Here is a 128,432-nt window from a genome sequence, read left to right as displayed (position 1 = left end):
TGCACGCTGCTGGGGGGGGTGCAGCGCACCGGTCAGCATCGTTGGTTTCCATGCTCCCTCTGCCCTGGAACAGGAAGTAACCTGTTCCGGGGCAGAGGGAGCATGGAAACCAACAACGCTGACCGGCGCATGGCACCCCCCCCAGCAGCGTGCACCGGGGGGGGTTCTTTCGCCGGGGTGGGAGAGTGTCCCTTCCCCGGGGGGGGGGGCACGCTGCACAGGGGAGGCGCTGCACTCGGGGGGGGGGGCGGGGCGCATCGCCGATCCGCCCCGGGTGTCAGCGCCCCTCAGAACACCACTGCTATGCTGCTATGCAGATGTCCATGTCCTTTCTTTGCCCTGTTTATAACTTGGCCATAGATGTCCATTGCACATATTTTCAAGCAGGCTGTACCCTTAATAATGAACCCATGATGTTATAGCGTCATCGTTAAGCATACGTAGACCATCTCAGACTTTAAGATCAATGAATCAGTGCTTGTTGGATATTCCCAGTCAGAAAGAAGTCTGACTATGTGAGACTTGGGAACAGATTTTTTTTTCTGTTATTGGTCCACTACTTTGGGAATGCGCTGCCTTTGAGCTTGCAATTAACCACCAATACAGCAGAATTTAGGAAGAAATTCAAGACATATTTGTATTTACTAGCTTATCCTAGCTCTTTGAGGGGCCTTTTTACTAAGCAGTGGTAGGGCTAATCAGGGGCGTAGCCAGACCTCGGCAGGAGGGGGGGCCAGAGCCCGAGGTGGGGGGGCACTGTTTAGCCACCTCCCCCGCCACTGACCTCCCCCCTTCCCACCACTTTGGACCCGATGCCACAACCACAACGTCCCCCTGGTCACCGCCGCACCGCAACCCCCCCACCTGCCCTCTGCCCCGCCGCCGCATCAAGTACCTTGTTTGCTGGTGGGGGTCCCCAATCCCTGCCAGCCGAAGAGTCTTCTTCAGCGCCGGTCAACTCCGGCGCCTTCGTTTTGTGATCATCTGTTTCTGACGCCTTACGTCCTGCACAGGGCTACATACAGGACGTGCAGGACATCAAGAGTTCGAAATAGATGATCACAAAATGAAGGTGCCGGAGTCGACCGACGCTGAAGAAGACTCTTCGGCTGGCGGGGATTGGGGACCCCCGCCAGCAAACAAGGTACCTGATGATGCGGCAGTAGCGGCGGCGGTGGGGGGGGGGGTCAAATGTAGAGGGGGCCAGGGTGTAATCTGTGGGGGCCCATGCCTCCGTGGCCCCACGTAGCTACACCCCTGGGGCTAATGCGCAGGTAGCGTGCGACAAATTGGCACTACTGCAGAGGTAGTGCAGGTGTCCTGTGGTAGTATTGAAGTTGGCATGTGCTGTTTCACACAGTAGAAAATAATTTTCTATTTTCTACTGGGGGGGGGGGGGGTCGTTCTCAGGCTAATTGGCAGCGCGGCCACATTGGCACACACTGTCTGATTACCAAACGAGTAGTTCGCGAGCCCTTACTGTTAGGTCAATGGGTGGTGGTAAGGGCTCAGGCAGTAAATAGCTGCACGCTACTTTTGATTTTACCATACAGCCATTTACTGGGCCCATTTTAAAAAGTTCTTTTTCCCAGCCGTGATGAAAAATGGCCCAGCACACACCAATTTCATGCATCCACACTACCGCAGGCCACTTTTTACTGCAGCTTAGTAAGCAAACCTCTGAGTGAAGTAACATGTTAAGGAATTAGTTAAAAGGATATATGTAGATACTGTATGTTGTACTACAATTGTACTGTTTGCCTTATAGTAAATTTTGTTACATATGTCTGATTGTATCTTGCTGTGATGGTTGGATATAATGAGCTATAAATTTTAATAAAACCAAAACTGCTATAATATTTGCTAAATATAACCAGAGTCGGCAGAGGGGTTTTTTGTCTTTCTATTTTAGAGCCTGGGAATATAAGTTGCATTATTTTTCTTGGGGTGAGTACCTGATCAGTATTCTAAGTAGGGCAGAGGGCTTCCCACCTCACTCCTTACTCCCTGACCAGAGCTCTGAGGCAGCTGTCCTTTTTGGGTACCTCGCTTCAGGCAGCATATTGCCTTGCGTCACTTCTGACTTTAGGTACATCAGAACAATTTCAGGCTACCTTCAACTTCTCTTTAATTTTACTCTATCATAACTTTAGCAAGTTGCAGCCAGGACCGGATTGGCTGCTGTCGTGGACAGGATGCTGGGCTCGATGGACCCTTGGTCTTTTCCCAGTGTGGCATTACTTATGTACTTATATCACTAGACCTGAATCCTGTCCTACTGGTTTCCCCATTGCAGATTCTTCTCATTAATGTTAACCTGATTTTCCTTTGATTGTATCACCCAGCTTCCCCAGTCGTATTTCTTGTAACGTAAATGTAGACCGCACCAAAGCATTTTATCAAATGAATAGAAGTAAGCTATGCAACTAAAGGGTTAAAGAGGGAGGGTATTGCAGTGATCTGGTACCTTCCTCTGACTGGAAGCAAGGTTTACAAAATTGTTAATATTAGTAAGGTACAAACTTTGAAAAAGGTAATAAGTAACAAAGAGTTTGCTTACTTTGTAGCATGAAATCTGAAAGCCTAGACTCCAGAGCTACAGGGTTTTTAAGGGAAGAGGCAATCTTCTTGGAGATGGGTTCCATTCCTAATGGAGCTCCTTGTGACTCTGGGCAAGACACTTAACATCGACTACACAAAGACTCCAGTATTTTTTCTTTATCACAAAAACATTTTATTATATTGCAATGCCCGCTAACCTCACTAGCACTGCTGCCTACTATTAAAACCTCACACATTCACTCTTCCGCTCACCTTGCACACCTGTATTTAATTTAAATACAAAACAGTTGATTTTACATTTTAAACTGCATACTTATACTGTTTCGTATTGTGCATATGTTTTGCCATGCTTATACATTATATCATACTCAAATAATCAAAACTCAGTCCTGCCAGCTAAATGGTCCTTTTCCTACAAACGCCACGCCTTCCGCATGGACGCAGTGAAAATATTTCCACATAAACGCTGGATGACTGTTCTTCATGGACAAACTCTGTATGTCCGTTAAACCTCCGTTGGCTGTTCAAATACGCCACCTCCAGTCATTAGTATGCATCACAATACAGGTGCTGTGTGCTCGGTGACTAACTCAACAGTCCATAAGTACATAAGTACATAAGTAGTGCCATACTGGGAAAGACCAAAGGTCCATCTAGCCCAGCATCCTGTCACCGACAGTGGCCAATCCAGGTCAAGGGCACCTGGCACGCTCCCCAAACGTAAAAACATTCCAGACAAGTTGTACCTAAAAATGAGGAATTTTTCCAGTCCATTTAATAGCGGTCTATGGACTTGTCCTTTAGGAATCTATCTAACCCCTTTTTAAACTCCGTCAAGCTAACCGCCCGTACCACGTTCTCCGGCAATGAATTCCAGAGTCTAATTACACGTTGGGTGAAGAAAAATTTTCTCCGATTCGTTTTAAATTTACCACACTGTAGCTTCAACTCATGCCCTCTAGTCCTAGTATTTTTGGATAGCGTGAACAGTCGCTTCACATCCACCCGATCCATTCCACTCATTATTTTATACACTTCTATCATATCTCCCCTCAGCCGTCTCTTCTCCAAGCTGAAAAGCCCTAGCCTTCTCAGCCTCTCTTCATAGGAAAGTCGTCCCATCCCCACTATCATTTTCGTCGCCCTTCGCTGTACCTTTTCCAATTCTACTATATCTTTTTTGAGATACGGAGACCAGTACTGAACACAATACTCCAGGTGCGGTCGCACCATGGAGCGATACAACGGCATTATAACATCCGCACACCTGGACTCCATACCCTTCTTAATAACACCCAACATTCTATTCGCTTTCCTAGCCGCAGCAGCACACTGAGCAGAAGGTTTCAGCGTATCATCGACGACGACACCCAGATCCCTTTCTTGATCCGTAACTCCTAACGCGGAACCTTGCAAGACGTAGCTATAATTCGGGTTCCTCTTACCCACATGCATCACTTTGCACTTGTCAACATTGAACTTCATCTGCCACTTGCACGCCCATTCTCCCAGTCTCGCAAGGTCCTCCTGTAATCGTTCACATTCCTCCTGCGACTTGACGACCCTGAATAATTTTGTGTCATCGGCGAATTTAATTACCTCACTAGTTATTCCCATCTCTAGGTCATTTATAAATACATTAAAAAGCAACGGACCCAGCACAGACCCCTGCGGGACCCCACTAACTACCCTCCTCCACTGAGAATACTGGCCACGCAATCCTACTCTCTGCTTCCTATCTTTCAACCAGTTCTTAATCCATAATAATACCCTACCTCCGATTCCATGACTCTGCAATTTCTTCAGGAGTCTTTCGTGCGGCACTTTGTCAAACGCCTTCTGAAAATCCAGATATACAATATCAACCGGCTCCCCATTGTCCACATGTTTGCTTACCCCCTCAAAAAAATGCATTAGATTGGTGAGGCAAGACTTCCCTTCACTAAATCCGTGCTGACTTTGTCTCATCAGTCCATGTTTTTGTATATGCTCTGCAATTTTATTCTTAATAATAGCCTCCACCATATCTGTTTCATGTTATGCCGGCTCCTCAATGCAGGACCGCATTTCACAAATCTTCCTCAGGAGGAACCACCATCAAATTTGTTCTACACCTCCAGTGGCTGCATGCCGGATTGAAACTCCCTTAGGGCTGAGCCACAGACGCCGCCCAGGAAGATTTGTGACCACCAACTGGATAGATGCTACTGGGTGGTAGTTAGTGATTTTGTTTGTTTTTTCTTGGTATCTTTTGGTATTGGGGTGAGTAGGATATTGCTATTTTCCTTAGGGAAGAGGCCTTGCTGAAGCAAGTAATTTAGGTGGGATGTGAGGTCTGCTATGAAGCAGTCAGGGGCGGATTTCATTAGGTAGCTGGGACAGGTATCTAGTTTACAGTGAGTGTTGGAAAACCTGCTAATCGCCTGGGTAACTATTTTTACAATGTGTTTTTATTTCTCAGTGGTGATGCTGCATCAATTTGTTGCAGAAAGATTTTATTGTTTTGTTATGATTTAGTTTTTTCCTGGGTGAAGCCTATTGGAGATCATTAGTTCCAACATGTTTAGTTATGACATCACAATAGATGTGTGAGAGATCAGAAGAGTCTTGGATTGTCCTTGGAACCTTTCCTATGATGAAGTTATTTGTAGCTGTGATTTCATCAATTACATCTGGGCCTCCAGAGAAACTTCAGATTAGCTCTGGAGAGGAGGCATAAGTAAAAGGACCTGTCACAACCCATTTGTAATGCTATAAACTCAGCCCTCTTCTTCTTCTGGTTTTTTTTTAAGTCTAAGCAATTAGAAATTAAACCAGTATTCTCTGTATGACAAAACCTTTAATAAAAATATAATTAAAAAAAAAAAGAAATTAAACCTGAATATGAAAGTATGAGTATTTTATAACATGACTAATTATTGCAGTGATAACATGTCTAATCCCTCCTAAAATGTTCATAAGACACCCATCAAGGCTTATAATATTATACAGGAAGAAATTATTATTGTGCAATGAATGTACTTGGGGCAGATGCTTGGAGTGATCAAGATACTAACTAGATCTAATTATGCAATGGTTATTGATAATTCTCTCTAGATCCAGTGCTGCATTATATGACATATGTGAGGTCAGCTCAACATCAGATTTCATGGTTTATCTATGATATGAAATGCTCCTGATAGATGCCTGCTTCTGCTGCATTTGGTTGTACACAGAGGAGGTAATAAATCTGGAATGCTTGAATATCTTCATCTGTCTAGATTTTGAAGGATCATTCTGACCCCTGAGGCAGGCGTTAGTACGCCGAAACAGGGCCCGTGTCGGGTCATTTTCACATTAAAGGACGACATTTGTCTCTATCCTGAAGGCCCAGTTTTGCTTCTTTTGTTTCTGTTGTATGCTTGTATGCTGTTTTACCCTCTCTTTTGTGCTTGATAAATGTATGTAATATGCTGCCCAGCAATGCTAAACACTCTCATCTGCAGGGATTTTAAACCAAGGGACAGGTGTTGCTTCATCTAGGACAGTCCTGAACCAAAGGGTGAGAGAGCAGAAAGAAGAGTCAAATAAATCAGACAGAAGAAAAGAGTCAAATGTTTCTAAGAGCTTTAAGCTGGCTATAAAGACATTACAAGAAATAGCTATAAGGGATGCCCATGCAATACAGAAAGTCCTAGACAGTTTGTATCCCCCACTTTCTTCCTCCTATCCCTGGGGCTAGTAAAACTGCTACAAAAATTATTCAGCAGAATCATTTAACCAGTTTTTTGTGTGGAAGTGATTCATCAATTTGCAATAAATGAAGGATTTGATGTGCCTTGAGTAAATAGCTCAATTTCTCATCCTTAAAGAATAACCCAGTCATAATTTATTGCTCATATACCTCTGACATGAGAAAGTGGGCTGAAGTTTGCCTGACAGTTTTGGGAAGGAGGAGCGGAGGAGTTCTAAAACACTTCTAAGATTAGTGAAAAAAAAAGAGAGAGAGACCCCCTTTTACTGCAGCAGATAAAAGTCTGTCTTTTTTTCTGGAAAAGAAAAGGCCATGTGGCCATTTTGGGGCCTGGGGGGAACACATACCACCACCCATTGAGTTGGCGATAAGTGTTCCTGCGTTAACCCGGCAGTAACTGGGCAGTGCCGATTACTGTTGAGTAAGCACAAAAATAGAAACTATTTTGTAGTGCCAGAAATGATGCACACTGGGGGTGGGAACTACTGCTGAGCTCCCTCAAAAGCCCGGTGGTAGTTCCGGATTGGCGCACAGCAACCCTTTAATAAAAGGGCCCCTTACTGTGCTATCAGCCAATGCATTTATCATGCGGTAATTGTCTACACTGTGTGGTAACTGCAGGGCAAATGTTGGCCACATCCCCAACAATTACTACACAGGCTTTACAGATACCATGTGTTAACTTTTTGACAATTAATGCACAATAACTGCAAAACTGTACAAGTAATAAGCAGGCTCTAATGATTTGTCCAGATAACTCCTGAAGCTTCCCCAGCAATAAAACTTTCCAAGTTCCACCCTCCCTAGCTCTTTCTCATCCCAACTTTACTTGAATTCCTAGCCCTTCCAATGGGATGAGCCCCCAGCTTTCTCTGTCTCTTCTCCAGGATAGATACCTTCCAGCTTTCTCTCTGTCCCCTCTGGTTCCTTCTGCCTTGCCCAACCCTCTCTGTGTTGCCCCGTTCTCTCCCACCCTACCCTCTAGAATATTCTCTGTCCTCCACAGTTCCCTCACCTTCTCTGTGCATGTCCCTCTTTCACTCCCTCATTCACTTTCCTTAACTCCCAGCAAGACCCCCAGTTCTGTCTGGTGCGAGCACACAAGGCATAAGGGAGTCAGGGGCTCCAAAATTGTGTCCTGTCCATTGTCTTCCCTGCTTGGCTGCGGCCCAGTGGATGGGATAGGAACTCTAGAAGGGTGTCGCATGGGGCACATTTCTATCTCGGGATGGTCATCTTCCCCCAAGGTACATACCCCCATTTTTTCCACCTTTCTTCACCCCCAGGCATTCAACTCCACCTCTCCTTCTTCCCCCCCCCCCAACCAGGCACACATCCCACCTCTGCTTCATTCTCCCCCACCTTCCCTTCCTCCTGTGGCACACATTCAACTTGCTGTGCTCCCACCTTCCAGGCTTGCTCTCCCCTGCTCCTATGGCACCCCCCCCCCCGTTGGCTACAGTCCTCCCCCCCCCCCCCCCATAGCATGGCATACCTTTTTCCAACTTATCCAACCTCCCCCCCTGCCCCGGATAACACAGCAAGTGGAAAAGGTGAGCTGTAGCCAACTTTTTCCTCCTCTGCCATACAGCCACTCAGGTTCAAACAGTGAGTTGGGTCCGGGATGGCAGAGGAGGAGGAAGTGGGCTGATATGCAGTCATTTTTCTTCCTCTTCTTGTGCTCTGTAGGGAGGGAGGGAGAGCCAACACCACTTTTGCTTCCTGCTGCTGCCTGCACAGAATTATGTACAGTGGGGAATTCTACACGGCATACATGCAAAATTCCCACTGGAATTGTGTAGTGGGGTGTCTTGCTTTGAAAGCCTATTATTCAACCAGTGTTTCCTGTTTTGTATTACTTGCTTGATGGTATTTTGTAAGACAATGTAACTTTTTTTTTTTAATGCAGATGCAGTGTTTGTGAAAGGCAGAGGTCCAGTCTTTTTCCCCTGATGGCGAATCCTTGGTCTGATTGCTGCATCCAGTCCAAGTTCTGTTTCCAGAGTGACTGGATTTAGTTGAATGAACTGGTATCAATCCCATGCCTGTTTCTTTCGCCATCTTTTAAAAGTAATTAGGTTTGTGATATCCTATTGAGAAAGGCAGTTTAAGTAAGGAGTGGCTGAACTTAAGCCTCACAAAACTGCTGATTGTCTGTTCAAAGCTTCATGTGATTCATTGAAGTACAGGACAAGGATGTGAATGGCAGCAATTGGAGGTCCCTGGCGAGTTGGGAGTGTCCTGGTTATGAAGACATCCTTCAAAGCACAGTACCCTTTAACACTGTGCTGGGAGATGATGCCTGTTCTGGTTACAAAGGACAGTGCCTCCAGCAATGCTCAATTAGATTTCATATGGTCTCTGAAGGCTTCTTCGTGTAAAGCAAAGATGCCAAATTACCCAGTTGCATGCTGCAGAATCTGGAACAGTCCTGGTTTTTAACTTACATTATATCCCAAAACAGTGTGAGATTTTTAGTACCTGATCCTGCCCATTGAAATCAGTGCTGCAAGTCCCATAATGCACTGGTTGTCTGAAATACAGGATTGCCCCCAAATCCCAGCCTGGATCTGGCTAACGGCATCTCTAGTAAAGCCAGTGTGTGGGGAGGGGTCAGGATGGCAATATGGTTCCCTTCAACTTCTTTGATGGTCTAACCTCTGTTTCAGAGATTGAGCGGATGGCAGAGTTGAGAGGGGACTGAGGTCATGTAAGGTGTATCCACAAGGACAGATAAAAAGCAGACCTAGCTCATTCAGGTAGTTCTTAGCCATGCTTTATTTCCAGAGGCAGAATGATTAAGAAACAGATTGAACACATTCAGCAAAAACAGAACCAATTAAGCATTTCATGTTATTTACAATACTCACAGATATTTTAAGAGGGTGAGGGTGAGATCTTGGGCTGGGGAGCCTAGTTCTAGCAGGAGCATGGGAGAAGCGGCGAGCGGGTTGGGACATTAGCAGGAAGTATAGGTTTTCCAGAAGAAGTTTCTACAAAGTGCTTTACTTTTTCTCTGTGGTAGCAGAGTTAAGGGCTTACTGTTGGACCTTTCCTCCACTTTGTTCTGTACAGCCTCCTTAGACTCAGTAGCCAGAGCTTCAACTTTAGCCTCTGCCGCCATGAAGCTACTGTCCATGTTCTGCAGCCACCTTCGGAGGACCTTCAGGATCATGTCCTTCCTGGTAGCATTCAGTTCCTGCCCAGAGAAAACATGAGACAGTAACTCAGACACAGTTCTGCCCTCTCCAGAAGAAAGTTGGAATTTACATTATGACAGAAGCACATACAAATGATCAAAGCTCCCTTTCCTCCTCCGCAAGAAAGGTTCCAGACATCTAGGGTCATAGTATATATTCTCATTTTAAGGGAAGCTTGATATCGTGTGTCACTTAAAACAGTATGCACAGTAAGGGGGAGGGGATAGTATTTTTTATTTATTATTTATTTATTGCATTTGTATCCCACATTTTCTCACCTTTTTGCGGGAGATGGATGGGATAGATGCTAAAGGCCCAAGGGTGCACATAGAGGGTCAGGTTAAAAATAAAGATTGGATTAGGGAAGTTGGGAAACCACTGTCTGTGTACTTCCTGGGACCCAAATCATTCTTAATTCAGACTGGATAAAGCATACAGGGCATGGCTCATGGAATTCTTTCCTTCCATGTCTGCATGTGCCTGTGTAAGTGTGTGCTGAGGCAGTTATGGGAGTAATTTTGTGGGTGGGAGCAGTTGCAGAGGATAGTTGTTCAGACTGGTGGAAATGTCTGGAACTGAGGGGCATTTGAAGGGGTAGACTTTGGGGGGGGGGGTAGTTTGTGGGGTTGTGGAGCAATTGTGATGGGGTGACTTGTGGATGGGTCAGTTTGTAGGATGGTAGAGTAGTTTTTGAAAGAGAAGGCAGCTGCTAGGGAGAGGTATTGGGTAGGAGCAGTTTTGTTGGGTAGTGGGGCAGTTGCAGGGGTTAGTCTTTAGGGATGGCAGCAGTTTGTGAAGTGGTGGGCAATTGTGTGTGTTTGGGGGGGGAGGTTGGGGCACTTTGAGGGGTTGTGGAGCAGTTGCAGGGGTAGTTTTTTGAGTAGGGGCAGATTGCAGATCAGTGAGGCAGTTGTATGGAGGTAGTTTTGGGGATTGGGGCAGTTTGTGGGTGGTGGGGCAGTTGTGAGGTAGTTTTTTAGGCAGCATTTTGTGGGGTGATGGAGCAGTTGCAGGGTGGCTAGTTTTTGGGTTATAGAGGCAGAGTGCAGGGTGGTGGTCCAGTTGCTTCGGGTAGAGGCATTTTGGTGGGGGTGGAGCAGTTGCAGAGGGTATTTTGGGGGCTTGAGAGAATAGAGAACAGGGAGAGGTAGTTTGAAAGAAGTTCCCTAACTGCTGTGTTTCATTGTATGTAAGCTTCTGTGCTGCAGAAGCTGGACGTCCCTCTCCCATATAAATTAATTTGGCTATTTTCCATGTGTGAGTGGAGGGGAGGGGCCTTATTTTCTAGAAGCCCCAGTCAGATCTGGCCCATTTCCAAATTTGATGTGACTTTGTGCGTTTTTCGCAATACCAAATTTCATGCCATTCCGTTAAATCTTCAGAGGCCACCAGACAAACAACAACAGACAGACATTTCTCGACCCCAATTGTATAATTCTTTCCAACTTCCATAGGGTTGGAAAGAATAGAACTTGAAAACCTGGCTATTGGTATCATGATGTCAATATTGCCAATGAGCAATATTTTAAACTCTGATCACCTACGACTAAAATAGATCCAGATATTCGATGCTGGATCCTATCCAGACACTGGCACTGAATATCTGGGTCTTTGATGGTGCCTGTGTTGTTCAGGTTCAGCCTATATTTAGTGCCGTACATGCAGAGCTAACGAGCAAAGTTAGGACTGCTATTTAAGTGGTTCTACTTGCCCAGTTAGCTAATGGGGGTCTCAGCACTGGATATCACTTGTACCCACATAACTCCTGGCTTCACCCAGACTGTGTCTCTGGATAACCCCCAACATTAACCAGCCAGTGCCCGGTTAAGCGTCACTGAATATCCCACACTGACCTGCTCCGCATGGTTTAGGGACCCTTTTACTAAACCACATTAGTCATTCCTGGTGTGGCAAATTCTACGCAGCCCATTTATGGGCTTCGTTGCATTTGCCTTGTGGGAATCACTAACACGCTTTAATAAAAGAGGCCCTTAATGTGGCTAGAGCCTCTCCTGCTCAGTTAAGTAATTTTGAATATTGGACTCAGGATTGTAATAACCCAGGAGAAGTCCTGGATGTTCACGTGATATGGGTTGATCTTTTCTAGTAAGTATTTGGAAGTTAAATGTCATTGGTAGCAGAGATGGTGCGAGTTATACATTTTATAAATAAATACATAAAAAGAGGGAAAGATAGGACAACTATTAGATATTGGGATGAGTCAGGAGCTGCAGCTTTAGTAAGGCATATAAAAATACTAGTGGATTTTATTTTCTTATTAATCTGTTTTTATTTAGTTCGTATTTATTTAAAATTTGATATACCGCCCATGGGAATGACCGTCTGAGTGGTTTACAATACAACGTTATAAATACATAAAATAAAACAGAACTCCAAGTAAAATAGGAAAGAATAAAATCAAGGACAAAGCAAAAAGAAAAAACTAGACATAATATAATATCTACCACAACATAGCATCTTAACATATTTATTAGGATTTATTTACTGCCTTTTTGAAGGAATTCACTCAAGGCAGTGTACAGCAAGAATAAGTCAAACATAAGCAATAGTCAATTACAGCAGTAAAAATATTCAGACAACAATACAAAGTATGGAATAGTATACTACTTACAATGTCAACACAATATGTAACAGAACATTTTAATAGACAGCATAGAGTGTAAGAGAAGATGGAACACATAGATAAGATAGAGTAAGTAACAGGGGTACTATCATATCCAGTGAAGACCGGCCTGGTCCCAATCAAAGGATCAGTGAACATCACAGAAGAACCCCCCCCCCCCCCCCCCGATAATCCATCATAATTAAGTCACCAAAGCTTCTTGAACAAATCTATTAATTTGTCATTATAACCCACTTTGATGATAAAAGTGGGATATAAATGCTATTTTAAATTTAACTTACAGTTAATTCACCTCCAATTAATTTTATTACTTTCATGCACTGTACTACCTAAGTTAAGGAACATCTTATAAAAAGAACAGAGAAACAGAAAAGTATAGACATATGACATGAAAGGATGAGCAGGTATAATCTAATCCAAAGCATCAGGAGGTTAGGGGCAAGGTAGTTACTGAGCAGTTCTAATTTCCACCAAAGACCAACCAGGTCTTCAGACTCACTTTAAATTTAACAGAAGAGACCTAATTTATGCGTTCTCTAGGGAGCAAGGTTCAAGAAGGCAAAAGTGAAACATCTGGTTGCCTCAAGTCACATTTTTCCTGTGAAGATCCATTTCTTACACATTCCTTGGCATTATGTTTCTCATAAACTAGAGGGCGCTAAGGAGGTCCCGGCTCTGCTGATGTCATGCATGGTGTGTCACATGCTCACTAGTTCTCCCAGGTATAATAGAATGTATGAAGAAAACACAACTGAGCAAGCTGCACATAGGAACAGAAGCACACATGCATATGTGCATACTCAGATGTTTTTTTGTTTAGAAGCCTCATTTGTGATTTACACATGTAAATACCAGCATTTAACACACATATCTCAGATACACTTAGAACACCTGGATTTACATATGCAAATCTTCAATATGTGCATATGGCAAGGGGTGCGTTTTGGGCAGGTCTAAAAAAATAAGCACATATTCCCCAGTTCAAAAGGGGAATGCACGTCTACGACTTCCAAGATCAACCGCATGACTTACAGCTGCTCTCAGAGACATTTAGGTTTTCCAGAAGTGCTTGTTTTGGGCAGCACTGTACAGAAGGGATTAGGGAAGCTTGATCCCTTCCCCCAGTGCTTTCTCTCTCTTGAAATGGATCATGCCGAATGCTTGCAGGCTCTGTACCTTAACTGGGAAAACTTAGACTTGTAGGTTTCCAAAATGGCAGACATACACACCGAAGTGCTGGCAGTTGCCTGCATTGATGTTTTAGACATTGACAGCTGCCACAGAACACATTCATTCCTGCATGTGTCTTTAAAAAGGCTCTACATCAGCAAATCCTTTTCTAAAATATTGCCAGAAGTTCACATGTCCTGATCTGAATGTTTCAGTTCCAATTTCCATGTTCTATCTAAAATGCATCTTACAGGGTGAACAAGGACAGATGCACAATAAAACACACAGGGTGAGGATTGTACATTATCATACAGAACTGCACAGTAATATACACACATAGGGTAAGCAAAAAGAACTATAAACGAAGGATCTATACAAGTCAGATATATTTTATCAGACCAACATACACCTTACTCACAGATGATGACTATTACCTGAGCTTTTGAGACAACAGGGACTTTTGTGCTCTTGAAAACTGTTTGACTTATCGTCTTTGAATAATTCTCATCTTTATCTAATTCATGCTCATATGTCTATCTTGTTCCTTTCCTCAGTGATGCTGCTAAAAACCATCAGCATCCCTTGTCTAGTAGCCCTTGGATTCTGTATAGGGCCACTCAAAGTTGGGCGCACGATTTTGGGCATGGATCGCAGATCTGCACATAAACTAAGTAGATGATCACAGATCTAAACTAATTAGGTGATAATTATTGGCATTAACACATACTTAATTGGCAGTAATTAGGAGTTACGGCTGATCTGCCCGACGCCCTATTTTATAAAATGTGCACCTAAATTTCCTAGGGTGCAACGCCAAAGGGAGTGTAACTATGGGAGGGGCATGGACAGGTCAGGGACAGTCCCAGAATTTAGACACAGTGTTATAGAATGTCATTTACATGCCTAACTGCCATCAGTTGGGCACGAGCATTTACACCAGGCTTTGGCAGGCATAAATGCTGGCACCCACATTTAGGCACAAAATGCACGCTAAGCCAATAATCTGTTAAGGTTGTTCTAAAAAGAACACCCTTTACAGAATATTAGGGTAGCATGGATCATCCTCCTAGGGGAATGATGCACCTGTACTTTGAAATATTGAAGTACTGGTGCACCCTTGCTCCCATGTCAAAACTTTGCCATTTCTATTCTTTTCTGAAAATTCTATGCCACCTTATTGCCCCACAAGGGGAACCAAAATGATTTACCTCAAATAAAAAAAATATCCCCAAAAGAGTATCTTGGACATTTCTTTGCTATTCCTGGGCTTCCTTTGTCAACACTTTTCTCCTGCTTTTCTTGTTTCTATTTATTTTCCTTTTGAATATTTGTTTTTCCTATTTGCTCTTTCTAGTCTCCCATCACACTTGTCTCTTGTTCACTCACCCTGGTGCTGGCCGAACTGAGTATCAGCTCCTCCTGGGGGCTAGCTGCTCTCATACTGCACACCAACAGCAGGATTGACACCACACTAGCCACAAGCTGCATGTCGAGAAGCTGCTGCTTGCCGGGTTACACTGATGGGAGAATATCAGCCTCAGCAGTGCCTGTGACATAAGATCATTTGCTTTTATAACCCTCTCCCAGTCCTACAGCTGACGCAAACAATTAAGTCCACATCAAAGACAGACTGTACGTCTCAAAAGACATTAAGGCTTGAATGTTCCAGGAGAGTGTCTTCCCTCTGTGCCACCAGGTGTCCCACAGCTATCAGGTGAAACTGCCTGTCCTCACCGTATCAGTAGAGGAAACGTCATGTCTCAGCCATTTATTTATTTATATTTTGCTCACACACCTTTTTCAGTAGTAGCTCAAGGTGAGTTACAGTCAGGTACACTGAGGGCTCACAATCTAATTGTGGATGCCTAGGAGCTAAGCTGGAGTGTTTCATCATTGCAGGTGCCTCATCCTCATCATTCTCTGTCATAGGAGTGCAGGTCATTCCTATGATGTTATGTGCAAAAATAACCTATTTGAATATATTATTCTGTCAGACGGAGGGCAACTGAAACCACTTTTTTCAGTTGCAGATAAAACTGAAACTGTGGCCAAAATCAAAGCTGAAACTGGCCTCTGCTGCCTCAAATCAGCCCTATGGCCTGGTCTGTACCCAAACAGAAGTAGCACTCCTTCCCGACCTCCCCCCCCCTCACAAGACTGCAGCAGGAGGTCATGACGGCCATTTTGACAGTGGAGATGGCATTGACAGGAGCGACAAAAGGTCTGCCCGACTATGCTACTAGACCAGCCCCGTGGGGGGGGGGGGGGGGGGGGCTACAAATGGGTCTTGGGGGCAGGTTGTGGAGTGCTGCTTTTGTTCGGGGAATGAGGAGGGAGTGGTGCCTGATCCTGGTTGGGGAGGGGGAGTGGAATGAGGACAGCATACAGTTTCAAGCTAGTAATAAATAGAAATAAAACAAAATATAGAAAAGAAGATGATACCTTTTTATTGGACTAACTTGATACATTTGTTGATTAGCTTTCAAAGGTAACCTCAGATCAGAAATAAGTAAATGTTGGTAAACATCAGTATATATAAGTGAAACACAAAGCCATTTCAATGACAGTCCCACAGGAAAAGGGTGGGGTGGGTTAGGTGAGAAACAGGGGGAGCTGGGTGGATGAGAGACAGGGAGAGATGGATGGTAGATAAGAGGGTGACAAACCAGTTGAATTTTATGGTTTATACTGGGTTTTCTAGCCCATATCTTTGTTAAGTCCTGTCTGGTGGGTGTCAAAATATGTAATCATTTTGACTTCAAAGATCTTACATTCCTGGATTGTCTTAAAGTTTCCTTTTAGTATTCTCACCATAAAATCATTAATGCAGTGTTCTGGTTTTGTAAAGTGCTGTCCCACAGAGGTGACATCCTTGGTTGGCATTGGCATTCTGGTCAAAATGGATGTAGAATCATTATACAGCAACATTCCCCATGCAGATGACATAGCTGCATATGATAAACTCCTAAAATACATCCACCCTGCACCACCAATACTCACCAGAAACTATTACAAAATTAATCAAATTTATTCTAACAATTATTTCCGCTTTAACAATGACATCTATCTGCAAATCATGGGCACGGCGATGGGCACCAGAATGGCACCCCACTATGCTAACCTCTTCATGGCTGAACTGGAAGAGACATTTTTGAATACATAGCAGACTAAACCCCCTAAAATACTACTGGTATATTGATGAGTGAGGGGGAAGAAACTCTAAAACAATATCACAGCTCTTTCAACACATACGATCCTAAAATCAAATTCAAAATTTAATTTTTTGGACACCACAGTTTCCATCAGCACTGGCTATATATAAACATCTATATACAGAAAACCTACAGACAGATGCAGTTACCTCCACAACTCCAACTTCCACCCTTCACATACAAATAAATAAATAAATAAATAAATAAAAATTCATTATACACAGCCAAGCCACAAGATACCATCATATCTGCATCGACCCAAGAGACAGAAATACACACCTCAAAATCCTGACTGAGTCCTTCAAACAAAAAGGCTACAACCCCCAAAGTAATCTCCAAGAATGTTGCCTCGGCCCTTAAAATATCCAGGGAAAACATATCCTTTGTAATATATCTGGCTGCAAACTATGCCAACACATTTCACAGGATCCCCCAGTCATTCACAAAGGAAAAACATTCAACATAAAGGAATCCTTCACATGCTCATCTTCAAATGTGGTATATAATCATTCAATGTAAAAAGTGTGAAGAAGGGTGCTATATTGGAGAAACAGACCAGATGCTAAAGATGAGATTTAATCTACATTGAGGCATATTTTCAAAGCACTTAGCCTTCCAAAGTTCCATAGAAACCTATGGAACTTTGGAAGGCGTGCTTTGAAAATATGCCTGATAGACATTATATGAAAAATGCCAGTGCCAACCAAGGATGTCACCTCTGTGGAGCAGCACTTTATAAAACCAGAACAAGACTTCCGGTGGAGCCGGGCAGCAAGATGGCCGCTGCTCCATGAGCTCCATCGAGCCCGAACTACAGTCCTGCCCGAAATGGCACAGAACCGGCAGTAACAACTAAAACAGTAGCGCTCCAGCTCTGGAGTCCACAGGCACGATAACTGATGAACAGCAACAGCCCCCGACGATCGAGGAACAGGAGAGCTTCAGAGAAATACCGGAGCCCAAGATGGCGTAACAACAATGAGCGCGGGCTCAACCCTGAAGGCCGAATAGCATGGTGGGCGGCGGGAGGGGTAGCCTGAAAAGAGATAGCAGAACGGAAGAAAATCACGAAACGGACAAACCGCTTCCCCCCCCCGCCCCCACCTGTACCGATTCCCCGAGCGCCGGGGCCTAGAAACAAAGGTCCACTTCGGATCGCGCCGGGGTGTCAATGAGCAGCGGATAGAGAGCTGTTTGTGCGGCAGAAAACAGCGCTTCGGAGCAGACAGCTCCAGAAAGGGCCCAGGGGAGCCTCAGACGGCACAGTATAAGCGGGAAAACGCAGCGAAACGGACATAAGACAAAGCAATTTGGGGTGAAGTTCAATCTCTCAGTACACAAAGTACCTCTGTGGGACAGTCAACTGGCACACAGGAAAGAAAGCAGACAGCCCAAAACTGTGTGAAGCGGAGAAGCTGTTCCGTTGCCTAAATTTCCTTTAACAATAGACTCTGACTGTGATATACTCAGCTTTATCAATTTGACCTGACGAGTGGCCCAAGAGAGAGACGTGGGCAACGCATGGAGCCGTTTCTACGGCCAATGCCAGCAGGAACAACCCGCAGAGGAACAAAATTTGATAAAGGGAAAATTCCCCCCCCCCCCCCCAAGCCAGTTTTAAAGATGGCGGAAGGGAAGCAGGAAGAAGCAGGGGAATTCAGCAAAAAGCAACTGGCGCAAATTACAATGGCCGTCAGCGCAGCCTTAAATCCGAGATTTGATCTCCTAGCCAACCAATTAAAGAACTTAGAAACCTCTACGGCTGACAATGAAAAGAGGCTGGGAGAGGTGGAACAACGGATTTCGACGGCCGAAGACGAGAGGTCACAATGTGATCAGGAGCTTTCTCGCTTGAGGGAACAACTAAAGGCGCAGCAAGAGAAAATTGAAGATATGGAAAATAGAGCAAGAAGATGTAACTTGAGACTCATGGGCATCCCGGAAAACATCCCAGAACAATCTCTTGGAACTATATTATAACAATGGCTGAAAAAAGAGCTGGCCCTATCAGACAGCCACGGAACACTTTGCATGGAGAGAGCTCACAGGTTGGGCCGGCGACAGCAGGGCCAAACAAGACCGAGGATAATCATCATCAAAGTCCTCAACTACCTTCATAAGGAGGAAATTCTACGGGGTTATCGATTGAAACGAGATACTCTTGCTTATGATGGTTCCCTGGTAAGAATTTTCCAAGATTATTCTGCAGGAGTTCAAGACCAGAGGCGTCGATTTCATCCACTGTGTACATCCCTGGTGCAAAAGAAAACCCGCTTTATGCTGTTGTATCCGGCTGTTCTGAAGATCCAAAAAGGACAATGGCGGACCTTTAAAACACTGCAGGAGGCGCAAAGGTTTACAGATAACGAACTAGAAGTACCGGAAGGATGAAACTTGTATGTGGAGATGCTCCTGCAGCCAACACAGAGGACTCTAGTGGCAGTTGATCGTCGCTTCCCCAATGGGTAGAAGCGACGGGTAAGAATGATGGGGTCCCAGTTAACTGTTTTGGTAAAATGTATTGTTGTATGTTGGGGATGGTATAAACAAGTTCTGAGTTATATGTTAACACATGTGACGGGATATAAGAGGTGGGCTCTGAGACCCGACCAGTGGACAGGTCCGGTAAAGGGGGCAGGGGTTACAGTCAAGATGTGGGTTCACTGTAGCCAGGGACTGTAATAGGGGTAGAAGTCATATGATAGACTGGGATGGGATGGACGGGGTGGGTAGGGATGGGAGGGGAAAACAGGGGCATGGACAAGGAGAGGGACGGAGAAAAGGGGGGATTGAGGTTGTAGAGAGCAAAGAACCGAAGGAGTCTTACCATCCAGAGATCAATGATGGCATAGGGATTATTGTACAGAATAGCAAAGAAGCCCCAAAGGTAACTTTGCAGCTTCCAGCGGTCTATAATGGTAACAATAGGGGGAACCTGGGGAAGGGCTGGGACCCAGGGCCTCCAACACAATCAAGGCATATGAGTAGTAGCAATTTCCCATTGCGCCACACACTGTAGAATAACCACATGGAACGTGGGAGGTATAACCTCCCCGATCAAGAGGAAGAAGATAGTAATCCATTTAAAACGCATGCAAGTAGACATCGCATGTCTTCAAGAAACTAGGCTAACAGACCAAGAACACGAGAAACTCGCCCGGGGATGGGTAGAGCAGGTTCTATATGCATCACTGGATGGCCGCAGGGGCGGGGTGGCCATTTGCATCCACAAAAATTTGGCTTGTTCAGCCGAAAAGGTCTTACAAGACACAAAGGGGCGATATCTTCTGGTGAAGTTATGGCTGCAAGGCAGGGAAGTCCATATATTGAATGTTTATGCCCCCACCCCGTCAGAATCTACTTTCTTTTCTGAGTTAACGGCACGAGTCCTCCCCCTACAGGGGAAGCCCTTGATCATTGTAGGAGATATGAACAGTCTGATAGACCCACAGATAGATTGCACAGGGACGCGTAGGGAGCAGGTGGGGGACCACCGGGAATGGAGATTGCTTAAGGAATTTCGACGCTCCCATTCTGTGGTAGATGTCTGGAGGGTCCTACATCCCGAGGCAAGAGATTATACACATAGATTTAGGGCACATGGCACTTGGAGTAGATTAGATTATATTTTCATGACATCAGATCTCTTCACACACGTCAAAGAGACAGAAATAGCAGAAATAATGATTTCAGACCATGCCCCGGTGTGGGCAGATTTGGGGGCTCCCAAAGACTATACACGGGCTAGAAGATGGAGATTCCCAAGTCACTTGGTAAAGGACAAGTCTTTTCAAAAGTTTCTTAAGACAAAATGGGAAGAATTCGTGTCGTTTAACAAAGGCCATATGTCTAACCCACAGCTATTTTGGTGCACGGGAAAGGCAGTATTAAGGGGGGATCTGATAGCATACGTGTCAGCTAGACGGAAAAGAAACGCCCTGAGCCTTGTAATGTTAGAGAATCAGATGCGGAAGGCCAAGCGCCGTTATGTGGCACAGGCAACAGAAGCCAACCGAGAGGCATATGTATCGATCCAGGCAGCAATTAATTCACTCCTTCATGAACAAATGCAAAGAAACCAGATCTATCAAAAATATCGATTTTACAGATTTATTTATTTTTTATATATACCATCCGCAAGGCTGAAAGCAAAACAGTGTATATTCAGGTACATATTTCTCTGTCCCTGGAGGGTTCACAAGCTAAGTTGACACACAATTACTAAACAGGTCAAGGCCTACATATACTTTGTTATGGAAGGCCTGTAGTCTGCAACTTATTGCCCCTAGTCAAGGACTGTTTCTGTGATGTCTGGGCTAGATCCAAGCGAGGAGACAGTTCCAAATTATGAAAGAAGACTCACAACACCATAGTTATAATTATCAAATGTGTAAGTCTACCTTCTGTAATTGGCTGGATATACAACTTCTATGTAATAAAGTAGATTGCCTCATAACCAAGCAGTACATTGTGTGGTATATGTCTGGGGTATGGGAGTCTCCATAGTTCTGCTGCTAGAGCCCATGAAAGGTTATATGAACCACAGGTTTGTTGCTAGGGCAGGTGTTTCAGAGTTAAGTTACTCGATGGAATTTGCGACAGTATTTTGGATGTCTCTGCGCTGGGAGATAGTCTATATCACCTGAACCCCATCAGAATAGCCCAAAGGCTGATTGCTCTAGCCATACCACTGGCTGGAAGGTCTGTGGTCCTGTCTAAATGGATACATGGCAGTGATGTAATGCAAGACAAGATTCATGTTAGGGTGTGTGGAGCTAATAGTTAACTTAATGAACACCAGACCACGCTTTCCAATCAACATATATTTGTATTGCCAACATATAGCAAATTTAAAACAAATCGGAGAATATGTTTCTTCACCCAATGCGTAATTAAACTCTGGAATTCGTTGCCAGAGAACATGGTGAAGGCAGTTAGCTTGGCAGAGTTTAAAAGGGGATTAGACGGTTTCCTAAAGGGCAAGTCCATAAACCGCTACTAAATGGACTTAGGAAAAATCCACAATTCCAGGAATAACATGTATAGAATGTTTGTACGTTTGGGAAGCTTGCCAGGTGCCCTTGGCATGGATTGGCCGCTGACATTGATAGAATGCTGGGCTCGATGGACCCTTGGTCTTTTCCCAGTGTGGCATTACTTATGTACTTATGTTAACTACAGAATTGTGGCAGGAAAGTGGATTTTTACAAAATAAAGTAGAAACAGCTTATCTAACTCATCTCATTGCTGTGCCTCAGGATGGTCAGAGCAACAGGTCCCAGGTTGCTTGACAGTAGTAGTGAGGGCACGTAGCCCTGCCCTCATTCTCTACATTTGGGTCACCATGAGGCCCATGGCATGCTGAATATCTCTCAAGCCCTGCTGCATTTCATATTATCATGGACTGAAGACAGACTTCAGGGTAACTGCAGGATTTCCAAGCCTCATGTTTATGCTTAAGTTGGACAGACTGTCCTTTGGCCAGCAGCTGCAGGGGGTCTGTGGGATGTCCCTATCATTTAAGGCAGTCTCCCTCATCCTTTTCTGGTATATGATCCAGTGGTGGGACCTGGTATTGCTTCTGCTCGTTCTCCCCCACCTGCAGCTGTGGGATCCATTAATTCTCTACCTCCCCCATCAGGGGCATGGGGGAGGCACTATTATAGGGCTTCCCAAACGGGAATACCTTATAAGGTATTCTGCTGCCTCTGTGGGTGCCCATGTTGTACTAGAGCAAATTAATGCCAATCTATAGGGTCCAGACCCAGGCCACATATCTAAGTAGCCGAGTGGCTACTGGCACCATATAAAGGCTCAGAACTATCCAAAAATACTAGGATTAGTGGGCATGTGATGAAGCTACAATACAGTAAATTTAAAATGAATTGGAGAAAAATTTTCTTCACTCAACGTGTAATTAAACTCTGGAATTCGTTGCCAGAGAATATGGTAAAGGCAGTTAGCTTAGTGGAGTTTAAAAAAGATTTGGATGGCTTCCTAAAGGAAAAGTCCATAGACCGTTATTAAATGGACTTGGGGAAAATCCACTATTTCTGGGATAAGCAGTATAAAATGTTTTGTACTTTTTTGGCATCTTGCCAGGTATATGTGATCTGGATTGGCCACTGTTGGAAACAGGATGCTGGGTTTGATGGACCTTTGGCCTTTCCCTAGCCACAAGGGAGGAGAGCAGTAGTAGCTGGGGAGGAGAGTGAGGAAGTTGCTAATTCCAGAGTCAACCGACAGCACTGACCCAGTCCTAAGTTTCCTCATTCCACACGTGAACTTGCAGTCTTGCTTCTCTTAGGAAAAGTGAGTTGGGAAATCTGAATTACAAATCTCTGTATGTACTAACATCAGGATCAACTCCACTAGGCAAATCTAGAGCCACTGTTAGTGAGAATATTTTATATCCATTATTAATCCTTCTTGATATGGCTGCAGCTTTTGCTACTGTAGACCATCACCTACTTGTGAACTGGGTAAAGAAGAACTAAGCGATGTGGCTAGATGTCAGTTTGGTTTAATTCTCCTTTAGAGAAAGGTCGTTTAGAGTGCAGAGTTGAATTGAGCTATCAAAGAATATAGCCTAAGTTGTGGTACACCCCAGGGCTTCACTTTTGCCCCAGTACTACTTAATTTATATGTGACTGCATTCATTAATATGAATGAGACTTCTGGCCTCACTTGCCATCTTTTGTATGTTTGGGAAGCTTGCCAGGTGCCCTTGGCCTGGATTGGCCGCTGTCGTGGATAGGATGCTGGGCTCAATGGACCCTTGGTCTTTTCCCAGTATGGCATTACTTATGTACTTATGAAGGTACTACGCAGTAAGTAATTGAATTGTATTCATTACAGTCAAATTGATGTCACATGAAGGGAAGGAGGCTATCCAGTTTTAATAAACATACATGTTACAGGGATAGCATGACTGTATCATTCTAGCTGGTGCTCCCATTGCTAGTAGGTAATTAGAAGGCAGACAGGCTTGCTCTTAGGGGATGATACAGAAGCATGGTGATTAGGGTTTAGTCAAAATGCTGGCCAACACAGGTTGAGTAAAGCCAGTATGTGGCGAGTTGTGCTGCTGCATATTCAGTTTCAACACCAGCCACAAATGCTATCCAACAAGGGGCTACATTCGGAGGGCTAAGTCAACAGGCTGTCTTAACTTGATCCAGATGGTTAGCCAGTAGCAGGCTGAAGCTAGCAGCCAATAAGATAACTTCCAGCTCGGCCCTGCCATAGTCCGAATGGTTAGTGGCACTACTAAATATGCCTCTCACCAGAACTGACCCAGTTCGCAGCACCTACTCACCAGATAAGTGCCTTTAACGACTGATTCCTTTATATCTTTGCACAGGTCCTTGTTAAGATCACTTCAGATACACAGAACTAGCCAGGGATCAATATCCACTTCACATGATATTGATAGCTGGCACTAAAACAGCAGATGTAGCTCCCCCTGCTATTCTAGTACTAAGGCCCCCTCACCTCCACCCTTAGGCTATTCCAGGATTAAGATCCACATACACAGGACTGTTTCTTGGACAGTTCCCTACCCCCCAACTGCAGCACAGATCAACATCCATCCTTATTTGAGGACAAAAGAAAGTCATTGCTGTGACAATAACTAACTACTAACAAAATTCCCAGAGGAGAGAACTCTAATATACCATACAAAAAGTTAATCCCAAAAAGATATCTAAGAAAGCAGTATAAAAGATGCCTAAAGAGAAATCAAATAAAAATCTTTATTTGGTAAAGGGTTCAATGGAGAGTTCAGTGCAGGCTGTTCCTGCAGCCGAGCATAACTTCAGTGAGTCAGGCTGCAGCAGCGGCTCACTTGAAAGCTCTATACGTCATGAAATAGTCTCCATCTAGAACTCCAAGTTTTTAATTCAGTGCTTTAACCCAATGTGAACTTCAAATCAAAACAAAACATGATAAGAAATGAGTTCTCGATTAGCATCGTCTACCACTAGGATCCAAATAATGAAGGGATAAAATATATTCCCCAAGACATAAATGAAGTCTTTAAGCTTTCAACTGGAGTTTGAGAAACAAACAGGAGCAACTCTGTCGCTCATTCACTGTGAGTTCTAAACATCCTACAACTTTTTCGTCCCAGTTTGGGTTGAAACACAGGAATTGTGGGGGTCACAAACCTTGCAGACATTGCAAGGCTTGTCCTGTCTTTAACATGTAATACTTGGCCATTGAAGATGGGAGAGAAGGAAGTAGGTGGGGGGGTGGGGTGGGTTTGTTGGAGCAAAACCACATAGTGAGGCTATTGGCTAGAATATTGGTAATATTGGATACTAAATGTGTTTGAACCAGTGAAAGCCCATAAAACACCAAAGAGGGGTGGGGGGGGGGGGGGGTAAAAGGTTAAAACGTTGATGATGGACTGTAACAGTCTGAATTTCTAGAATATGTTTTTATATCCGAGTTTCTGTACCCTCAAGATTGTGGCATATGTTTATCTTGCTTTGTCATCAATAAAAATTGTTGAAACATAAAAAAAAACATGTAATACTTGGCAACATCCTGGCATTTTGAAAAGTTACACATTAAGGACAGATACAGACGGCCGCGTCAGTGAATGTTCTCTATATCATCATATGCCCCTGTTCTAAAATTTATGTGGGGAACACCAGCAGAATGATAAGACAACGTTTAAGCGAACATCGCAGCAGGTTAAAAAATAAAGTCTTAACAGTCCCTATGGTTAGTCATTGCATAGAGTATGGTCACGCTTTTGTGGAAATGCAATGGCTAATAATTGAACAGATTTCTTTGCAATTCCAGGGAGATTGTGGTGCTTATTTATCCATGCAAGAACAATATTGGATTTTTGAGTTACATTCGGTTACTCTTTATGGATTAAACGATAGTATTGAATGGAATGCTACTATTTGATAGGACTGCAGTGTTCCTGTGCGTGTGATGTAAAGACATATCTGATGTATGCTTGCCTTCTTTAAAGGACTGCTGCTTCAGCTGGGTGAATTAGGTGTCCCCGAGGAAGATTTTTGAAACGGAAATTTCTGTAGGACATTTGGAACTCACAGTGAATTAGCGACAGAGTTGCAAGTTCAGATATGTCTGCTCCTGTTTGTTTCTCAACCTCCAGTGCTTCTTGTTGATTATTTTGTTAAAGAAGTTGAAAGCTTAAAGGCTTCATTTAGACCTTAGGGAATATATTTTATCCCTTCATTATTTGGATCCTAGTGGTACACGATGCTAATCGAGAACTCATTTCTTATCACGTTTTGTTTTGATCTGAACTTCACATTGGGTTAAAGCACTAAGTTAAAAATTGGGAGTTCTATATGGAGACTATTTCATGATGTATAGAGCTTTCAAGTGAGCCGCTTCTGCAGCCTGACTCACTGAAGTTATGCTCGGCTGCAGGAACAGCCTGCACTGAACTCTCCATTGAACCCTTTAACAAATAAAGATTTGTATTTGATTTCTCTTTAGGCATCTTTTATACTGCTTCCTTAGATATTTATTATCACCATAGAAAAAGTCAATCCCAAAAATATAAGACAATTTGATTGGGCAGTACTGTGAGCCCAGAGGATGTGCTGAAGTTGCTAAATCCGATCTTTTAACATCTTACCCTTTGAATCTTTTCCCTATGCAGGAACCACTACACCAATTCTGTAAAGCAAGTCTTTACAGTCTGTTGCACTGTCACTGTAGCCCCCCACCCCCGTTTACTAAGCCACACTAGCAGTTGCTGTGGGCTAATGCCAACACAGTCCATTCAAGTTAGCATTGCCGTGGGGCTTAGTAAACAGGGGGGGGGGGGGGGGGGGAGGGTAGAGCTTCTCAGTTTTTCTATTTCTCATTTTATAAATAGCTGCAACATTAAGGCCAACCACATCATGCCCAGTATACCTGAACTTCTTCCAGCCTATTCATAAACATTGGTGTTAGATCTTTATTGTATTTATTTATTTACATTGGCCTGATACACCACCATTTGTACAGAGTCAATGTTAAGCCCTGATTTGCCCCAGCTCCCAGACCAACCACATCAACAGAGGACTGTGTAAAGGAAGCCATTCTTTACTATCATTTTTACAAGAGGCTCTTACATGCTAATAACATCAGGAAAACCAGACAATAAGGTCCATATGATTGAACTGAGCATCTTCCTTCTCACGACTCAAGCCCAGATCATGGCCTCCTACGCATACAAATCAAGTTAGCTTCTGGATAATATTCAGCTAATGGCAGTCAGCGTTATTTTTTCAAAGTGCAGACTGCTGCATTAGATTGGATATTCAAGGCCAGACCCAATCCAGGTACTGGTACTGAATAGCCAGGACTTGTGTAGGTGACAGAAGCTACCCCAGTCCAGCTGATAATCAGTACTGGTAAACACCTAACTAACCGCATTTAGGTCTGCTTTTCATGCGACTCTACTATCCATTAGTTATCTGAACACCGACTTCGAAGATACCAATACCCAGATAAGATCAGGACCTACCCAGACCGCCCAGAATGAACTGGAGTGTGCTAGAGTGGTCAGAGCTAATAACCAAAGAGAAAGAGCTACTCAATATCTGCTCCTGACACAGTCAGTGCTAGTTAAGCAGGCAGGAGGTTCTTCTGTCCACTTAACTATCGCTGAATATTGACTTCGGATTTCAAACCTGCAAAGTATATCCACAAGTCAACACCAGGTCTCACCCTTGTCTATTAACCGTTAATGTTAATAAAACATTTTTGTAAAATTTTGACAATACTTTTCAAGGCTGTAGAGAACGTAATAAAACTCTGCAGTGATTTCTCTATTACCCAAATAAATGACAGACAGATTTTTCTGCAAATATGGCTGTGATGGTAGCACGTAAATTAATACTGAAACCTTTTAGCCAACAGCAGCAGCCCTGTGATTAAATGCCACCAAGCCCAACAGAACCCAAATCCACATTAGCTCTGATGATTAATACAAGGAAAGAAAAAAAAAATCCCTTTCAGAGCTGAGTTCCCTTTGCTAAGCTAAACAATCTGTGAATACTGTGTGTGGTGGGGGGAAAGACTAGATGGCCCCTACTGGAGCTTATAAGGATTTTTCTTTTTAAAGAGCAGAGTAGTAGAGTGGAAGCTTTTTCTGTAAGAAATCAGCAAAAGGAAAAAGTTAAAAATAAACTGGATTTAAACTACCGCTCCCCTCTCCCCCTGCCCTGTGCATACTAGCAAAGCTGCAGAGAGAGTAGCGAAACAGAACACATTTAACTGCAATCCTAGAACAGCAATTGCAATTCGCTCTGGTGCTTGGTTTTCCTGTTTTGCCGACAGTAAGCCTATATCCACTGCATCTTTTCAGTTAAGATGCCCCCAGTGGATATACATGTAATAAAGAACTTGCAGCAAATGGTCTGATTTAGCTAGGGTTTCTCCATAGGGTTGAGGACTTGCACTAGCTGTCCTAACATCTGCTTCTACAAACTGAAGAAAGGCTGACCAACCCCCCTCATCTCATGTCTTCAGAGTATGGAGACCTCCAAGGGGGAACAGGTTTTTCACCTTTCTTGGAATGCAATAGCCATAAATGAAAATCTGAAGACTGGAAAGTAGAGTAGTGTTTACAATAAACTAATAAGTAACAAATCATCAGAACCCGATAACATTCATCCATTTATAACCTATCACTGGGAACTGCACTGGTGCCACAGAATTATAGAACTACTAATGCAACAGCCATCTTTAGCAAGGGCTCCAGCTTAATCATCAATTCATATGTATCCAGACTCAGGAGACATCCCATGTATTGCATTTCAGAAAAGTGTACTGGATGGTAATTAACACACTGATTCATTTTCTAAAGATGAACAAAGTAACGTCTTCGGCAGTGATCCATGAAATTACACACCAGTGAGTAATTTCTTTCCAAAGAAAATACTGATTAATTCAAACTGCAAAATTCCCCACAAACCAAACCACTAGTAATCAGGGATTAACACTATATTGGGCCTTAGGCAAACACAGATTTGTGAGGCCTCTATCATGGAAACCCCTTCACCCCTAATTTCTTTACTCACACCTGATTCTTATTCATATCCCCCACCCCACCCAAAAAAAGTGTTTCAACTCTCCAAAAGGTGCTGCTAGCAGAATGGGAGTGCATAATGGAGGTCAAGCCTTCTCTCTTATAAGCAGATTTGTGTGTGGGTCTGTTAGCTTAGTTTGGTCCTAGGCTTGAGGAAGGGGCCAAACAGAAGGGTTTTTAAGGAGAGTCATCACCATAATAGCCGTGTTTTCTTTTGTTTTAAATTGGCTAAATTATTAACCTTGACTACACTCAATGGCAGCAAATTCCATAGTTTATGTAAGCATTTGATTAACAAGTTCTTAGAAATTAAGTCTACTACTCTACTTATTTTCAGGAAGCTTCCACTATCCAAGTACTAAGGGGAAGAATAACAGAGAAATACCAGTAGATAGACCCTATAGCCAATCCGCGCTGCCCTTCACACCATATGGCGGGAACATCAGAGGAGGTTACGACATTTTGCAGTACAAGGCCATCACTTCCAGTTCAGGGCTTTGCACTTCGGTCTCGCCATGGCTCCAAGAACGTTTGCCAGGGTTAGAGTGCTGGCACCAGGGAATCAGAGTTCACCCGTATCTCAACGAGTGGCTCGTTCGTGCATCGTCCTATTCGGACAATACAATGCCAATGGACAAATTTGGCTGTCTGCGGCAGTTGTTGGGCTGGGTGATTAATTTCAAAAAGAGCAAAACTAACTCCATTGTGAACCCTGGAGTATCTGGACATTCTATTCAGAACATGGGAAAGGCTGTTCCTCATGGAGCGCAGGAGGTCAAACCTGGTTCAACAGATTTGTCTTTCCCTCAGTCAAGGCAGGCACAAGGTCTGGGACAATGTCCAGGTTCTGGGGTCAATGAAAGCAGCAATGGAAGTAGTGCCATGGGCAAGGGCTCTTATGCAGCCATTACAAGAGTCTCTTCTCAGACACTAGTCTACAGTGTCACTCACCTTCATCTTCCTTGGACGCTGTTTGCCACAGTATGCAGTAGTGGCTGTTGCACAGGAATTTGACTGTCAGAGGTATTGGAGGTATTGACAACGGGAGGTATTGACAACGGACGCAATGCAAGTCGAGTTGGGGAGCTCGTTACAAGTTCGATCTGGCACAGGTAATCTAAATGGAACAAGAGTCTCAATGTCAATAAATTGCTTGGAGCTCAGGGCAGTGCAAAATGCCTTATGCAACTTCACTCCCTTTCTGGTGGGGGCCCTGGTCCGACTTTTCTCTAACAATGCGATGGCAGTGGCTTATATCAACAAGCAAGGCGAGACCTGCGGTCGTCCAGTGGTGGTGGAGGCAGCCTTCCTCATGAGTTGGGCACAGAAAAGTCTCTGCTTATCAGCATGCTCACATGGCTGGGTCCTTGAATGAGGAGGTGGACTTTCTCAGCATGCACTTCCTGGACACAGGAGAGCTATCCAGCCAGGGATTTCAGCTGATAGTGGACCGATAGGGCTCTCCACTTCTGGAATTGATTGCGATTAAAAGGAATGCCAAAGTGCCCAAGCTCTTGCAGCCCTGGTCAAAAACATATCTACTGTATGTCTTTGCGCCTTAACCCATGGTAGGCCACATATGTTGAAAAGGATTGCACTGCTCTGGGGTTGAATAACTCTCATGGCCACAGAGGCCGTGGAAGGTGGACCCCATTCCAAGGCTGGATGGGGATCCTCTCAGTCTTCAGCAGGTATGCAGCCTACTGAATTAAGGTCTACTGCTCATAGAGATCTGTGCCCCTTTGGTCTTATAGCTTGGCCACTGAAAGGGCTGTTGAGATGAAAAAGATATTCTGATTCAGTTACTGCTACCTTGCTTCAGGCTTGTAAATCCATGGTGTATGCGAGGGTGTGGAGGATGTTCCAAGGGCTGGTGTTCTTAGCACGGAATTTCTCCCTTTTCTGGTCAGATTGCACACATCCTAGCATTTCTCCAGGCAGGTCTTCAGAAAAGGGTTGTGGTTCAGCCTGGGGACCTGGAACAATGGCCCCGAGTGCCAGCAGGGAATCCACGGTGGCCTCAACCTCGACAGCCTTGGTTCCCTTTTGACACAGAGATTGAACAGGAGAGGTGCAACTGGATGGGATAATTCTAACTTGTAACCTTCCGTAAGAATATCCAGAACTCATTGGTCTGACATGATTTTATACTGTTCCTCCCTAAACAGGGATGCTGGTCTCCTCCTATGTGGCTGCTTCGTGCCTGGAGAGTGTTGCTTGCTGATGGGGCCCTGATTCCGCTTGGTCTCAAGTTCCGATTTCTTGTGATTTGGTGAGTCAAGATCTGATTCAACTCTGGACTTCTTCCTCCTTCCCTTCTTTTTGCTTCCTTTCCCCTAACTGCAGTCTATCTGCTTAAGTATTTTATTTCTCTTCCCTTCCCTTATGCCCTCTTCTGTCATTGTAATTGTTTTTCTTTAGTTCATTGTAAGCCGCTTTGGGGCTGCTTTATGTGGCAAAAGGCAGGGTATAAATGTTCTAAAATAAATAAACTCCTGAAGATGGTGGACCAATCTCGCATCACTGCGAAGCAATGGAGGTATATTGGGCACTCTAGCCGACTAGAGGACTACTTCTTGTCCACACAAAAGGAGGATTGCTGTGCCTGCAAATGGGACTTTTGACCATACTGCTGATGACCAGGCCAGCCCCCACAAAACAGACAACCAGAGGCTTTTTGGCTTATCCTGCAGTAACTGCTGTAGCTTAGTTTGCCCCAGTTTTTTCACCAAATTACTGAGATCTTCTCCAAATAGCCAATAGCCCTGAAAGGGCAGTTTAACAAGACGTTACCCTGCATCCACTGCCCAGCACCGCAACCAGAGTTGCGGATATGCTGCGACAACCAAAGACATACTGCGGACCGTAATATAATCATAAATAACATCCGCAAGTAGGCAGACCCCGCTTCCAGCGGGGGGTTATGGCACCCATCTTCAGTCACCGACTGCTGCTGCCACTTCAGCATGCTCTTGCCATGAACAAGCTTAATACTGTTGCTTGAAGGCCCAAAGAGACCACTTCAAAAACTTGTTCCAGCGAACTTTGCTTCCTAGCCTATAGGTCTTTTAGGGCAATGCCCCCTTCTACCAGCAAGGTGGTCTTCTTAGTAACCGCTGTAATCAGAAGTCCACCCTGGGAAACTGCAATTTATCTCATCTGGAACCAACAGGTACAGGCGGGCCATGACTCTTCCCACTCTCAGCCCCGTGTACAATGAGACCCATTCTGCTGTAATCAGGTCCTGAATGTCTGGATGCATTGGGAATACCTTAGAAGGACTTCTAAGCCCTCTTATGATTGATAAAGGTGGAACTTCTGATGCTGAAGCAGAAGGCTCCTCAATAGAAAGCACTGCCAATGTCTCAGAAATAAGAGTACTGAGCTCCTCTTTATGAAACAACCTCAAAGGCAGATTATCGAAGGCAAACGCGGGTGCCAGAGGCCATTAGTGTGGGACTACTGCCTGCGTTTGCCTGCACCTTATGATCACAGCTGGCAAGTGCATGTAACGAGCTTGTTGAGTGCAAGTAGCATGCAAATGCATGCTAAACAGGGCATTAAGTATTCCTCCCCAATGCTCAGCAGACAGCGAGCCAAATATTGGTCTTGTTCCCGTGGCAAACCCTACACCAGTTCAGAGCTGGCGTTAGGGTTTGCACAGCATTGGAGAGGAATGGAGTCCTGTCCAGCATGCACCCCTTCCATCCCTCCCACCCACCCTGGTGGCCTAGTGCCCCCCCCCCCCCCACACACCTTGAAGCAGGAGGGAGTTGCACTCCCTCCTCCTGCGAGCACCGCCTTCAAAATGTGGGCACCCCTGCCCAGTGCATCCTGGGATGCACTAGGCAGGACTTCAGTACCATGTTGCAGGAGGAGGGCATTTGGTCACTTTCGACAACTGGTCCTTCAAACAGTGCAGTTGCCACAGGCATATCAAATCCACATTCTGCTCCCTGCACACTCTGTCCCGGCACTGAGCCTCCAGTAGTTGATTCAATTCAATATGCCAAACTCTGCCCTGTCTCACTTGGAGTTCATGATGGCCTTGTCACTCAGATAGAAGTCAATCAGTATTCAAGAACCAATTGTTTTGAATGCTAAATTTTAGTTCTGTATCTCTGCCTGGTACCTGGGAAACCATAACATATGGCCCACAATATTGTCTCCCTTCTTTCTCATTAAGGCACAGCTCCTGTTGGACAGTGATGAGGCCACCACATGAAGAACCATCTAACCCTTGGCATCTTCATCCTTTTAAAGCTTTTGCAGTATGTTACAGCAAGATGTATCAATGACTATGTGTTCACTGCCCCTCCTCAGCCCTCTGCTTGGCAGTCACTAGTATGTGGCTGACTTGTCCTGTTTGTCCATGGAGAAAGTAAGGTTAGTTAATGGTGGTTTCTCTGGACAGCAGGATAAGTCACTATCTACTTTCCCTTCTTGGCTGAATTGGCCTATAGCTGCAGAATGCACTTAAGGAGTAATGAGTGAGCAGTGGGACTTTTTTTTTTTTTTTTTGGTGGGGGGGGGGGGGGGGGGGGAGAGGAGCTGGCACATGCTCAGAATGACCTTCCAAGCCTTTTCTGAGCGCTAGGGTGAGCTAATCCCTCCAAGGCACAGTCAGATGTCACCAGCATGTGGCTGACTTATCTTGCAGTCGATGGAGAACCCCTGTTACAGGTAAGTAACCTTACTTATCCATCCTACCAGCCGTTCTGTGAAGACCTATTGCTTGCTACTCCTGAGTCTACCCCCTTTCAGTCTTACTAAGATCCCTCAGTTCTAGAATTTTTTTTTTCCACTGAAAGAAACTCTGTTGTAGGCAAGATTTGTTTGACTTGCTCAGACATGTGATCTGGTAGAGTGGAAGGGGGCAGTAAAGATAAGTGAGAAAAAAACAAAAGAAAATAACCTGCCACTGTTAGCATTTGTTTCAAATCATGTGACAGCGAGTTTGGTGAAGTGCTCACTTGTGACAGTCACAGAATCTGGATGTATCATCAACTGAATAAAGAACTCAGGAGTCCCAAACACCTTCAAATGTGAACTAAAATGGTGACTCACACAGAAAACTCCTCCAAAAGCACTTCTGATGAATTACAAAAATGGAAGGGCAGGAGGCAGCAACACAGAACTTAAGAGCTTCCAAGAGCCCACCTTGATGGGAGATTCCTTTTTAACCTAACAGGCAGGAAGTCATGATGAGGGATTGAGAACCTACATTTTGCTTTATTTCTTACATGCCTTTTCTGACAGATATAGGATACTAGGCAAGACAGATATTCAGTCTAGCAGGTCAAGTTATCTTCCTTCTCATCTATGCAGAGCCCATGCTATATGTAACTGCTCAAGAGAAGGGCTACTAGAACCTGAGAGAGAGCAAGCTGTGGAAAATTGTACACTCATGACATTTTCCTGATACGTGAGCAAGAGAAGTCTGACATTCTACCCAAGGCAGGCTTTACTCTATTCATACAATAGCTCTCATCTCAAAATTATTTTTTTAAATAAAATAACTATTACAGAAGAAGGGCCTGACCAAGATTCCTCTCTCCAACCTCAGTCTTATCCCCATATTAAGATAGAGTTGGGTTCTAGTTAGTTTAAAATTAGGACTTCTGTAAGTGTATTTGTGAGCGCCTCAATCCAGACCCATCTAAAAACAGCGGAAGCAGAGAGAAACCAGACTCATCCCGTGCCTATGACCAGAGTTAACCATAACACAAGGCAGCCTCCTCCTCCACAATCAAGCAGGAAATTAAACCAAGTGCTCTCTCAGCAACTCCTGTCACTACAAAACCCACTCGATCATTCCCGACACCCAACTGGGTAGTATCATTGCTACTCAAAACGGACTCCTTGCATTACAAGAATGAAAAGCACCTTGCCTCTATAAACCCAGGGTAGGATGTGCGAGAAGAAAAGGCTTACGGTACAGGGAGTGAGAAAAAATACTCATACTGATATTTCCAAGTGGAGCAGCTACATGCAAAATCTCCAAAGAAAGATCATACATTTCAGAAAAAAAAATAACCAGGATAAAGTTAGTGGGGAAGGACCAGGTGTCCTACGCCTATTATAGGGCATAAAACCTGCAAGTAGTCACCTCACATCTCCCATGCTCGATGGTTCACAAATCCTCTGCATCAGATCTGGTGCTCCCTCTAGGCTACACAAAAAGGTAGAATATAAGTCCAATCTGCTTAAAAAAAGTTTCTTTTTGGGAGGTAGATGAAAAAAGATGCACTTTTGGTCCTAAGAAGGCTTTTATAATTTCTAACCAATACTTCCCCCCACCCATTTTCTTGCCATTTTCCATGTCTAGCCTTCTCTTTGCCTATGTTGGTGGACGAAGGATTAAGTTCCATGCCACTGGATCTCCGCTGAAAGTTCACATCACACTGTCAGAGGCACTGAAGGTCCACTGGAAAGAAATCAGTTTCTTTCAGTACATCATACATCACTGAGAACCTGCAGAGAGCAAGAACAAAATGAAAAGGCAAGCACAAACGCACAGTGACCCAAATCCCCGCCAGACACACAGTTTAAATGTTGGGACAAAGAACATGCGGCCCACTTTCTAAACAACCAGCATTTGACATTTTGTACAGTACGTAATGGGAAATATTTTAGAATCAATTGGTGATTTTCTCTTGATAAAGCTTTCACTAGAGTCAGGATGGAAAAGCAGATTTCACATGGCAGAGTAAAGGAAGAAAGAAAACAGCAACTTTGTGACTCTAGCAGAGGTTAAAGTATGTCCATGAGTCGGTGGGTAGACCAATGGCTCATGCTTTAAAAGAAATGTTTAACAGTAACTCCCAAACCTGTCCCAATGATCCCATGATTACCAGATTTTTAGGATAGCTGTAATGAACATTAGCTAAATCTCCATTTACTGGATCTCCTCTATAAGCACATCTCTAATCCATATTCATTGCAGCTATCCTGAAAACCTGTGTGTGTGTGTGGACTCCCTTTCATACTCTGAAAAGAAAATGTATGTAAACTACCGCCTATACACACTGTGTTAACATAAAGGGATGTGCAGACTCACTTTGCGTGCAAACTCTGGCAGTACAAATGCTGCCCGGTGAATGCTGGAATTGTAATATTTAAGCTTCATTTTATCCACTTGCTCTTGCGACAGCTCTTGCACTGGCTCATGAAAATTTGTATTCTGGAAACCAAACCAAAAATATCAGTTATCTGGAAGCTCCTAAATAGTAAACCACATCCATGCCTGTCCCTGAGGGCTCATGGCAAGTGGTAGAACCTGTCCCTCGGGCTCCCAGGGAGGATAAAATTGAAGCCGTTTGTTCTAAGGTGAAATTGAATTGTCATCACTTAAGCATAAAACACAAAGTTAGGAATGGAAATGTTATTCAGATCAGGGTACCTTATATCCTTGTTTAAAAATAATCAGAATCTGTCTCCAATGATTCAATAGGCACTGGATTTCTCAGCTCTATTCTTCAATTTTATCCTATTAGCCTCTAGCGGGGGGGGGGGGGGGGGGGGGGGGGCACAACCTGGAGAAGAACACAATCTATTTTATCCCCTTTACCCAAGTCCCACCTATCACTGTTTCTTTATCCTATTTAAAAAATATATGGTACCTTTTAGCCAGTAAGGCACAAATATTGTGCTAAGGTGCTGCTATATATAATCCGATATTATATTATAATCCGTATTGATACTACAAACTATTCAGTTTTCTCCAATGTCAATATAGCTATTATAGCTCTGTGATTAGTTGATACTCACTGGGGTCTTGCTGCACAACATGAAGCCAATCTGGCCGCTGGGGTAAGTGGGGATAGTGCAGTAAGCATATTCCACCACTGGGAACAGAGACTTGCAAAACCGCCTCATCTCTTTAATTAGCTGCAGGTGCAGCCACTGGCATTCACCTGTCAAGGAGAGGAGTGAGAAAACAGAGTACAAAAAGATGCACGAGTGCCATACTATATGCTGATGTCTGCAGGAAATAGGGAAAGAAATGCAGGCTCTCTCAGGGTCTCCCTCACTAAGTTTTTCTCCAGAGGTAGAGAACAGGAGAAATGTCTTAGCAATGCAGGCCTCTTAGAGATTCTAAGCTTCTATGGGGATAATGAAACCAAGTCTCTGCATTTACAGTGCCTTGTAAAAATTTGTACCCTTAAAATGTTCTTCACACCTTGCTGTCAAACAAAAAAAAAATGCATTCCATGTTGAAAACGTAAAGTATGTTATCTAGTTAATGAAACAAACTCCTACTTAATGCAATTTGAACAGTAGAATGTGAAGAATTACAAAAAAAACCCCCAAAAACCTTTGTATTCTACCATCACTCAGTGGGGGTGACACTACCCAAGCTCCAACTGTGTAGAGTTTGGGGATTGTCAGCGGTGACTGACTGGAAGCTCTGAGTTCCGTAACTTTCAGAAACACTTCTGTTCAACTTCCAATACATCAGATTCAAATTTTTTAAACACAATCTGATTGGCCCTTAGCAACCTCCTGACTACTCCACAGTGGTTTACCCCAAAAAGCACAATTAGTCCAAAATACAGCTGCTCTCAAATTGTCCTACGCTGACTTTAGAGATCACACAGATTTATAATGGCTTCCAATTGCAGATTTCTTGTAGTTTCTAACGTATTATGTAATTTGACCCTTTGTATTGAAAAGACCTTTTTTATCTAAACGTACCCTGCTCGACTTAAGATCTGTCCAGGTGTTTCTTTATATGCTGTCATTAAAGGGTCCTTTCACTAAAGGGCAGTAGGGCTACTGCGCAGCAAAACAGCACCACCGTGGGGCACACTGAGGCATCCCGTGGTATTGCTAAGATCAGCTTGCAGCGATCCCTGAGCTAGAAAATAGAAAAGGTTTCTGGCACAGGAAGTAGGCGTACCCTGTGGCAATCAGGACACGCATGGCCATTGCCATGCGCTGCCTGATTACCACAGGATTAGTGCGTGAGCCATTACTGCTACCTATTTAGTTGGCAGTAAGGGCTCGGGCAGGAATGGCCATACTCCAACTGTGAAACTAGTGCACAGCCGTTACTGAGTAATTGGACTCTTGTGCTGTTCCACGTCTCTCCACCTAGAACGAGCTGTCTTGCTTTTGATCACTTGAATTTCTGAAACTTCGATTAATAGATTTAAAAGCCTTTCCACAGAGCTAATGCTATGAGAATGTTTTAATCGCTATAAGAACGTTGCACAACGGTCTAAATTTAGTTCATGCTTGTTCTAATTTTATGATTTTTTTTTTAGATCTGTGATAGTTTATCTGTGTTTGATGTTTGCCCTTTTTAAAAAAATGCAAACTGTTTTTCTTTTCTTGTTTGTTGTTCGTGTTTATTTTATTCTTGCTCTTGATGTAATGTTTCTCTCACTTGTGCTTTTAGATGTTATAGTTTATTTTAATTCGATTGCCTTGACTTGTTTTCCCATTTCACTTGATTGCTATTATAGCCTTAAGCTTATTTGTAAATGTGGCTCTAAAAGCTGGATAAATATAAGAGTTTAGCCCTCTATAGGTCTCCAATCCTCCTTCCTTCCAGTACAGTGAGTGTGGTAGGATATATCCAGTGGGAAGGAAGGGGGAAGCTGCAAATGATGTTGGAAATTGAGCGCTGCATGGGGCCTTGGACATAGCCAGTGGTACAGGGCACCATTTTTGAAAAGGTGTAGGAAGGTCTGCTACTGAACACCAAGGGCCTGATTCACAAAACTCCAGCGTTATACAGAACCAGAAAAAAACACTGGCTCAACATTAGTGACCAATGCTCAATACAACAGCATGCAAATTATATGCACACAGTTAATTTGGAGCATTCCTGGTGCATGCCCACAAGAGCTATATGGTAAGCTCTTGTCTGTATGTCCAGGGATGATTGGACCCTTCCCGACCAACCCCCCCCCCCCCGGCTAGAATTCCCCGCCGGTCCAGTGGACCCCCTCCCGATCCCTCCCTACTACTACTACTACTACTATTTAGCATTTCTATAGCGCTACAAGGCGTACGCAGCATAGCACAAACCTCCCCCAAACCTTTACAGCATTTCTGGTGGTCCACTCACTGTACGCCCCCAGACCCCCCTGAAACTTAAGGCAGCCCTGGTAGTCTGGTGGACTCCCCAACCCCCCCCCCCCCCCAAATACCCTAGTGATCAAGGTAGATCCCCGACCCCCTAGTTGCCACCAAACCCTGCTGGGCTAGTGGAATTCTCCTTTCCCAATCACACACCTTGAGGTAGGCGACAGGAGAACGTCTTCTCCCCCTGCCTCAGTGCCCACCCGCTTCAAAATGGTGGTGCCCAGCTCCTGCCTGAAAGTAGCATGGTATATGATGGGAAAGGGAGGGGAGAAAAGGGGGAGAATCCCACCAGAGCTAGGGGGGAGGGAATCAGGGGCCCACCAGATATGTTTCCAGGTGTCGGACTGTGGAGCTCAGGTGGGTTTGGGGATAAGGGGCCATGGCAACTTTCCTGTCAGTGACTGAGCCAATAAGCACGCTGGCACAGACAGGAAGGTTAGCATGGGACCCCAATGACAGTTCTGGAGCTGCTGTTAGTTAGGGCAGGGGTTTTCCATGTGCCGATTTTCTGTGCACTGCACAAATTACTAACGAGCTCGTTTTAATACAAGCAAGCTCATTAACATGGGATTTTCGGTCACTGCTTCCTGCAAGGTAAAGCAGTGGCCGAAAGCCTCTGTGCATTGGCCACATAACAACAAAACCCAATGATGTCAGCACTGCAGCTCCCACAATGCATCAAGATAAGGTTGTCAGAAATCCAGGACTGCCCTGAATGCTCCCTCCTGGAACTGTGCAGCTTGGCAGCTCTCCAGCTCTAATCACTAAGCCACTTCATTTGAAGTATGTGCTTGCCTAATCTCTAAACTTATTCAAACCCACAGCTAGGCTCTGAATATGTTCATGTTACTTCTGAAAAAGTTAAATCTGGAAGGGTGCGGGGTGTGCACAGAAAGTGAATGAGAATAGGGGGGTGGGGGGAGGGAATAAGTAAACTGGGGCAATAGTAGAGGACCCTCAAATGTCTATTTTCCTAAGGTCCAATATAGTTAGTCCAGCCCTGTGAAATCATCTCTCAAAACACAAGCATCTGTAAGTCCTTTCTCACATCAGGAATCTCAAGAAACAAAAAGCTCCCTTTCTAAAAGGCTTATATACCATGAAATACTGTTTTCTTCACACTTATGGGTGAAGTCTGGGTATAGGGCTGAATAATAACCCTTGCAAATTAAATTTTGTAAACATACCCTGCATTCACAGAAATGCCAATGGTGGTACAGAGGAGAACTAAGATATTTCCCTTAATACTGACCATGCAAAAATATCAAATTCTGGCGTCACCTTAACACCACAAGCTCTCTCCACTATCAGACCCCCTGTAAAGAGGTACAAACCTGCAAAAAGAAACACTCAGAACCTATATAGTTAGCATGCCACACCAGAACAGCATTAACTGCCAGAACTCTAGAAGAAAACCCAATCTATGAAGAATATTGCAATAGGTACTAGACTCGGCTGATCCAGAATACCACAGTTAAATTAAGGCAAAAAGAAATGTGGATCACTGGCTCTCTGTTTCATAGGAAACTGTTCAAGATAGCAGCTTTAGTTCATACGATCTGCTATGCCGGTTTATAAACTGCACAATTTATTCATATGCAGAATCAAGCGCAAAAAGCAAACACTGGAAAACAGAATTAGTAGGACTGCTACTGATCACTATACAGAAGCTACACAAAGCAGAATACCTTATCCTGATTACAAACACTGGACAGAGAGAACCAACCCACCCCTAGCACGCCTCTTCATTTATAGTCAATTATTCTAATTAGGATAACAAGAGGAGTTTTTATTATATTTAATTAGTTTCTAAGAAGCAAAACACTAAATAGACTATACATTATACTATAATATTAAGGTTCTTTATATTAATGTTATATCCCTAGTACCTTAAGAAGTTTTAATTAAACAACTCAATAATACTAAGATGCAGACTGCAGTCCAGCAGTGAGAGGCGTGCTATCCAGTCTTTTGCACTGAGTGCCACATGTATGATTATCTCCCACTTAATGAGAGGTTGTGTGTGTGTGCTCGATGCAAAGAGCTCCTAGCTTTAAGAGAACAAGTCCTTTCTCTTGAGGCTAGAGTAGCAGACTTGGAGGAGTTGAGGGAGACGAGACACAGAGGTACATAGAGGAGGTCTACAAGGACGTTGTAGAGAAGTCCCACCTTCAGTCTGGCAGCCCCTGTGTTACCTTGGAGGAAGAAGGTCTCCTAAAAGGAGAGAATCACCCTGGTGAAGTCAGAAGTAATCCTGTAGCCAGAACCTGCCCACTAGAGGATGCAATATCCTCATGCACAGAGGATGTTTCTCCACGAGCTTCTGCCCAGGAAGAGTTAGGATGGCTATTGTAGTCGGCGATTCAATTATTAGGCATATAGATAGCTGGGTGGCTGGTGGACATGAGAATTGCCTGGTGCAAAGGTGGCCAACATCACATGTCGCCTAGATAGGATTTTAGATAGTGCTGGGAAGAAGCCAGCTGTCTTGGTATATGTGGGTACCAATGAGATAGGAAAATGTGGGATGAAAAGTTCTGGAAGCCAAATTTAGGCTCCTAAGTAGAATGCTGAAATCCATATTCTCCAGGGTAGCATTTTCAGAAATGCTCCCCGTTCCACCTGCAAGACCCAAGAGACAGGCAGTGCTCCGCAGTCTCAATGCGTGGTCCAGATGATGGTGCAGGGATGAGAGATTTAGATTTGTCAGGAACTGGGCAACATTTTGGGGATGGGGGAGCCTGTTCTGAAAGGATGGGCTCCACCTTAACCGAGGTAGAACCAGGCTGCTGGCACTAACAGTTAAAAAGTAGATGGAGCAACTTTTAAAATAAAATGGGGAGGGGGGTGGGGGGAGCCAACAGTAGCCCAGGAATGCATAGCTCGGTGCGCAGTGTCCTTGAAGGATACTATTGAAATTGGATCTTTAGGGAATCCCAATAGAGAGGTTTCAATAATGGTAAAAAAGCCAGAAGTGTTCAATGAGAGGACAGAGTAAAGGATGCAAATCATCCCCATTAACGTCAAAGCAGCCTGTAGGTGCAAGGAAAAAAAGACAAAATTTGAAGTGTCTATATACAAATGCTAGAAGCCTTAAAAATAAGATAGGAGAACTGGAGTATATAGCACTAAATGAGATGGTAGACATAATAGGCATTTCAAAGACATGGTGGAAGGAGGACAAATCAATGGGACACTGTGTTAGCAGGGTACAAATTATATTGCAATGATAGAGTGGATCAAATTGGGTGGGGGGTGGGTTTGTGCTATATGTTACAGAGGGAATTGAGTCAAACAAAATAAACACTTTATATGAAACAGACAGCAGCATGGAAATCATTATGAGAGAAATTCCATGTGTGAAGGGAAGGAGTATTCTTGTACGGCTGTACTACCGTTCGCCTGGACAGAATAAACAGACAGATGAAAATGTGTACAAGAAATCAGGAAGCTGGCAAATTGGGCAACATTATAATAATGAGTTATTTAAGTTATCCCAATATTCACTGGATAAATGTTACATCAGGGAGTGCTAGGGAGGTAAAATTTCTAGATACGACGACTGCTTTTTGGAGAACTGGTCCAGGAACCAACGAGAGGGGGAGCTATTTTGAATCTACTTTAGTGGAATGGATCAGATAAGAATAATAGGGACTATGTTCAAATGGTTCAGCAAATTCCTTTCAAATCAAAATTATTCTGTCAAGTATTTCCAACTTCTGGTCTCTTAACTGCAGAATCCTGCAGCGATCTCCACTTTCACCTATCCTGTTCAATCTCTTTATGTCATCTCTTCCCTCAATACACCTGGGACTTAATGAACTACTATTATCCTATGTGGATGACATCCTGCTTCTCTTACCAGTGACAGCATCAAACATAGATCCAACTCAGTCTGTAGCGAATGGTATGACTGCTGTCAGCACCTGGGCCCTGACCATTAAACAAACTGAATGCGCAAAAATAAATAAGGAACTGTGGTTCAAACATCAATATCCTTCACCAATGGTCAAATCTTTACAGTCAAATCTGAAACCAGAGTACTAGGAGTCTTGCTTGACTCTTCACTCACCTTCACTTCCCATATTAACCAGCTATGGAAGGAAACACTATTCAAATTGAGACAGTTATGTCTAGTCAGATCATTCTTTGACCAAAAAGCCTTCGCACTACTAGTCCAATTTTAGTTTTATCTCATTTGGATTATTGTAACATTCTGTTTCTTGGTATTAAGTGTCAATATCAGAAAAAAATGCAGATCATACAGAACACAGCTGCTAGACTAACATACAGATTAAATAGTGTTTCAACTCATCTAAACAAACCAGAAAGGCTCAGGTTCAAAGCTGCTTGTTTAGTTTTTCAAATTCTACAGGATTTCACCTCTGAACTGCTAAGACTGCTTTGCTATATCTGGTCCAGTCTAACAGACTGAAACAACAACTGTTCCAAAAGACAAGTAGAAATCAGAAGAGCTATCTATTCCCCATTCTTGGAGACAAAATATGGAACTTTACACCTATTCCCATCAGAATAGAAAACAGCTACCTCAACTTCAGGAAGAGGCTAAAAACCTCTCTTCCCAAATACTGCTTCAGAAAAATCCATCATGACTTCTACCTCCATTATCCTTTCTTTTGTGTTTTTAGTCTCGTGCATTAACCCAATGGTCTCTAATGTTTCTCAAAACCTCACACTATTTGCTTTTGTCTTACCTAGAATGTAAACCGCACTGAACCTGGAAAGGGGATATTAGCGGAATACAAGAATTGATTTGAATTTGTGCACAGTACGAGGAGGTAACACGTTGGATCCGCTGGAAAACAGCGATCATAACATGATCAAATTTGAGCTGATATCTGAAGTGAAGTTGCTAAGGAAATCTACTGTAGCAGTTTTTAATTTTCAAAAGGGCAACTATGACAAAATGAGAAAAATGGTTAAAAAGAAGCCGAAAGGATCAGGCCTTTAAAATCAGGCATGGATGTTTAAAAATACTCTTGTGGAAGCACAGAACAGATGTACTCCACGTATTAACAAAGGTGGAAAAAGAGTGCAAATGACAGCCAGCATGGTTAAAAGGTGAGGATAAAGTGGCTATTAGAGCCAACAAAACACATCCTTCAAAAAAATGGAGAAAGAACCCAATGAAGCAGTATAAAGCACAGTCAAGCCAGATGCAAAGTATTGAAGGCTAAAACAGAATATGAAGAAAAACTTGCCGCGGGGACGAAAACTCATATTAACATTTTTTTTTTCAGGTATATCAGAAGCAGGAAACCTGCGAGGGGATCTGTGGGACCATTAGATTAGGAAGGAGCAAAAGGAACACTCAGACAAGGCCATAGCAGAGAGACTGAATGAATTCTTTGCTTCACGCGTCATGGAAGAAGATGTAAGATATCTACCTATACCGAAAATTGTTTTCAGGGGTGACGCAGCAGAGTAACTGAAAAATCTCAGTGAACTTGGAAGATTAACTTGTCGGTTTGGCTCAGTATAAGAGTGATAAATCACCTGGACCAGATGGTATACACCTCAGAGTATTGAAAGAACTCAAACATGAAATTGCTGATCTGCTGCTAGTGATTTGTAACCTGTTGAAATCAAAGGGTTCCAGGAGTGATATGGGAAGTTACAGACTGGTAAGCCCGACTTCAGTGCCAGGCAAAACAGTAGAAACTATTATAAAGAATAAAATTACAGAACACATAGACAAACATGGTTTAATGGGACTGAGTCAGCATGAATTCAGCCAAGGGAGGTCTTGTTTCAATTTGTTTCACTTCTTTGAAGGCATGAATAAACATGTCGATAAAAGTGAGCCAGCTGATATAGTGTATCTAGATTCTCAGAAAGCTTTTGACAAAGTGTCGTCGTCGATAATACACTGAAACCTTCTGCTCAGTGTGCTGCTGCGGCTCGGAAAGCGAACAGAATGTTGGGTATTATTAGGAAAGGTATGGAAAACAGGTGTGAGGATGTTATAATGCCGTTATATCGCTCCATGGTATGACCGCACCTTGAGTATTGAGTTCAGTTCTGGTCACCGCATCTCAAGAAAGATATAGTGGAATTGGAAAAGGTGCAGCGAAGGGCAACAAAAATGATAGCGGGGATGGGACGACTTCCCTATGAAGAAAGACTAAGGAGGCTAGGGCTTTTCAGCTTGGAGAAGAGACAGCTGAGGGGAGACATGATAGAGGTATACAAAATAATGAGTGGAGTGGAACAGGTGGATGTGAAACGTCTGTTCATGCTTTCCAAAAATACTAGGACTAGGGGGCATGCGATGAAGCTAGTGTAGTAAATTTAAAACAAATCTGAGAAAATTCTTCTTCACCCAACGCGTAATTAAACTCTGGAATTCGTTGCCGGAGAATGTGGTGAAGGCGGTTAGCTTAGCAGAGTTTAAAAAGGGGTTAGACGGTTTCCTAAAGAACAAGTCCATAAACCGCTACTAAATGGACTTGGGAAAAATCCACAATTCCAGGAATAACACGTATAGAATGTTTGTACGTTTGGGAAGCTCGCCAGGTGCCCTTGGCCTGGATTGGCTGCTGTTGTGGACAGGATACTGGGCTCGATGGACCCTTGGTCTTTTCCCAGTGTGGCATTACTTATGTACTTCATGAGAGATTCCTGAGAAAATTAAGGAGTTATGGGATAGGAGGAAAGTCCTTCTGTGGACAGAAAACTGAGGGATATGTACTGGGACCGGTACTAATTAACATTTATAACAGATCTAGACATTGAAACGAGTGAAGTGATTAAATTTGCAGATGACATGACAAAACTATTCAAAGTCAAAATGCATGTGAATTGTGAAAAACTGCAGGAAGAATGGGCATCCAAATGGCAGATGAAATGTAGACAAATGCAAAGTAATGCACATTGGGAAGAATAATCTGAATCATAGTTATCTAATGCTAGGGTCCATTTTAGGAGTCAGCATTAAGAACTAGACAATACACTGAAATCTTCTGACCAGTGTGCAGCAGCCAAAAAACAAAAACAGGATGCTAGGAATTATTAGAAGAGGAATGCAAAATAAGACCAAAAATATTATAATGCCTCTTAATCGCTCCATGGTACAACATCATCTTGAGTATTGTGTTCAATTCTGGTCAATGTATCTAAAAAAAGATATAGCGGCATTAGAAAAGCTTCAAAGAAGAGCGACCAAAATGATAGAAGGGATGAACTGCTCCCATATGAGGAAAAGCTAAAGGTAAAATTATGTATAATCATACCTGATAATTTTCTTTCCATTAATCATAGCTGATCAATCCATAGACTGGTGGGTTGTGTCCATCTACCAGCAGGTGGAGATAGAGAGCAAACTTTTGCCTCCCTATATGTGGTCATGTGCTGCCGGAAACTCCTCAGTATGTCGATATCAAAGCTCCATCCGCAGGACTCAGCACTTAGAGAATTACACCCACGAAGGGACACTCTGCCCAGCTCACCACCGCCGAAACGGGGGAGGGGAATTAACCCAGCTCATCCCCACACAAGTGGGGGAGGGGAATCCGTCCAGCTCATCCCCGCGGAGCGGGGGAGGGACACCACACCCGCCGATGCGGGGGGATCTGGCTTATCCTGCAACCGCGGGAGGAGCTGACTGACCCTAACACCGCCGAAGCGGGAGGGGTACAAAGCTGCCCTACAGCCGCACGAAGCGGGAGGGAGTGCCGGCAGAATTTATGTCTCAATCCAGCCCCGTAAAACGGAGGGGAGAGGAATGCAGCAGCTCACTGTAACACAAACTCGTCTCAACTCTTGAAGAATCCAAGTGAAAGAAGAACTTGAACACGAAGTCCTCCTGAAGTAACTGAAGGCTAAACTTGAACCTAAAATTCAACCAGAATATAAACAGTACAGATATCTGGGAGGGGCTATGGATTGATCAGCTATGATTAATGGAAAGAAAATTATCAGGTATGATTATACATAATTTTACCTTCCATATCATCAAGCTGATCAATCCATAGACTGGTGGGATGTACCGAAGCAGTACTCACCCAGGGCGGGACATAGAAATCCCTGACCTCAACACTGAAGCTCCAAACCGGGCCTCCGCCCGTGCAGCCACAGTCAAACGGTAATGCTTGGAGAATGTATGAGCCGAAGCCCACGGTGCCGCCTTGCATATCTCTTCCAAGGAGACGGATCCGGCCTCTGCCATCGAGGCCGCCTGAGCTCTCGTGGAGTGAGCCTTCAGCTGGATAGGCGGCACCTTCCCCGCGGCCACATAAGCCGCTGCAATGGCTTCCTTGACCCATCTTGCCACTGTAGGCTTAGCAGCCTGCAGACCCTTACGAGGACCTGCAAACAGGACAAACAGATGATCCGATTTCCGGAAATCATTGGTCACTTCCAAGTATCTGATGATGACTCGTCTCACATCCAGATATTTAAGAGCAGAGTACTCCTCTGGGTAGTCCTCCCTACGAAAGGAAGGGAGACAGAGCTGCTGATTCATATGGAAGCGAGAACCAATCTTGGGCAGGAAGGAAGGCACTGTGCGAATAGTCACTCCTGCCTCAGTGAACTGCAGAAAAGGCTCTCGACATGAGAGCGCCTGGAGCTCGGAAACTCTTCTGGCTGAAGTGATAGCCACCAAAAAGACTGCTTTCAACGTCAGGTCTTTCAGAGATGCCCTCGACAAGGGTTCCAAAGGCGGCTTCTGCAATGCTCTTAGCACCAGGTTGAGATTCCACGCAGGCACCACTGAGTGCAGAGGAGGGCGCCGGTGATTAACTCCCTTGAGAAAGCGCACCACATCTGGCTGCGAAGCCAGGGAAGCACCCTTCAGGCGGCCCCTGAAGCAAACCAGAGCCGCTACCTGGACTTTAAGGGAACTGAGCGACAGGCCTTTCTCCAGACCTTCTTGCAGGAACGCCAACACTGAAGAAATTGGAGCAGTGAAGGGAGAAAGTGAGCCTGCTTCACACCATGCTGCAAAGATACGCCAAACCCTGGCGTAAGCAGTAGAAGTAGAGCGCTTCCTCGCTCTCAGCATAGTGGCGATGACCTTGTCTGAGAAGCCCTTCTTCCTCAGACGCTGCCGCTCAATAGCCAGGCCGTAAGACCAAAGGGAGAGGGATCCTCCATCACCACGGGACCCTGATGTAACAGGCCCTGCTCCACTGACAGCCGCAGAGGATCGTCGACTGAGAGCCTGAACAAGTCCGCATACCAGGGACGTCTGGGCCAATCCGGACCCACCAGGATTACCCTGCCGGGATGCTTTGCCACCCGGTCTAGCACCCTGCCCAACATGGGCCAGGGCGGGAACACATAGAGGAGCTCTTGTGTCGGCCACTGTTGGAGAAGAGCATCTACTCCCAGGGATCGAGGGTCCCGTCCTCTGCTGAAAAAGCGCGGCACTTGGCAATTGGCCGATGACGCCATCAGATCTAGGCTCTGGCTGGCCCCAGCGCTTCGTGATGTCCAAGAACGCCTGAGCAGATAGCTGCCACTCTCCGGGCTCCAAGGTATGGCGACTGAGAAAGTCCGCCTTGACATTCATGACTCCGGCAATGTGGGCCGCTGAAAGCTGCTCCAGGTTCGCTTCCGCCCACTGGCAAAGATTCATAGCCTCCTTGGCTAGAGGGGCGCTCTTGGTACCTCCCTGGCGGTTGACATAGGCCACAGCCGTGGCATTGTCCGACAGGACCCGTACAGGCTTCAACACCAGTACCGGGATGAACTCCAATAACACCAACCGAATGGCTCTGAGTTCCAGGAGGTTGATAGACCACTTGCCTCTGCAGGAGACTAGAGCCCCTGCGCTGTCCTTCCCAAGCAGTGGGCTCCCCAGCCCATCAAAGAGGCGTCTGTCGTGACGACAATCCACTCCGGGGTCACCAGAGGCAATCCTGCAGACAACTTGTCTGTCTGCGTCCACCAGCTCAGCGCCTTGCGCACTGCTGGGTCCACGGGAAGGCGCACAGCATAATCCTCCGACATCGGAGTCCAGCGCAGCAGCAGAGATAGCTGTAGTGGTCTCATATGAGCCCTGGCCCAGGGCACTACTTCCATCGTGGCCGTCATAGAGCCCAACAGCTGCACGTAGTCCCAAGCCCGAATAGGAGAGGCTACTAGGAACTAGTCCACCTGAGCCTGAAGCTTGACAATCCGATTGTCTGGCAGGAACACTCTGCCCACTTGGGTGTCGAATCGAACTCCCAGATACACCAGGGACTGAGTCGGGCGCAGCTGGCTCTTCTTCCAGTTGATGATCCATCCCAGGGAGCTCAAAAGAGCAACTACCCGGTCCATAGCTTTGCCGCACTCTGCATAAGAGGGGGCTCGGATCAACCAGTCGTCCAGATAAGGATGGACTTGTACTCCTTCCTTTAGCAGGAAGGCCGCTATGACCCCCATTACTTTGGAAAAGGTCCGCGGAGCAGTAGCCAACCCGAAAGGGAGGGCTCTGAACTGGAAGTGTCGTCTCAGGACTGTAAAACGCAGAAAGCGTTGGAGAGGAGGCCAGATGGGAATATGCAGGTACGCTTCCTTGATGTCCAAGGAAGCCAAGAACTCTCCTGCCTTCACTGCCGCTATAACAGAGCGGAGAGTCTCCATGCGAAAGTGCCTCACTTTCCAGGCCCGATTGACCCCTTTGAGGTCGAGGATAGGCCGGACAGAACCTCCTTTCTTTGGAACCCTTGCCAATCTGAGTTTTTGGCACCGGAACGACCGCACCCAGGCGGATCAGGTTGTCCAAGGTCTGCTGCACTACCACAGCTTGACCGGAGACTTGCAGGGAGAGAGTACAAACCCGTCTCTTAAGGGTTGGCAGAACTCTAGCTTGTAGCCGTCTCTGATGACTTCCAGCACCCACGCGTCTGAAGTTATAGTGGTCCACTCGCCCAGAAACGAGGACAGCCGTCCTCCAATCTGCACTGGGGCGTGGACCAAGGCCCCGTCATTGGGTACGAGACCCTGGGGGAGGACCGGAGGGAGCACCTCCGGGACGGCGGTCTCTGCGAAAGGAATGCTGCTTGGGGGAGAAATTCCTCTTGAAGGAAGAGGGGGCAGAGGAACCCGACTTGCCCGGGCGGTACCGATGGGCTTCCTGCAACCGTCCTCTGGAGGTATCGGGACGAGTACTAACCCGAGCCCTGACCTCTGGTAATTTCTTGCCCTTAGACGTGCCGAGATCGGTCACGATTTTGTCCAGCTCGACCCCAAAGAGCAGCTTGCCTTTAAAAGGCAATCTAGCCAGGCGGGATTTAGAGGCGTGGTCAGCAGACCAATGTTTCAGCCAAAGCCACCGCCGCGCAGAGACTGTCTGAGCCATGCCTTTAGCTGAGGCTCTCCAGACATCATACAGCAAGTCTGCCAAATAGGCTAAGCCCGATTCCAGGGCCGGCCAATCAGCCCTCAAGGAAAGATCCGAGGGGGAAGCCCGCTGCACCATAGTCCGGCACGCCCTGGCCACATAGGAGCCGCAAACTGAGGCCTGCAAACTTAAAGCAGCTGCCTCAAAGGACGACCTTAAGGCCGCCTCCAATCTTCTGTCTTGGGCGTCCTTTAGGGCCGTGTCACCTTCCACCGGCAACGCCGTTTTCTTAGTCACCGCAGTGATTAAAGAATCCACGGTAGGCCACAGATAGGCCTCACGTTCACTCACAGCCAAAGGATAGAGGCGGGACATAGCCCTAGCCACTTTAAGGCTCGTTTCCGGGACATCCCATTGAGCCGCAATTAAGGTGTGCATGGCATCATGCACGTGGAAGGTTCTAGGCGGGCGCTTCGTCCCCAGCATAATGGCAGAGCCAACAGGGGCTGAGGGAGAGACGTCCTCCGGAGAGGAAATCTTCAAAGTGTCCATGGCCTGTAACAACAGGTTGGGCAAATCCTCTGGGCTAAAAAGCCGCGCTGCAGAGGGGTCATCCGCTCCATCCGAGCGGGGATCTATCTCCTCCAAGGAATCCGCAAAGGATCGTTGGGAGACCTCAGACACGCTGCCCTCATCTACATCGGAGGAGACAAAAGTCCTCCAAGGCCTGGAAATCAACCCGAGGGCGTTTACCTCTGGGAACCTCAACCTCTTTATCAGAAGAGGGAGCAGGGGCAGCGTTTTGCATGAGGAAAGCCTGATGCAGCAGCAAAACAAACACGGGGGAGAAACCCCCCAGACTGTGCACTTCCGCAGCCTGGGCAACAGCCCTAGACGCACTCTCAACCGGCGCTCGCAATAGCGGGGGAGAGACATGCTGCGCATCCAAAATGGCGTCCGGCGCGAAACTCCGTGAAGGAGCCGCGCGGGAAGAACGGCGCTTAACTTTAGCCGCTTTTGTGCCGTCGCCCAAATTAAGGGCGTTCATGGCATTAATGTCTCCAACCTCAAGGGCGGCCCCGAAGAAGCCGTCCGAGCCGCGTGGCCGGCCAAGATGGCGGAGGCGAGGAGCGGGGGATGGGCGTTTATGGCGGGAAAAAACCGCCACGCCGGAGGAACGACCGGGACATTCATCGGTCACTAAACTATCACCCATCAAGGGCGAATCAGGTTGTAAAACCCCCGCATCCCCTCTAGAAGCGCTCCAGCGATCCGGGGAGCGACCCTTTGCGCCCTCGCCCTCCGACGCCATTGCCACGAGGAGAAGAATCGGGGAACCCCCTGCCCGCTATAAAAAGGTAAAATTACCTGCTTGCCGCTCCGAGCTGTAACGAACTGGTGTCCCAGTGAGTAGCTGCAATGAACGTTTAAAGAAACGTCGAATTAAACGCCTTTAAAGACGTTTAAAAATATTTTTTTTTTTTTTTTTTTTTTTTAAACGGAGCCAGCGGGAGGGGGGAGAAAAGGAGGGACCTGGCACCACCAGGTTTGCACTTGCTCAAAAGAGCCCTCAACCCCAGGCCTCAACAAAACCTAAGGATTAGGCTTGGAGGCCTAGCCAGAGCTGCTGCTGTGTGTGACCACCACCTGCTGAGATAGAGAACATACTGAAGAGTTTCCGGCAGCACATGACCACATATAGGGAGGCAAAAGTTTGCTCTCTATCTCCACCTGCTGGTAGATGGACACAACCCACCAGTCTATGGATTGATCAGCTTGATGATATGGAAGAGGTTATTCTTCAGCTTGGAAAAGAAATAGCTGAGGTGGAGGCAGGTCAATTTTTCACACATTCAAAAAGTACAAAGACCAGGGGACACAAAATTGCATGGAAATAATTCTAGGAGGAAATATTTTTTCACTCAAAGAATAAAAGCTCAAACTTGTTGCCAGAGGATATGGTAATTTCAGTTAGCATATCTGAGTTAAAAAAAAAAAAAATAAAAAATAAAAGATATGGACAAGTTCCTGGAGGAAAAGTCCATAATCTGTTATCAAGATGGACTTAGGGGAAGTCACTGCTTGCCCTGGGATTGGCAGCACGGAATGGTGCTAGTAACTGGGTTTCTGCCAGGTACTTGTGAAATGGATTGGCCACTGCTAGAAGAAGGATACTGGGCTAGATGGACCATTGGTCTGACCCAGTATGGCTATTCTTATGTTCTTATGAACCTCACAAAATAGACTAGGTCAAGGTGGGTAACCTCGGTCCTCAAGGGCTGCAACCCAATCGGGTTTTCAGGTTTTAATATACATGAGATCTATTTTCGTACAATGGAGGAACTGTATGCAAACAGATTTCATACACAGTCATTGGGGAAATCACAAATTACGTGTGGATACAAAACAAACCCCAATAAGCCAGATTTTATATGTTGACTAGACATTTTCATTTTATGTAATGGTTCAGCTTTTACCTACTCCACCCAATTTCCCAATGTTTGTTCTTCTGCTTAATCCTCCAGTGCCCATTTGCCTCCCTGCTTCAGGCTCTTCTCGCTCCCCCAAATTCTCACTTTTTCACTAACCTCTCCCCAAGTCCATTCTTGATCTTGACCCATCAATCAAATCCTCCCCACCTGGGCCATCTCTCCTTCCCACAATCCCCCAGGTCCCTCTCCCCCCAAAACAGTTCTTGCTGTTTTTCACCTTTTTTTTTACAAAAAATTCCTACTTAATTCTTTAGTTAGATTTAGTTCACACCTTTTTCAGTAGTAGCCCAAGGCGAGTTACATTCAGGTAAACTAGATATTTACCTGTCCTCAGAGGGCTTACAATCTAACCGTACCTGAGTCAATGGATGGTTAAGTGACTTGCCCAAGATCACAAGCAGCAGCAGTGGGATTTGAACCAGGCTTCCCTTGTAGTTAAGCCTGGTGTTTTAAGCACCAGGCTACTCCTCCATTCTTTCTTGCTAGGCGCCCCTCCCTACAACACTTAGCTCCTGCTATCTCCTTCACCTCCATCACTCTCTATAGTTTCTCCTGAGGTTCTGTGTTTCCCCATTCCTTATCAATCCTCTATTACACAATCCCTCTCTTCCACTACTGTCAGTCCCCACCACCTGGTAAGATGCAGAAAGCTCCTGTCTGATCATTTTTTCCAGATGCCATGTATGCCTTAACCACAACTCCTGCACGTGCAACACTTTCCCTTTCCTGGACCACTCGCACATTTGCTCAGTCCTCTCTCTTTGTGGCATGCCCACATGTAGCTACCTCCATAGTGGCTGGGGAGCCAGTCATCTCTTGTACTTTACAAGTTTAAAAGCAAGCAGGGCTACTTTTACCTATGGGCCTCCTGTGATGCAGCTAAACCTTTTGCCCATAAGTAAAAGCTGCCTTGCAGTGGTCGAGGAGAAACAGACCAACAACTTTATTCATTACTATTAAAGAAACCAGTGCCCAAACCTTGTACACACAGATACCCAGATTGAATCCTGCCACCTCCCCCCACTTCCCCAGCCTGCTAAACCTACTCTGGATCCTCATTAACTCAACCCTCCTCACATCCCACTCATCAGGAAACAAGGTTATTGTGAAAAACTGCAGGCCTCACCTTGACAACAGAGGATTCCATTCTCCCGTAGCGCTGCCTTCATGAGTTGGTAATAAGATTCCTTGAACAAACTCTCTGCAGGACCTGCAAAGGAGTCACAGATTGCCCAAAGCATTACAAGGTCTCCAGAGAGTGAGTAATACCAGGGTTCTAAATTAATGCAAGATACCACACACTATTCCAACATTGCAACATATAAGGAGAGATTTCAAAATACAGTCAGAACAGTCTGAAACCTTAGGCTGAAGGAGGTAGGTGAACAACAAAGCTTGAAACAGGAAAGGTGAGAATATCATGTGATAAGGTAGGTAAAATGCATTCCTCGATCCAACCTAAGGCACAGTTCTAATGCAAAATACTTGAACTATTCAGTGGGTGAATTGCTTTTATAGAAAGTTTCCAAAACATTACCACCACCACACAGGAAAATATTATAATAGTAAAACGTTGCACCCTGTGAGAATTTCCCTTTCCCCAGGTCTGCAGGTGACATCCCTCTTCCAGGGATAAGGGCATCTCCCCTACATCCAAGTCTGTGGGAGCCTCTCTTCCTCCATGCCCGGAAGCATCCAAAAGCAGTCTACAGGGCACTTGGTTTACCAGTGGCCCCTGCTGTTTTAACCTACTCTTATAGCAAAACAGATGGAAATACCAGCACAAGGGTATACAAACAGCAGGAAGGAAGAACAGAAGCCAAACGTGATGTAGGAGACAAGGTTTATTGATAAAGTAGAACCCAACATGGCCAGTGTTTTGGCAAATGAATGCCTGCCACTGGGGTTAATTAATAGTCTCATTACTGTGGAGCATCACAATTAGCGAAATTCAAGGTCACCAGCATTTGTCTTTCACTTTTTCAGGAATTTAAAAAAAAAAAAAAAAATCTTATGCCTGAAAAAGTGAGACAAACACTGGCAATTTTCAAATTGTGCTAATTGTGGTGCTCTACAGTTTTCTGATCGAGGAGACTACTATTTAACCTGTGAGGCAGGCATTAATTTGCCGAAACACTGGCCATGCCATGTTCTACTTTATCAATAAACCTTGTCTCCTACATCACTTTTAGCTCCCACACTTCCTTCCTGCTATTAATATCTACTTTTAACAGCAACATTTCTCAAAGATTCAGTTTCTTACCTACAGGGTCTGAGGAGTCAGTAATGATCACATCAAAAGCTTCCTGGTTCTGTTTCATGAACTCAAACCCATCTCCAACATGGAGAGTCAGCTTGGGGCTGGAGTATCCCACAGCCATACCTGGAAGAAATCTCTTGGATACACTGATCACCTCCTAGAATGTACAGACATCATGTAAATCAGTTTCTCTCGCTGTACTTTCTTCTGATCTATTTACCATTAGGAGCATCCCAAGTGTAAACGAGCATGTGCAACACCCCCCCCCCCCCCTAGTTCTCCCACACTGCAGCCAAGCAAGGCGGCAATAAATAAAATGCAATTTTTGTGCCCCAGTGCCACATAACTCGCAACAGCCTGCTTACCAAAGTTTTCTAATTAGTTTCACTAAGAACACCAATAACACATTAGTGCTTTCAAGATGGATTGCCACTAAAGGCAGTGTGAGTTTCTTATGTTCTAGCACCAAATATTCTCTTCTCAACCCTAGCATGCTCCTCAGGCATTACATCTTACCTCATCAATTTCACACTGCACCACAGACTCTACAGATGGGTGTTTCACTACTTCTCTCAGTACTCCTCCATCACCACCACCAATAATCAGCACCTGACAGAGCACAAGACAGAAGATAATCTCCAGAGATTCATCTCCAATATACAAAAAAGAAAACTATTTTGGTTTGTCAACAGGCTATTTCACCGACATTTGCTCCCCCAAGTATGTTCTCAAAATGATGATGTCACATAGCTCAAGCATAGCAATGCATTACTTTGGACAGTTTGGGATGCCCTGGGCTCAGACCTTCAAGTGGTACACCCTGCACACAGCCCCAGATGCCATGTGTTCTTGCTTGGCATGGGTCTGGATCCTTATAAGGCCCATGTTATGAGCTTGGGCTTTTGGGTGCCTTACCTTGCGTGGATTTGGATGGCAGCAGAGTGGTAAGTGAGCAATCATTTCCTGGTAAGAGAATTCATCCCTCTCAGTGCACTGGATTACTCCATCAAGCACCAGCACATTTCCATAAGTCTTACTGCAAATGTCAGAAACACAGAAACATTACAGTGATCAATGGCAACAGCTAATAGCTACAGCTCAAAATCTGAGGCTATTACTCGGGAAGTACATATATGGGAACAGAACTTAGAAGCAAAGTTTCAAAAATTCACAAGCTTGAGCAGCATGGACTCTAAAGGTTGATGAAGAGACTTAGATTGTGTCCAGACAAAACGAAGACCAGGGTTATGAGAGAAAGTGAAGTTACTTACCTACAACAGGGGTTCTCCATGGACAGCACGGTAAGTCAGCAACACTGTCCATGGAGCCGTCGGATGATATCACCCATGTGTGACTGACTCATCCTGCTTGTCCATGGAGAAAAGGAAAACAGAAGGCTTTTGCTGGAGTGGATGGGACAGAGAAAGTACCTGCTTATAATGTGCAATTGTCCTCTGCCTTGAACCTCATGGTTAAGCAGATCATAAATGCCAGAATGAAAATTATGACACAGGGCCACCTATGGGCAAGGAGTACTGAGGAGATAGTTATTTTGTAGATGGGTGAGCAGGGCAGAGGAGTAGTAGAGAAATATACCTTCTCTGTCCCTAGTAGGTTCACAAGTTTTGTACCTGGGGCAATAGAGGGGTTAAGTGACTTGCCTAGGGTCACAACCCACTGCACTAACCATTAGGCTACTCCTCCAGTCCATAACATTAACACACTGATTGGGCATTTTGGTCTAGCTACAGCCAATACTGAGAAAACCAATTTTTCAAATGCTATTAGTGTACAGGGTTCACACCCAGTGAAAGATTCATAACCCCAAAAGTGAGAGGCATAATGGGGACCCGGAAGGTGCACCAAGTAGAGAAGAAAGATATTTACTGCTTGACTAGGAGATCCACCCTGAAGGAGATATGTAAGGGTGGCATAGTTACTTCTTAATTAAGAGGTCCTAGAAGAAAATATGGGGATTGTATAGGGCATCTTTTAGTATGAAATATATAGGTTAGACAATTACCTTTTAAATAATAAGATATCCTGGAAGGCAGACTTCTTCTGGTATAAAATTTCCTCCACCTGCAAAGCCATTGCCTGCCCTGGCCACAAGCTGCATGTCTCCCGGAACCAGCCCTCCTGGATCAGCGAGTCCATAGCTGCACGGGCCCGGAAGGCGACAAAGCGCCAGCGACAGCTGCTGGGCTTGCTTCTGCTGATCACCCTAACAAAATACGTGCGCAAGCCGACTGGCAGCTTTTCAACCAACGAGGCGTTAAGAGCTACACAATTGTAGCTAATGAGAACGTCCTGCAGGGCGGAGGCGGGCACAGCAGAAACCTACAGGTTAGATGTGCATGAAGCGCACACGGAGGTGGTGGGATGACGTCAAAACGTTGAAGCCACTTAGGTTCGTTTATATTTCACCTTCCCCGCGCAGCCGTCATTTAGCACACTCAAAACAAAGCAAACAAATGAGCGGCTGCATTCGCGTTGTTCGTTCTTTATTGTTGGCAGCATTTTTAGTTGATCCCACTTATATTTTAAAACATGCCGGCTTGTGCAGCGTACGGATGTACACAGAGGAAGTATAATAACAGAATAACTTTTCATAGATAGGGTAGTAATTTGTTATAAATTGTAATCAGTGTGTCATTTGGTGAGGCTTGTTATAGGGACTCCCTAGCACTGTTATATTCGTGCAGAGATTTTTCTCGCCTGGTAAATGTTATTTAACATTACAAGAATACAAAATCATATAGAGCTGTTTCTATTTATTTTTAATCATTTTTTACATTTATATCCCACATTCAACATGAATTAGTTGAAACCTGGGAGCATTTAAAAATCTTTTTTTTCCCTGTGCCTAGCAGTGGCAGCGCCTCACTACTCTCTCGCCCTCTTCTCCACTTGTGACCTGGCATCTGCCTGTCTCTCTACCCCCCTCCCAGTCTACCTCAGAGACTGCCGGTGGCATCCTGCCCGGCCCTGCAGGCTTCTCTCTATCATGTCCTGCCCTCAATTATGTCACTTCTTTTTTTTTTTTAATGAGAAATTGGTATGTCTGAAATATTTAACAAAGATGAAATTACCATATATATCCAGCTGGGCATTTAAATGTCTGTCCTTTAATGATGCTGCATGTTCAGAAATCATGGCCTTAAGTATAGACAGTTTTTCAAATATTATTACATGCATACACCTTTGGGTTTAAAAAGCAAAACTAGCATGTAAGGAAGGGATAACTAATTACAATTTACAGCAAATGCCCTTAATATATAATACTTAGTATCAATAATGAAACAGTGATGGAATATTCTCATAGCAAGCAGCCTGAGCCAAAAGATTTATTTTCCACTGAACATAATAAACTTTGTATGAACTTGACGTCTAATAGTGTGCTGAACTGGACCATGTTAGCAAATGTTGAGCACCTGATTCTCATAACATGACGTCTCTTTTAGTGGCCCTTTACCAGGAGAAAAAAAAAATCTTTGCACGAATATAACAGTGCTAGGGAGTCCCTACAACCAGCCCCACCAAATGACACACTGATTACGATTTATAACAAATTATTACTCTACTTATGAAAAGTTAGCCCGTTATTATACTTCGTCTGAGTACATCCGTATGCTGCAGAAGCGAGCATATTTTAAAATATAAGTGGGATAAAAAAAAATGCTACCTAACAATAAAGAACGACAACGTGGATGCAGCATCTCTCTCATAGGTTTGTTTACTTTGTTTTGAGTGTGCTAGAAAAAACGGCTCGTCGTGATGTACTGGTGGATTGTATAATATCTAGCACTGTGCAAGCATGTATTGTATTGATGTTAATAAAGATAAATTAAAAAAAAAAAACCGGCTCCGTGGGGAAGGTGAAATATAAACAAACCTAAGTGGCTTCAACCTTTTGACGTCATCCCATCTTCTGTTTACTTCACCTCCTTGGTCCATTCAACCAGACAAGTCTTGCACATGCCTCTGCTCTCGCGAGAATTGTTTATGAGTTCCGATCTGATTGAAGATGGCGGCGCCCAGTAGTGGAGTAGGAGGCCTACAGTGGAAGATGGAGCGTGCTGAGAGTGGGGAGCAGCTACTTCCAGGCTTCAAAGATGCAGATTCATTCGTGAAGGTGTGTACTGAAGTTGGGCTCGTTGTTGTTACCGGACCGATGTATGGCAGGAAGTTGTGGGGCTGGTAGGGAGAGATGTGGAGTGATTCGTGTATTTAGCTCCGAAAAACAGATATCGAGAAACAAGTAGAATAGAGAGAAATACAAAATATAAACACAAAGGTGACCGTAGAGGTGAGAAGTAAGGATGTCATTTCATCTCGCATCACTTAGGCAGGAGGATCCATTTCTGGTTTTGCTTTATTGCGTAAATGGATTTATAATTGTGATTTTATTATACGTTTCTTGCATAATATTGTGAGAAAAAGCAGAACTTTATCAGCCTTTTTGGATGATATGGCATGAGGTGGCAATCCTAGAGAATGTTAATGTGCTACACTGATTTTCCAGAAAAAGCTAGTCTCATCACACATTTAGACATTACTTGATTAGCAATATGCTTTCTCTTTCTAACAATAAAAATGTGACTGGAAAGCAGGCTATTAAAAAGAAAAGGCCCAAGGCAGGCCTTGATAAATTTTCCTAAAGAGTTAATAGAAGTAAAACATGGAAAAGGAAATAAGACGATACCTTTTTTATTGGGCATAACTTAATACATTTCTTGATTAGCTTTCGAAAGTTGCCCTTCTTGGTCAGATCGGAAATAAGCAAATGTTGGTAGATGACAGTATATATAAGTGAAACATCAAAGCGTTTCAGTGACAGTCTAACAGGATGGGGGTGGATAAGTGAGAGACAGGAAGAGTTGGGTGGATGAGGGACAGGGAGATATGCATGGAGATAGGAGGGTGACAAAGCAGTACAATTTTATGGTTTATAATGGGCTGGAAAACCCATATCTTCTGTCTGGTGGGTGTCAAAATATTTAATCATTCTGACTTCAAAGGTCTTACGTTCCTGTATTGTTTTAAAGTTCACTTTCTGGATTCTTACCATGAAATCACTGGTACAGTGTTCTGGTTTTGTAAAGTGCTGCCCCACAGAGGTGACATCTGATTGGTACTAGCTGGTTAATGCATGAAAAGTAAATGCACAATATAGTCTTGACTAACGAGATCTAAATCTGTAACTTATACAAGTGAGCCTTTCTTTCCACAGCTGCTTATTGCTGAAGAACTGTTGTAGTGAGACAGTCATGGTTAGTTTAAAGCGTTGCCACCATCCATGGAAGAGAGGGCCTACCATTTCAAATACATGTTAGGAGCTGAACAAAACCAGCATTTGATCATACTTTGAAATCTATTTATTAATTAGAATATACAGGATATGCACAAACATACTGTACTAACAAGTAGAAATTAAAGAGCTCATCATAAAGGAAACAGAGTTATTGAGAAAAAATCATCAAAACTTATACTTCTTGTGCTTGACTTTTGACAGCACTCTCTTGGAGCGGTGGTTGCTGCTACAAAAGCCTCCACAGGACTCCCTCAGTGTGGTGATGAATATGATTTCTATCGCAGTTTTCCAGGATTTCGGGCATTCTGTGATATGCAGGGTGAGCGGCTGCTGCACAGGTAGGAGCATAGCAGTTTTATTTTCCTGTCACAGCACAGATGAGTTTGGCATGGGGGTAATTCTATAAGTGGGCACACTGATACTGCAAAGTGAGAGCCTATTCTACAATGGCATCTGGGCCCTCGGTCTCAGGTCACTTTAGTTAGGTGCCAACAGTTACACCAGCCATAGACCTGACGTAACTGTGGGTGGCAAGGGTGCATGTAACTTACAGTATTCTGTGGCTGCACCGCTCATGTGAACCCCCCACCCCATTGCATTTATACACAATGCCATTTACATACACCCTTACATAGTAGTGCTTAGGTCTTTTGCTGCCATTTGTAATTGTAAGTGTAAAAGTGAATCGATTTTTCACTCTTTTTTTTTCTAAAAGTACGGAGACCAGGGAGCACTCAATAAAATTATAAGGAAATACTTTTAAAACAAATAGGAGAAAATACTTTCACATTCAAAGAATAGTTTTTTTTTTTTTATTTGTACCCCGCGCTTTCCCACTCATGGCAGGCTCAATGCGGCTTAGGTACTTATTTGTACCTGGGGCAGTGGAGGGTTAAGTGACTTGCCCAGAGTCACAAGGAGCTGCCTGTGCCTGCAGTGGGAATCGAACCCAGTTCCCCAGGACCAAAGTCCACCACTCTAACCACTAGGCTTAAGGTCTGGAACTTGTTGGAGGATGCGGTAACAGCGATTAGTATATCTGAGCTTAAAAAAGTTCCTGGAAGAGAAGTCCATAGTCTATTATTAAGATGGACATGGGGGAAGCCACTGCTTGCCCTGGGATCGGTAGCATGGAATTTTGCTACTAATTGGGTTTCTGCCAGATACTTGTGACAAGCAGGATACTGGGCTAGATGGACCATTGGTCTGACCCAGTATGGCTATTCTTACGTTTAATGACAGTATTCTGTATATTCATACATATAGCTGGTGCTTAACTTTGAGTGCCCAGTTAAAGACATTCCCTTTATGTGGATTGTGAACAATAAGAGTGTAATGTTGAAGCAGCTGAAGTTGTGCCCATGAGCTTAATTTCACAAATCTGAGCAAGAAGATAAAAATAATTTGCCAGTCTGCAAAAAAAGAAAAAAGAGACTGCAGTTTACTCGTTTGCACTCAGCCATCTTCTTGTAGCAACACTTATAGACAGAAACCCAAACTCACACCTTGTTATCTCTGCATTTGGGCTGGTTTCATTTGTAGTGACGGGAAGAGGGGGTCATCCTTCATAGCTGTCTTCTCCCCCCCTGGGGCTGAATGTGGTGGGGAGCTGTTTCTTTAGGATGAGCCTCACTCGTATGTCGGGTATGAACTTAGTGTTTCAAATTTACTGCTAATGTTCTTTCTCCACAGTATGAGCAGAATCATGCAGTACCACGGCTGTCGCAGCCACATCAAGGATAGCAGCAAAGTCACAGAGCTGGAGGACAAATTTGATTTGCTCATTGATTCTAATGATGTCATTCTGGAAAGAGTGGTAAGTGAGGTCTCCACAGCAAATACTCTCATTGATGGGGTGAATAACTGTGTTTCAACTGATTACTTGCACTGAACTGTTTTCTTTGTGTTCTCTGATAACATAAAAAAGATGTCTTTTTGGGAAACTATAGACACTTGGTTACTGCTCCAGTCCGTACAGAACTATTGAGCACAAAATGTGAAAACCTCAGTCGGAAGTATTTGAAAAGTAAGGGACTGGAGATATAAGAGTGGTATGAAATGATGTTCTTCTAGCTGTGGAGGCCCAGTGTTCTCTGGACATCAGTTACCAGCCAGTATGGGTTCATGTGGTTTCTTAAAAGTACAAAAAGTGCGCCATGTTGGTTCAGGACAAAGGTTTATCAAGCCCAGTACATTGTCTCTGACTGTGGGCAATCCAGATCACAAGTTCACACAAGATCTCATTTGTTGTTGCTGATTCGAGATAAACCGTGACGTTTTCTAATCTACATGACTAGTAGTGTCATGAAATGCCTAGCACCCACTGCGGCCACCTGGAGAGTCTGTCCCCAGCACTGCTTAGGTCTGCCTGCACTTGTGCTCTACAGTGCACCCACCGACTGGGTCCCGCTTTCCTCTGGTCAAATCTCCCACTCTCAGGTTTTTCCCCGGTTATTTCTAGGACACTGGATCCACACTCCCAGGGGTCCCACAGTTAAAGCACTCAGAGACCCAAAACACAAACCACCAGGATTCTTAGTCGGTCCAAGACATCAGAGTTAATAAACTAATGAGTTTATCACAGAAATAGAACAGTGGACGATATAAAACAGATGGAAAAACAACAAGCAATAACAGGTAACTGAATAAGGATCAGTATTAAAATTATCAAAACATTTTGTCACTGCCTGGTGAGTTTCAGGAAAACATTACTCACAGGGCCTCAGAGCAGAGATGTTTACCCTCTGCACTCCCTATCTGGGGAAAATCCAGTACCCCCTGGCTGGATTTGAACTCCAGGGCCAATCAGAGCACCAACTTTGAAGTACCTGGCCAGTGCATTGCAGGTTGCCTTTCCACAGGGCCAAAACCGCCTTCTCTGCAACAGCTTTAAAACAGAAAACAGACCACCTGCTGGCCAAACAAGAGAAATACACTACATGGAAACATTTAATACAATTCACAGGCTTGAAAACCCCCTGTTTCGCCACAAATAGTTTATGGACATTTCCAGGAACTTAACCTAAAACGTTTTTAAACCTAGCTATGTTGACTTCTTTGACCATATCTTCCATTGTGTGCTGAGTGAAAAAAATACTTTTTGTTGTGGTTTAAACATGCTTCCTATAGTGTCCCATAGTTGTAGTGCTGTCTGAAGGGGTGTAATGAAACGCCTGGGACTAACCCTGCGGCCACCTGGAGGGTCTGTTCCCAGCACAGCTCAGGCCCGCCTGCACCTGCCGCTTGTGTTCTATACTAGCACCCTCCACCCCACTGACTGGGTCTCACTTGCCTCTGGACGAGTCTCCCACTCTCAGGTTATTCACCAGTGATTTCTAGGTTACTGGGGTCACATTCTCAGGAGTCCCACAGTTTCCAGAAATCACCCACAGACCAAAACACAAACCACCAGGATTCTTAGTCGGTCCAGGTCAGCAGATTTAATAAACTAATCAGGTTTATTGTTGGAGTAGAACAGTAAATCAAATAAACAGGTGGAAAAGAACAGGCAATAACAGATAACTAAATGGACATTTATCTACTACCTAAATAGTACCTGGGGAGTTCAGGAACAAGATATAGCTGCTCACAGGTTATGAAGTCTTAACTGTTCAGAGTCTTAGGAAAAGAGAACCTTCTCTTTCTACTCCCTTATCTATGACTAAAAAGTATTACCTCACAGCTTTTGGTGGGAAGAAGAAACTGTCGCTTCCTCAGCGACCCTCCAGACCGGTCAAGACGCTTGGGTTATGTACTCCTACCAGCAGAGGGAGACTGAGAAAACACTGAGCTTTGGATACTGTATATATAAACTGTGCAGAACCTCCACTAGCCAGTATTTTCTCAGTCTCAGCAGAGGTAGAAGTACAGCCTGTGCAGTCTTCCTAGTCTGGTGAAGTAGAAAATTAGAGAGGGGAGCTTATAATTGGGGGTTTTCCTCTTGTTTCAGAAGCCTGTGCGTGGTTTAAAAAAAAAAGAAAAGAGAGAAAAAGATTTGTGAAGTGCTTCAGGGTCTGGTGGGGCCCTGTTTTCCCCTTGGGGTGTTACACCTGCTAGTCGGGTCCCTCCCCCTGTGCTGCTCTCTCCGGTGGTAGCAGATTTGTGCCTCGGCTCCTGTGTCAGCATGGGAGCCTTGAGTGCCTTACAATCAGCAGCTGTCAGGTTCCCGGTTGCTTCGGTTTAAAAAAACCCAAACAAACCAGTAAATAAATAATTCAGAACGACAGAGAGACAGTTCCGTTTTTCCATTTTGATACTGGAGGAGCAGTGCTGATATTCTTGGCGGGAGGGAGGTCTGCGTTTCAGTGCAGGAGTTCGTGGCTCCCTCCGCTTCTGGGATGTCGGCTGCTAAGCTGAGCCATTGCCGTGCGTGCTCGCGCCAGGGAATAGAGGTGCTGGGTGGTCAGTGTCGGCACTGCTGGGAGCTGAAGCAGCTGTCCGCGGCTCCCCCCGAGTTGGTAGCAGAAGTCTCGTTGGTGTCTGCGGCCCCTATAGCTTCAGGCTCGCAGACGGTAGCGTCAGTGGCGGGTTCCATTTCTGCGGGAACGGCCGCCATTTTGAGTTCATCTCGCCCTGCGGAGCCTGCTCCTTTTGGGCCTGTGTCTCCGTTCGTCAATCGGACGCTGGGAAATGAAAGTGGAGCCTATGGGGGGAGGGGGTAGCCCTTTTTTATCTAAAAGACCCCGTTTGGATTGGAGAGAGGAGGTGGATTGTTATTCACCTACAGGCTCTTAGGGTCCTCTCAGTGACAGTGGGGAGCCCGATATCTCGCGGAGCTCATAGATTTGGTGACCTCTACTCTTAGGTTTGAGCGGGCGGAAATTCCCACAGGAGAGGGGAAGCAGGTAGACTCTTTGGTGAAGGGTATTCAACATAAGGCACGGTCCTTTCCTATGAATAAGGACCTCCGAGAGATGATTTCTCAGGAGTGGGGAGCGCCTGATTCCCCGTGTAAAGTGTCTCGAGCAATGGTAAGGCTTTATCCACTCCCTCAGGAGGATAGGGATTCTCTTAAGGCTCCTACAGTGGATGCAGTGGTCACGGCTGTCACTAAGGCTACGGCTATACCTGTAGACGGCGGGGCCGCACTTCGAGATCCCCAGGATAGAAAATTGGAATCTTTCCTCAAGCTTAGTTTTGATTTGTCAGCTCTAGCCCTTCAGGCTTCGGTGTGTGGGGGTTTGGTAGCTCAAGCTTGTTTTCGCTGGGCCGAGAAGCTTCTTGATGATTCAGTGGAGGTCGGGGCTTCTGGGGTCCAGGAGTTAGCCAAATTAGAGATGGGTTCGTCTTTTTTGTCTGATGCGCTTTGTAAGCCCACAGGGTGTGCAGTGGCCACTCTAGTGGCTCCTGCTCGGCTCCACCGGCCCTCTGCTTCAGGGAACAACCATGAAACAAGACTTCTCTGGGATTCTGGTGACTCGGGCCTCTCTGTTTGGGCCTCCTCTTTCCCTCAGGGTGACCTCTTCCTTAACCTCCGGTCGTGGACCGGCCTCCCCGCTGTATCTCCTGGTAACCGACCCCCTTTCCAGTTCTTCTGGTGGGGCCCTCTGGTCACCCTTCTCTGGAAGATAGCACGGATTCCTCTGCTTTCAGAAATATGCAAATTAGCTGAGTACATGTAAATTTAGTTTATTAGAGCTATGTTTCAGTCTTGGGGGAACCTTTCTTTGCAACTATTATTCGTTCACTGCAAATTCACTCCCTGAGCCCATTTACTGTGGGACACCTGGGTCTCGGGGTATAACAGCCACCACCCCTGGATAGGACCTTCTTTACTCTCATTAACCTTACAGTCCTATCCTCCACCCCACGGCTGTTTGTTCACTTTAACCACTTCACAGTTCCAACCTCAATACTTTGGGGTCTTCCCTTACCCTCAGGACTTTCAGCCTGCTTCAGCTTCTCGGACACACAGTCCTTCCTCCTCAGCACTTGGGACACTCAGTCCTGGACACACAGTCCTTCCTCCTCAGCACCTGGGACACACAGTCCAGGTTTCAGGCCTCCAGGCTCCCATCTCCTCTACCTCGGGCAAAACTTCCTCCTCTACTGAGAGGAAGCTATTTATGAGGTGTCCAATACCTCCCCACCTCTTGAGACCTTGCCCCTCTGGTTCCAGAAAGATCTGGGTCTAGAAGTCTCTTCTCCCCCAGCTATCTCCCTGGAACTCCCTCTAGTGACCAGAATGGCATTTTCCTGGTTCTCAGTGGGAGAGCGCCCTCTGGCGGCCTCCTCAAGTAAGGGCAGACACTGTGTTTATCACAGCTTTACGATTTGTTGCGGGCGTCGGCCAAGAATATGGCTCTGATAGTTGGAGCATGTAGGGCTCTTTGGTTGCGAGGTTGGGTCGCGGTTGTGGCTTCCAAGTCTAAGTTGTGTTCTCTTCCCTTTAAAGGATCCATGCTTTTTGGTGAGGATTTGGATAAACTGGTATGTGACCTTAGTGATGCTAAAGTTTCTCGTCTACCGGAATTTTGTTCCAAAACGGCAGCTAGAGGGGCGTCTGGGCGTGGACGTTTTAAGGAAGCCTGAAGCTATAGATCGGGTAGATCTAGTGGGGCTTCTAGAGGTCGTTTTTTCCAGCGCACCCAGTCCTTTCGAGGGGGCCGTCGTGGAGGGCGTGACCTTTCCTCGGAAAGTTCTGGTTCGGGGCGGAATCCCCAATGAAGGTGTGGGGGCCCAGACTCTGATACGGGTAGGTGCCCGGCTGAGTCAGTTTTACCAGAGATGGGCCCAGATCACATCAGACAAGTGGGTGCTCGAGGTGGTTCGAGACGGGTACGCGCTAGAGTTCGAAGACTCTCTTCCCGACTTCTTTCTTGAGTCCCCGTGTCATTCTCGTATCAAGAAGGCAGCAGTACGAGATACCTTGCTTCGTCTGGTCAATCTGGGAGCAGTGGTTCCGGTTCCTCTGGGTCAGCAAGGAACAGGTTGCTATTCGATTTATTTTGTGGTGCCAAAGAAGGAGGGTTCCTTTCGGCCTATTTTAGATCTAAAAAGGGTCAATTCGGTGCTAAAGGTCCCCTCCTTCCGCATGGAGACGTTGCGGTCGGTCATTGTGGCAGTTCGGAGTGGGGAGTTCCTCACTTGGATTTGATGGAGGCTTATCTGCACATTCCAATTCGAGTGTCACATCAGCGGTTTCTTCGTTTTGCCATCTTAGGGAAGCATTTTCAGTTTTGTGCACTGCCTTTCGACTTCTGGCGGAGCGAGCACCGACAGCCTGTGCTTACTTTCAAGTTTTGGGTATGATGGCGGCGGCCATAGAAATAGTTCCTTGGGCCAGGGCGCACATGCGGCAGTTGCAGTCAGCTCTTCTGAGCCGTTGGGCTCCTCAAACGCAGGAGTTGGAGATGCGTTTGCCGTTGACCAGAATTTCTCGTCTCAGTATGCGATGGTGGCTCCACACGCCGAAACTGGAGAAGGGAATGCCGTTGGAATCCCCAGCCTGGATAGTTCTCACTACGGACGCCAGTCTGACGGGCTGGGGGAGCTAATTGTTTTGGTCAAGTAGCCCAAGGACGGTGGACTCGGGAGGAAGCTCATGGGTCCATCAACCGGTTGGAGACTCGGGCAATTCGCTTGGCTCTTCAATTCTTCCAGGAGCTTCTTCTTGGCAAGGCGGTCAGAGTGCTCTGCGACAACGCCACAGCCATGGCTTATGTCAACTGACAAGGAGGTACAAAGAGTCAAGCGGTCGCAGAGGAAGCGGCGTCTCTGTTGCGCTGGGCGGAACTTCGTCTTCAGGCTCTTTCGGCGGGACATGTAGCCGGAGTTTACAATGTCGACGCGGATTATCTGAGCAGGCATACTCTAGATCCAGGGGAGTGGGCTCTGCACCGGCCTGTCTTCGACCACATTGTGTTGGAATAGGGCCTTCCGGTGATGGACCTCATGGCGACGGTGGCCAATCCATCGGTTTTTCAGTCGCAGGAAAGACCCTCAGGCGGAGGGGATCGACGTGCTTCTTCTGCCGTGGCCTCAGGAGTTGCTGTATGTTTTTCCGCCTTGGCCTCTAGTCGGTCGAGTAGTCCAGCGAATAGAGCGTCACTCGGGTCTGGTGATTTTGATAGCTCCAAATTGGCTGCGTCGGCCGTGGTACGGAGATCTGGTGCGTTTAGCGGAAGCGGAGCCGATTCCATTGACAGAGGCAGTATTGTTGTGTCAGGGTCCAATCGTTATGCCAGACCCGTCTTCGTTCTCGCTTATGGCTTGGCTCTTGAGAGGCTCAGGTTGAGGAAGAAAGGGTTTTCTTCTAGAGTGATCGATACGATGTTGAGTTCCCGCAAGCAGTCGACTTCTATGGCGTATGTTCGAGTCTGGAAGCTTTTTGAGCATTGGTGCAGAGATCGGGCGTTTTTCCCCTTTCGTACTTCTATCGCGGAAGTGTTAGATTTTTTGCAGGATGGGTTGGACAGGGGTTTGGCCTTGTCTACTTTGAAGGTGCAGGTGGCGGCGCTGTCCTGTTTCCGGGGAAGGATTCAGGGGAAATCTTTGGCTGCTGTGCCTGATGTGATCCGTTTTTTGAAAGGGGTCAAGTTGATTCGTCCTCCTCGGCGTTAGTTGGTTCCTCAGTGGGATTTGAATCTTGTTTTGGAGGCTTTGGTCTGGCCTCCTGTTGAGCCTTTGGCTACAGCTACTTGCAAGGATCTTTCTCTAAAGGTACTGTTTTTGGTGGCCATTACATCGGTACGGAGAGTTTTGGAGCATCACACTTTGTCGTGTAGAGCGCCTTGTCTTTTTCCAGGGAAAAGGTTTCTTTAAGACCAGTGCCATCCTTTTTGCCCAAGGTGGTTTCCAGTTTTCATGTGAATCAGATGATTGTTTTGCCAGTTCTGGGAGATATGGCAGGAAATTCAGAGCAGCGTCGCCTGGCAAAGCTAGATGTTCGGCAGGTTTTATGTTGTTATTTGAAGAGAACTGAGGAGTTCAGGACTTCGGATCGTTTGTTTGTAGCGGAGCTCGGAAGGGAGCAGCCGCTTCTAAAGCAACTATAGCCCGTTGGTTGAAGGAGATGATTGCATCAGCCTATTTGTTGAAGGGTCGTGAGGTACCTCAGGGTTTTACAGCTCATTCCACTAGGGGAGTGGCAGCTTCCTGGGCGGAAAGTAGTATGATCCCTCCGCTGGATATTTGTCGGGCCGCGGTTTGGTCTTCTTTACATTCCTTTGTGAAGCATTATAGGATTGATGTTCACGCGAGGGAAGAGGCAAGTTTTGGGGCTGCAGTTTTGACCTCTGGCCTTTGGGGGTCCCGCCCATAGATGTTTACTGCTTTGGTACGTCCCAAGCGTCTTGACCGGTCTGGAGGGTCGCTGAGGAAGGTGAAATTAGATCTTACCTGCTAATTTTCTTTCCTCTAGACCCTCCAGACCGGTCAAGAACCCACCCTGTATGTACTTAAGGCCAGGGGTTTGCAGACAGTTGATGATTGTTGTTCAAGTGGATTCAGACTTCATTTGACAGCTGTTGGGCTGCTATGAGTCTGTTACAGGTTTGGCTCTGTTTGTCGCCTGCCTGTGGAAGCACATACACATTTTGTTTTGGGGTTGCCACGTACAGGTTTCTGTGAGGTTGGTTTTATTTATTTTCTCTGCTTTGTTATTGGTATACTGGCTAGTGGAGGTTCTGCACAGGTTATATATACAGTATCCAAAGCTCAGTGTTTTCTCAGTCTCCCTCTGCTGGTAGGAGTACATAACCCAAGTGTCTTGACCGGTCTGGAGGGTCTAGAGGAAAGAAAATTAGCAGGTGAGATCTAATTTCACCTTCTGGTACAGCTTTAACAAAAATTGCCATCTGCTGGCCAGTTAGGAGAAATACATGTCATCAGTAAAATAATACAGTTCATAGGTTTAGAAACCCACTGTTTCTATCACAAGAGGTAATAACTGTCCATTCCACTCATGATGTTATAGACCCTTCTCATATTAATTATCTCGGGCAGATGCTCAAAAGTCGTTCTTAAATACCATGTGCATTTATAGCCATGGTTGAACTTACCGATTTCCAAACAGTGACCAATGATCAAAGGAAATCGCATACAAATGAGATGCACTGAAATTCTGCAAGCAGCTCAGTAGGGAAAGTGCCTACCACGTGCGCAGAACAGTCTTGGTAAGCGTCCATGTCTGTACTTGCCCGCTCACAGGACTCCTCTCTTCTGTTAATTCTCCTCTCACCCGGGTGCACTGGTGCTCACGCTGTGGCTCCCTCACGCTACTAATCACCCTAACATGGTTTAGCTCAGTGGTTCCCAAATGTGGTCCTGGAGGCACCCCAGCCAGTCAAGTTTTCAGGATACCCAAAATGAATATTCATGAGATTTGCATGCACTGCTTCCAATGCATGCAAGTCTGTTTCATGAATATTCATTGTGGATAAATTGAAAACCTGACTGGCTGGGGTGCCTCCAGGACCAGGTTTGGGAACCACTAGCTTAGCTGCTCTGGTCTTGTTCTTGCTTCCCTTCAGGCTGCCTCCCCCCCCCCCCCCCCCCAATGATTTTGCCTGTGTGCTTCGCAATCTCTCGCCTTTTTTTTGTTTTTTGTTTCCCCCTGCCACTTTGGAGCTGGTGTCACTCTTGACATAGGCTGGCATCATAGGGGTTTCCCCAGCTGATTGGATGCATCCATGGAGGACTTCCAGCCAATGGAGGAGGGCATAGACTTCAGGGAGGAGCTTCAGGAAACTATTTGGGAAAAGAAGGAGCCCCAGGGAGAAGATGCATCAGTGGTACGTCGTCTTTACAGAGATGAGCTGCAGGACTCAATTTCTCAGGTGATGGATGTCCTGATGTTTCTGGAGAAAGTCCCAGCATCAGCAGCTGGATCTTTCCCCATGTACCTGGTGATTAAAGGGTTGATTGTAGCAGAATGAGACACCTTGGAGACAGCGTTTAAGATTATCTGTTCCATGGGACAGCTTTATCCACTGCAGGTGGAAGAGAAGGAAACCTGAACTTCCTAAGGTGGATGCAGTGGTTTCTGTGGTAACTAATGATGCAGAATAGTACAAACTTGCTTTTGTCAGTGGAAGTTGGGCCCACATAGCTGTGAATCGGGTTTTCTAGAGGCCTCTCCCTAGGTATCCAAGGCTTCACCTTTTGGCCTCGTTACCTGACATGCCCATTCTTCTTTGTGTCTGAATCCCTCTTCCACAGCCAGAGACTTTCCCCCTCCTTTATCAGAAAAACATTCCTTTTTTTTGTGGACATGCATGTTACCTGGCCAGGCTCTTCAGGCTTCGGTTTGTGAGAGTTGGCTAGAGCGTATTTGCAATGGGCAAAACAGGTGTTGGGTGAACCTGGGAAGACCCCGGTGGAGGTGAGCTAGGTGAAGCTGGGGGATGCTTTGTATGATCCTATTAGAACTACGGTGAAGGAAATGGTGTGCGCAGGTTCTTGTTGCATAGTTTGTCAGTGGGCATGGCATCTAAGGGCAAAGTTAAGTAGGCTTTACTTTTGAGGTAAACTGTTGTTCGGAGAAGACCTAGAGAAGCTGGTTAAGAGTTTAGGAGAATCTAAGCTTCCACATCTGCTAGAGGACAAGCCTGGCAACGTTTCCCAGGAAGATACCATGGTTCTCAAAGGCAGGTTTTTTTTTTTTTCAAAGGAGTTGGTTCTTTCAGGGATGCTGCAGGAGAGGCTAGGATACTGGGACGGTGCCCCAAGGCAGCCGAGAGAAAATCAGTGAAGGTGTAGGGGCCCACCTACTGGTAGCAGTAGGAGAAAGATTGAGAACTTCTATTGAGAGTGGGTCTAGATAATAATAGACCGGTGGGTCCTTGAGATTGTCTGAGAAGAGTATGCCCTGAAGTTCACTTGCCAACTGCCAGAGCTTTTATAGAGTCTTTCTTGTCAGTCAAACAAACCTGCAGAGGCTAGTACAGCTACAAGCAGTGGTGGCAGCTACGTGGGAAGAGCATGCAGCACAGGAAGATACTTAATCTATTTCATTGTACCAAAATAGGAGGGCGGAGGGCACCTTCTGTCCTATATTGAACCTCGAGAGTCAACAGGGCCTTAAGGGTTCCCAAGTTCTGCTTGGAGACTTTATGGTCAGTAATTGTGGAAGTCTGGCGGGGGGGGGGGGGGGGGGGGGGATATTTGACATCACTGGACTTAACAGAGGTGTATTTGCATAATTCTATTCAGAAAGTGCATCAGAGTTATCTTTGTTTCACAATTTTAGGGCACCGTTTTCTGTTCTGTTTCCTACTTTTTGGTCTAGTGACGTCTCATCGGACCTTCTCCAAGGTGATGGTAGTGGTGGTGGCAGCCCTATGCAAGGGAGGGATCCTGGTGAACCCCTATCTGGACAATTGATTGATTCAGGTGTCCTACCAAGAGAACGTTTGAGCAACAGTGAGAATGGGTACAGTTCTTGGGTTGGGTAGTCTAACCAAGAGTAGGCCAAGTCACTCACAAGTACTCGAATACCCAGAACAGTGTCAGTCTCAGAAATGCTCTACATTTGTGGCATATGTAGGCTAACACCAGGCTGTAAAATGTTTAATCTGTTTTCTTCGTTTCAGGGCATTTTATTAGATGAGGCATCTGGAGTGAACAGAAATCAACAGCCAATTCTTCCAGCTGGACTGCAGCCTCCGAAGACCATCATTTCCAGCTGGAACCGAAAGGTTCTTAATTCTTTTCTTTCACACCAATCCTTTAACAGGGCCCTGTGGTTCCTTATACAAGTGTCACTGACTTGACTGTCTTTTTCTGGATATGAAAGAAGCATGCATATATCTGGTGGGCTTTCATAAGGTGCAAGAAAGTTTGTGTTTTCTATATAAGAAGAGTTTATTAAAGGACAAGGGGCTATAATATAGTGGAGGAGGCTTAGAATAAATGTGAGGAAATACTATTTTACTTAGAGGGTGGTAGTTACCTGGGATTGCTTGCCAGCAGAGATGGTAGCAACTAGAACGGTGACAGAGTACAAGCATGCTTAGGGAGATACAGAGGAAAGTCGCAAGGAAGGGAGAAGACCCGATCTGCAATAACCACTAGTCAGGTCAACTGAATGGACCAAAAACTTTTCCAAATCGGTAGACAGTGTTATACCAGAAATGCTCTACATTTGTTTAAAAAATCTTTTCTGGTCATTTTGTTCATATTGGTTAGAATTTAATATTTAAAGTCTGTGGAAGTCTTCCAGGTCAAAATTCTTTTGACATATTTTCCCCAGGGTGGAGACTCAAACAGAAGGACAAAGTCAGAAACTTTTCGATTGCTTCACGCCAAGAACATTTTAAGGCCTCAACTCAAGTTCCGAGAGAAGATTGACAACTCTAATACTCCCTTCGTCCCAAAGCTTTTCATCAAGCCCAATGCTCAGAAACCGCTGCCCCCAGGTAACTTCAGGGAGTGCATCTACAGATACAGAAGGGCCAGTGTGTATATGCTATACTGTGCATCAGGGTTCATGGCAGGATGGCTCAGTTGAGTAGAGTAAATTGCTAAAAATGCTAGCATGATGACTTCTGCATGGACTGGTGAACAAGCTGGGATTCTTCATTGTAGAGTGTTTTTTTTTAATACTTTGTATTTTTTTTATTGAAAACTTTTCAATAATACAAGTATTCAACTCTTGGACAGCTATAGAACAAGCTAAACAATGATAGTGCTCCCCTCTCCTCTCCCATCCCTTCCCTTATACTTTCTATTAAATATTTTTCAATGTATAAATTCTTTCTGAATATTTTATAGAAAGTCAGTATAAACATAAAATTAAATAATCACATTTATCTTAAACATTCAAAATTGGTGCTTCCCTTGTAAATAGTCAGACTGAGTGGATTGAATTTTCCTTATTTGCTGGAATCTTTTATGTTTATGGTGCAAAATGCAACTTCAGGAAAGTGAGGCCAGAAGAAAAGTTGATCTGGTGGGGTAGGCAAGGAGGTGTTATAAGTAGATCTGTGTGTTCTGCATTGGGCAAAAGCAGTTTACAGTATATATTAACAAATAATTATCTAGCTAATACAAAAACTTTCTTAGTACATTTCATGTTTAAATAAACACCTCATGTAGACTTAGATCTTCCTGAATATTTGCTTCAAACACCATTTAATCACGTTTTAACACATTCCTGAAATTTCCAACCTTGCATCCACAATGAGTGGCAAGGAACCCATGCCTTGGAAGAACAGATAGGTTAGCTGTCCGCATTTTTTTTTGAGGAGTGCACCCGAATCACATACGACTAGTGGGTTCTGGAAATAGTGTAAAAAGGGTAACAGAGTAGTGCCCTTCCCCCCCCCCCCCCCCCCCGACAAGTATCTTGTTTCTCCGTGTTGCGTGCCAGACAAAAAGCCAGAGGTGATTGAGCATTGGAAGTAGTGCTCCTAGAATGAGCAATCAGGAATGGGGGCAAGAAAGATGCTCCATCTAAGGAAGGCTACTTTTGTCAATTCTCAATTTGAAGGAGGTAAATCAGACACTGAAGATCTCTCATTTCAGGATGGAAACCTTATGTTCAGATGTAGCGGTGGAAGGATTTCTCACAGCTTTGTATCTCAAGGAGGCCTATTTGCACATTCCAATTTGGGGACTACATCTGCATTTTGCTGTTATGGGGCATGTTTATTAGTTTCAGGCTTTTTCTTTTGGCCCGGCTGTGGCTCCTCAAACATTTTTTATGGTGGTGGTGGTGATGGCAGTGCAGTGGCAGCAGCACCAGCCCTTTGAAGAGAGGGTCTCATGGTTCACCCATATTTGGACAACTGGCTCACAAGGGCAAAGACAGAACAAGACATCCTTGGTGATTCAGTTACTTCAGTATTCAGGATGGAAAATCGATTTAAACATGAACAAGTTGGAGCCATCACAGTGCTTGAAATATTTTATTCGATATCCACTGAGGACGAGTGTTTCTAACCCAAGAATTGGATTTCAAGGTCAGATTCAGAACTTTGCGACCCACAGTGATGGGATTACATGCAGATTATAGGTTCCATGGCAGCCAGTCTAGATCTAGTTCCTGTGATTGTGCTAGTGGCGTACCAAGGGGGGGGGGGGGGGGGGGGGGGGGGGGCGATCTGCCCCGGGTGTCAGCAGGTGGGGGGGTGCCCCATTGGCACCACAGTCCCCACCTGCCTACTACTAGTTCCGTCGACAGATGACCCTCTTCTACCACCCGGCCGGCACCCAGCCTTTAAAACAAATCTGTGAAGTGCCTCGCGCCTGCTCTGCTGTAAATGAAGCAAATCGCATCGGCCCTTCCCTGTGTCCCGCCCTCGCGACACAGGGAAGGGCCGGTGTGACGAGGCGATTTGCTTCATTTATAGCAGAGCAGACGCGAGGAGCTTCACAGATTTGTTTTAAAGGCTGGGTGCCGGCCGGGTGGCAGGAAAAGAGGGTCGTCTGTCAACAGAGCTGGTGGGGAGGGGGAGGCTCAAATGGGAGAAGGGGACTGGGTCTGGGGAGACTCAGATGGGAGAAAGGGACTGGGTGGGGGGCTCAGATGGGAGAAGGGGACTGGGACTGGGTGGGGGGCTCAGATGGGAGAAGGGGACGGACTGGGGGGGGGGGGCTCAGATGGGAGAAGAGGACTGGGTCTGGGGGGCTCGGGAGAAGGGGACTGGGTCTTGGGGGGGCTCAGATGGGAGAAGGGGTCTGGGAGGGGCCTCAGATGGGAAAGGGGATTGGGTCTGGGGGGGCTCAGATTGGAGAACAGGACTGGATCTGGGGGGCTCGGGAGAAGGGGACTGGGTCTGGGGGGGCTCAGATGGGAGAAGGGGCCTGGGTCTGGGAGGGGGGTCTGAGAAGGGGGCAGGAGGGAGAATGGGGCCATGCCTGGGGCAGGTGGGAGAATGGGTCTGGGTCTGAAAAGGGGGGCCCTAGTGCAAGGCATGTGGATGAAGGGGACTGGAACTGGGGGTTGAAAAGGGGCAGGGGCTGAAACTGGGGGGACTGGGGGCTGAAAAGGGGTCAGGGAGAAGTGGCTGGGGCTGAAGCTCTGGACTGGTGGGAGAAAAGGGCTGGGGTTGAAACTGGGGACAGGGGGCTGAAAAGGGGACAGGGAGAAGTGGCTGGGGGCTGAAGCTCAGGACTGGTGGGAGAAAAGGGCTGGGGCTGAAACTGGGGGCTGAAAAGGGGGGCAGGTGGGAGATGTGGACTGGAACTAGGGGCAGGTAGGATAATGGGTCTGGAACTGGGGGCTGAAATGAGGGGGCAGAGAGATGGGACAGACCCTGGATGGAAGGGGGAGCGAGAGGGAGGATAGACCCTGGATGGAAGGGGGAGCGAGAGGGAGGGCAGGCTGGGGCTGAAACTGGGGGCTGAAAAGGGGGGCAGGTGGGAGATGTGGACTGGAACTAGGGGCAGGTAGGATAATGGGTCTGGAACTGGGGGCTGAAATGAGGGGGCAGAGAGAGGGGACAGACCCTGGATGGAAGGGGGAGCGAGAGGGAGGACAGACCCTGGATGGAAGGGGGAGCGAGAGGGAGGGCAGACAGACCCTGGATGGGAGTGAGAGGGAGGGCAGACCCTGGATGGATTGAAGGGGCAGAGAGAAAAGGCAGACAGTGGATGGAAGGGGGAGAGAGAGAGGGCAGATGGGCAGATGGTGGATGGAAGGGGCAGAGCAGATTTGGATGGAAGGGAGAGGGAGGGCAGACACTGGATGGAAGGGGCAGGGAGAGAGGGCAGACACTGGATGGCAGAGAGAGAGAGCGAAGACAGATGCTGGATGGAAGGAAGACAGTGAAAAGAAGATGAAAGCAGAAAATAGAGACGACAAACTGTATATGTTTTTATTTTTTTGCTTTAGGATAAAGTAGTATTGTAGATGTGTTAATAAATGTTTACAATTAGAATATGTAAATAAGGTAATCTTTTTATTGGACTAATTTTAATAGTTTTGACTAACTTTCGGAGAACAAAACCCCCTTCCTCAGGTCAGGATAGGATACTGTAACCTGAGGAAGGAGGTTTTGGCCTTTGAAAGCTAAATGTATTAGTCCAATAAAATGGTTTTATTTTATTTTCTATATTTGTTTTATTTCTATTTGTTAATTTGTAAAGTGGTGATTGGTATTGTTAGTTTTGTCAAATTTACATCTGCTGTCTTTATATTTTACACAGTACTAGGGAACATTTTTTGTTTCTGTGGTGTTGCATCTGTGTTTGTGAAAAAGACATGGCTTTCAGTTGGCATTGGCTGTGCAGGATCGACGATCTGTACTATTCTGTCTGGTTTCGTTTTACAATAGGTGAATTGATGTTCTAGTGCTCACTGTAGTGTTTAAGATGCTTTCCTTTCCCTTGTGTGACTTGTAGAAATTATGGTATGCTAGAATTGCTCTATAGGTCCTGAGTGTTTTGTATTCTAGGTATGCCTAGTACTGGATTTTGGAGGGGGTGTTAAAAAATGACCAGCCCCGGGTGTGAACTACCCTAGGTACGCCACTGAATTGTGCTCATATGGAATCCCTGCAAGCTTCTTTCTTGGTGTTGTATTTTCAGTGTCAGTCGTGTGAGACTCACTTACCTTGGTTGAAGATGGCCAAAGCCATCAATACTGAGTAGCTGTGGGTGCACAGTCTCTCTCTTGTAGAGAAGATCTTATAGCTCTTTAGTCTCTATCTGCTGACTGATGGATATAACCCATGCATTTTGGACTGGTCAGGTAGGATTCAAGGAAAGAAAATTGGAACGTTTCTAAATATTTCCTTGTTCTGTTGCATGAGTGCATTTCATTTTTAATTCAGGGCAACTGAACACATATTTCTGGACATATAAATCAATATTCATTTAGTGCTAGTCAACATAAGCAGTTTTATATGTGTAAGCAACAATTTTAGGTGCTAAACATATATAAATTATAGAGTTCATTTTCAAAAGAGAAAAATGTCTCAGAAATGGCATAAAGTGGCATTTGGACATTTTTCTCCGTAAAATGTCCAAATCTCAATTTTTCTAAACTTGGATTTGAATTGTTTTTCTCTGCAGTGCGTCCAAATCACAAGGGGGCATTTGGGTGTTCCCAAAACTTGAACTTTTTTCTGCTATAATGGAACAAAGCAAAAACATCCAGGGCTAAAAGTTAGCTGTTTTGGTCTAGACCTGTTTCAATCACGTCTAAATCATGAAAAGCTACTCTAAATGATGAGATGACCACTGGAGGGATTAAGGCATGACCCCCCCCCAAAAAAAAAAAAACAAAAAAAAAAAAACAGTACATACCAGCCTCTCTGACAGCCTCAGATGTTATGGCCAGTCTTATTAGAGCAGCAAGCAGGTTTTTGGATTAGCTTAGTGGTTGATGCAGTTCACTGTAGAGAAGGAGACCTAGGCCCATAATCCCACTCTAACTGGTACACTTGTGGTAGGAAGTGTGAGCCCTCCAAAAACCTACTTATAGGTGACACCTGCAGGCATAAGGGCTATTGTAGTGGTGTACAGTTGGTTACAGTAGGTTTTTGGTGGGTTTCGGATGGCTCGCCATACATATAAGGGGATAACGGTGAGATGTGTACCTGGGACCTTTTATGTGAAGTTTGCTGCAGTGCCCCTCTGCTCTGCTGGGATGTCTGTGTGGCTAGTCTACTAAGAATGCTGGCATGTGGGTATGATATATGGTTGAAAAAGATATACACACTGAGCAGAACATCTAGCATATGCCCATTTTTGAAACAAAAAGTTGGACGTTTTTCTGGTTTGAAAATGGCCATGTTAGCTACTGGATTTTTTTTTTTGCTAAACGTCCAAAATCGGATTTAGACATATTGAAAATAGTCCTGCATATGTAACTGTGCTGCACAGAAAAAGTAGGTATAAGTGGAACATCTGTTTTGGACATTCCACTTATAACCATATATTCAGTGGCGGTGCCTAAATGGATAGCATGCTGAACAAACATATCTCTCTCTCGTATATGTATATTGATATAATTTATTGAAACCATACATTAGATGTTTCAAATCATACACTGTCTATCCCAGTGAATAGTGGCATATATACCTACATATAGATATTTTTATGTATATTATATCAGTGTACATATATAAAACAAAGTGTAATATTTAAAAGTATGACATTCAATTCTGCGTTTTTGCAGGATTTTGGGGGGAGGGCCGATGTTGGTGTGATCATGATTGTTGAGGATTAATTATCAAAATCTCAAGGGGGGGGTCCTAGGGGCCTGTAAAATCATTTTCACGGGAGGGGGGATGCAAGACCGAAGGCTTGCCAAGGTGTCTAATATCTTTCCTCTAGCTCTGCTGTGATGAAAGGCCACTGTTTGAGAATATTGGGCTTAATGACAGCAATGGAGTTGGTATCCTGGGGCAACCTAGTGACAAGTTTCCCACGCTCTTAAAATTTATTTACATGACCCTTTTAAGTAGCAGGCAAGGAGCCAACACTGTTAGGCAGGAGAGAGGCTGGAATTAGGATAACGAAGAGTTGCCATCATCAGGCAGACAAGAAAACAACTGCTGCAGGTTGGTTGCTGAGGAAGAGAGGCTAGAGAGCACTGAAATAAATTGAGAATAAAACCCCACAGATAAACAGTATAGAGAAGAGGACAAAAAAAAAAAGAACTTTAAAAGTTTTTATAGTGGCTGTTAAAAGTTTTGGCTAATACTGGTTAGGCTGTAGGTGAGATGACACCAAGTCACTTATTTCAGTACTCACAAAATATTGAAGGCTAAATGCAAGACATGTACAAATATTTGGCTAAAAATGGCCTGTTGCATGTGAAGATCTAAGGTGAAGGAGTCCTTGATCTGGTGAATGCAGAAGGAAACCTTTTATAAGGGCAAATAATTAGGGATCATCCAGTATAAATTTCCGAGTACAGATGAGTTGAATAGAATCAGGAACTGTCCCCAACCAAGAGATGTACCAGGACTGTTGTAGAGATGGGGTACACTTTCACTCTCTTTATTTGTCAAGAACTTTCTTATTGTGTAGATAAGGTCTTGCAGTTTGGTATCTGTAATGTATCTCAACAAATAGGGATATGTGAGAAACCAGAACATGTAAACAGGCTCCTTCTATCTGGTATTTTGGAAGAGCTATTTTTAAAGACCATTTCCATTATGTAGCGTCCCACTATTTCAGAACCTGAGAGATAGTTGTGTCCATCAACCAGCAGTTGGAGATAGAGAACTGAAAACTAAGCTGAGACATATCTCTTGGCATCCAGTCCATCTCCTCAGTATTTTCCATCTCCAGCAGGTGGAGATATGTCTTAGCTCAGTTTTCAGTTCTCTGTTCTCTATCTCTCTTGGCATCCAGCTCCTCGTTATTTTCTGTCCCTCAGATGGATGGGCACATTTTTCAGCCTCTGGTTCTGAGTAATTTCTCGTGGTCAACTGGTCCTCAGTTGAGCTTTGCGGGTGGCTTGAGTCTGCAGAGTCATATTTTGAAGTCTTCAGATCCCTGTTTCTGCCCCATAAATGTAGTTCTTCCCTCCTTTCACCTCTCCCCTGTTTCCTGTGGAGCTGTCCTTTTCCAGCACAACCGCCTTAAAAAAAAACAAAACAAACAAACAAAACCCAGAAAGGAGAAGGAAAGAGGTTTACTGGAGAGTGTGGGACAGGGCATAATTCCTGGTCATTTCCTGATCATTTCTCATCTGGGATAAGACGTTGAGACCATGAGCATACAGCAGTGATAAGTCTGACTGAAATTTGAATTGGAACCACTTGGAAGGCTACTAGTTCTGTTTTTTGCAGGGGAGGGATCCTAACTCTCACAACTTGTGACTGCATTGTGCTGTGCTAGTGACTGGGGGTGAATGGCGACTTCCGCGGAGGCAGTTAAGTGGTATTCCTGCTGTGGGACCCACTGGCTTTGGGGCCTACAGTGAGTTCAAACCGGGAATCCCACATGATGCGGAGGAAATGGTCAAGTGTCTGCACATCGGATTTGGCGCAGCATCTGAATATACCGGGGTCTTTGGGCGACATGGCCGATGCGCAGTTTGATGCAGGAGAGCGAGGGAGCAGGTGCTATTTTGTCTGGGGCCAACTGGCAGTGAGGAACAACCTCTGTCAGATCACGTGTAGAACACAGCTGCTATTTTGCAGCCTCAGGGCAACAGAGCATTCAGTTGCTTCGGGATCTTTGCTTTCTCTGGAGTTTATATTGTTCTTATACCAGGCCTATTTACTTAAGCAGGGACAGTCGGAGTTGCTGCTTCAGTTTCTCACCTCACTGCCCCCAACTCCTAAGAGGTTTCATTTAAACCTCCAGGAGTGGGCAGATGAGGCTGTTCTGATGTGGCCTCGGTCTGTTCAGAGGAGCCATCGTTGAAGAAGCTGTTAGGGGAGGGAGAACTCCCTCCTGAGGAGGGGGATGATAGGAAATTACTAAGGTGGTTTCATAAAGAGGAGCTCGGTACTCATATTTCTGAGGCACTGGTGGTGCTTTTCATTGAGGAACTTTTGCTTTGGCGTCAGGAATTCCATCTTTGAAGATCATTAGGGGGCTTAGAGGTGGTTCTAAGGCTTTCCTGATGCATCCAGACATTCAGGACCTGATTACAGCAGAATGGGTCTCTCAAGATGCGGGGCTGAGAATGGGAAGAGCCATGATTCACCTCTATCCGTTGGTTCCAGAGGAGAAAAATAAATTGTAGATTCCTAGGGTGGGCACCCTAGTTACAGCGGTGACTAAGAAGTCAACCTTGCTAATGGAAGGGGGCATTGCCCTAAAAGACCTACAGGATAGGAAGCTAGAAGGCTCGCTGAAACAAGCCTTTTTAATAGCCTGTTTTTGGGCCTTCAAGGACAGTGTGAAGCTCATTCATGGCAAGAGCATGCCAGAAGTGGCATTAGCAGTCTGCAACACAAGATGGGTGCAATAAGGCCTAACCTGAAGTGGAGTTGGCCTACTTGGTGGACGCTATTTATGGCATGGTATGGGTTACAGCCCACAGTATGTCTTTGACTGTTGCGGCACGTCAGCAACTCTGGTTGCAGCATTGGGCAGCGGAGGCAGCATCAAAGTCATGTCATGTCTCCCTCTTTTGGGGTGAATGGTTGTTTGGAGAAGATCTCAGTAACTTGGTGACAGAATGAGGAAAACTAATCCACAGCGGTTGCTGGAGGATAATCCAAAAGTCTCTGGTCATCTGTCTTCAGGGGGCTGTCAATTTTGAGACAGCAGACGGTGCCGGCCAGGTCATCAGCAATATGTTCAGAAGTCTTTCATGGATGCCAGTCTTCAATTTTTGTGGACAGGTAGTCATCCTCTCAGCTAGAGCACTCAGTGCTTCCTGAGCTTCACATTGATTCATGGCTGGTCCACTTTTCTCTTTCTCTGGTGGGAAGATGTCTTCAGGAGTTTCAGGAGGAGTGTACCAAAATCGCTTCAGACCAGTGGGTTCTGGATATTCTTACAGAAAGTTACAAGCAGGAGTTCTCCCACTCAGACCTCTCTTCTTGCAGTCTCCTTGTCGAAAGGGAACTAAGATGGTCAAGGTAGAGGCCACCATGGATTCCTTGCTGGTGCTCTGGGCCATTGTTCTAGTTCCCCAGGCCAAACAGAGACAAGGCAGATACTCGGTCTACTTAATTGTCCCAATGAAGGAAGGTTTTTTTTATTAGTCTGGTCTTAGATCTCAAATATCTAAATTGCTGCCTCCGACTGTCCCGCTTTCACATGGAAACACTGAGAGCAGTCACAGTCTCAGTTCAAGCAGGAGAATTTCTCACCATCCTCGATCTCAAGGAGGCGTACTTGCATATACCCATATGGTCATTGCATTGGAGGTTTCTACATTTTGCGGTACTGGGTCGTCGCTTCCAGTTCAAGGATTTGCTCTTCAGTCTTGCCTTAGTATCAAGAAGGTTTACAAAGGTTGTGGTGGTGGTGGCTTTCATTCGGCACCAGGGAATCAGAGTTCACTCATATCTTGACGACTAGTTCATTCATGAGTTGTCCTATTCGGACAGTGTGGCTGCAATGGACAATGTTGTCTGTCTTCTGCAGTCGGGTTGGGTGATCAATTAACTCCATCGCATATGGTAGAGTAACTGGGCATTCTGTTTGACTCAACAAGGGAGAGGATCTTCCTCATGGAATGTAGGAGGTTAAAGCTGATTTAACAGATTTATCTTCAGTCAAGGCACAGGTTCTGGTGTCAGTGACAGCGGCTATGGAAGTGGTGCCATGGGCAAGGGCTCATTTGCAGCCATTACAGTTGTCTCTTCTCAGCCGCTGGTCCTCTGTGTCACAGAAGTAAGACCTTTATCTTCCTTGGATGCTGGTTGCCAGACGGAATATGCAGTGGTGGTTGTCACCCAGAAATTTGACCATTGGCATTCCCTTTTGGTTAACACAATGGGAGGTGGTGACAATGGACGCCAGCAAGTCGGGTTGGGGAGCGAATTACAAATTCCATCTGACACAAGGCACCTGGATGGAACAGGAGACTCAGTTGTCAGTAAATTGCTTGGAGCTCAGGGCAGTGCGGAATGCCTTATGCGTCTTAGCTCCCTTTCTGGCGGGGGTCCTTGTCCAAGTTTTCTCCGAAAAGCAACAGTGGTGGCTTATATCAACAAGCAAGACAGGACCCGCAGTTGTTCGATGGTAGTGAGGGCGGCCTCCTTTATGAATTGGACGGAGAAAAATCATCTCTGCTTGTCGGCAACTCACATCACTGGGTCTTTTAAACGTGGAGGTGAACTTTCTCAGCAGGCACTTCTTGGACCCAGGAGAATGGGATCTGTCTAGCCAGGGTTTTCAGCTGATAGTGGACCGATGGGGTTCTCCACTTCTGGAGTTGATGGCAATGAAAAGGAATGCCAAAATGCCCAAATTCTTCAGCCTTTCGAATGAACTGGGCTCAATGGGGATCGATGCCCTACTGCAGCCCTGGCCGGAGACTCATCTGCTGTATGTCTTCCCTTCTTGGCCCATGGTAGACCACGTTGAAAAGGATCGCATTGCACCAGGGTCAAATTATTCTTGTAGCCGCAGATTTGCCCTGAAGGCAGTGGTATATGGACCTGATTTCACCTGCTGGCCAGAGATCCTGTCTGTCTTCCTCAGGTGCACAGGTTACTGAAGCAAAATCAGGTACTCATGAAGATTCCATACCTTTTTGGTCTTATAGCTTTGCCATTGAAGGGGCTCACTTCAGAGGAAAAGTTGATTCGGTCATTACTACCTTGCCTCAGGCTTGGAAATGCTGTATATCCACAGTGTAAGCGAGGGTGTGGAAGACATCCGAGGGCTGGTGTTCTGAGCATTGACTTTCTCTCTTCTCTGCTCAAATCGCACACATCTAGTGTTTCTCCAGTCAGGCCTTCAGAAAGGATTGGTATTGGGTTTTCAAAAAATACATGTTACGGCATTTGCCTGTTTCACGGGCCAACTACAGATGACGTCTCTTGCGGGTCATCTGGATATCATTTGATTCTTGCGGGGAGAGGGCCACTCGTAGCCTCCCTTTTGTACACTGTGTCCAGAGTGGAACCTTAATTAGTTCTTTGGGCTCTTCAGATGCTTCCTCTTGAGGCACTATGGAAGGCCTCCTTGAAATATCTTGCGCTAATGACAGTGTTCATGGTGGCTGTTGCGTTGGCACATAGAGTTTCAGCTTCTCTCTTTTCGGGATCCCTTTCTCTGCTTTTCAGTGGCAGGGGTCTTCCTGTTCACGGTTCTTTCCTTTCTTCTAAAAGTACTATCAGCATTTCATCTTGGCCAATCTGAGGAGCTTCTGTCTTTTTGTAGAGAGGACAGAGGGGCTCAATATTCTTTCTTGAAGTTTATCAATGTGTGTCGAGTCCTTATTTAGAAATCTGGAAGTCACAAATGAGTTTTGCAAACTGGACAGACTACTTGTGCTTTTTGGTAAGTAGAGGCTTGGCCTCATGGCTTCCAAGCCCACAATTGCAAGATTACGACTGAAAGAGACTATTGTGTCAGCTTATTTGCTTGCTTGCGGGGAAGCAGGCTTCTTAGACCTTGAGGGCTCATTCTATGAGGTGTACAGCGACATCCTGGGCGGAGACTACCTTACTGTCTCTGGCGGATATTTGCAAGGCAGTAACATGGTCGGGGCTGCATACCTTTGCTAAGCACTACAGGGTGCTTGGAAGCCACCTTTGGGGCTTTTCCTCAGGGTTGCAATCTAGAGATTGCTTTTAAACATCCCAATAGTGGAAAGCTACATAATGGAAGGAGAAATTAGATCTTATCTGATCATTTTCTTTCCATTAGTCCTTCCCACTATTCTAGAGGCCTGCCGGAGGTTTATGAAATGTTTTTAGTCGGTGCAAAGTAGTGGGTCAAATAACGACTGTCACCTTGCATGGTGCATCCTACATATCTCTTATTCTCTACAAGTTGTGCAGAGATGAGAGGTCCATACGTTTGCTTGTCTGATTAGTGTTAGATTATCTAGTTGTTGTTGTGTTCATTCTGAGTTTCTCTTTACTACTTGTCTACGTAAATACTGAGAAGCTGGACTAGATGCTAAGAGAGAGAGAGATCTCAGCTCAGTTTTTATTTCACTATCTCCACCTGCTGGTTGATGGACACAACTATCCCACAGGTTCTGGAATAGTGGGAAGGACTAATGGAAAGAATATCATCAGGTAAGATCTAATTTCTCCTTACTGTCTCTGTAGTTTTGTCCTTTTTTGAGTGCTCTGGCCTGTCTCACAATACACTGTCTGGCAATATTCTTCTCTTCCCCTTTTTTACCCTGTAGTGCTGGCAAATAGAAAATACCGACAGGAGCATCCCAAGGATCTAGATGTCCCACGTGGTCTTGCTGACTTTATTCACCAGCAGAGGACACAGCAGGACCAGCAGGACATGTAAGAAAATATCTCTCTCTCCTTTTTAGAAGGTATCTAAAATCACATTGCTTACACACAGCACCAAATTCTGAGATTCATGAGATTGGATCTACACATCGCTGAAATTCCAGAGACTAAACATATTACTAGGATGATGTTCCCTGGAAAAGATTCTATGTTTATTATCCTGCCAGGCTGCACTGCTACTACTGCTACTTATTTATATAGTGCAGCTAAATGTGTGCAGCACTGTACACCAAAATGTAAGAGACAGTTCTTGTTCAACAGAGCTTATAGTCTATTCAAGAGAGACAAATAGGACAAATATGGGATTAGGAAGTTCTATTTCTTACAGGAATGATTAAACAACATGGGTATGAATAAGGGGTTAAAAGTGGCCTCAAAAAGGTGGCCTTTTAGTCTGGATTTGAATAGGGCCAGAGACAGATCATGACGTACTAACTCAGGAAGTCTATTCCAGGCATATGGTGCGGCAGGTTGAAAGGAACACAGTCTGGAGCTGGTGAAGAAGGGGAAGAGTACAGTGAAGAGAAACGTACCTAATGAATGGATTTTCCAGGAAGCTATATAGGGAGAGAGGAGAGATACTGAGGAGAACGAATATGCTGGTCAGTCAGTAAGAGGAGTCTCAACTACACACAAAAAAAAGATCTGGACCCAATGAAGTGACTTGAGGAAAGGGGTTATATGAATATAGCGACACTGGTAGAGGATGTCACGCAGCGTAATTTTGAACAGATTGAAAGGGAGAAAGATGGTTTAGTGGGAGACCCGTGAGGAGCAAGTTGCAGTAGTCTAAGCTGGAGGTGATGAGTATGGATAAGGGTTTTGGTAGTATGCTCAGAAAGGAAGAGATGAATTTTGGTGATAAAAAGAACAAAATGATAGGTTTTAGCAATTTGTTGGTTACTTGTTTTTATTATGTATATTATTTTGTTACCTTCCTTGGACCAAGGTGGGATATAATTAATAAAACACAAACATAATTGTGCAGAGAGAGAAGTCAAAGATAGCCCCCAAGCTTACAAGCTGGAGGAACACAGTGTTATTCACAGAAATACAGAATAGTGAAGAGAAGAGGTGGGTTTAGGAGGAAAGAAATGAAGTTCAGTCTTGCCCATGTTCAGTTTCAGATGGTGATGAGATATTCAGGCAGCAGTGTCAAGACAATCATTGCTTCCTGGAACTGTTTAAAACTGCAGCAGAGTTTTCTGCCTTTTCCCCAAAGTAGGCAGTGGAAGGTGGAGGGAGTCAACTTTTCATAGTCATTGGGGGTGCTAAGCCCAATGGATATAATCCCTCTGGACATATGCAAGGAATGTTCTCAATATTGGGGGTGCTCAAGTACCCACAGAGCCGGCTCCTATGGTCACATGCCAAGCCCAGTACCTCTGTCTTCCAGAAAATCACTACTGGAAAGGCTTGATGGCTGTACACTCTGAGATAGTCTTCACTTTGGTCTTAAAGTGTTTGTTCCTGTAGTCCATTCATGGAGTACTTTTTCCTACTCTCAGTGCTGATCTGCAGGGCGTTGGTTTGATTCCTTCTTGTTTCTTCTGATCTTTGCTGTGGGATCTGAATAATGCAATTGCATGTTCTTTTCTGTCTTCAGGTGTGCTCACCCATATCAGTATGAGCTAGATTGCTTTATTCCTCCTGAAGCTGTTCTTCAAAAGCCCCAAGTCCAGGTTTGTGTCTTGCTTTATTAGTTGTTGGTAAGCAGTGACTAGGAAGACATAAAAGTGATGATTTTAAAGAGGCTTCTTTAAAGTGCATTATGGATACACACTGATGATTGAGTAGGTTGGAGAGAAATGGATTTAGAATTGGTAGTTATGATTAGGTTCAAGATTTGCTATTTTTTGTTTATCATTTCTATTCCTCAAATCCAGAAACGCTGTTCTCTTTGGATTATAATAATTTGTTCAGCAGTAACCACTAGTGAACAACAAGTCGAACCCTACTCACTTCGTGATAGGAGGAAAAGACCTCATACATTTGCAAAGTATTCCTACCTGCCCCGTCAATGACTGGTCAGGATAATGAGCTTTCAGCGACTATTATAATCATTTGTCAGAAACCTCATCCTCCACCATAATTTTTCAAAATGTTTTTTTTCTGTAATCAAATTTTTAACTTTTTCACGTCTTTAAGGCAGATGCTTTACGTTGTCTTAAGTCATCATCATCATTTAATTCTCAAAAACTTTCAGCAACTCTATCCAAACAACATGCTGCAGTGACACTTATCTGAACGAGTAGATCCTGACAGGCACCTGTTTCAGCTTAGCTTCGTCAGGGGATCTTCATAGTCTGTTAACATCCCTCAGAATTCTGCATGCTGTTCTGTAGTTATGGCTGTTCACAGGTTGCACCTGAGGCACAGAATGGAGAACTGTAGCATTTTCTGCACTTGTTTCTCTAAGCTGTAAAATATTTGTCCCCTTTTATGTAGGGATGAGTCATCTGAAATAATTTGAATTTGTCTGCACTGTAAGCCCCTGATTGAGTTGTCCATATTTAATATAAATTTGTTATTCTTTTCTTTTTCCTTGAGCTTTTTATTGTTAACCGCTTTGCTGCAGTTCCACAAGTGGCAGTATATCAAGGTATTGTAAATAAATAAATCGTTTTAAAGATGCAAAGCATACCTAAAGTACGAACCATTGGTCTAACACCACCAGGTCCTCTTAATAAGGCTTTCATTGGGAAACCTGAAATTAGAACCTACATAGTCAAGATGACCACCAACAAGCACACCATATAACATGACCACTAACAATAACTGAATCAAGCCATTCTTACACTCTAAACATCTATGTAGTAGTTTAACAGAAATACATTGTAAGCCACATTGAACTGACAACTTATTGGAAAATTTCGGGTACAAATGCAGAAATTATAATAATATAGGTCACCTAAAACACAAGGCAATGTGAGAATCATCTGCAAAAAAATAGTGAATCCAACTCAGATACTTATATCTCTTGTAGTGTTTGCTGCCCATATGCCACTCTGCTGCTGAATGAGGAAACTAATATGGCAGCGGCATTTTTTTAAAACGCTACCTCCGGCTGCAAATCTGTCAATCACAAACTGGAAACTGCATCATAAAACATCTCGGGAGAGAGAGAGACCCATAAATTGTCTCAAATTCAAACTGCTATTCAGTTCATTCGGTTCAAGCCTTTAAACAGAAAATCCGCTGTAACTCACATTGCAATAAAATCATATTGAGTTGCCATGTCTCACTGAAGGAAATACTCTATCTATACCGAAATAGACAGGATCGTCAAAGGTGTGGGACATCAGGGAACAATGTTGCACTAAAGGGGCCCCTGGTTTCTTTCTTGTTATGCTGGAGTGATGTTCATTCGTGTGGATATGTAAAGGTATTGTTGTCATACTTACATACATTTTATTGTATTTACAATGTAATATATAAATCACATGATCAGTTGTGCACATTTTAGAAAACTTTAATTGCATCTTTTTCCATCCACTGGATTAATAACATTTGTTGTTTCTTCTGTAATTGTGCAAGTCTTACACCCACAATTACTGAATTTCATATGTCCTGGAATGTCACTTATCTGTTGTCTGTGAGAGCTGTCTCGACATAATTGCGCTGGACTTAGTAGTTCCTTTAAATTTTTATTTCTGGCAAAGGCAATGTGTAACTATTGTTAGCGAATAAAGGGTGCATTCTCACAATATATAAACCACATAATCCGTTGTGCAAGTGGTAGAAAATTTCACAATATTATGAAAATGCACCCTTTATTCGCTTAACAACAGTTACGCATTGCCTTTGTCAGAAATAAAAATAAAAAATCCAGCTCAGTTATGTCAAGACAGCTCTCACAGACAACAAGATAAGTGACATTCCAGGACATACGAAATTCAGTAATTGTGGGTGTAAGACTTGCACAATTACAGTAGAAACAACAAATTTTATTAGTCCAGTGGAAGGAAAAAGTAAAATTTTCCACCGCTTGCACAACTGATCATGTGGTTTATATATTACATTGTAATTGCAATAAAATGTATGTGGGTAAGAGGACAAAACCTTTACTTATCCGCATGAATGAACATCGCTTCAGCATAACAAGAAAGAAACCAGGGGCCCCTTTAGTGCAACGTTGTTCCCTGATGCCCCACACCTTTGACGATCTTATCTGTTTAGCTATAGATAAGAATATTTCCTTTAGTGTGACGTGGCAACATCGATAGGATTTTATTGCAACGTGAGTTACAGTTGATTTTCTGTTTAAATACTCTTGAACCGAATGGACTGCATAGCAGTTTGAATTGGAGCTGTTTTATGTAATACAGTTTGTGATTGACAACTTTGCAGCTGGAGGTAGCGTTTACAAAAAAAAACCCCTGCCATCGCCATATTAATTTCTTCATTCAGCAGCAGAGTGGCATATAGGCAGCAAGCAAAGCAAGTATGGCTAATGATGCAGGAATATAAATATCTATGAGTTGAATTCACTGCAGATGATTCTCACGTTGCTTTGTGTTTTAGGTGACCTATATGAAGATCCCCTGATGAAGCCAAGGTGAAACAGATGCCTGTCGGGATCTACTCATTCAGATAAGTGTCACTGCAGCATGTAGTTTGAATAGAGCTGCTGAAAGTTTTTGAGAATTAAATGATGATTTAAGACAACGTAAAGCATCTGCCTTAAAGGCGTGAAAATTTAAAAATTTGATTATAGAAATAAAACATTTTGAAAAATTATTGTGGAGGAGGTTTTTGACCAATGATTATAATAGTCACTGAAAGCTCATTATCCTGACCTGTCATTGACAGGGCATGTAGGAATACTTTGCAACATCTGAGGTCTTTTCCTCCTATCACAGAGTGGGTTTCGATTTGTTTACGAGTGGTTAGTATTGTATATTAGTGTGTGAACAATTTCAGCCATTTATTTTGGATTAAGTGTACTTATAATATTTAATATATTTATAGATCATTTATCAAGAAATCTAAGCAGTTTACAATGCAATATATAAAGCAACAGCATAAAATATACAAAACAACACACACATACTTCCACTGCTACAGTTTAATATGCTTGTTAAGATATCAGCCATATGCCTGGGTAAATAAGCCTTCAGATTCATTCTGAAAGACACATACTCTTGTTTTTCCCATAATGCCATCAGCAGTATTTTCTATAACCTCTGTCCTATAGAAAAGGTTCAGTATGCAGTTATGGTAGGGCTGGGATTACATCTAGGGCTGAGATTGGGGTTTAAGTTGAGAACTGGAGTTGGCTGAAGATGGGTGTGAAGAAATGGTGTGTTTTAAGCCTGTAAAATGTATCTGATATTTTCCTGCATTAATTATATCTCAAAGTGTATTTCTCCTATTTGATCAGCAGGTGGTGTTTCTTTGTTGTAAGCTGTTACAGAAAAAAAAATGAATGTTCTCTTTAGTTTAACACAAACAGGAAGTAAGAAACGCTATATTTTTTATATTTTCTTGTTCTGAGCTCTGATTGGCCCAGGAGCTCATTTTCATTTGGGGAGTATTGGCTTTTGCTCCTGTCTTAGCTAGAAAGAAAAGAGTGACGGATCTCTTTGCTGAGGCTCGGTGAACAGTTATAAGGCCTGATCTTCCCAGGTACTTTTTAAAAGTAAACAAATGTTTAGTTAGTGTTATAATTGATCTGTATTTCAGTTACTTATTATTGTTTGCTGATTGCACATTTTTTGTTCACTGTTCAGTTTTTCAGACGATAAACATTTCTTTTAGTTTATTGCCTCTGCTTGTCTGGACTGATGAAGAATCCTGATGGTTTGTGTGTTGGGTCACTGTGGGATCACTGGGAGTATGGCTTTAGTAACCTAGAAATCACTGTGGATAATTTGAGTGGGAATCTCACCCAGAGGGGTTGTGACCCAGTTGGTGGGAGGAGGGTGCTAGTATAGAGCACAAGCGATAGGTGCAGGCAGACTTGAGCTGTCCATGGGATAACCCGTGGCAGGTGGTTAGGCGTTTCGTGATGATGGGCGATGGAAATAATAGTTTGGGTTTGGAATACAGTTGGTGTTAAAAGTTGGGACTTGAATTTGGTTCTGGGGTGAGTGGTTAAGCTTGGAGATGGAATTTGGTTTGAGTTATGGTTAAGGTATGTGATTGGGGTTTCTGTTGGTAAGGCTGCTACTAGGGATAGAATTGGGATTTGAGATTATGGTTGGTGTGAAGGTTGGGATTGGGTATGAGAGTTACAATTGCTGTTGAGAGTTGATATTAAGATTGGAGATGGAATTTATGATTGGGGATTACAGGTTAAGATGGGGTACTACCTAAGCTATGAAAATGTGTTGACCCTCTTCAGCATTTTGGGGTAGATGACATAGTAGCGTAAGATCTCAAGGAAGTGGTCGGCATAAAAAGTTTAGCAGAACATGGTAGGATGTTCAGAGGTGATCAGTGAATAAATGGGAACTAAGCTAGAAGCTTTGTTGAAGAAAGGTGGAAGAGAGGGCTATGATTACCTATCTTCAGTAGTTATTATTTTTTCTTCAGATGTTCTTGCCTCTTCAAGAAACTCCCTGCCATTTTGTCTCTTCCTTGGATGAGCTAGTAGAACTGAATGAAAAACTCTGCAAGTGTCCAGAATTTGCCATTGATGTGGAGGTGAGTCTTTTTAGCTGAATATCTGTAATTTCTCTGGGTTCTGTGATTAAACTCCTCTCCTCATGTTTCACAGCACCACTCCTATCGCAGCTTCCTGGGTCTCACCTGCCTCATGCAAGTCTCTACACGGACAGAGGATTTCATTATTGACACGCTGGAGCTGCGCAGTGATATGTACATCTTGAATGAGTGTTTCACAGACCCAAATGTGGTGAAGGTAAGCTCAGTAATACATATGGGATCCTCCTCCGTCTCCTAGCCCTGCCTCCAATTTTCATTGTTGGTGTTTATCTGCAATGACATTCTCACCAGTCTTTCAGTGCCATCTTTCTTATTCTCTGCTTCTGTGGTCAATATGCCTATAACATGGTGTGTACCCTTACTGTTTGCTGCCATTGCTGTTGTTTCTCACAGGTTTTGCATGGTGCTGATTCTGACATAGAATGGCTACAGAAAGACTTTGGACTATACCTGGTAAACCTTTTTGACACACATCAGGCTGCCCGTGCCCTGAACTTGGGTCGTCACTCACTGGATCATCTTCTGAAATTGTACTGCGGGGTGGAGTCTGATAAACGTTACCAACTGGCTGACTGGCGAATTCGGTAACAATTGTGCTATATCCATTAATGGTACTGGGGACAGTGAATGATATTTACAGCCACTGGTGAAATGAAGTGAACAGACTAAAATAGAATGCAGCAATTTACCTCCTTTGGAAACAAGATTTGCATGAGATGAGATTTGTGCACCTGGCTTTTATCATTGCTGGTTATTTAGGGAGTAATTTTTATAAAGCTTTTCCCATGTCTAACGTCTACTTTGCACAGAGAGAGACAGAATTGTGCAACTGCATATGTGTATAAAAGTAACATAGTAACAAGTAGACGTACAGAAGGAATGCAATGGCTATTACACAGTCTTTGTGTAGGGATTCTCAGGGGCATCACTTGAGCAGGCTGGAGATGGAGTTGCAATGTACATGCATGTTTTGTAAAAGATGAGGGGATGCATTTGGAGTACATGCACACATTTATATCTTTTTGAAGGAGATGTACATTTATGCATGGGCAGTTTGCGTGCTGAGAGACCTGGTTCTGGGTACATGCCTTTGTTGCCTATATAAAGCTTAAAATAGGCACCTTTGGATGGAAGATAGGGGTATGTGGTAGGGAATGTTGTGATAAATATGAGAGGTGGGTTTGCATACTGGTTTATGGTATTTTTACATGTAATATATTATAATTTTCAATAACGATTTAATTAAAAAAAGAAACATCTTTTTGGGACATCAATATTTGTGCTCTATTATAAAATTACCTTTATAGGGGCTAATCTTTACGTTTTAACAGGGGATCTATATGAAAAGTCCAAAAAGGTGCTTTCTTTTATAAACATAACTTAGGCGCCTATGTGCCTTTTATAAAATCTCCTACAATGACCCCAAATGACCTTCTCCAGAGGTGCAAATGAGTGTGTGTACACACACATTTTGAACATACATTGTAACTCCATCCCTTCTCTACCCGAACTATGCCACCCAGAATGCCCATCTACAGATCAGTGCACCTGCTTGTGTACATGTGTATCTGCACGCAATGTTATACGAGCCTGTTTCCATGTGTAAACTATGTTTATAAAATTATTCCCTTATTCAATGGTAACACATTTACAGTGTTTACTGGATTGGTTGTCATTCGACTACCAAACAAATAATGTTCATTCTGTTATTGATTTTCAGTCACTATGGGATCCTTTTACTAAGCTGCAGTAAGCTCTCAAGCATGCTTACAGTGGGACACTCAGGCGTCTTGTGGTCATTTTGGCATTTTAGATATTATTTTTTAGTGCTAGGGGTGGAGAGTAGGCATGTACTGCGTTTATCGGTTAGTGCAGCTACATCGCTACACGCTAACTGATTAGCGCGTGGTCAGCACGTGAGCCCTTACCACCTACAAAATAGGTGGCAGTAGGTGCTCATGCGCTAATGGGGAAATTAGCATGTGGCCATTATTGGAACAAGAGAAAAATGGTGCCTTTTACTTGCAACGGTAAAAGTGACCTCAGCACTTGGGAAGGAGCTGCATTGGGGCTACCACAGGCCACATTTTAGTGCTGCTTGGTAAAAAGGTCCCCTTTGTGTCCTGATTTTTGCACTAGTATTCAATCGGCTGGACTACTGCATTTCTGTTTTAGTTTTGTTTTATATTCAATTGTTTATATATACTTGTAACCCACCTAGAATTGTAGGATAGGCTGGATACAAGTATTTTTTTTTTTTGATAAATAAATTTTAAGAAATTTAAATCCTGCCTGAAACCTGCTAGTTCAGCTAAGGACATTAGAGAATCACCTTATTTCTGAGTAACCTGCTTTGCAGTGGGTGATTGTAGCTAGGTCCTTGTTATATATTATCTCCTTTCCTTATGTATCCTTTTGTTGAGAAATTATACAATTGTAATATTTAGTTCCTTTTGTCTGCTCCTGTTATTGTTAGTTGTGCTTTCATACTTGGTAAGATTTTTCTCTTGTGGTACCCCAATTTTAGTTTGTAAACCACTTAGATGCCTTATTGATTTGTAGTGTATGAAATAATATGAAATTGAGGAGTTAAAGATTTTAATGAGAGAGACCAGCACTTGGGTAGAGTCTAAAAATGTGATTTGTAAAAAAATTATTATTTTTGTTAATTTTTAAATTTTTAGCCCACTGCCGGAAGAAATGGTAGCATACGCACGGTCAGACACTCACTTCCTGCTCTACATTTATGATAAGATGCGTGTGGCACTGCTGGAGGAGGGAAAAGGACAGACTAACCTGCTGCAGATGGTGTGGCAGAAGAGCAGAGACATCTGCCTAAAAGTAATTCACCCACCTGCTCATACAAGATTCACTGATCAGTTTTGGGGGGGGGGGGGGGGGGGATGGAGGGAAGGGAATCACCCTTCTTTTTCTTGGTCTGCTGTCTCTCTCTTCCTTTTATAAGTTTTCGTTCATATTTCTATAACTTTTTTTTAGAAATACATTAAACCAATTTTCACTGAGGACTCCTACCTGGAGCTAAGCAGAAAGCATAAGAAGCACTTCAACACACAGCAGCTTGCAGCCTCACGTCTGCTGTATGCTTGGAGGGACAAGATGGCACGTCAAGAGGATGAGAGTTTGGGGTAAGACAGCTTTTCAAGAAGATGATGAAATTATATGACAAGAACGTTTCAGGAAAGATTAGAGTGCAGGGCGAGAGCAGGGGAGGAGGATGATAAGAGTGGAGAGAACAGATCACAGGGAAAGGGTGAAGGTATGCAATAGGAGTGCAGAAAGGTTGGGAAAAGAGCAGTTTGAGTACATAGAACTGAAGAGCATATTGAGGTGTTGAGAGAGAGGTAGAATTACTTCAAAAAGGCCGTAAATAAATACTAATTAATGAAGAAAAAGAAAGGAATGGTAGAAGAGTACAGAACTTAGCAGATACAGTGCTTTTCTGAAGTGAACATAGTAGCTGAGAGCAGGTGACTGGCTCCCTCCTGGCAGTTTGCAATGTAGCAGGGACTTGATGGGTAGCTTGATTTGCCTAGGGTTTGGCCATGATGATGATGTCTTGGGTGGTGTTTATATGACCTATTTTGACTGTTTCTTCACTTCATTATTCCAGATATGTGCTACCCAACCACATGCTGCTGAAAGTAGTTGAAGAACTTCCAAAGTAAGAATCAGACTAATTGTTAACAAAAGATCACAAGGTGTATGTTCAGTCTGAACTTGCATGTTATGGATTCAAGGACAGAGAAGCCTTAACCTATTTTATCCTATAAAATATCAGTTGTTGGGAAGCTGTTTTGGGGAGAGGAGGGGAAATGTGATGCTCTTGCGATGCGTGTGTTTTGGCTTAACATCCAATTTGCTGCCTGGTTTAACTTTTATATAGATCTGGACAGTGCTTACCTGTGACCAGGAGATCATTAAAAATGCTTTAGGGTCTTGCCTGAACAAGTTGGTTGGTTGGTTTTATTACTTGTAACTGCCCTTATACAGGGCAGTGAACAAAAGTAACATACATAAAATCACATAAATAAAAACAATCAATAAACAAGTTCTTCAATAATAACAGACAAAACAATGATTATCATATGCCACTAAAGTCAAACCCAGTGGATGGGGAGATGCTCAGATGGTTATGCTGAGAGCGAGACAGCAGGCCTCCTCCAAGGCACATTTGCTAGCTATGTCCTTTGCTGAGATATCCTCCTTCAATTGTGGGGTATTTGGCTCATGACTCCCATATGTTCTCGGAACAAAAAAAGAAATGTTTGTTTACAGAGAACCGCAGGGGATAATTGCTTGTTGTAACCCAATTCCACCACTTGTGCGGCAACAACTCAATGAACTTCACCTCCTCATTCAGCAAGCCAGAGAGGTACCACTGCTTAAGGTAAGTTGAGACTCAGTGTTTAGAACGACATGCAACCCTCGTAATTTCTTGCCCACTTCTTGCTCTCTTTTTTGTCTTCTGCATGCTCTCCTCATCAACTTTTCATCATCTTGTTATAACAACCCAAAATACATGTAATGCAGAGGTGCCTATTTGAACTTGAGTCAGTAATCATCAGGCAGTGGTGAGCGATTTTTAAAATGCAGCCCTAATACTCAGCACTGTACCTACATAGCTAACTAGGCAAAGTTAGGACTGCTATTTACCATCTGTGCCTGCCCAGGGCACTAACTGGTCAGAGCGTCTAGTTAAGCACTGCTGAATATCCTCTCTCAATCTGCTCAGCATGATTTAACCAGGCAGGAGCCTGGTTAAATTGTTTTGCATTTCAGGCTGTTATCATTTAGTTAGTTTACTGTTCCCTTAAGGTTGTTGAAAACTCGCTGGCCACTGGTGACTTTCCTAACATTAGTGCACCTGGAATAAACTTTGTACTATGAGCCCATCTCAAACAGTGTATTGCTTTCTGAACCTACTCACTTATTACTTTTTTCTCCAAAATTCTATAGTCAGAAACTCCAGCCAGGGCAAAGAAGAAACGGAGGCAGATTTCAGAGGTATGAATATTATCTTTAGAGCTTATGTTGCTACATGATGAAAAGTCCTGTGCTGTGCTCCAAGGGTTGATCATCCTCCCCTGGATCCTCCTCTTCTTCCTCCAACTGCTGCTTAACAATTCCATGGGTGTATATATCCCTGTACAGATATATAAAGTAATGACAATTCCTGCATTCTAACATAGCATAACTAGTACTTCATAGCAGGTACTAGAACATTACTTGAAAATCTCTGTAATATACATAAAAAGCCTTTTGTGCTGGAACTGTGCGTTCTTTGTGAAGTGGGATATGGACACTTCTGAATTAGTAGTTCCTCATTGTCTGTTCAGGCCAGCCCAGACGTGTGAGTATATGTTCTTCCCGTGTAGCCCATAGCCAACCATTAGGTCTCAGTCTATCAGATGGTAGGCAAGCTCCTGTGCAGTCTTGATAGTCTGGTAGGATTGAGAAAACCTAGAGAAATTTACCACTTCTTATTTTTATTTCTTTATAGAGTATGCCACGCCTGACCCCACACATTAATAAAAAAAAAAAAAAGAGAGAGAGGTTGGTCTCCTGAAAGTGAGTCTAGAATTGGCTGGGCCGGTCCGCAAAGCCTGGTAGTCCAGGTCCTTTCCCCTATTTGGGAGTCTGTTGCCCTTCTTTGTGTTCCTTAGCCCTCTTTCCTATCCTTGGGAGGAGATCCTTGAGAGGCTGCCTGGGAGCCAGAAACAACTGATCACACAAAGTAAAAAAAAAAAAAAAAAGCAGCAGCAGATCACCAGGTAAAGACAGAAGCCTTCAATGCCTCTGCCAGGAGCAAATGGAGATTGCAGTAGGACCACCTGAGAGGTGCAGGAAAGAAATGAGATCGGGCCCAAGTCCAGAGGTAGCCATGAGCACATAGTAGTGCGTGTGACCTGCAGCAGCCATAGAGCAGGGCTACTGTGTGGCAGGTTTTGCTGCATGTGTAGTGAAAAGAGGGTCAACTCAGGGTGGCTCTGAGAGCCTGTGGGATTAGGGCAGAGGGGAGGAGGAGAAGAATCAGCATGCAGTATTGAAAATGAGTGAGCCAAAGGCCCACTCTTCCCAGGTTCCTGTTTTGGCAGGAAATGCCACCATTGTATTTCAAACTGCCTTTGGAGATCAGCAAGGAGAGGAGTCTCTGGTTTTAATCTGATGACAGTAGCAGAACTGTGTCATAGATGGGCTGCAGAATTTGGTCCTGATGCACCAGGCCTTTTGCATGAAGAAAGACCTGAGGGGGAAGGAGGACCTATCAGGAGCGGAGGCCATAGCTTTTGCCAGTGAGGTATTTGGAAGACACTGCATTCCTAGTATCAGGGGATTCAGCAGACTTCATGCAGAGAACAGGTCCCATGGGAGGAGGAATCTCCTGGAGCAGACACAATAGTGATATGGATTTTTCAAAGTTTCAAGCTGTCCTATCTGATTTCTCAAGACTTTGGAGTGTTGAAGATCTTGAAAGAAGCTGTCAAGACTCAGGACCTGCCCCCCCCGGAAGCATTAGAATGCCAGCCAAGACCTTCTCAATACACGGGGTGATCAGTGAGAAGATTGAGGAAGAATATCAGATGCCAGACTTCAAGTGAGTCAGTCCATCTCAAGGGTGTATCCGTTACCAGGACAGTATCAATAAAAACGGGGTATCTTTAATTTCAATATAATTATTATCATACACAAAAACTTTGTGTAACTTTTTAATACTTTAATTACCAAATCATGAATCAAAACTTTAGTTACACATTTCGCCAGCTGTGTGGACACATATAACATTCAGTCCAACTTATATCTACAAAATTAGGAAGATATTATTGTCTTAAGGATGCAGCTATGAAAGTTCTTCATTTGAATGTCCAACACTAAATGATCCACTTGAAATGTGTGTGCGTTTCAACACTGCACCAAATATACAAAAAATCGCTAGAAGAACTTTAGCTTATCTTAAAGTTGTTATTGATCCTCCATCCATAAAGTCACCAAAATGGTGTTAGCGGACACTTCCATATTCACTCAATAACTTCACATCACTTGGCAATATTATTCTTTGACTAAAAATGTCCTTCCATGCATGCAAACTTGAAAGTCGTATATATCACGAATTAAGAATGCTCAAAACCCAATATGGTCCATGTTTTGCTTACAGATGCATCATCAGGGGTTGAGACTATAGAGCAAATCACAAATATGCCTACTCACTATCTCGTACAACTGGCGAAGAAATCAAAATATAATAAATCTATAACACTGAATAATAAAATATATACCTCATACATTTCAAAATATCTTATGGATAACAGGCTCTTCTGCAGTTGCGGCGTTCCCACAAGCATAGAGTTGGGCCTAACTTAAGACACCGATGCACGTGTGTAGGAGCACCTGGGTTATCAGCCGATAAATATCAAATAGAATTTCCAACTCTCAAGCTATTGCCCAGTTGACTTCTTTATTGAGCCCCAAGGGTATAACTGTCTTCCAAGAAAAAGTGAACCGTTGTTCTTTATTTATCAATAGTTTGGACATATCCCCTCCCCGTGATCTACACAATTGATAGAGCAGAAAAAGTTTCAGATCTTTAAGCTGGTGATGCGCTGCAATCCAGTGATCCACCAGAGGGACTTCCAACCTTTCAACCCTTATATTGCTTAAGTGCTGAGTTATCCTATATTTAACTTTCCTCCTGGTTCGCTCTATATACCAGAGACCACAAGGACAATAAATACCATAAATCACCTGATGTGAATTACAGTCAGTCATACCATGTAAAATAAACACCTTTCCTGTAGTATGAGGAATCACTACACTTTTTGTTTCCCAAGCATACTGACAGTATGTACAGTCATTACATTTATAATGTCCTCCACCAATTCCCTTCAAATTCATTACCAGGACAGGAGAAGGAAAGATTATGCCTTCCAAGTTCATGGTGACAAAACAAATGACCATTCTGTTACATAGCTCCCCACTATTCCAGAACCTGTGGGATAGTTGTGTTTATCGATCAGCAGATGGAGATAAAAATTACTGAGGAGCTGAACTGGATGCCACGAGAGATGTCTCAGCTCAGTTTTTAGTTCTTTATCTCCAGCAGGTGAATGAACACACTTTTCAGCCTTTGGTTCTGAGTGATTTGCTCCTGATCCAGTTGGTCATCTGGACCCCAGTTGAGCTTTGCAGGTGGCTTGAGTCTGCAGAGTCATATCTGGAGGTCTTTAGATCCCTGTCTGTGGTGTCCCACGAATTTACTTCTTCCCTCTCTTCAACTTGCTCCTGTTTCCTGTGGAGCTCTCCTTTACCAGTACTTTTATTTCTGAGGCACTGGTGGTGCTTTCTATTGAGGCGCATTCTGCTTCAGTATCAGGAGTTCCATCTTTGTCGACCATGAGGGGGCTTTAGAGGGCCTTCCTGGTAATATCCAGATATTACATTTGGGATTACAGTAGAATGGGTCACGCTGAATACATGGCTGAGAATGGGAAGAGCCATGACTCGCCTCTATCCATTAATTCCAGAGGACAAAGATGAATTGCAGCTTCCCAGGGTGTGCTCCCTGGTTACGGCGGTGACTAAGAAGACTACCTTGCTGATGAAAGGGGCATAACCCTAAAAGACCTAGAGGATAGGAAGCTAGAAGGCTCGCTGAAACAAGCCTTTGAAGTGGCCTCTTTGGGCATTCAAGCAAAAATGTGCAGCTTGTTCGTGGCAAGAGCATGCCAGAAGTGGCATCTGCAGTCAGAAACACAAAACGGGTACTATCATGCCTTGCTGGAAGTGTACTTTGCCTACTTGGTGGATGCTGTTTATGACATGTTACTGGTTACGGCCCTCGTGGCCCATCAGCAACTCAGGTTGTGGGATTGGGTAGTGGATGCAGCGTCAAAGTCACGTCTATTTGAACTGCCCTTTTGGAGCAAGTGACTTTTTGGAGAAGATATTTGTAGGACAGCCATGTAGTCATCCCTGTATTCCTTTGTGCAGCACTACAGGTTGGATGTGCAGACACATCAAGATGTGGCATTTGGAGCTAGTATCTTGTCAGTAGGTTTGGCTGTGTTTCATCCTCATTAAGCACTGCTTTGGTACTTCCCATGTGAATGGACTGGTCTGGAGAAAAAATGAGGAAGGAGAAATTAGGGTTTACCTGCTAAATTAATTTTCTTGAGCCCCTCCAGACCAGACTAGAACCCTCCCTGGGATCAGAGACAAATGGTTAGCAAGTAGAAGTTGGGGAGAAGTAGTCTAGCAAGTCCAGGATCTCCTGGTTGCAGGTCAGAATTATTTTTATAGTTCTATTATATTTATGATGATGATCTTGGTTTTTCTTAACCCCAGTTTTTGGGGGATGTAGTTCCAGCTATGCTTTGTCAATAGAAATACTGACTGGTTGCAGTCTGCACAGGACCCTTTATAGGATGAAGGCATTGAACCAGTAATTCCCAGTCTCTATCTGCTAACAAGAGAGCATATACTCGCACATCGAGACTTGTCTGGAGGAATTCAAGGAAAGAAAATTAGTAGGTAAGCTCTAATTTCTCTATAGTTTTTTTAATACATTTTTTTTTTTTTGTAGAGGACAGAGAATCTGCTCTTTGGACCCCATGACAGCTCCCACACCACTCTTGAAGGGGCTCAGTGTGTCTCAAGCACAGGTAGTCAATATAAAGATGCACATGAATTTGCTGTCTAGTAGTAGACAGAGGGGGAGTATTGGGCCACATGCCATGTGACACGCTTGAGTGAGAATGACAAGACATATCTGTTTTTCACAGCACTTGCCATGGAGCTGAAGCAGGGCAGCCTTTTTCATGAAGGGGAGAAAGAGGTAGATCGGAAAGCACAGGAATTTCCAGATTCCAGCCACCTGGTTGCCAGAGCCAGTATCAGTCTCTTTAACGTAAGTGTGCTGGAGTGGTTTGGGATTGGGTTAGGGTTGATTCCATTCTTCCTGGCCACTTTCAATGATTCTGTGCTGGATAATAATTGCAGATTCTTTTATTTTGGTCTTAAAGGATCCTGAAACAGAAAATGGGGAAGAAAAGAATCTCACAGTTGCACAACAGAGGGCCAGAAGAATAATGGAGTCTTTTGAAAACCCTTTTAGGATGGTAAATATTAGGTTTCAGTTTAAATTCTTTTGTGTGATGGTGAGAATAAAGCAGTCTTTTTCATCTGGATTTTTTTTTCTTTATAGAAGTTTATCCAAATTACAGATGAACTGTTTTTTCATGTCTTGGATAGGCTGTTTAGCCATAGATTTTCCTGTTTATTTATAGGGATTTATTAACTACCTCCTTATGAAGAGATTTACCCAAGGCAGTGTTAACTACAGAGCTGCTTGCTATTACATAAACCATTATGAGGCACACCTCAAATGAGGGGGCTCCCTGAGATGTGCTAATTCAATGGTGGCCAAGGCAGATGTTTGCCTTGGGAAGTCAGCTGTTTGTAGAAAGAAGAGTAGGTGTGGGGTGAGGTGGAACAGAGCCATTACGTCTCTTAGAGGGCTGTCTGTTGTCCTTCAGTTCGTGATTCTTATCCTTGGCTTCTTCCTCTGCTAGTTTTCCTCTGCAGTCAGAATCCTGTAGTGTCCTATTTGTGTGAGTTTTAGAATGTTACATTGGGGCCCATCAACTCCCTCATTCTATAACTTCAGCGCCTAAATGTAAGCTCATGTTTCAAGTTTATTTTGGACTTTCTACCTCACCCATTAGACGGATCATTTGCTTGTTAAAATGATAGAACTTGCACTTATGCTGGTAAGTGTACACGTATGTTTGTAAGTGCTGTGTATGTATGTATTTTATTTAGTGCATTTGTATCCCAGTTTTTCCCACCTATTTGTAGGCTCAAAGTGGCTTACAGAGTGTGGTGTTATGTACTCAGCGCTATTCTATAAATGACATGTAACAGCATGTAAATGCAAGGAAGCATACACATGTGTGGAGCATAAGAACATAGGAATAGCCATACTGGGTCAGACCAATAGTTCATCTACTACTACTTATCACTTCTATAGTGCTACAAGGCATACGCAGCGCTGTACACCATACACAAAAAAGACAGTCCCTGCTCAAAGAGCTTACAATCTAAATAAGACAGGTAAACAGAACAATTAAGAGGTAAGGGAAATAAAGAGGTGGGGTACAGGGCAAGTAAGCAGTGGTTAGGAGTTAAAAGCAGTGTCAAAGAGGTGGGCTTTTAGCCTGGACTTGAAAACGGCCAAAGATGGGGCTAGACTACAGGCTCTGGAAGTTGATTCCAGGCGTGAGGTGCAGCGAGATAAAAGGAACGGAGTCTGGAATTAGCAGTAGAGGAGAAGGGGACAGATGAGATTTATCTACAGAGCGGAGTACATGAGGGGGGGCGTAGGGAGAGGGAAGAGTGGAGAGGTACTGGGGAGCAGCACAATCAATGCACTTATAGGTCAGCAAGAGTAGTTTGAATTGAAGGCGGAAACGGATAGGGAGCCAGTGAAGTGAATTGAGGAGAGGGCTGATGTCAGCATAGCGAATTTGGCGGAAAATGAGTCGCGTAGCAGAGTTTTGGACTGATTGAAGAGGAGAGAGATGGCTAAGTGGGAGGTTGGTGAGAAGCAGGTTGCAATAATCTGGGCGAGAGGTGACAAGAGTATGGATAAGGGTTCTGGTAGAGTGCTCAGAGATGAAGGGACGGATTTTGCTGATGTTAAAGAGAAATGACAGGTTTTGGCAATCTGCTGAATGTGTACAGAGAAGGAGAGAGAGGAGTCGAAGATGACCCCAAGGTTACGAGCTGATGAGACAGCCCAGTGTCCTGTTTTCAACAGTGGCCAGTCCAGGTCGCAAGTACCTGGCAGAAACCCAAATAGTAGCAACATTCCATGCTACCAATCCCAGGATAAGCAGTGGCTTCCTCAGTAGCAGACTATGAACTTCAGGAACATGTCCAAACCTTTTTTAAATCCAGATATGCTAACAGCTCCTACTTACACATGTAACTTACACATCTAACTTACAGAATACTAAGTTATTTGCTGAAGTGCCACATTTAGGTGTGCAAATTTATGCTTTCTATTGACATGGCATAAGTGGGTACACATAATTGTAGTCACATTGATGCCATTACTTTACATCCTCCCAGGCTATTTCAGAAGATGTGAGTTATCTCCATCAACCAGGAGATGGCGGTAGAGGATACAAAATTTGCTGTTCTCGATATAATAGTGTGTAGCTCCTACAATTCAGCATTTTTCAATCTCCTCCATGTGAAAGTGGATGTGCTGCACAGCTCCTGGATTTCGTCACAGGCTAGCTCCTAGTCCGGTGTTTCAGCTGGCTCCCAGTTGAGCAAGGGAATATTTTGGATACTGGACCTCTGCCAGAAGCAGGGTGGCTTGTGTTGATGAGGCATCTTTGTGGCTCAGAAATTGAGTAGCAGATACAGCTTCCATGATTTGGCTTAACAAGCTTGTTTTTAGAGGGAAGCTGACGTTCAGTGAACACTTGGAAAATTTGGCCTCAAAGACTGCTACCTTAAACGGCGGTCAACCTGAAAATGAAAGTCTCCATGACAACCCCTGTCCTACAGGCAACAGGCTGTATTCTCTGCACCCTCTGGGTCCTAGAGGTGATGAGCTCTGTATCCTTGTACCTGCTTGAGACTCTCCAAACTTAAATGTGACAGGCTCTATACTACTGTAACCATCAACTCAGACATTCAGTCCTAGAGGTGACAGGTTCTGAACCCATGCATAAATTTTAGAACACTGCCCCACAGTCCTAGAAGTGACTATATCCCTGTACTCTTCACTTGAGGCCTCTTAACAATGATAACCTGTGTACCCCTGTATCCGTTTCCTGTGGTGACCAGTCCTCCCTCTCTGTGCCCAACCCCACAAACCCTTCAGTCCTAAAGGTTATAGGCTCTGTGTCCTTCTGTCTGTTCTCCAAAGTAAAGCTTTCATGGCTGCAACTTTATTTACCACAGACTTGATATACCGCCTTACATCCCACAAACTTCAAAGCAATGTACAACACTTGGGCCAGAGCGCCAACGAGAAATGAGAAAAGACAATACAGGTAAAGAAATGATCCTACAAGAAAAGCGGACAAGGCTCAAAGCAATAGGGGTAGAGGCTGAACATCAGAGGCTCTAAGGGTCAGCTGAAAGAAAAGCAGCCTTGAACTTTAGAAAGGACGATTAGGGTCTTACATCATAAGGGAGTCCGTTCCACAGAACAAATACTAAGATGAAGGCTGTGCAGCAGGTCACCTCGGAACAGTGATGGGTGAGGGAACAATCTGCAAATTTCTAATCTGTCAAAGTGCTCTAGGTGGGGAGTAGAATATCAAGTAGTCTGGTAAATAGGCCAAAACCCAGTGAAGACAGCACAGTGGGCCAGGAGAAGAATTTAAAAATTTGGTCTTACCAGACCAGTTCAGAACCAATAGATTATACCCAATTAACCAGCATCACCCATCAACCACTGTTGGAAGCAGGATACTGGGCTAGCTGGACCATTGGTCTGACCCAGTATGGCTATTCTTATATTATGTTTTTAAATGGAAGACTTCAATCAATCTGGCATCTTCATGAAAAAAACATGTGTTAAAAAAATGAGACAAAAGGAAAATCTGCTTGTTTTATAGCAAATCTCCATCTTTTCAGTGCTATCAGTATGCTTTCATTCCTCAAGTATTTTCTGCACATTGTAGATTTCATGTAAAATGTTTTTCTGCTCTACAGTATCTGTCTTCAGAAGAAAATAACACTCACATCTCTCAGGCAGCTAAGTCTGACCCTTCAACCAAAATCTATGAGGTAATTGGAACTTACAGAATATGGTTAGCATCAAGTAGGAGAGCTGGCCTCATTTCTTGCCTCTGGTTCTTGCTGGCAATAACGCACTTAATCCCTATATGGCTCTAGAGAGCCAAAGAACAATTGCAGAGGTAGTTTTGTGGAGATCCGCATCCTACTCTCTTCACTGCATGAGGGCCCTGCATTAGAACAGGGGTTCTCAACCCAATCCTTGGGGTACACCAAGGAGGAAAGTTTTTCAGGATACCCATGATTTGTTTGCGTAGACTTGCATACAATGGAGGCAGTGATTATAAATCTTTCTCATGCATATTCATTGTGGGGATCCTGAATAGCTGACCGGCTTGGTGTTTCCAGAGGACAGAGTTGAGAACCCCTTGTATTAGAAGAAATTATGGTATTTTGCACAGTGCTGGTTCCTAGGGTCCTATACTTTGACAACTAGGCATCATTTTGGGGCAGAGCCTATTCTATGTGAACATGAGGGGATACCAAAACTTTGTGAAAATGACCCTGCAGCTCTCTGCCTCTTTTAATGGCATGCTCTATCTACAGTTTATATTTTTTTTCTTTATAGTATCATGTCTCCCAGATTATCAATGTCATCCTACAACATCTTTGTACTGTCTTTTTTTTTTTTTTTTTGGTGTGTTATGCTCTGTGTTCTGTTATGAAGCTGGGTTCTTAATGAATGGTGACCTATCAAATCGTGACAAATAAATAAAATACAGTTGTTTTTAAATATGAATAAAAGCAATTGTTAGGTTATTTATTAATTTATTTAACACATTTATACCCCACATTTTCCCACTTAATTGCAGGCTCAATGTGGCTTACACAATACCGTAGAGGCAGGCTCCGGTTCGGTAAAATACAAATACACAATATAATAGTAGGCATATGAGAAACATAAATAAAAGTAACAAAGAAATATTAAATATTTTATAACATGATTTTTATGTTTTTAACTTTGCCCCCTCCCCTTTTATAGAAATGGGTGTCTAAAAAGGCAGGTAGAGTTTGTTAAATTAAGCTGTAATGATTGAATATGATAGTTGTGTGACTGGAAGTAGGTAGTTTCAAGAATCTTAGAAGGAGGCACTCATGTGCAAAAGAATGGTGAGTGCTTTCCAGTAGAGGTAGCTGGGAGCAAAATGAGCAATGCAATTTCAGAAATTGCAACCTATCAACCTATCCAGAGGCCATAAGTTTATGTCTTCAAAAATGGGTTCCATCTGGAAAATCCTCTCAATGTGAAACAATACAAAAACCCTATTTAAAAAAGGAAGATCATGTGTTGTACTTAAAAACTTAGACCCCCAACTTGATCTTCTTACAAGGAACACATTTAAATGTATAAGGAATCCCAAAAGCTGTCTACCAAGTGATTTGAAGTAATTGGATTTTCTCCTGCAGTCAAGAAAAAAGGTAGTAGCTATTCTCTAAGAACCAGCAGGCTAAATATCCACACTGATGGGTGACATCATTGAAGGAACCCTGATAATTTTATCTTGAACATTAAACATGACTAATGTCAGCTTAGTTACATTTGTTGTTTCAAATTTTGTTTGTATTATTGTTATATTTTATTATTTATTTATTTTAGCGCATTTCTATCCCACATTTTCCCACAAGCGCAGGCACAATGTGGCTTAACAGTAGTTCAGAAAAAATTACAATAAAAGAAAGGTAAAACATAGGATGACAGTGTTGGGATGAATTCACAGAAAAGACAAGGGATGGAGAAACTGACCAACAAGAGCCATTAGATCAGAGTCCCACTTCAAACTACAACAGGAGAGTCAAATGGTGGGGTTCGGTATGGAATAGGCTTTCGTAAATAGGAATGTCTTTAAGAATATGTCTGAATAAAGAAATTTGAACAACAGAAGATCTGTAGCAGCAGGAATTAATGTTAGAAATAGACATAACCTTTTAAAACCAACCTGATTGAAGCCTTTTGTGGCTACACTTTTCTGCAAGTGAGGATGATTTCTTCCATTGCCTCTTTATAGCTTATCTCAAATGTGCCTGTCATATCTGTAACTTTCAAAACTTGACCACCTGGTAGAAATGATACAGGTAGTTTGATAGGTCAGCATGGCCGTGTTGTATCTGTCTTGTTTTACTGGACTGCAGTTTTCTGGCTGCAATAATTGTTAATGATATAAGCAGCTAAGAAGCTGGGATCCTGCTTGCTCTTCCAGGTGTGATTCATGGTTGCACAGTATAGGAGTATAGAGTCTGAGAAATGTGACTGGGAGGTGTTTTCTGTCCAGCTTTTGCAGTTTGGTGCAGGGATCCAAAACAGGTTTCAGGCATCATGTTGACCCAACCCCTGCATAGGGCTGTGGCCTAGCTGCTTTACTCCTATTCCACGTAGCTGGATGCTGATTGAAAGGCAGACAACCTTCAAACGGGGAACAATGATGTAGTAGCCTGACTTCCTTCCTCCCATACAAATTTGCCTTTCTGATTTGCCCTATGTTCCTGGATCACTGGGCCAGTGATGGGGGTAAAGCTTGACTTTTTAATGTATAAATCTATTGTTCTTATTGAAGTTGAGGCTGTTGAGGAAATTCAGTATATTATATGGGTATTGGAGTAGATTTTGTTTATGTATTATGTGTATTTTAAATTGTTCTCTTCTTTAAGGATTTTTTTTTTTTTGGTGGAAATTAAGTTATCAATAAGGGGTTAAACCCCTTCTGCCTTTCTTCAGTGTTTGAAGGGTATTTCTTTGCCTCTTGGAATCGCCACACAGGATTTCAGTCTTCTGACCCATCAAGCCTGTTCGCTGGGTCATTCCCCAGTATCAGAGGCAGTGCTTATGTCCATGGCAAAGAGACAACTGATCTTTTCTTATCTCAACTTAGATTAGTAACCGATGGAAGTTGCTGAGCCAGGTACAGGTGCAGAAGAAAGTGAAGGAAAAAGAAGAGGCAAAACAGTTAAAACACCAACAGAAAGGTCAGTGTATTTTTGTGCTGATTTCTATTCGGTCTCGATTTAAGTTGCTCTGCAAAAACGTAGAAACTACCTATCAAAATCTAAGTGGAGAATCATTAAAGGCTTCTTTTACAAAGCCGCACTAGTGATTCCTGTGCGGTACATGAGAGGAAGCCCATTCAATTCCTGTGGACTTCCTGTCATTTGCCGTACGGGAATCACTAGCGTGGCCTTGTTAAGGAAGCCCTAAGTTCTTTCCTCTTGCTAGCCAAGCTGGATTTTTGTCTGTGTCCCAGCTACCACTAATTCTTCCTGTATAGTGGTTTCTGGTTGAATTTTCAGATTTGAATCTCTATTTTGGGTCCCATCAATGTATACTGTCCAGCCAACCAGTGTTAAAATTATGCAGGCACTTTGGTGCTTATTTCTTTAAGTTGGTTTTTCCATTTAGGTACCCCCCACCAAATGGAAATGCTTGTCAGGGAATTTGTTTTGGCTACTTGTTCCTCCCCTGTTCAAAATGAATGGGCTGTGTCGGCACTGGCGCAGGTAGCCACTAGCGCAGCTTTGTAAACAGGGAGAAGTGAAACTGCCTGCGTTTGAAGAAAATCTTCTTAATTAGCAAATTGATTTGAGATTCCATACTCAGAGTAGTCCAGGATTATTGCCAGTACTCTAGAGGACCTATTTACCCTTAATAAGAGACTATCATCAAAAGACAAAGAATCAGGAATCAAATCAGGATTTAAGCCAAACCATAAACAGTATGTTTTTATCTGTGTTCAGCTTTAAATGCTGCATCGATGCTTACTTCTTAATCTTATTAATACCATTGATTATTGGAATAAAAGCGCAGGCTAGTGTCAGATCGATTGGAATTAACAAAAAATATTGTCAGCATATGAATATAATACTTCCCCCAGATCAAAAAAAAAAACATCAGACAACGAGGTCATAAAAAGATTATACAACTGGAGAAATAGGCGACCCTTGAGGGACACCAAATGGGGAGCTCCAAAACTTGGAGGCGGGGCCATCTTTAAGCAGCTGATATCGCCTGTTCTTCAAAAAACCAGTGCCGTGCAAAAACAGAACCAGCAAAACCAAAACGTAGATATGTATTTTTCTTTCTGAGCAGGTATCTTTTTGTCATTTTAATAATAATTCGTATAACGTCAAAATCATTTGCCCTTTACTGGCACATGGTCAAACCAGGTTATACTTTCAATCCCGTATGCAGTCACCCTATTGCTTCTATATAGTTGATATCATTTCTTGAGTCTAAATCATGTTTGTTTGTTTTTTTTTAGAGTAGATCGTATAACCTTATGTTCCAAGGTTCATTTCTTACCAAATATCAAGCAGATTAAATTCTTTAATAAGGGCTTTCAGTTTCTGCCTATTGCTCTGTAGTCCCCCCGCCCATCCACTTTTGGGTTGGGTGTCAAATTGAAAACTACCTACAATTAGTGGTTCTTCCACAAAACTCCACAAATGCTCATAAAAAGGACTCTGATTGGTATTAGGGTATAGATATTTACCAGGTTACAGTTTTGAATGTTCCCATTAATAAATATAAACATTCTCTTTGCATCTCTGTGTTATTGCATGATCTGACACTGTATCTCCCTAGAGATCAGCACTTTCTCTTTGCCCTTATATTCCTTTCTGTTGGAGGTAAACCACACCTAGTTGTGCTTGGGGTGTTTCATACAGGTGGTCTTCCTTATCTAAGAAGTACCAAGCAGATTTTACAGCATTTTGCCTCTCGTCCTTTAGATTGTAAGCTCTTTGAGCAGGGACTGTCCTTCTATGTTAAACTGTACAGCGCTGCGTAACCCTAGTAGCGCTTTAGAAATGTTAAATAGTAGTAGACTTCTTTGAACAACAATTATTGTTGCAAAGGGGAATTTAGACCTCATGCATTCAAGGTTACATTCAACTTTCACTGTAGTCATCATTTCTGCAAACACTCACACTTAATACTTCTATGCTTTCTTTCCCTACCTCAACTCTCATTGTCATACAAAAGGTAGCATCTTTCTCCTTCTCTGCAACTGGACCCAGCCCTCCAAACAGCAACTTCTCTTCCCTCCACACCCACCTCTCTGAAAAGGGAAACCTACTAGTGTCTACAGAGTATGTTATCATTGAAGTGTAAACTATGGAGCCAGCATGCCCCCACATCCACCGTATTGGCCTTCCAACTTCACATACAGTTACTCATCTTCCTTCCCTTTTATCCAGCAGACGTTATCCTCTGTTACTCAGCTAGCTATGCAGATTCATTCTTTATTATACTGCTTGTGCCCGCCTTTGGCCCAGTCTCCTACTCAGTTTACTATATATTTTTTCATCAGGCTCTTTAATTTCCTCTGTCTGCCTCCAGAGACCCTTGTTTCCTTTCTCAAACCATGACTGACATGATGCCACCTGCTTGAGCTCCACATTCATTGTCTCTGGTCTCGGCGTAACCAGGGGCATCTTGCCATCCCTCATGGGACAGCCAGAGACTGGCCCCAGAAAAGCAGATGATCTTGATATGGAATTTGTTCAGGAAAGCATATTCATCACAGGGGAATGAAAAAGTGAAATAAAGTGGAGAGGGAACAAATAAATAAGTAGAGGACAGCAGGAGAATCCATCCATCTGGCAGGATGGATAGAACAGAATAGAGCGGAAATAGATGGGCATAATGATGGGAGGTGGCCAGCACATGCTTCAGAAAGGTCTTTCTGGACTTTCCTGAGCTCTAGGAGAGCTAATCATCCATGTGCCATCAGATGACATTAGTAGTGTGTGGTTGATTTTACCATGCTTGTCCATGCATAATAATTTATATCTGGTTAGAATGTTTCCTGAAAAGGAAAATAAGCCTCATGACAATCATTTTGTCTATGACTCTTGGTGTTTTATTTATGTAAGAATGTTTGTGGTTCGCCTATCACAACTCCCTAAGCTAAGGACATCCTAAAACATTGAATGGACAACATTTGGCTGCCAGACACAGCACTGTAAACAATAGTCACGACTCTGTTAGTTGCAGAGCCTGACTTTGCAATGCTTTAAACTGTAGTAAGCATAGTGTTGTACACAGTGGAAACAGAACTTCCAAACTTGTTTCTGTGTTAATTTAATTGACTCAGCATCTGTTTAGATCTTAAAGCCAAGTTGGTGTCCTTTGGCTTGCCCCGGCCCAATCTATCAGATTTTCAGTATATTATGTATTCACTGGTATTTTACTATTTGTTTACACTGTTTTGATTTAGACAGTTTTGTTTATAAATTTGAATAAATTAACCACACACGTTCCACCTAGATACCTAAGTGTGTGTGCACTTGCTTGCGTGAATGCTGATGATTCTCTGTATCATGATTGGTCACATTTTCCCCATCTCTTTTCTTGTTTCAGTTGCTCGGAAGCAGGCCTGGGAGAAGCTCAGAGCTACAGCAGACTCTGTCACCACAATTCGACAGCAGGCTGAAGTAAGTCTACCTTACTAACCCCATCCCTCCCTTTCTGGCAGCAGCTCTGGATGGTACCTGGCTTAGGAAGATGAAGCTTCTGTCTGATGTTGTGTATTGAATTCTGAGGATTCAGTGGAGACAGCACTATGGGTTTTTTGTTTGCTTGGTTCTCACAGCCTACTAGCCAGCCTGGGCTCAGGGTGGGCAAATTTGTGTTTTTGTATTCTTACTATTGCCTGGAAATTCAAAGGTAAGTTGTGTGAAGGGGCTTAGTTAGACTGTAATGAATAGGGCGAGTTAAGGCACCAGCCTTATAGGGTGGAAGAGGCTGCTTTCTTGCTTTTCCTCCATCTACTGATATTGTGTGTGTGTGGTGGGGAGGGGCATAGCCAGCTCGTCTGGACTGGTCTGGTAAATCTCAAGGGAAGAGTAAGTAACAGATAAGTTTAAAAGTCACTTTGTTTGAATCAAGTAAGTTTTAGCTAGAGCTAGTCTCTTTCTGTTTTATTACACTTGAAGGGCAATAATCAAGCCATGTGTATTGTTGCAGTGTCCGTTTGTTCATGCATACTTTTTACCCATAGGCTATGCAGTAGTTTTCAAAGTGAGTGTCTACAGGCATTCTAATCTGCTTTTCTGTAGATGCTGTTTCTATTAAAAAAAAAAAAGTGTGCGTAGCTTTGAAAATACAGTACCTGTTATTGTCTCACCTAAGCTAAACATGCCTCCAGGAGCCCACAGTAAGCATTTTGTGGCACTTCTTGCATAAAGGGTGGGTAGTATTCAGATGGCCCGTTTTGTCCAAGTGACTAGATTATGAAAACTGCCCTTCCCATTTATTATGCTGCCAAAGTGACAACGCCCATTGGATGTGACCTTTTTAGGAATTTGTCAATGGAAAATTCTTGACTAAAGAAGTGAGTGTTGTGGATAGAATACCAGATCTGGTGCCCACGGTTGGGTGTTTTTTTTTTTTTTTTTTTGGTAATGTCTGTTCTGATAAAAATAAATACTTTGTAGGCTTTTTTTTTTTCCCCCCCTCCCCAAATCTCCTTTTCTGTATCTTGTTTAGAATTGTTTTTGATTTGACAGGTTTTGTAGTTTAATGCTTGGTGTATAGTGTGGTTTTGCTGCTTGTTAGTGAAAGAGCTGCTTTATGTGAGTGTGTGCGCCCGTGACTGCTTTATGTTCTGGTCTCAACATTCAGATGACATCTTTTGTGTACACAGCACAAACCTAAAGTGATATGCTTCAATCTGTGCATTTAGCTTTGGACTGTTCACCCTTACAGGAGGAATCGGCCAGGAGGCGAATGACTAGCAACCTCAGGAGAGAAATTCCAAAACTTGGGAAGAAACGAACCAGCCAGCAACAGCTAGAAGAGCAGGCGACACAAAAACAGTTTACTCCCTATGACTACAGCAAATCTGACTTCAAAATGTTTGCTGGTATGAGCTATTTTCCTTCAGAACAATGTAGTCTGTTGTAGCGTAACTCTGAATTCATGCAGTAGTATGGATACTATTCCCTACTCCTGTGCATTGGCCTCCAGTAACAGTAAATGGTGGTAGATAAAGTCCTGCACTGTCCATCCAGTCTGCCCATCAAGGTGGCCAGAGTTGAATCTGGCACTCTGCACAGGTTCCACTGCTTCATGATTTAACACTGGTATACTTTATCTTCACCTCCCCCTGTAGGGAACAGACTGTAAAAGTCTGCCCAGCATTAGTCCTGCTTCCTAACTACTGGAGGAAGTAGGACTGATGTCAGGCAGACTTGTACAATCTGTGCCCTGGCAGGCGGTGTAGACTATGATATAATACAGATATTATTATTATATTAGCAGGCTTTAGTTTTATATGAATTAAAGAGCAACTCCTGGTATGTACATGGATATGGCATTATTGGCAGACTGGCTGTGTATCACAGATATATTGCAGTTGCAAAGACCAGATACGGTTGTAGTATGGTGTGCTGGTCTTCTTGCTTCAGTAGTAGTAAAAGATCCCAGGCGTTTTATAATTATCTGATCTGTCTATCTCTCTCAGGGGCCAGTAAAGCCAAACAGTCCCAATTTGATCCCAATCAACAAACTGCCACTAACAAGGTAAGCAGAGACTGAAGAGAAGAGCATACCTCATCCCACTGGAGTCCCACGTACTTTATTCAACTTTACTTTTAATTTACCCAGAATCTTGCCTCTTTGTATGTCTTAACTGCACTTGTTCTCTCTGCTGCTTATTTAAAAGGTTTAATTGCATTGTTTGCCACTGTAGAAGCATCAAACATATAAACGGCAAGTGACCGACTCACCTGCAAATGCGCAGCAGAGACTTCCCTCTCTGTCTCGCCCTTGCGTCAAGACGTGATGACAGAGGGCAGAACAGAGGAGGAGTCGGAGTCACTGTCGGGCGCTGCCGCCTGGAAACGAACATCGTGCGCACCAACTTCCACCCTCCCCCCCCCCATCCCCACCGCTGCTCCCGCTCTCCTCCGCATCGGGCCCCCTGCACGGACCTGACAGCGCCTCTCACCTCTGTGTGGAAGCGCTGCAGGCAGCAGCAGAGATATCTGCTGCTGCTGCTGCCTGCAGCGCTTTCACACGGAGGTGAGAGGCGCTGTCAGGTCAGTGTAGGGGACCTGGCACGGGGGGGGGGGGGGGAGGGAGCGGCGGTGAGGAGGGTAGCTGGAAATCTCGCCCGTTTTTATGGGCTTAACGGCTAGTATCTATATTATATGAGGTGAGGGTAAAGCATTTGATATACTGCCCTTCTGTGGTGCAGCTAAAGCAGTCTTACATATTTTATGTGGGTACTTCTGTTCCTAGTGGGCTCACAATCTAAGTTTTTGTACCAGGGGCACTGCAGAATTAAGTGATGTGCCCAGGGTCACAAGGACTGCACTGGGAATCAAACCCGGTCCCCTGCTTCTCAGCCCACTGCACTAGGTTACTCCAACTACTGAGTTGCCTATTCAGGTATTTCATATTATCTGTGTTCAGGAATGTTCCACCCTGCTGCCAATTATGGTGTATTGTTTGCATTCTACTGCCATTGTACCAGTTGTGCTATATGGATGTGCTGCTTTGCTGTACTGTATATTGCTTATGTTATGATTTAATTTGCCTATCTTCAAGTATACCTCACTGTTCTAATTGTTGCTTCCTCAGCAACCCTCCAGACCGGTCAAGACGCTTGGGTTATGCATGCCTACCAGCAGAGGGAGACTGAGAACACTAACTTCAAACTGAGTACATATAACCTGTGCTAGCCCTCTATCTCCAGTATTTTCTCAGTCTCAGCAGAGGGTAGACATGCAGCCTGTGCAGCTTGTCCGGTCTGGTAGGAGTTAGGTTCCGTTTTGTGAGACTAGTTAATTTTCCTGATTTTCTGGGGATAAGTTGAACAGTTAATCCCTGTGCCTGGAACGCTGTAGTGTGCAAGGGGTTGGTAGGTCCGGTGGGGCCTGCCATTGTCCCCTCTGGGGTGTCACACCCGGATGGCCGGGTCCCTCCCCCCGACTGGCTCTCCCGTTTTGGCCAGCGTTGTGCCTCGGCTGCAGTGTTAATCCTGCAGCCTTGAGTGCCATTCAGATTATAGCAGCAGGGCTCAAATAAAGTTGAAAAAAAAAAAAAAAAACCCACCTCGTGTGGAGAGCTGCAGGAGCTGCACTCCGGTGTCTCCGGAGTTGTTCAGCCGGCCTGGGAGAGCTGAGTCAGTAATCTAGCGCCGGTGAGTGTTGTTTTGCTGTCTTTTAACTTCGCCGGTTGTAATCAGCTGTTTGGTTGTTAGGCGCGAGTATGTCGGGGAAGTTACTTCGTTGCCGGCTGTGCGCGCGTCGGGGTGTTGACGCGGCTGGCGGTCCCTGCCGGTTTTGTGGAGAGCCCAAGGCCCCATCCCTCGCGCCACCGGTGTTAGCTGCGGAGGTCCCTTCTGCGGGTTCGCAGGGGAGTTGTGCAGCTCAGGTTGGCGCTTCAGCGGCGGTCCCGATTTTGGCGGGAACCGCCGCCATCTTGGATTCGGGTCTTTTGGGCGCTGAGATGGTCGTGGGGCCGCAGCCTCTCCCGTTTTCGAGTCCCGCTGGGGGGGAGGCCTCAGGCAGCATGGGGTTCCCTCCAGAGTTTGTTTGGAGTTTGTTTCAGGCTTGGAAGGCGGGCCCATCGGGTGCGGAGTCCCTTAGCCCTAGGTTGGGGGGGGCTGCCGCTAAAAGACCACGAGTGGAGTGCTCTGAAGATGTAGAGGTCTTTTCTCCTCCGGATTCTGAGGGCGATTTTAGCCCCCTGGAAGAGGAGGAGGGGTCGGTGGCAGGGCAGGATGGGGACCTGTCTTTGCCTGGGGAAGACCCCTCAGTGGTTAGGATTTTTCACAGGGATGAATTATCGGACCTTATTGAGCAGGTGTCTGCCACTTTAAGGTTTGATCCTGCGGCAGCTCCCATTGGGGATGGGAAGCAGGTGGATCCTTTGGTCAAGGGGATCAGGCGGGTCTCTCGCTCTTTCCCTATGAATGCGGACTTGAGAGATATGATCACGCAGGAGTGGCATTCGCCGGAGGCTCAGTGTAAGGTGGCTCGAGCTATGACCAAACTTTATCCTCTTCCTCAGGAGGACAGAGAGTCTCTCAGGCCCCCGACTGTGGATGCCGTGGTTACGGCGGTGACTAAGGCTACTGCTATTCCTGTGGATGGGGGGGCCACGTTGCGGGATCCCCAGGATAGGAAATTGGAGACCTTCCTAAAGCGGAGTTTTGATCTGTCTGTCTTGGCGCTGCAAGCGTCTGTTTGTGGAGGTCTAGTGGCTCGGGCTTGTTTTCGCTGGGCTGAGAGGCTCCTGGATAGCCCGCAGGCTGATAGGGCTTCTCTGGTTCAAGATCTGGCCAAGTTGGAGATGGGGTCGTCGTTCTTGGCGGATGCGCTGTACGATTTGTTGAGGGCCTCGCCTAAGAACATGACCTTTGCGGTGGCGGCTCGGCGGGCCCTGTGGTTACGGGGCTGGGTGGCCGATGCCGCCTCCAAGACTAAACTTTGTTCCCTTCCTTTTAGAGGCTCCTTGCTTTTCGGGGAGGAATTGGATAAGTTGGTGAAGGGTCTTGGTGATGCTAAGGCCCCTCGGCTTCCTGAGCTTCGTCCCAAGGTGTCTAAGGGGGCAGCAGGGCGGGGGCGTTTTCAGGAGGCTCGGCGGTATCGGCCCGGTAGGTCTTCTGGGGGGACTAGGGGTTCGGGTTTTCCAGAGAACCCAGTCCTTTCGAGGTGGCCGTCGCGGGGGGCGAGGCGCCTCTTCGGGAGCGTCCGGTACGTCCCGGGTGTCTCAATGATGGTTTGGGGACCCAGCCTCTGGTTCGCGTGGGGGCTCGCTTACGCTTGTTTTACCAGAGGTGGGTCCAGATCACGTCAGACCAGTGGGTACTGCAGAAAGTGCGAGACGGGTACGCCCTAGAATTCGACAGTCCCCTCTCCGATTTCTTTCTCGTGTCTCCCTGTCATTCAAGATGCAAGGCAAGAGCAGTACGGGCCACTCTGTCGCGTCTAATCGGTTTAGGGGCGGTGGTTCCTGTCCCCAGGTTAGAAAGAGGTACGGGCTGTTACTCCATTTACTTCGTGGTGCCCAAGAAGGAAGAGGGTGCCTTCCGGCCCATTTTAGACCTCAAGAAGGTCAGTGCGGCCCTAAAGGTTCCCTCCTTTCGGATGGAGACATTACGCTCAGTTATTGTAGCGGTGCAAGAAGGAGAGTTTCTGACGTCTCTAGACCTGACAGAGGCTTACTTACACATTCCCATTCTAGAGGCGCACCAGCGTTTTCTTCGCTTTGTGGTCTTAGGGAGGCATTTTCAGTTTTGTGCGCTGCCATTCGGCCTGGCGACGGCGCCTCGCACCTTCTCCAAGGTGATGGTGGTGTTGGCGGCGGCGCTGCGCTTGCAGGGTATTGGTTCATCCGTATCTGGACGACTGGTTGATTCTGGCCAAATCAAGGTCAGAGAGCGAGGAGGCCACCGGCCGGGTGGTGACCTTTTTACAGTCGCTCGGTTGGGTGGTCAATCTGGCAAAGTGTCACCTGGTGCCTTCCCAGTCTCTGGAGTATCTGGGAGTTCGCTTCGACACGAAGAAGGGCCGGGTGTTTTTGACAGCTCCTCGCATCTCCAAGCTGCAGGGGCAGATCCGGCGGCTCCGAGCGCAGAGAGCGCCTTCGGCTCGGGCGTATCTTCAGGTGTTGGGTCTGATGGCAGCAACAATAGAGGTGGTTCCTTGGGCCAGGGCCCATATGAGAGAATTACAGAGAGCTTTGTTGTCTCGTTGGTCCCCTCAGTCTCAGGACCTGGAGGAGAGTTTTCCTCTGTCGGGGGTTGCCCGTCGCAGCCTTCGCTGGTGGCTCCACTCTCCGAATCTGGCGAAGGGCATGCCGCTGGACTCTCCCAATTGGACGGTGCTGACCACGGATGCGAGTCTCTCGGGCTGGGGAGCGCATTGCCTGGGTCAGGTAGCCCAGGGACGTTGGACGTTGGACGTTGGAGGAAGCATCTTGGTCCATCAATCGCCTGGAGACTCGAGCAATTCGGTTGGCTCTTCGGTCCTTTCACAGTCTGTTAGAAGGCAAGGCAGTCAGGGTGCTTTCCGACAATGCCACGGCCGTCGCATATGTAAATCGGCAGGGGGGAACGAAGAGCCAAGCGTTAGCTGTGGAGGCGGCGGAGTTAATGTTGTGGGCAGAAGCTCATCTTCAGGGTCTCTCAGCGGGCCACGTGGCAGGGGTGGACAACGTGAGCGCGGATTTTCTAAGCAGGCACACGTTAGACCCCGGGGAGTGGTCCCTCCATCCCTCAGTGTTCAATCGACTGGTGTTGGAATGGGGTCGGCCGGTGCTGGATCTCATGGCATCGGCCGACAACGCTCAGGTCGCTCGCTTCTTCAGTCGTCGAAGAGATCCTCGGGCCGAGGGCATCGACGCGCTAGTGCTCCCGTGGCCGACTCAACAGTTGCTCTATGTATTTCCGCCGTGGCCGCTGGTGGGCCGTGTGGTGCAGCGGATCGGGCGCCATGCAGGTCTAGTGGTTCTGATTGCGCCCAATTGGCCTCGACGTCCGTGGTACGGAGACCTGGTTCGGTTATTAGTGCAGGCGCCGATCCCGTTGGGGCCCAGGGTGAGATTGGTTCAGGGGCCGATCGAGATGGCCGACCCTGCTCCATTCTCGCTTACGGCCTGGCTCTTGAGAGGCTCAGATTGAGGAAGAAAGGTTTTTCGGCCAGGGTAATTGATACCATGTTGCGTTCTCGTAAGAAGTCTACTTCTTTGGCTTATGTGCGGGTGTGGCGCATTTTTGAGAACTGGTGTCAAGAGCGGGATTATGTTCCTCTACGTGTTTCGGTCGCGAAAGTTTTGGAGTTCCTGCAGGACGGTCTTGACAGGGGGCTCTCGCTCTCTTCCCTGAAAGTGCAGGTTTCAGCGTTGTCTTGTTTCCGTGGAAAGATTCAGGGGATTTCCTTGGCGGCTTCGCCGGACGTGGGGCGGTTCTTGAAAGCTGTCAAGTTGCTTCGTCCGCCTCGTCGGCCGACGGTTCCGCCTTGGGATTTGAATTTGGTCTTGGAGGCTCTGGTAGGCCCTCCGTTTGAACCGTTGGCTTCCATCGCGTGTAAAGATCTTACTTTAAAGACAGTGTTTCTGGTGGCCATTACTTCGGCGCGTAGAATTTCGGAGCTACAGGCTTTGTCTTGTAGAGAGCCTTTTCTCTCCTTGGCTAAGGAGAAAGTGACTTTGCGGACAGTTCCTTCGTTTGTTCCTAAGGTGGTATCCTCCTTTCATGTAAATCAGGTGATTTCGTTACCAGTGTTGGGGGATAGGTCGGGTGATCTCTCTCAACGTCGTTTGGCTAAGTTGGATGTTCGACGCATTTTGCGGTCGTATTTGAGCAGAACGCAGGACTTCCGAGCGTCGGATCGTTTGTTCATTTTGTTTGGAGGTCCCAGAAAGGGGGAAGCGGCTTCCAAGGCTACTCTGGCTAGATGGTTGAAGGAGACTATTGCCTCGGCGTATTTGTTGAAGCGTCGGGCAGTTCCCTCGGTACTGAAGGCACACTCTACTCGGGGGGTAGCCGCCTCTTGGGCGGAAAGTAGTTTTATTCCTCCGCAGGACATTTGTAAGGCGGCGGCGTGGTCGTCCATTCATTCTTTTGTAAAGCATTATAGGATTGATGTGCAGGCAAAAGAGGATGCTCGGTTTGGAGTGGCTGTGTTGTCTTCTGCTTTTAGTGGGTCCCACCCTTAATGTGTCTACTGCTTTAGTACTTCCCAAGCGTCTTGACCGGTCTGGAGGGTTGCTGAGGAAGGTGAAATTAGGCCTTACCTGCTAATTTTCTTTCCTCTAGACCCTCCAGACCGGTCAAGAGCCCACCCTGTCTCTTATCAGAAGTATTTTTCAGCCGTGTCAATTATCAGAAGTATTCTTTTCAGCCGTGTCAATTATCAGAAGTATTTTGAGCCGTGTTCTGCTATGTCTGTTCATTTTATATTCAGTTTGGTCGGAGAACTTTCTTTGACTCTAATATTATGCAGAGTGGGACGCCTGGGCGTTTCATCTGTTTAAGCACACTGTTGATGTTTAACTATTAGTTTTCCAGGTACAGGGGTTTTATTAGTTATAAGTACATAAGTAGTGCCATACTGGGAAAGACCAAAGGTCCATCTAGCCCAGCATCCTGTCACCGACAGTGGCCAATCCAGGTCAAGGGCACCTGGCACGCTCCCCAAACGTAAAAACATTCCAGACAAGTTATACCTAAAAATGCGGAATTTTTCCAAGTCCATTTAATAGCGGTCTATGGACTTGTCCTTTAGGAATCTATCTAACCCCTTTTTAAACTCCGTCAAGCTAACCGCCCGTACCACGTTCTCCGGTAATGAATTCCAGAGTCTAATTACACGTTGGGTGAAGAAAAATTTTCTCCGATTCGTTTTAAATTTACCACACTGTAGCTTCAACTCATGCCCTCTAGTCCTAGTATTTTTGGATAGCGTGAACAGTCGCTTCACATCCACCCGATCCATTCCACTCATTATTTTATACACTTCTATCATATCTCCCCTCAGCCGTCTCTTCTCCAAGCTGAAAAGCCCTAGCCTTCTCAGCCTCTCTTCATAGGAAAGTCGTCCCATCCCCACTATCATTTTCGTCGCCCTTCGCTGTACCTTTTCCAATTCTACTATATCTTTTTTGAGATACGGAGACCAGTACTGAACACAATACTCCAGGTGCGGTCGCACCATGGAGCGATACAACGGCATTATAACATCCGCACACCTGGACTCCATACCCTTCCTAATAACACCCAACATTCTATTCGCTTTCCTAGCCGCAGCAGCACACTGAGCAGAAGGTTTCAGCGTATCATCGACGACGACACCCAGATCCCTTTCTTGATCCGTAACTCCTAACGCGGAACCTTGCAAGACGTAGCTATAATTCGGGTTCCTCTTACCCACATGCATCACTTTGCACTTGTCAACATTGAACTTCATCTGCCACTTGCACGCCCATTCTCCCAGTCTCGCAAGGTCCTCCTGTAATCGTTCACATTCCTCCTGCGACTTGACGACCCTGAATAATTTTGTGTCATCGGCGAATTTAATTACCTCACTAGTTATTCCCATCTCTAGGTCATTTATAAATACATTAAAAAGCAACGGACCCAGCACAGACCCCTGCGGGACCCCACTAACTACCCTCCTCCACTGAGAATACTGGCCACGCAATCCTACTCTCTGCTTCCTATCTTTCAACCAGTTCTTAATCCATAATAATACCCTACCTCCGATTCCATGACTCTGCAATTTCTTCAGGAGTCTTTCGTGCGGCACTTTGTCAAACGCCTTCTGAAAATCCAGATATACAATATCAACCGGCTCCCCATTGTCCACATGTTTGCTTACCCCCTCAAAAAATGCATTAGATTGGTGAGGCAAGACTTCCCTTCACTAAATCCGTGCTGACTTTGTCTCATCAGTCCATGTTTTTGTATATGCTCTGCAATTTTATTCTTAATAATAGCCTCCACCATCTTGCCCGGCACCGACGTCAGACTCACCGGTCTATAATTTCCCGGATCTCCTCTGGAACCTTTCTTAAAAATCGGAGTAACATTGGCTACCCTCCAGTCTTCCGGTATTACACTCGATTTTAGGGACAGATTGCATATTTCTAACAGTAGCTCCGCAAGTTCATTTTTTAGTTCTATTAATACTCTGGGATGAATACCATCAGGTCCCGGTGATTTACTACTCTTCAGCTTGCTGAACTGACCCATTACATCCTCCAAGGTTACAGAGAATTTGTTTAGTTTCTCCGACTCCCCCGCTTCAAATATTCTTTCCGGCACCGGTGTCCCCCCCAAATCCTCCTCGGTGAAGACCGAAGCAAAGAATTCATTTAATTTCTCCGCTACGGCTTTGTCCTCCTTGATCGCCCCTTTAACACCATTTTCGTCCAGCGGCCCAACCGACTCTTTGGCCGGTTTCCTGCTTTTAATGTATCTAAAAAAGTTTTTACTATGTATTTTTGCTTCCAACGCTAATTTCTTCTCAAAGTCCTTTTTTGCCCTCCTTATCTCCGCTTTGCATTTGGCTTGGCATTCCTTATGATCTATCCTGTTACTTTCAGTTGGTTCTCTTCTCCACTTTCTGAAGGATTGTTTTTTGGCTCTAATGATTTCCTTTATCTTACTGTTTAGCCACGCCGGCTGACGTTTAGTCTTTTTTTCCCTTTTTTCTAATACGTGGAATATATTTGTCCTGAACCTCCAGGATGGTGTTTTTAAACAGCATCCACGCCTGATGCAAGTTTTTTACTCTGCGAGCTGCTCCTTTCAGTCTTTTTTTCACCATTTTTCTCATTTTGTCGTAATCACCTTTTCTATAGTTAAACGCTAGCGTACTTGATTTCCTAGTTTCACTTCCTTCAATGCCAATATCAAAACCGATCATATTATGATCACTGTTATCAAGCGGCCCTCGTATCGTTACCCCCTGCACTAGATCATGAGCACCACTAAGGACTAAGTCTAGTATTTTTCCTTCTCTTGTCGGCTCCTGAACTAGCTGTTCCATGAAGCTGTCCTTGATTTCATCAAGAAATCTTATGTCCCTTACGTGTACAGATGTTACATTAACCCAGTCTATATGCGGGTAATTGAAATCCCCCATTATTATTGTGTTGCCCAGTTTGTTTGCGTCCCTGATTTCCTTTAACATTTCCGCATCCGTCTGTTCGTCCTGGCCAGGCGGACGGTAGTACACTCCTATCACTATCCTTTTCCCCTTTGCACATGGAATTTCAATCCACAGTGATTCCAAGGAGTGTTTTGCTTCCTGCAGAATTTTCAATCTATTTGATTCAAGGCTCTCGTTAATATACAATGCTACCCCTCCACCAATCCGATTCACCCTATCACTACGATATAATTTGTACCCCGGTATGACAGTGTCCCACTGGTTATCCTCCTTCCACCAGGTCTCAGAGATGCCTATTATATCTAATTTTTCATTTAGTGCAATATATTCTAACTCCCCCATCTTATTTCTTAGGCTCCTGGCATTCGCATATAGACATTTCAAACTATGTTTGTTGTTCCTAAGTACATCATGCTTAGTACTTGACAGTATTAACTGGCAATCTTTTGTCTGATTTTTATTGTTATTTAAAGATACCCGATCTACTACAATCTCTTTTGCAACCTCACTATCAGGATACTCTATCCTCCCTGTTATGGTGATATCTTTGAAAGATACCTTATCCCGAACCATGCTCTTTTGAGCGACTGTCGGCCTTCCCCCCATTTCTAGTTTAAAAGCTGCTCTATCTCCTTCTTAAACGCCGATGCCAGCAGCCTGGTCCCACTCTGGTTAAGATGGAGCCCATCCTTTCGGAATAGGCTCCCCCTTCCCCAGAATGTTGCCCAGTTCCTAACAAATCTAAAGCCCTCCTCCCTGCACCATCGTCTCATCCACGCATTGAGACTCTGGAGCTCTGCCTGTCTCTTGGGCCCTGCGCGTGGCACAGGTAGCATTTCAGAAAATGCTACCCTGGAGGATCTGGATTTCAGCTTTCTACCTAAGAGCCTAAATTTTGCTTCCAGAACCTCTCTCCCACATTTTCCTATGTCATTGGTACCCACATGTACCAAGACAGCGGACTCCTCCCCAGCACTATCTAGAATCCTATCTAGGTGACACGTGAGGTCCGCCACCTTCGCACCAGGCAGGCAAGTCACCAGGCGATCCTCACGTCCACCAGCCACCCAGCTATCTATATGCCTAATGATCGAATCACCAAGTACAACAGCTGTCCTAACCTTTCCCTCCCGGGCAACATTTGGAGATATATCCTCGGTGCGAAAGGATAATACATCCCCTGGTGGGCAGGTCCTGGCTACAGGAGTACTTCCTACTTCACCAGGGTGATGCTCTCCTTCTAGGAGACCTCCCTCCTCCAAGGTAGCACAGGGGCTACCTGACTGGAGGTGGGACTTCTCTACAACATCCCTGTAGGTCTCCTCTATGTACCTCTCTGTCTCCCTCAGCTCCATCAAGTCTGCTACTCTAGCCTCAAGGGAACGGACACGTTCTCTGAGAGCTAGGAGCTCTTTGCATCGGGCACACACATATGACACCTCACCAATTGGGAGATAATCATACATGTGACACTCAATGCAAAAGACTGGATAGCACCCCTCTCGCTGCTGGACTGCTGACTCCATCTTAGTGTTTTTTGAGTTTTTCCGTAATTTAAAACTTGCCAAAGTATTAAGGATATCAGCCTATCACTAACTTACAGTTCCTCCTTTAAACCCCAATCTTCAAGTTCCGAAAGCACAAGCAAAATTTGTTCACTTACCAGAGAAATATCCTCTTCTCCCAGAACTTATTAGAAGGTGGGAGAGCTGGGCACCTCTCAACCAAGAAAAGGCTTACCAGGGGTTAGGCCGAAGCCAGCATTCCTCCCCCAGAGTTACTGTTACAGGGATTTGTTTCTCTGCTTTGCTAAGTGGATACTGGAGATAGAGGGCTAGCACAGGTTATATGTACTCAGTTTGAAGTTAGTGTTCTCAGTCTCCCTCTGCTGGTAGGCATGCATAACCCAAGCGTCTTGACCGGTCTGGAGGGTCTAGAGGAAAGAAAATTAGCAGGTAAGGCCTAATTTCACCATAATGCTGATGTTTGGCTATTTTTCTATTGTTACTACAGTATTAAGTTGTTTGTCAAGCTATACCTGTTGTACACCACCTTGGGTGAATCTTTTCTTAAAGGTGATCAATAAATCTTAACTAGCTAACTCCTCTTCCAATAAAGACACCAGATGCTGGAAACCATCTGCAGAAGGCAGTTTGAAATTTTGTCTTTAGCTGCCTGTTGGGTGTGTAATATTTTATCAATGATCTCCAAAGAGGTTCTCGCACAAAGAAAAAGCTCCCTTTTTCCAGAGTGACCATTAGCAAGTCCCTAAAGGAACAGGAGTATACAGGCAGGTAGTCTGTAAGATTTGTGCCAGATCTGAAGCTTGCTGTCTAGACTTTTAGCATAGAACACTGGGTAATTGATTAGTCTCTGTAATTGGATTGATAAGTGATAGGATGCTTATTCTTGATCCTTTCCTTCTGCAGAAAGTCTCCTCTTCCAAAAAACTGCACCCTTCAGCTGGGAATAAGAGCATGTCATTTCTCACTGAGAAATCGAGCAGGTAAGGACAGATTCCTCCTCACTCAAAGTTTGAATTCTGTTCCTTGAAGTAATATGACAGTTATAACTGACTACCCATATTCTGTGGATGTGGCACCAGTGCTCACTGTAAATGTAGTAAAGCCACATGCTTTTCTCCAGAGCTGGTGTTTTTTGCCAGGTTCCTTCTCCCCTGAACCTGAAAACCAGCAGGTACCAATGGCAGCGCCTTCTGATGAGCTAAGCATTTCAGAACCATCCACTCTCTCTGTCTCTCTTTCTCTCTCTTCAGTTTCTGAATAGCTTAGGAGAATTTAAAGCCTGATGCCTTCCTTGAGCCTTCTCTTTTGTTCTCTTTTACACGCAGGGGTTTTAAGCATAGCTGGCCAAAAAGATGATGGACTGGAAACTAACACGACGGCAATAGCAGTGAGATAAACATTACAAAATGCCACCACCACATGGCGCCTGTCAGAACAGCATTAAATCAAGTGATGCTGACATTTTGTACAAAATTTTGTTTTTAATTAAAAGCTTGCTTGAGGAAACTCTGGCTCCCTTTTTCTTTTTGTTTATTAATATAATAAGAATTTAAGCAACCCATCTGCATCTCCTACTCTGTGATTGTCTGTGTAGCCGGGTCAGGTCAGAAAATACTCTGAGCAGAAATTCAGACACTTCTGGCATTCAAGATTCCAGTTATGGGTAAATGCTACACCTGAAGAGAAGGAACCTTCCTTACTTCAAAACTATACAAAGTTCAAGTACTTTATCAGTTTTTGAATCTTCGAGTTTGGGGTTCAGAATTGTTCAGAGTGGACACAGTACATGCATGCTTAAACTCTGATGTGTACTTAGAAGAACTGCCTACTGATCCACTGCCAAGCATATGGAGCAGAGTGGTGTGTCTCCTGGTGATAAGCACATTGCGGAAGGGGGGAGTGGGGAGAACTCATGTATGGTGACCTGCCAATGAGCAAAATGTGGAAGGGGGGGGGGGGAGAATTCTCTCCTGGTGTACTCTGGATAAACACTTGGAAAGAAGAGTCTCGCCTGGTGAATCCTAATAAACACATAGGGAGGGGGTGTCACCAAGTGACTTGTCAACAAGCAACTGAATAAATGGATAAATTAGGTCTTACCTGAATTTTCTTTTCATTAATCCTTCCAATTATTCCAGAACCTGTGGGATGATTGTGTCCATTAACAGCAGGTGGAGATGGAGAACTGAAAGCTGAGCTGACACATCTCTCTTGGCATCCAGTCCAGTTCCTCAGTATTTATGTAGACCAGCAGTGAGGAGAAACTCAGAATAAGCACAATAACCTTAAACAACTGTTTAACCTAACACAAACCAGATGAGCAAACGTGTGTGGATCCCTCTCTTCTCTGGACAACTTGTAGAGAGCAAGAGATAAGCAGAAAGCACCATGCAAACATCTCAGAAACCTTGGGCAGGCCTCTGGAATAGTAGGAAGAACTAATTGAAAGAAAATTATCAGGTACAACCTAATTCCTTCCATTACTTAGCTTCCCACTATTCCAGAGCCTGTGGGATGTTCAAAAGGAATCCCTAGAATGGGTAGGATTCTGGTACTGCTGCCCTGAGCACCAAAGCCCCAAAACTGGCTTCCGAGCACATCACAAAGTCCCTACCCTGTAGTGCTTGGCAAAGGTAGGCAGCGATGACCATGTTGCTGCCTTGCAAATATCCACTGAAAAAGGAAGGAACTGTGTGCAGGGAGAACCCTGCCTCCAAAAAGCGAAGAAAGGGATCCCAAAAAGCCTGAAGCTCTGAATACCTACGTGCTGATGCAACCGCCACCAAGAACGTTGTCTTCAGCAAAAGATCTTTCAAGGAGGCCTTCTGGAGTGACTCAAAAGGAGGCTTCTGAAGAGCCCAAAGGATTAAATTAAGGTTCCACTCTGGACCCAGCGTACGAAAGGGAGGCTGTAAGCAACCCACTCCCCGCAAGAATCCAG

General features: G+C 44.7%; 3 protein-coding genes across 4 annotated transcripts; 1 reads left to right on the top strand and 2 right to left on the bottom strand.

The window, feature by feature from the left end:
• Positions 1–9,075: 9,075 nt before the first annotated feature.
• LOC115456701 (somatostatin-1B-like) lies at positions 9,076–34,767 on the bottom strand. 2 transcript variants are annotated; one of them, XM_030185945.1, is made up of 3 exons: positions 34,701–34,767; positions 14,696–14,856; positions 9,076–9,494 (listed from the first exon to the last, which is right to left on the bottom strand). In XM_030185945.1, exons 2-3 carry the CDS (start codon positions 14,795–14,797, stop codon positions 9,255–9,257), a joined length of 342 nt encoding a protein of 113 aa, XP_030041805.1. In that variant the 5' UTR covers positions 14,798–14,856; positions 34,701–34,767; the 3' UTR covers positions 9,076–9,254. The 2 variants fall into 2 exon arrangements, with proteins under 2 accessions (XP_030041805.1, XP_030041807.1); XM_030185947.1 differs by having other exon boundaries at positions 14,696–14,826; positions 34,701–34,744.
• On the bottom strand, positions 32,354–56,964 carry SRM (spermidine synthase). The gene is made up of 8 exons (XM_030185944.1): positions 56,755–56,964; positions 55,647–55,767; positions 55,248–55,340; positions 54,735–54,888; positions 53,598–53,681; positions 36,362–36,507; positions 35,652–35,774; positions 32,354–35,065 (listed from the first exon to the last, which is right to left on the bottom strand). The coding sequence occupies exons 1-8, from the start codon at positions 56,886–56,888 to the stop codon at positions 35,048–35,050; spliced, it is 873 nt and encodes a 290-aa protein (XP_030041804.1). The 5' UTR covers positions 56,889–56,964; the 3' UTR covers positions 32,354–35,047.
• Positions 56,965–58,711: 1,747 nt separating this feature from the next.
• EXOSC10 (exosome component 10) lies at positions 58,712–126,997 on the top strand. The gene is made up of 25 exons (XM_030222265.1): positions 58,712–58,866; positions 60,247–60,383; positions 61,738–61,861; positions 72,579–72,683; positions 73,238–73,403; positions 85,724–85,832; positions 87,448–87,523; positions 92,379–92,489; positions 92,563–92,706; positions 92,904–93,094; positions 95,195–95,351; positions 95,508–95,656; positions 96,142–96,192; positions 96,807–96,918; positions 97,488–97,535; positions 102,109–102,187; positions 102,308–102,432; positions 102,548–102,643; positions 106,263–106,337; positions 109,214–109,307; positions 112,699–112,772; positions 114,046–114,202; positions 114,803–114,861; positions 126,395–126,471; positions 126,817–126,997. The coding sequence occupies exons 1-25, from the start codon at positions 58,759–58,761 to the stop codon at positions 126,845–126,847; spliced, it is 2,655 nt and encodes an 884-aa protein (XP_030078125.1). The 5' UTR covers positions 58,712–58,758; the 3' UTR covers positions 126,848–126,997.
• The last annotated feature ends 1,435 nt before the right edge of the window (positions 126,998–128,432 follow it).

This window comes from Microcaecilia unicolor, chromosome 13 (genome assembly GCF_901765095.1).
Source record: "Microcaecilia unicolor chromosome 13, aMicUni1.1, whole genome shotgun sequence".
Taxonomy (NCBI): domain Eukaryota; kingdom Metazoa; phylum Chordata; class Amphibia; order Gymnophiona; family Siphonopidae; genus Microcaecilia; species Microcaecilia unicolor.
Note: the sequence above shows the minus strand (reverse complement) of the source record. Positions and strands in the feature narration are given on the sequence as shown.

Coding starts and splice junctions, on each gene's coding strand:
- LOC115456701 (XM_030185945.1), bottom strand. CDS start 14,797: ATGCAGCTTGTGGCTAGTGTGGTGTCAATCCTGCTGTTGGTGTGCAGT. Junction 9,495..14,695: donor TCAGTTCGGCCAGCACCAGG/GTGAGTGAACAA, acceptor TTCTCTGGGCAG/GAACTGAATGCTACCAGGAA.
- EXOSC10 (XM_030222265.1), top strand. CDS start 58,759: ATGGCGGCGCCCAGTAGTGGAGTAGGAGGCCTACAGTGGAAGATGGAG. Junction 58,867..60,246: donor ATGCAGATTCATTCGTGAAG/GTGTGTACTGAA, acceptor GACTTTTGACAG/CACTCTCTTGGAGCGGTGGT. Junction 126,472..126,816: donor CTCACTGAGAAATCGAGCAG/GTAAGGACAGAT, acceptor TTTTACACGCAG/GGGTTTTAAGCATAGCTGGC.
- SRM (XM_030185944.1), bottom strand. CDS start 56,888: ATGGACTCGCTGATCCAGGAGGGCTGGTTCCGGGAGACATGCAGCTTG. Junction 55,768..56,754: donor GATATCTTATTATTTAAAAG/GTAATTGTCTAA, acceptor TGACATTTGCAG/TAAGACTTATGGAAATGTGC. Junction 54,889..55,247: donor TGCAGTGTGAAATTGATGAG/GTAAGATGTAAT, acceptor TGTACATTCTAG/GAGGTGATCAGTGTATCCAA.